Source organism: Tachypleus tridentatus, chromosome 11, assembly GCF_004210375.1.
Source record: "Tachypleus tridentatus isolate NWPU-2018 chromosome 11, ASM421037v1, whole genome shotgun sequence".
NCBI lineage: Eukaryota > Metazoa > Arthropoda > Merostomata > Xiphosura > Limulidae > Tachypleus > Tachypleus tridentatus.
Window position 1 is genome coordinate 84,440,160 of NC_134835.1, and position 144,179 is coordinate 84,584,338.

The 144,179-nt window shown below is 33.2% G+C and overlaps 2 protein-coding genes and 1 long non-coding RNA gene across 8 annotated transcripts; 2 read left to right on the forward strand and 1 right to left on the reverse strand.

Moving 5' to 3' along the window:
* The first annotated feature begins 27,633 nt into the window (after positions 1-27,633).
* Positions 27,634-97,313, forward strand: LOC143232647 (LHFPL tetraspan subfamily member 2 protein-like). 5 transcript variants are annotated; one of them, XM_076468304.1, is made up of 6 exons: positions 27,634-28,056; positions 79,286-79,449; positions 83,988-84,273; positions 88,490-88,741; positions 92,435-92,548; positions 93,156-97,313. In XM_076468304.1, the coding sequence occupies exons 3-6, from the start codon at positions 84,090-84,092 to the stop codon at positions 93,296-93,298; spliced, it is 693 nt and encodes a 230-aa protein (XP_076324419.1). In that variant the 5' UTR covers positions 27,634-28,056; positions 79,286-79,449; positions 83,988-84,089; the 3' UTR covers positions 93,299-97,313. The 5 variants fall into 5 exon arrangements, with proteins under 5 accessions (XP_076324419.1, XP_076324422.1, XP_076324420.1 ...); XM_076468307.1 differs by having other exon boundaries at positions 84,157-84,273; XM_076468305.1 differs by lacking the exon at positions 79,286-79,449 and having other exon boundaries at positions 93,156-93,250; positions 94,750-97,313.
* A 21,516-nt stretch (positions 97,314-118,829) lies between these two features.
* LOC143232649 (uncharacterized) lies at positions 118,830-122,023 on the reverse strand. The gene is made up of 2 exons (XR_013017648.1): positions 121,879-122,023; positions 118,830-120,639 (listed from the first exon to the last, which is right to left on the reverse strand). It is a non-coding gene; the product is annotated as an uncharacterized LOC143232649 (long non-coding RNA).
* A 4,151-nt stretch (positions 122,024-126,174) lies between these two features.
* On the forward strand, positions 126,175-139,701 carry LOC143232650 (UPAR/Ly6 domain-containing protein qvr-like). Of its 2 annotated transcripts, XM_076468308.1 has the most exons (4): positions 126,715-126,893; positions 128,873-128,920; positions 134,431-134,577; positions 136,710-139,701. In XM_076468308.1, exons 1-4 carry the CDS (start codon positions 126,770-126,772, stop codon positions 136,934-136,936), a joined length of 546 nt encoding a protein of 181 aa, XP_076324423.1. In that variant the 5' UTR covers positions 126,715-126,769; the 3' UTR covers positions 136,937-139,701. The 2 variants fall into 2 exon arrangements, with proteins under 2 accessions (XP_076324425.1, XP_076324423.1); XM_076468310.1 differs by lacking the exon at positions 134,431-134,577 and having other exon boundaries at positions 126,175-126,837; positions 136,710-136,848.
* Positions 139,702-144,179: the final 4,478 nt, after the last annotated feature.

Genomic DNA, 144,179 nt, shown 5'->3' on the forward strand with positions numbered 1-144,179 from the left:
ACCTAAAGAATACGTAACACACACACATACTAATACATATAATCATAAAATTTCAAACAAGTAATACATCAGTCAACCAACATTTATATTTACGTAGAAGTTTAATTTTATTGTTAAATGTTTAAATAAATTACATCTGATTGCAAATGTATCATAGAATAGTCAGTTTAAACAAACTAGCATCAGAAAACACGTTAGTATCTGAACAACGTTAACAAATGCTCCCTTCCCTAAATCTTTATAAATCGATTTATCTTCAGTTGTTTTATTCTCGACTGTACATGACGTATATGTTTCCTTACATTATTAACTAATTACATGATATTCTACCAACTATACTTACTTCAACTGAAAGATAATGAAACGTTATGACGAAAAGCACCAAAACTATCTGGGCCAAACAACGGTATTTACATATACATAGGATAAAATAACTATATTTCTAGAGCGTTACAAAGTTAACAGAATACAAAACTATGACTTGTGATTAGCTCAGTACACGACCAACCTGAAGAATGTCAATGTTGTCAATGGCACTGTCCAATGTTAACGTGATACCCTAAGTTAAAATATGTCATGAAATGGCATGAAAGTAGTTCATGGACAGTTTGATATGAATGTAACACTGCCTTCATATTGCTAATTATTCTCTTATAAAAGATAACGGTGATTCAGAAAACTGTGATCAATACAGATCTTTAGACATTAAACGAAGAAAGTGCAACTACTGTTACTGATTTTACTTTATCTTTAATTCATTAATACACAGGTAATACCATATACAGAAGTTACAAACAATGATTAATTGTAATTATTTTGTTAATTTATCGTAATTGCAATACATTATTGCAGAAATATAAAATAAAAATGAATACGTTGCACAATACACTTGTAATTTGCAGTTGATTTATATGGTTGTAAACTTTTTTCTCATTCTACTGTATAGTTTATCAATTTATGATTGTGAAATATTATTCCAAATTCTCTACAGTTTAACTAAGCTGTTCAGTTGCCGTTTGACATTTTTTTAGTTTCCATATAAACTTCTTTATAGTATTTATACTGAGTGTTACACATACACAACTGTTTATTTTAAGTTTAATACCAGGGTATTATTTAGTTTGATTTGTTTGAAATTTCGCGCAAAGCTACACGAGGGCTATCTGCGCTAGCCGTCCCTAATTTAGCAGTGTAAGACTAGAGGGAAGGCAGCTAGTCATCACCATCCACCGCCAACTCTTGGGCTACTCTTTACCAACGAATAGTTGGATTGACCGTCACATTATAACGTTCTCACAGATGAAAGGGCGAATATGTTTGGTGTGATGGAAACTCGAACCAGCGACTCTCAGAGTCGAGTGTCTTAACCACCTGGCCATGCCGGGCCTTATTATTTAGTTCATATTAAGTGAGCATTAAAGTAAGTTATTTTTAAAAGCGATAGTTATGGCGAGTTTGCTTATGTAACTCTATAGAAATAATTTGTTCTGAACTGACTTCATGTCACTCGAACTTTATCAGTTGTTTTAGTTGCTTTGAGTGAGTATTGTTACATCATAACGTCTTGTGGCTTGCAAAAAGTTCTAGGCCTCAGTTGGATAATATATATAAAAATATATTGGTCAACAAGTTAGTGCAAGTACGTTAGTGAAACTGAAAGGAAATGAGGATTAGATAGATATAGACTGGGTTATCTTGAGTTCAGTCATAAAGTGTATACAGTGGCGACATTTAAAGTATAGTAATCGCATATTTAATTGTAATAACAGGCAGAGCAAAATAATTCGTCTTTACAGTTATGTTCTAAAGTAGCTAAGTCAGCCTATGTGGACTTTTGAAGAAAAAGAGAATTATTTAAAACTTTAGATTCAACTATTTTAGTCGACTATGTAACGAATATTTGTATACCCGTTCGAACTGTTTTAATACATTATTTTAAAACTAGTGGATTATGTGTTTTTTGTTTATCACTGAAGTTTGTCACCAACAAGTCACATACACCTACTGTAAAGAATCCAGGCCATACACTTATAGAAATCTGACAGTGAGACTTCTTGCAGGTTATGCAATGGCTGTGGCTGTTTTATTGGTCTCTTTTTCTTCACCACATTAATTGCATACTTAGGATCATCACTGTCACACTGAAAGATGAATCTGTATCCAGCAAACTATATTTTTGGGGAATGATATGATGGATGAGAATATGTTTTTATCTGTCAGCAGTAATTCTATTAATTTTCATTATCAACAGTACTGCTTTAAGGCATCCCATTGAGAATTTTCATACCGCTCCTAATCAAGCACAATTTTCACTTCAGTTTTCATCGTGGAGTAGCCTTTACCAGCTGAAACACTGATTTCCAAACATTTAGCACGTAACATTTCTATCCTGGAAATAATAAGCACATTATCTACATTACCGTTGAAAATAATATGACTGTCTATACTATTATGGATATCATTCTTGTTTTCACTGTCTGATTAATTAAATAACATTAATCACAATGTATACTATCAACACATGACTGCATTCTATGGCAGTTCATTTTATACCCATTTTATTCACTATTTCCATAACAATGTTCAATACTGTATATTGAAGGAATGATTGATGCTTATGTGTTCTATTTTTATAAAAAGTATAAAGTTTTAAGAAATGTTTGAGGAGGTACATTTCTGTCTGTTTATTCATAAACTCCATGTATTTTATTTTCCTGTTTTTCAGCCGATAATGTGAAAACTTAATATATTCTGATTTCAATTTCCAACTGCTTGCATAATGTATCTATGCAAAAGAAATTAAGAAACCCGATAAAGTAATACCTATTTACAGTCGTGATTCATAAACAATGCTTTATTTCTGTGGTAATATGTTTTGCACAAATTGTGGAAGCAGTCCTTACTTACAGATCTTCTGGTATAACATCAGTGAAATTAATTACAAACATATGTCAAACCAACAAGGATATGCATACTTGCTGTCACTTCTGCTCTAGCACATAATTTCAAACATGACAACATGATGTTATGTCATACCGTCTGCTTGTGTTATTGATATTTAGGTTCGATAAACCAGTAAAACTATAGATAGCCTGAAGATATATATATCCCATTTCTCTTTCTACAGAGAGTACATTCGTGTGAACGAAATTCGGAAGTTACACGATAAAATATGGATTTCGATTCCCCGCGGTGGACAGAGCAGATAGCCTGATGTGGTTTTGCTATAAGAAAAAACACAAACGCCAGTCATATTATAACTTTAGTAATTGAGAGAAAATTTTAATGTAAAACTACTATCAGCTATTGAAAAAAAGATATATCTGTGAAATTATATTTACATACTAATTACACCAATTAAAGCAATTAGGAATTTTATATTTCCTGCTAGAATATAAAGATAATTGTTACTTATGGAATGTTATAAGTCAAAATCACATGTAGTTTAATGTGTGTATACACTAAAACATGTCAGGAAAGTCACCTGAACACGATAGGGTTTTAGAAGTAAGTTTATATAGTCACTGAACTCAAATATGGCATCGAATTTTGTGTTCCTCCCACTCTTCTGAATTTTGACGGTACTATGTTTGAAACTATTCATAACCCTAGTCACAAGGCAGCTGTACTAAAAGAGGTCCACATAGTCAAGCATCAAAGATAGTTCTATTTTAAGATAGTCTCCCCCCCCTTCTACACACACTTTGGGGTAGATGCAGAAGTAATTGGGAATAACTGAGAAATTTGATCGCTTTATTGGGGCTTCTTGGATCATAAAGGTGTTTTTGAGCTATACGTATGTATTTCAGGAACGTTTGTTCGGTGTGAAAATAGTTGCGTACAACTATTCTATGCATTGCATCGATTAACAGCGAGAGTGCCCAACTGATAAAACAATACATTCTAATCATTATAAGTAACATAATTTTAATATTATATGTGATTAGCTACTCTAATTATTAGTTATATATGTTCTAGTTCTGATCTATACGGGTAGCTTGCTTTGCTCAGAAATTAGTATTAGTTTCAAAATAATACTATAAGTAGCGGTTCGACATGGTCAGGTGGTTAAAGCACTCGATTCGAGAGTCGCGGGTTTGAATCCCTTCTAAAATCATTTAAGATTTTAAAGATAATATGTTCTACAAAATCATCATAAGTTATTCGACCGTGAGAAATTACAAATATAAATGGAGAGCCAAGGTGAAGTATTTTTAACAGGTAGATAGATATATTGATTTACTTTTCGTGATTCTTCCTTCGCTCCCTTTGATTGAGCGGAGTAAAATATCTACTGTTATCGAACATAATAACATATGTTTGAAACGTTTGGCTTCGTTCCAAAGACGTATATCGCCAAAGTACAATACTAATAGTAACAGACAGTTCTTAAAGTCAATACTTTGGTGAATAAGAAGAAAGTTAAAATCGTGCTGAGTGAACGTGTTAAGTCTCTTGTTCACGACAAACTGAAGGCAATTTTTCATAAACATTTATGATTTGTAATTCTTTTTTTTTGAAGATTTTCGTTTATAATAGATAAGAAAAAAACTATGAAGTATAACCAAAGCTTTTATCACAGTTTCTCATATACAAAAACTGCTTGGCTCACCAGCTGATTAAATATAAAAAACTATGTAAAATAAACCATAATAAAACTTTTCACGTTTTATTAATTATGGGAGTAGCATATTACTTTCACAAAACATGGCGCGGCATAGCCAGGTGGTTGAGGCACTCGACTTGTAACCGAGGGTCGCGAGTTCGAATCCCCTTCACACCAAACATGCTTACCCTTTCAGCAGTGGAGGCGTTATATAGTGACGGTCACTAACACTATTCGTTGGTAAAAGAGTAGCCCAAGAGTTGGCGGTGGGTGGTAATAACTAGCTGCCTTCCTTCTAGTCTTACACTGCAAAATTAGGGACGGATAGCCCTCGTATGGCCTTGCGAGAAGTTAAAACGAAAATTTTTTAAAATAAACAAACAAACCACAAGCAACAGACCTCACTTATAAAAAGATAGTATTATGACATAATTATTGGTAAAAATAAGGTAAACTTTATTTATTTTCAGTATAACATCGATTTCTAATACATAATGTGAATGACAAGCAACTGCAGTTTACAAGAATTCCGATCTCTGTAAGATCAGTATTTATATTTAATAGCTCTCAGTTAATACTATAATAATATAGTTTACCTTGTGTATAATATTAAAATATGTTGTCTTCATTGTATCCATTTAACCTCTATTATGAATAAGTATGGGTGAATTGTACCATAACACTTCCTTGAAATGTTTTTTTAATAATTCTATTAAAAGGTTCAGAGGGTTTTAATATCTGTTAAGCTCTCATTTTTTACTGTTATCACTCAGTGGTGATAAAATATGACAAAAATCAATTATTAAAATTAGTAGGTTCTAGAATTAATTCTTTTAAAAGTCAATCAATCAAATGTTTCTTTCTATATGGTTTATTTTGATTGTAATTCAAAATAATCCCAGTTATTTCAATACAATTGTACACGAAACATCAGTAGCCAGACGCGTTTGACAACCTTAACCATTCCATTAAAAACTATGTAATAATTAGTAAGCTTCTTTTAGAAAAAGTTTATAGAGTAAGTCTTTGAAAATTTTAATTGATAAGTGCATCGATTTGGTGGCTATTAGTATTTCTAGTAACTAAAGTAGAAACGTGAAGGTGATAGCAGTTCTGTTTACATAGATTGATACGTTAAATATTCTTAAAGTTTCAATGAGCGTAATTTAAGTTGTCATCATTTTACAGCCAGTTACGATACTTTAGTTGTTGTAAATCACAATAGTCGCAAAAATAATTAACCAAAGTAACTACAATATATAAAACAGACATATTATTCGCTGTCTAGTGAATTCGAGCCATTTAGACATTTAATTAAATACACTTTATTTCCTTAACTAGTAGTTAGCCGTTTTGGTATTATTTTGTTCTCTAGCTTACCTAATAACATATGCACCCGAGACAATGTATCACAGCTGACGTACAGAACTGACAGCTTTGACATTGGCAATTACTCATAGTCTGTTACAAAATTTTTATCTCCCTAATTACACAAAAATGAAACTAACAGGTTACGTATAATTAATTCAATTTTCATCATAGTTCCATTCCTTGATCAGCATAAATCACAGTATAAGAAACACTTCAAACTACCATTGTGTATTTGTTCTGACAGTTCTTACTTTACATAGAATTTCTGTTGATATCTTAGACAAGAGTGACTTTATTTTTATTCAGTAAAGGTTATCAAGTTTTAGCTCACCTGTCATACAGGTAGCACAGCTGTATGTCTGCACACTGCTAACGTTAGAAACCAGGTTTCGATACCAGTAGTGAGCAGAACACAGGTAGCCCATTGTGTAGCTATATGTTTAACTACATACATAGAAACAAACGATTTTGATGCGAGATCACACATATATAAACGACCAGCTAGACGGATTACCATACCATCATATAGTTTAGGTAACTGGATTTTTTCATAATTATTATGCCACATGTTCTGTTGGGCACTGCGTAATATATTAAGTATATATAACAGAAATGAGGAAAGAGAAAATTGGAAAAGTTTAGATGTTTAGAGAACTTTACCAGCAAAAGAAAATCACACGTGAACGATCCATAAGATAGGTAAAAAGCACAGCCGCTATTTTTAGTACCGATAATCCAAATAAAAAGTAAGAGGAAGAAACTCTTATGGAGAATATATTAAAATTAAAATACGTCTTCATGCAAAGGCACAAATCACAAAACTGTATTAGTACAAGAGTTTATACCATCTGAAATCCCTTAAAAGGCCCCGAGGTATTTTTTATATAATTTTTCTTACAAAAGCGTAAAGGCTTAGAAAGTCTTTCCTGTGATGATGATACTTCCAATATATATTTTCTACAACACTTTAACATTTCCTTTTAAACAAGAAATAACTGGTTTTAGATAATTTTATACTATTGTGCGCCACCTTAATTTAACCAAATTACATTAAAATTGTTCTATGTATAAGAATTTTAACCATTGAGGTTATTCCCACTACTGACTTCTTAACACTTTTTATTCCCTCTGTTATGTACGCTATGTTGTTATAAGCATGAAAAGTCTTCTTTAGGTATAGAAGAGAAAAATTGACACTTGCTATATATTAACACTACTGCTACGCACAGACGATTACCTCATGAATGTATTAAATCTATTTCATAATCCAAACAGTTTAACTTACAATCTTTAGAACAGTTCTCCGTTTACATCAATCGTTATATAGTTATTTCGTTGAAATTATTGTGACACTGATTTGACTTAGAAAGACTAACATAGGATAACTAACATTTTAAATTCTATAAAGCCTCTTTTCATATCAACATTAGACATTTAGCAGAACCTTTCAAGTTGTAAACAGAATAAGAAAATCAATGTATTTTCGGTCACGTGACACTGCTGGCGCCATTTATAGAAAGTTTTTTAAATAATCTATCTTGCAGCAATGAGAAATTGTACCATGTTTTAAGTACGTATTTTTCTCCACTCGTGAGCGGTTCAGCTGATAGATAGTGAGTTTCTATTATAAAGTTTGTTGTGGGCATTAATATGTTTTACTAAATCGAACTGTAAATTAAAAACGTCAGTTATCTAGCGTAGAGAAGAAATAAATCTATATTGTTCTATACAGTTCTATATAAGAAACGCATATTATTATCAGTTACTAATGTTTACTTTTTTATTCTTATTACAAATTTTTCCCAGTGTTGTCCCAGCAGTATACGTTGTTACTTAGATCTAAACATCAAACTACGGTTATCGAGTAAACATTCTTTTGTATACCTTGCAATCATGATTTTTATTTAAAATAACCTTATTCAGCTGTTTCTTACTAAGTACAGCAGAAGTTATTCTCTTCTGTGTTGTATAGAAATTGTTTGCGGTATGAAAACCATTAACAAAGACTCAGAAAAAAGATGTGGTCCTTATCTGGCTTCCCAGAATGGATGGCTTTACGACTTAACCAGTTGGATACGTAGCTGGAGTGAATAATGTGAATGTTATCAGAAGAAAACAAAGTGTTTTCATATATACTTTAAATCTTAGTATGGTTGAATAGTACACATAATGACAGAAAAACTTGAGACAGTCATACATATTTTTAAGATGCTTTAATTACTGAAAATTATATTTTAAACTTTATATCTTTGTCTTTGCCATCGTTATTACTGTGACATTTATTTATTATCAATAAGTAAGATATCATGGACACGTCAACATTTTCCAGGTATTTCATGACATTTTATAGGGATTTAAAACATTTGTGTATCAATGTTTCAGCTCTTACAAATTAAAAGCAGTAATATTACACAAATTATCAAAGAATTAATAAAAAACAACAACAACATTTTCGATTGATCAAGTTTGTTACCATGTTTTATAACTTGTTTATTTACACTAGCAGATCCATGTCAGGGGGAGGTATAATTTCCCTTTCGATGATCTACCAATTTTATATATAAAGTAAATTTTTTACATTGACTTGTGGAGGAAGAATCTGCCCTACCGCCCCTGCAGTGCGGTTTCCCTCTGGAAAAATATATTATGCGACTTATTTTTACTGTTTAGGTACACCTTAGTTCTATTCAATAAATGTTTCGTAACTTAGCTACTTTGATTATTGCACGCACTTAATAAATATTGTGTAACTTTATCAGAATACATTTGGTTAGAACTTATTATTTCGACAGTTTTTTAGCCTTCAACAAACGTCTTTTACTGACAATTTAGTATTTTATTTCAATCGTTTCATATTCAAAACTAACCCTTGATTATACAATGGTAAGTTCGAAGATTTGTAACACTAAAATTCGGGGTGTGATTGTTGTGATAGTGATTTCACTTAGAAAGACAAACATAGACTAATATTCTATAAAACATATCTTTCTCCCAACATCAAACATTTAGAAGAATTCTTCAAGTTGTAAATAAGCTCGAAAGCGCAAACTACATTTACAGTATTTAATAAATAGCTCCAGATAATTAAATACCTTTATAATATAATATAATTTTAATGATTTAAAAAATAAATAGAAAAAGTATAATATCTGCATTTAAATATTCTGTTTATAATCATTTATATAACCATGTAGTTTTTGATAGTTGGAACTAATTCGTTGCTGAAAAATATCCTCCTCAAAAAGATTTGATAAAGTAAATTAACATTTTGATATACAACACTATCATGCGAGACAACCCAACTTGTAAATTAATCACAGGCAATGCAAATAAATATTCACAATCTTATCCGACAAAGTTTTGACACTCTGACATTTATAAACTGTGGTAATAGAATCAGCGTTATCTTAACGCCAATCAGTATTTGAAATCTCGTTTCAAACATATAGAAAATTATTTCGTGAAACTGGCCATTAAGCTATTACCATCCAAACAAAATCATATATTATATATATATCGAAGTAATAATACATTTAATAATATTATGCAAACTAGTGTTGGAATCCGTGTTAAAATTTAGTTGCTTTCTGAAAAGTACGGTAACCCTGTTTTCTCATTTTTTATAGCATTTTCATCCTAATTTGAGGTAATGCGCTGTATGTTTGTTTTATATTTCTCACTATTTTTCTAAAGATAACCTTGTGTAGTCATGTGTGAAGTCTATTTCTAGCAACAACTCATTATTACTATTTTTAGTTTAACACGAGTGGAGCCTAGTTTTGTTTTACTAAGTTAGAGAGGAAACAATGATTTACTGGCCTATTCTTGTTTTTGTTCTAAATGTTCACGTTTGGCTCAACGAATGACCACAGTGTTGGCCAGAGTGCACTTTAGTACATTTTATTTTGCAATGATATAGACTCACTAAATAATACCTGAGAATGAAGTCATAATTTAAGCAGTTGTTGGAGGTATTTTTTTTCTGGGACAACGATACAAAAGATTTATACCTGATACTACAGCTTAATGGAAATAATCTCGTATATTTTCTAAAACTTAATCGCAGACAACAAAAGTAACATTTACTGATCTAATTTGTTTTCTGTCCTGTGGTTCAGCTTCTTAGAACTGGCATTCGTAAGGATTAGTCTTATTGGAATATCTGTTTTCCACTTAGAAAACCAAAATGTTTCAACTTACTACATATTTCTTATTTTCAAATACTTTCGTTTCTGTAAATTTTTTTGGTTGGAATATTTGGATTCTTGAGGGTTAAACAATCCGCATTTGCTCTGCACGTTGTATCATATATAAGATTTGGAAATAATCAGATAAAAATCAGGCCAAAGAAAATAAAACAGAGGTTAAGGCATGATCGGTCGATAACGATAATGTCACAAAACCCCTAACAAATGACACATCTTCAGGGTAACTGGGAACTATAAATTTACTGTCTTTTAATTTTGGTGTGGAGAGAAAGGGAAGTATCCCGAGAAAACCCACTTTCACAAGTCAGGCGCTTAATAAAATACTTGTGTAGTGTCCAACATGTATCTTGGAAGCAGTTCGAAAGAAATGGGCACTGAAAAAAAAAAGTAGAAAACGGATTATTTAGATCGAGACACCAGATAAACTGTGGTGGTTTAAGTTGTTTTCCATGAAGTTGACAAGTTTCTCGAGGACCACAAGATAAGATGTGAAAGCAACTTTGGCTTCTTTTGTGGCCTTATCCATAATGCCTAATAGAATGAGGTGTCTCCGGTGGTGTGTTGATCCATTTTTACATGAATTTTGTCATATCTTTTTCATTTTCGGTGTGTATTGATCTATCAGTCTAGATCAGTTTATAAATAACAGACATAAACTGGGTTTTTGCTACACTAAAAACGTTATTTAGAAGTTTCCAACTCTCTCTGTCCTGAAATCGTCGTCATGTGAATCACTAAGTACAGAAGGTACGGAAAAAAACGCTAAAATCATGTCCACTATTTAATAACATTTATTTTTTATATAAGACGTTTCACAAGGAATTGATAACATAAATGAGAATAGTACAGAAATGGAACTTCTATAATCAGAATATAATGGTGAATTACCTATTGTATTGTAAATTATGTTCTTTCTGCATAATGGCAGATATAAGTGGGGAAATGTTTGACAACGAATATGAAACCATCCGATTCATTTGACAAGCAAAACTTATGTTAATCTTCTTTTAAATTTGTTGTAACTTTACACTAACATTTCCTACATATTGGAGCTTGTATGTCATCACCGACGTAGTCCTTTTAATTAATGTTGAGTTTATATGTAGAAGGTGAACTTTAATATTTTTCTAGAGTAACTAACTATTCCTCGAAACGTAGTCACTACTATATTTATTTTTTCTGCCTATTTTTGTTTTATCTGACCATTTTGTATTTGAAAAGGTACTTGATAACTACTTCTTGATTGTCGACGAGTGAGGAAAATAATATTCAAATACAAGATCATGTGTGTAAATTTAGAACATCTAAAAAAAGACATTTCTGTATAGATTATTTATTTCATTATGAATTGGATGCTAACATTAGTACTGTCTGGTTTATTAAGAAGTTTCAAAAGTGTCTTTTGTCCATCACTAGAGTAATAGTTCGTAACATTTTCACTGTGTCCGTTAATTATTGAACCACATATCAATGTCCAATTGGGAACACGACATTGTATCAGCTAAACAGATGGCTAGTGTCACATTACCCAAACATTGCACTTACTAATCATGATCGCGCCCCTACATGAAATATTTACAAAAAAGTATTTTTACAAACATTTGCTAAACCCAAGCAAAAGTTACATTTAATTTTATATTACAAATTAAATTAGTGTAAGAAACGTAAAAATTGAAAGTCTTAATTTTGGATATGAAGAATTGTTGTGCAACACATAAAATATTCTAGCTTTTCTAAATAGTTAAATAATGTATAACAAGCAATTCTTCCACTTTTTCGGGATATGAGGTACTGAAATAAAAAGGTACACCTATAAAAGAGTGAACACCACCCTCTCGTCAGTTGTACAATTAGAATAGAATTATGAAATGCTAATTAGTAGTATATCTTAGAAATTATGTTCTACACAAATAAAGGTGATTGTAAATGTGTATTTGAATGGTTACTGTTTTCTAAATGAAGTTACCTTTATAATAACATTATTTTAATAAAAGTTATTTTGTTAATACATTATTATTATTGTTTTATTTTCACTTACTACTTGCATCACGTTCCATTTTATTTATAATTTCACACATTCGTGCATGTAGCAGGAATGTGAACTATTACTCGATCTAAATCTACATCCTTGAGAATATAAATTCTTACCTATATCTCTCAGAATGGCTGATATGGGTATTAACACTTTTATTAATAAGGAGAGAACAACGTTTTGATCTTCCTTGGTCATCCTCAGGTTAAAAAAAAAATTCTTATCTAGTCAACAATAACAAACGTGTTTGCTGGAATTACCCTCATAAAGAAAAAAAACAACACAATTCTAATGTGCGCGCGTTTAACTGTTATCCCAGAAATAGCTTTATGTATTAACAAGCTAAGGTACCTGTCCTTTTTCTGGTTTAAGATCTTTAAAAAATGTATGGGCGGATGCTGTGATAAATAATATAAAAAATCCAAACATTCACACAATTTATATATAACATACCATATTATTACTGTATTCATGATTATCTCCTAAAACGTGTTTATCAGTTTTAAGAACGCATTATGTAAGTCTTATGCTACTAAATTAGGAACGACTAGCACAGATAGCCCTCGAGTAGCTTTGTGCGAAATTCAAAAAACAAAAAAACAAACAAACAAACCTTTCCATGTCCTACCGTAGTGTTTCACGTAATTAATTTGTTGCCTAAGAAGTGTCTTATAGGATAAAGGTGACAGGTCAAAGTAAGAAGTGAGTATATCTTAAGAAATAGTTCTTTATATTAGAGTTGTGGTTGTATTATGAACTTCATCTGAGTTTATATACTATTGCTGTAGTGGTGACCGCTTATATTTTATTGCATTCTTTCATAGAGGACACTAGTGCATTGTATGATATATATACTTCATTCGATTGTCCTCATCCCCAACCCTCATTAACATGCACATGTGTATGTTGTGCTATAGAAAATTTAATACGTGAGTGTTTTCTTGTAACTAAGCCACATAGGGAAGTGGAAACCCTGGTTATAAATCTGAATACCACTGGGGGACAAAATTAAATAAAGTTTTTGTCGTTGCTGTAAGAACGTGTTGCTATCCACGGATGTAGTTAAAGTTAACTTACGTCAAAGATAATAAATGCTCAATAACATGGATGAAGGGGGCTCTTTGCGCTAGCCGTCCCTAATTTAGCAGTGTAAGACTAGAGGGAACGCAGCTAGTTACCACCACCCACCACCAACTCTTGGGCTACTCTTTACCAAAGAATAGTGTGATTGACCGTAACATTACAACGCCCCCACGGCTGAAAGAGCGAGCATGTTTTGTGTGACGGGGATTCAACCCGCGACCCTCGGATTACGAGTCGAGTGCCTTAACCATCTGGCCATGCCGTGCCTAGGGGTTGTGAATCCGTCATAAATATGACCCTTGTTCCAGACTATCATTTCACAAAGTTTGGTTGAGATTGATCCAACGATATAGAAGTATTTATATCATGGGACCAACATATTTTATTTTGTGCTTTATATATATATATATATATATATATAAAGACATTTAAATAATTAATATGTAGTAAAAATGAGACTATAGTAGCTTTGTTAAATTGATTAAATATTTTAGAATTTAAATTCAAAAATATAAAAGGATCGTAAGAATTATACTAATAAAATGTGTTTATACATTAATTAAACATTTTTTGTCATGGTTTTATCAATGTCTTCTTTTGTGTTCTAACCGAAGGCTGATAAGTGGGTCCCCTCCTGGGACAGCGGTAAGTCTTCGGATTTACAACGTTAAAATCAACGTTTCGATTCCCCTCGGTGGACACAGCAGATAGTCCGATGTGGCTTTGCTATAAGAAAAACAAACACACACTGATAAACGGAAGTCGTATTTATTGAAACTAAACTAAACCTATGAAATAAATATAAAAGAAAAATAATTTTAAATTATCTCTATTAAATTATGCCAAAACTTTATAAAACGAAAAACAACTTTATATGAAAAAAGTATATATGTTATGAATACCGGTTTTGATGTATTTAAAATTATAATTATTAAATCCAAAGAATTTATTATACAGCTTCCATCGAAAGGCCAATAAATTCTTACTTTATCATAAAATGCTATATGATGATTGCACGTTATTTAACTATATAAGGATTTCACTATTTCAAATATTTTTCTTCGTTTCTAAGAGTCGTCACAGTAGTTACGAATCTATGATTAAATTAAAAATATATATATCAAATAAGAGAAATATCTACATGCAAGGTTATAAAATATACCATATGTATACTTGCAGTTATTAAAACTTTATTAATTCTTATAGTAAATGAATTGCAGACGCAGCATTTTTATAGTATATTATATAGGTTGAGTACGTTACATTGAAGCGATTTTGGAACCCCATCACGTTTTTTTCTAGTCTTTGTCGTCACGTCCAGTCATATTCAATCTACGACCATGCATCTTAATAATAACCTTGCAGTGCAGATTCTATAGCAAAAGGCTTCATCGTAAGACTTTCATGTTAAAATAATACTTCCTCTTGGAGTTTTTCCGTAAGCCATCTTGTGGATGAGGGCGATGGTCTCTCAACACTGTTTATAATAATTCAACTGTACAAAAATCCGTAGGTTTGCGTCTGGTAAGTTTTGCCATTTCTGAGAACTTATAAGAAAAAGTATAGAAGAATGTATAACAGCATGTTAACCACACTGCCAACGATTCCTTTCGCCCAACACTGAGGCTCATCACACTGGTTGGGATGCGACAGTTACTGTGATGGTTGAAAAACTATTTATATTATGAAATTGCTCGAACAGCTACAATTATAGAGTGGATTAAATTAACTAGATTAAGTTGGTGAAGCCTAATTTTTATCAATGTTTTATGAGTCATTTACAAAACAGAATTAGGGCAAGGGAGGCCGGGATCATTATAACTTCAGCAGGTTATTACAACTGTTGTAATTCCCTCTAAGTGTACTCAGGAGAGCTCTGCTTCTTGACGGTTGACGTGCGTTCTTGCGCGCACCTTTACGTTCTCTTTGTGAAGAAGCAGATAACAAGTGGTGTTTCCTTCATTTATTCAAAATATAAGAAAAACATTTTTTTACCATGTAAGTAAAGTTGACACTTGATATTAAAGTTCCCTTGTTGGGTTGTAAATAGGCCTTATGTATCATATTTATTTGATATATTAACGTATAGTACGTTTTAAAATCACTGTTAAAATACTTGTTTCCAATTATACAAGTACATGAGCAGAATTGTTCATGTGTGGTTTTATGAAGTAACGTGTAAACAACATCGGTTGGAGTTGGGAAGTTAAAACAGTGGCTGGATTTTGGTCAGTCCATCATGAAATAGAGAAGCATAAAACTCTAAGTCATTAGAAAACCATTGAAAAGATCACCTACCGTTCTTGTTTATCTGCTATGGCTCTTATGGAAACCTCTGAATTATGACGTATTATAAACTTAATTACGAAAACCAAGTGAAAAGCCATAAAGAAACTACTGTTAAAAAGTAGTTTTGGAGAAAATATACATCGAAGATAGACTTTAATACACAGTAAGAAGGACCAGGAAGTGAAAGAAATAACGAATATAATGTTATCGTCAATCCCACTATTCATGGGTAAAAGAGTAGCCCAAGAGATGGCGGTGGGTGATGATGACTAGCTGGCTTCCCTCTAATCTTACACTGATAAATTAGAGTCGGTTAGCATAGATAACCCTCGCGTAGCTTTCCGCGAAAATGAAAAAAACAAATGAACCAACAGTATACGCTCATCTGACACAATTTTCAACAACAACAACAAAAGCCCTTGTGATGACAAGTTGTTCAAAACAACTGTTATCAGTGTTTATAAACAATGGTAGTTAAAAAGGAATGCGATTTAACTAACAAATTCTTTAAAGGTTTGCCCGGCATTGGCAGGTGGGTTAAGGCGTTCGACTTGTAATTTGAGGATCGAGGGTTAGAATCCCGGTCGCACCAAACGTGCTCGTCTTTTCAGCCGTGGGTGCGTTATAAAGTTGCGGTCAATCAAACTATTCGTTGGTAAAATATTAGCCCAAGAGTTGGCGGTGGGTGGTGATGACTAGCTGCCTCCTCTCTAGTCTTACACTGCTAAATTAGCAACGGTTAGCGCAAAGAGCCCTTGTGTAGCTTTGCGCGAAATTCAAAACAAACCAAACTAATACACTAACATAAGTAGCTTATTAATCAGTGCTATGTCTCTCGTATCCCAGCCGGCATGAAGAGTTCTGGATTGGTCGACAGGCCACGTCAGCAATGGATATAGTATATTTTATGTGGTTAACATATTATTGCACACTCTTCTTTACATTCACTCAGCATTTCTTATTAAAAATATGTTTTGTTACTGGCACACCACACCCCTCGTTGGTTCAGCGGTAAGTTTAAGAGCTTATAACGCTAGAATGCAGGGTTCGATTCTTCAAAGCGGACACCACACATATATATATCCCAATGCAAAGTTTTGCGATTGAAACAAGAAAACATTAGTGGCATTTGAATTCAGGTTTATCTTGAATATGATGGGTTGCAATAGCAGAAAGTAGTTTTGAGGAAGTGAAAATACACCCCGTTTAAAAATAAATGAACGAAAAAAAGTCTTCGAAATAAAAGTTTTTACGCATTACATTTTTCCAGCAGAAATTAGTTATAGTAATTACAAGCCATGTGAATAGTATCTCAGTAACACAGCAGAAAGTCTGAAAACATATGCTAAAAATCGAGTTTCGAAACTCTTGGAGAACACACCACACACAACCCGTTGTATAGTTTTGCGCTGAACAACAAACGAGACCCATATGAATAATTGAGCACGAGTTTGTCAGAGTAATTATAATAGTGTATTTAAATGATTATTTTTCTGCTTTTGAGGGCTAAGTAATTATTGCTGAAGAAAGTGTTTCTATCTATTCTCATATCACTTGCACAGCAATGGTTCAAGTAATATATTTATGAAATAAAATGCGGGAAGGTGACAATTTAAAAAAAACAACAACCATTAAGCCGTTGGAGTTAAATCATCTTAAAAACTTTGTTTTATATGCTGGTTCCTTGGTGGCGACGTTTCAGAACAAATGTTTATATTTAAGCCTGTCGGTTAGAGGTATTGTATGGAAGATAGTCTAAAGGTAGCCAATACACAAGGACAGAATGTATAAGCACAATATTCAAACAATATGGTAGTGTTTGTTTGTTTTTTTAATTTTCGCGCAAAGATACTCAAGGGCTATCTGCGCTAGCCGTCTCTAATTTAAAGTGTAAGACTAGAGGGAAGGCAGCTAGTCATCACCACCCACCGCCAACTCTTAAGCTACTCTTTTACCAACAAATACTGGGATTAACCGTCACATTATAATGCCCCCACGGTTGAAAGGGCGAGCATATTTGGTGCGACGGGGATTCAAACCCGCGACCCTCATATTACGAGTCGAACGCCTTAACCCACCTGGCCATGCCGGGCCTATATGGTAGTGACAGTATAAAAAATCTCTAACGAGCCATGATCAGTGTTAAGCAAAAAATAAAGATAAAAGATTAAATATGTAATAAAAACAGGTTTAATATGTTGAATGTTTTGTTTGAAGTTAATCACAAAACTACACAATAGCCTATCTATGCTTTGCTCACTAGAGTATCGAAACCTGGTTTCTAGCATTCTAAGTCCGCAGACCTGCCGCTGTACCTCTGAGGAGCATTAATACGTTGAAAGTAAACAATAATTAATGTTATTTTAAAAAGAGGCAAACCGTTTATTAATACCAAAAGAACTTATGCAACCTAATTTGAAAATTATTTCTGTTTCGATTATGATTCATTAATTGGTACTGGAGAAGGCATGTCATAGGATAAGTGCTTTAAGGTGCTTAATGGAACAATCAGCTTTGTTAAAGTATCAAGCTACAGGCTTACCTTGATCTTTAATAGAAATGTTAGGTTAGTGTTCCTGTGTGTTTTCAGCCAGAACACGGGGTTTTGACTCTTATGTATGTTTGTGACTTTCTAAAGCTTCACCAGATATTTTCCTTTCATCAGCTTTACCACTTAAACTTATCCGATGAAAGAGGTTCATCTTAACTGTAAAACTGTTCGCATCGGTTGCGCTTACATTATAATAAAATAATGAAAGGACTGTTTTCCAAACGCACATCATAAGTTTTGAAATTTATAATGAAAAACATTTTATATTATCCTAAGAGAGCTATGATAATGTTTATCATAATATGAGTTATTGAATATGTGTGTTTTCTTATAAGAAATTCACATTGGGTTATCTGCTGTGTCCAATCAGGGGAATCGTGCCCTGGTTCTAGCGTTGTAAATCCGAAGACTTACCACTGTATCAGCCAGGGGGAGCAACTTATCATTATGCTTATCCGAATAGAATTATCATGGTTGAAAATATAAACAGGAGGAAGGACAGTGTTTCTGTTCGTTTGTTGTTAAGCACACAGCTGCACACAATCAGTTATCTGTAGCGCACCCTAATCTCTATATTGCAGAGATCAAGCCCTAATTTTCAGCGCTATAAGCTCTCAAACTTACCGCTGAAACAGATAGATATTCAGTTTGTTATATGTAGTTTATTCATCCATGAAACAGACTCATTAATATAACTAACGTGCGTTATTCTCAAGGAAACTCATCTCTCTTTTGTCGTGTCTTGCCTAAAGTGTGTTTCCTGGTGTTTTTGTACGTAGCTGTAATCATATTTCCGGGTCAAATGCAGTTTCGTTCTTCAGTCTTGAAATTGACAAGTCAAATATCCTGTTAGTTAAAAAAAAAAGTATAATTTAGCCAATGTACTCCACTACTTTGAAGATTGTGTAAACTTACCAACATAAAAAGGTTTCCTGTATCTTATGACTTTTTTGTTGTTAAGGGCATAGCTACACAATGAGTTCTCTGTGCTCCGCCCACCACGTGTTTCAAAACTTAATCTTTAGCACTACAAATTCTTAGATTTACCACTGAGTCATTCATGAGAGAGGCTATTTTATTACTATAAATCAGTGTTTTGGTAAAGTTAAAAGGTAATTTTTAGAAATAAATTATGTAGATTTCGGTAACAATTACACAGGGTTTACAAAAAATAATACAACGTTAAAATTATTACACAATAAATAATTATAAGAAACAGGGACTTGCCCTGAAAAAGAGTACATACGTTTCGGTATCCTATGGCACTATCATAAGTCATCAAAACATATGGAGGACCTTTTATTTGTAAAGAGGTGTTTTACACAAGTATCGTTTTAACTCATTTAACATAGAACCACTACTATTTCATTAAAGGGGAAAAAAGGTCGCCTGGAGAGGTTACCAGCTTTAATCCCTCACACCATTTTACAGTAGTACGTTGGCTGTCAGTCAGTTAGTAGACATTAAAATGACGTCACATAAGAGACGCGTAACGTTGCAGTGTGTACTGTCGTAACGTTAGTAAGACGTGCGCATGTCATGCATCCTGAGAGAAAAATAAGCTATCACATAGCATGCCATATGAACTACAAAAACACGAAATCAAAATATTCGTTACTATTAATTTTAGTTTTATTTACTCTTTCACAGAACGCTTTGGAGACCCTGCGCAAGAACATTTTATACTCTTGTATTATACTTATAATTAGCAAAAAGGAAGAAAAATAAAGAGAGAGAAATTGCTGTAAGATTTTTGTCATCATCGTCTTCATTATTGACCATTAAAACAGAGTGGCATATAAGAGTTCCGGAATCTGGTTCTTGTTCGTTGAACTAAATGAACCACTGGGAGTGTTGCAACAGAATTGCAGCAATCTAATATTCTTCTTATTAATTCATATTAATTCTACAAATAAGTGACGTGAGTGAAGAAAACCATGGCGTAGCGTAATGCATTCGAATGAAACTAGAAGTTCATTGTAATTATGACAATTAACATTATCAAACTACGCTTATGAAATACAAATAGTAGGCTTACCACATGCTATCAAAAATAAAAACTAAAACGTAAATTCCTAACCTAGGCAAATTATAAGTTACAATTTATTATGTAAAAGAGCAAATAATTACTTAAATCACACAGTTTCTAAAGCATTAAAAGGACAACATCAGCTGAAAACTACATTTTGAAAACTTTATCATTACCAAGTTGTTATTATTTCGATATACGCACTAATCATCAAAATAGCTTCCAACAGAGAACGGTTTGTACTGTGGTTGAAAGCTCTTAAGACTTATTATTATTATTGAAATTTGTTTAGATCAAATTTAATGAATGGATTTCATTTTACACCCAGTCTAGATTACGCAACCCATAGATATACATTCTGAAGACAAAGCAAAACCTTTTTTGACTGTTACAAATGATTTTCAACGAAACTTAACGAAGCAAGGCCTAACACTAAAATAAAATCTAGAATTCCTATTCATATTAGTGAATATAAGAATTAACTCAAATTTTAAATGTAAATTCACCTAATCAGATAAATTGCTTGTAAAGTAAGATTTTATTTTATATACTGATCACTGGCATACATAAAGCATGATTAACGTATAAAAATACAGGTAATGGATGTGCTGTTTTAAACTGTTTTTTTCTAAATTCTAGGCTGTAAACTCCATCATTCATCTAGTTTCTTGCGAAGTCAAACTAAAGAGCGTGTAAAAAATGGCTTAAAGTTTATCATTTAGTTAAAGTGTTAAATTATTAATTACAACTTTCTCGCAGCATTTGTAGAACTAGTTTTTCTTTCTAAAAGTGTGGAATGAGAAAAATAAAGCTCATGGAACGAGTGTTTTACTCCTTAAAAACGTGATATGAGAGAATGAACGCAGGAAATAGAGAAACACTTCCAGAAATTAAAAACTTTTATAAGACGTTTTTGATTTTGAGAAAAGTTTCGATGTTGTTCAACAGTCGATGGAACAACTTTTTTCCAAGTATATTTCCATATACACTTAAATTATTGTGTTTATGCGCTTACATACTATCAACATGTAATTTAACCAAAAAGGACTAGATTAAGAATGTGGTGTTTAAAAATGTACTAGATTTAATCTAAAGTCTTATGACAATATATTTGTAATAATTCTTTATCGGCTTGTAAAAGGCGTACACACCATAACATAAATTAACCTTAAACCATTATAGCGAATTGTGGATTTACATTTTAACGCCCCCTAGTGGCACAACGGTATGCCTCCGGATTTGCATCGCTAAAAAACGGGTTTCGAGACCCGTGGTTGGCAGAGCACAGATTGCCCATTGTGTAGTTTTGTGCTTTATTCCAAGCAAACAAACAAACAAACCTTTTTAACATAAATGTAACTCAATACGTGACAGTGCTTGTAGAGAAGGTATTGTTATAATACTTATTCAGGTTGCTCTAAAAATAGCAGTATTTGTATAAAGAGTACATTATTAAAAGGTGTAATTATAAAGGTAATTTTTATACATATTTATGTATGTATAATGCATAGTAATATGTTAGTGAAAATAAATACATTTTAATGAAGTTAAATAGTAAAATAGGTAAAATCACAAGCAAGGACTGCGTTAAAAGCAGCAAATCCAAACTTCGGACTAATTATATTAGTTTGTTATAATTAAAAAAAAATCAAAACAAAAACAAATTAAACAAAAAAACACTACATAAACTGAAAAGATTCCAGAGTACAACCTCCAATGTGAGATTATAAAATGTTCCCTAAGTTTTGGAAGTAAATAAGCATGGGGATGCACTATCTATCAGTCTTAACCTCCATTCGCCATTCTCACATAAGAAGTAAGGAAGAGCAATAATATAGAATTAGGAATATAGATTAGGAGAATGAGATGTGGATGATCTAGCCCACAACGTCCTACATCTATATCACTCTTCACTGCCTGCAGATAGTTGTTGGAAGGTGACTGCTCTCTCAAGTAAAGAAAAAAAAATAACTGAAAAAAAAAAAAAAAGGATTTGGTTGGTTGGTTGATTTAGTGTTTTATGGCACAAAGCAGCTAGGCTATCTGTGCCAAAATAAAAAGGAAATAAGGTATTACCATTTGGCGGTAAGTAAGATGAAAACGTACCTCTTTTTGTTGACAATCCAGCCCCCAACATGGTAGGAAGTCACCAACTGGATGGAACGCTTTATACTGGTATAGTTAGTTTACCGTGTTGTCAGGACAGTTAAAATAGGTTAAGATAAAGTATCATATTCAAGAAATATAATTCATTGCGTTCCAAAATATGTTACAAACAGATTTTTTAAAACTAGGTGAAAATTTGTAACTGTACGACAGAAAGTACATAATGTGTTAATAATACAAGATTCGAGAAACATATGACGACAAAAAATCTTATAGTATGATGTACAATCGACATAGTTGTAACAAATAGAATATTATCCATTTAAGTTACTCGTTGATATGAAGAGGGCCAGATTAAGGGTGGGGCTGGTGGAGCTACAGGTCCAGGCTTACCACACTCAAGAGAAAAAAATAATTACCCTGCATCCTACATCAATAGTGGGTTTTAGCGTTTGAAAAACAACAAAAAAAAAACCCAGAAAATACACGTGGCCCTAGCCATTTGTGATAGGCACACATTTAGTACAGAAATAACGTTACTGAAACACGTACACGATTTTAGGTGTTCTCTTAAACAGAGCACGGCAAGGCACTCGTCTCGTAATCCGACGATCAATGGTTCGAATCACCGTCACACCAAATACACTCGTCCTTTTAGCCATGGGGATATTATAATTTGACGGTCACTCACACTATTCGTTGGTAAAAGAGCCTAAGAGTTGGCGGTGGATGATGATAACTACCTGCCTTCCTTCTAGTCTTACACTACTAAATTAGGTACGGCTAGCGCAGACAGTCCTCGTGTAGCTTTGCGCGAAATTCAAAACAAACAAATAAATCTTAAATAGAATAACATTGAACGACTAGAACTACACGTGACATGAAAATGACAAAATTTGTCTAGCAGGAGTAAATGTTTTCTTATAGCAAAGCTACACAGGGATGGCTGTCTGCTGTGTCGACTGGGGGAAATATACATCTAGTATAAATAAAATATGGTATATGTAAACAAACTCTTTTCATTCAAAAATATTTATTTATTTTTTAAACTTGTATGCACTTTGTGTATGTGTAGTTTGCACATGACAAATCTAATCAAAAACGCTTTACGTGTGAAACAAGCACAGTACAACAAAAACAAAGATTCAGCGTGTGACTTAGCGGAATGAAATTAAAATTAACGACCAAACTGATAGCTACACTTATGGCACTGATAAAATTTTTACAATAAACATTGAGCCATTATTTAGCCAGGTCGCAATTTTTGTTCAATTTGGGGCACGATAATGGTGAAATAAAATACTCGGTGTAACCAACTAATGAGTGAATATTGGCCGTAAAATTATTGTAAATATTATAAGTGTAGCTAACAATTTGACCGCCAATTTGGATTTCATTTCTTTAAGTCACACATTCAGTGCTTTTTTGACTGTACCTCTTTTTCCCACCTATTGTGTTCTTTTTATTTGATATCCTGACAATTACTCAATACACACCAACAAACCATAGCAAGTAAGAAAATGACATTCGACAGTAACTAACATTAGCTTTAGCATCGCAACCCTGTTATTCAGAACAGACCCAACCAGATTATTGAAAACATACGTGGTAGTTTTTCTCTCTAAAGCACCTATTTATAGCATAGTAATGCTACGGAAACTAGATTAACAGTTTCTTGTCATCACCTGCATGCGCTTGGTAGAGCCTTTTGAAACACCATTTTTTACACTCATTGCTTAAACTAATATCACGTGATGCTAAACGCTATTTAAATAGGGTAATTCATAAGGTTTAGCTAATTTGTGCTTAAAAATTGACAATGAGTAATAACCGCTCACCCATTACTTGGCCTAACCAATATTTATGTATCTGCACGTCCTTCCACCATGCAGTTTTGTTGTTTTATGCACGTCCTTCCACCTTATAGTTTTGTTGCACGTCCTTCCACCTTATAGTTTTGTTGTTTTAAATCAGCCGTCTTTAATCCGAATGAAAAAAATCTAAAAACTGTTCACTTTTACCCTTGGATAAAACTGCAGTAAAAACTATAAGTCAGTAAACCTTATGACATTTTGCGTATACGTACGCATTTTTTTATTTTCTTTATAAATGAATGTTATTTTTTTGTTGAATAATTTTGCACATGTGGCTTGTATTTAGACCACATCTGATGCCTAATATAAGTTATGAATATCTATAGTGAACAAATATTTAAAAAATCCATAAAAGTTAAGTGTGTTTTTCTATTATATAAAGTTTCGGTGCAAAGAGAAAAACCTCAATCCATAAGTGGACATTTTATTTCTTGTGTATTTCTTAATGGATTGTCTTGTAATTTGGTATGTGAAGTAGGGGTCCAGCTAAGCACATTCATTGAAATTATGTAATAGTTGAGATTACCAAACTCTAAGCTATAGAAAGTTAAAAATTGCTAAACTATCTCTTCAGTTAATAACGTTAACACGTGCATCCAGTAGGTTGTTTTGGTTGCAAGACACATTATCGTGTGTCTTGATTTTAAAATACCTATGAACATTGTTTTGAAATATATATTTTAGAGTTACAAATACATTATTGTTCTTATAATATGTACACTTTCTGGAGGCTGAACCCCGTCCGTCAAATATTTTTATTTTCGCGCCTGACTGGAAACATTTGCATTTACCAGGCTAATTGTCATTAATACCTATCTTCATTTTCTGACATAATATTAGCGTAACGGTAGTTTGGTAGGTCTAAAGCTTGAATGGTCACTTTATTTTCTTGTATTATGAACTGGTATGATGAGTAGGTTCACTGGAAATCTTCATTTCGAGGTCTTGTAGACTTTGAATCCAGCTCTGGATATGAAAAAAAAAAAAAATTCGAACATGATTTTGAACGGAAGCCTATATTTGTTTTCCATGAACTCTGCGGTGATCTTGTCTAAATATAAAAAAGTCTCAAGCTGCGCATTCTTAAGTTTACCGATATATGAATGATTGTTTGTTGTTTTGGAATTTCGCACAAAGCTACTCGAGGGCTATCTGTGCTAGCCGTCCCTAATTTAGCAGTGTAAGACTAGAGGGAAGGCAGCTAGTCATCACCACCCACCGCCAACTCTTGGGTTATTCTTTTACCAACGAATAGTGGGATTGACCGTCACATTATAGCGCCCCCACGGCTAGGAGGGCGAGCATGTTTGGCGCGACGCGGGCGCGAACCCGCGATCCTCGGATTACGAGTTGCACGCCTTACGCGCTTGGCAATGCCAGGCCCCAATCTATATGAATGATAAGACACAAAGCTTCTCACATCCTCTCTATATACATAAAAAAAAGTGTAAGGCTACGACTTATTACGTTTACCTCTATATGGATAATAAAGAATGAAGCTTGTCACATCCTGTATTTCACGCAAGAAACGCATTGCAGTTTGGTCTTGTAACTAAATTTGATAAAAATATGAAACAGATCAATAATATTTTATTAATTTAATAAAAAGAAAGATTTTAAGCAGGCCAATTGATGATATTCTAAGAATTGAGATTACTCAATTCGAGTAATTGAGCTGACCAAATTTTTATTTGATTGTAGTTTCCAAAGAGTTAGTATTCGTTTTGATTAGATACAAAACAAACCGTATCGGCATTTTAAGCTACATAAAAGAGTTGTTTGTTTGTGTTTTAATTTCGCGCAAAGCTACACAAGAGCTATCTGCGTTAGCCGTCCCTAATTTAACAGTGTAAGGCTAGAGAGAAGGCAGCCAGCCATCACCACCCACCGCCAACTCTTGGGTTACTCTTTTACCAACGAATTGACCGTAACATTATAACAACCTCACGGCTGAAAGAGCGATCATTTTTGGTGTGACGGGGATTCGAACCCGTGACCCTCGGATTACGAGTCAAATGTCTTTTAAAGGGTTGAAAAGTGGGTGTATCCGTATCCCTGAGAGTTACAATGAGCTGAATACCGATCCCGAAGTTAGAGGTGGAAGAAATAACCACAGGGAAATAATTTTCGTATAACTAGTAATATAAAAGATCGTTCATTTGAGATAACACTGTTGTTGATAATTCATTTTTAATTTGATGTGGCATCTGACATAACAACTACAAAGTATGAAAGGCTGAACTTACTTTGGTATGAAACTCGTTTAGTGCCTACTTATTGATTTACATTTTGCGAAATATTTTGCGGTGTGATTTTTGTAAAAAAAATGAAGTTATTTTACGTGCCGACATTCTTGGCATCAACTAAAAATCGTGTCATTTATTTTAAGAACACACAATCCTGTACGTGTGTGTATTTAAATCTAGACTCTGCATGCGGAATAATATAGCAGTCGGTAATGTTGTAGGGCCAACTTCAGTATAATGGATCTTTGATGATTTTTTGTAGATCCCTTATTTATTCTGTTATTTGAGACATATATAGAAACAAATTTAAATGTTGCTGCTGTAACGAATACGATACATTGGATGATATATAATCTTTTTACTAATTTTTTTTCCCAACGAATGAGTGAATGGTTCGGTTGTTTTTTTCTGAATTTCGCGCAAAGCTACTCGAGGGCTATCTGCGCTAGCCGTCCCTAATTTAACAGTGTAAGACTAGAGGGAAGGCAGCTAGTCATCACCACACACCGCCAACTCTTGGGTTACTCTTTTACCAACGAATAGTGAGATTGACCGTCAAATTATAACGCCTTCACGGCTAAAATGGCGAGCGTATTTGGTGTGACGGGGATTCGAATCCACAATCCTTGGATACGAGTCGAGTGCCTTAACCATCTGGCCATGTCGAGCCCTTAAACGGTTGAAAAGGGGGTGTATTCCTGAGAGTTACAATAAGCTGTGTGTGTGTGTTTTCTTACAGCAAAGCCACATCAGGCTGTCTGCTGAGCCCACCGAGTGAATGGTGGTTACACCCCTTATTCTTGGAAGTGTAAGGTTATTGAAACGGAATAGCGTTTACAAGAATCTAATTAAACGAAACAAAAGTGAAGTAATATTAGTTAGATCTCTAAGGTTACTGAAGATATTAACTTTGGAAATCTTCGCCTGTAAATACAATTGTTTTATAAAAACTGCAATGGTATGTATATTGTACAAAAACAAATGAACTAATTTATTATCCCTCAATATTACCTTATTTTTACATGCCTAATTCCATAATTTTATTGAAAATTTTCGTGATAATTCGTTATAATATCCTTAACTCTATGAAATTTAATACATGTTAGGTGGTCATTCACACAAATCCTGTGTATTTTTCTTAGCACATTTAAAACAAAACACAACTTGTTCTCGCTGGACGATCTCCCCTCATCAGTAATGGATCGGCCTTATGTTGGCTCCACAGCTACGGAGTTTTAGAGCGCGTGGTATGGACTGACAGTTTCTTTAAGTCGTGTGAGAACACTGTTATAAGATTTTTCGAGGAGTTGTACTGGTTTAAGACGGGAGATTTTGTTATTGAGTGTTAAGTAACGTGCAGATTTTCACTTTTTTTCGTAACAAAGAAAAGTGAAAAATGATATGTTATAATATAGTTTAGATTAATATTTTAATTCTGAGTTTGGTGTGAAGAGAAAACGGGGTCCAGTTTTGACTGTTTGGTAAAGATTTTTGAACACAGCGCTTGTCTCTGTCACTTTAATAGAAAGAACAGTATCTGGTTGAGCTGGCTGTTAAGAACAGTATCTGGTTGAGCTGTTACGTTGCTCTTTCTTTACACCCAACGATGCTGTAAGTAAAATGGAATTCGAAGATGTGAGAGATGATGAACCGCGATCTGGGTGTGTTTCTTTTCAGTTTATATATTTTTTTTATTCTAAGCGTTTGTATACAGTAGAAAATGTTTTAACTATATTAATTAGACTAGGAAATTCAGTAGTTGTGATTATTTCTAATGGCCAAAAATATGATGTATTATTAATACTAGCTAATAAGGCATAAGTTTAATTTGATCGATTATGAATGTAGTGAATGTTAAACAGTTCATACATAACGTTGTCGTTACTATATTTAGGTTTGAATTAAATTATATTGATCAATTAATTTACAATTATAACGAGTTATAATTTTGTATATTGTTTGGCTGGCGCTATACATAAGTGAATCGTGTACGCAACTTTCAAATATTGCACGCACGGTAGTGATATTTATATATTTGTTATTATGTTTAACATTTACCCATTTATAGGCGTGTAAGATAGGAGCTTATTTTATGCCATGGTTGGTGCAAATTTATTTTATCCTGTTTGCTTTTTCTGTGTTAAGTTTTATGTTTTACTTGAAGTTCGGTTAAAAGTTTTGATAGCGTTATTTTGAATACAATTTTACTACAACTTATAAAGATAATCTATCACCCATATATGACTGGCTCGTAATTTTTGGTATGATAACTGGAAACATCCGGCAGTGTACATGGGCTAATTTCTTTTAAGATGATAAGAATACTCTGAAATAGGGCCCATTTTCAATTTTTCACTGACCTTTGGCTTTGAATTTAAAGACACAAATTAAGTGAATCTGTGATTAACTTCCACTCAGTAGTATGTGCAATTCTCATCTTATGAGGGCATTAGGGATTTAATAGTAAAAGAAAGAAGTTTGTTTATTTTTGAATTTCGCTCAAAGCTACACGAGGGCTATCTGCGCTAGCCGTCCCAAATTTAGCAGTGTAAGACTAGAGGTAAGGCAGCTAATCATCACCACCCACCGCCAACTCTTGAGTTACTCTTTTACCAACAAATAGTGGGATTGACCGTAACATTATAACGCTCCTACGGCTGAAAGGGCGAGCATGTTTGGTGCGACTGGGATTCGAACCCGCGACCCTCGGATTATGATTCAAACGCCTTAACACACCTGGCCATGAAAGAAGAAATAGAAGTATTGCTTTTTATAAACAGTTTTTGCTAACGTATCAAGTACCCACAGCTAGTTATAATAATGAATAAATAAACAGTAAATCGTCTTTGGGTTTGAGTTTTTAACCTTATTTTGGATTAAGTTCAAGATGTCGCCCTTACGTACGGACGCCATTTCCATGTTCCACATTTAAACGTTCAAGGACGTTTGCTGCATTCAATTAGTACACAACCAGCGTGAGTGTAAAATACATCAATTTTCAAATTGCTTTTTAAATTGCTTCTTCCACAAAATGTATAGTGTACGTACAATTTAAGTTGAAAAAATGCATGTTACCAATTATGTAATGATGTTAAGAAAACAAACACAACACAGAAACTCGTCTAATTAATTGTCTAACTATTATCTATAGATAAATCATGTTTATTTTTGTTAATATCCCCGACATTATTGTAACATACCAAACTTTATCTCTCGGGCATTTTTTTTTTTTAATTCGTGAGGCGGTGTTGTTTGTTGCAATTCATATAAATTCCAGCTGTGGGAGATCTCACTTCTATAGTAACTGCAGGTCGCGAGAAACAGAACAAGAACACACAACATCTGGTTCCACGCAGGTAAATAGTTTAGAAAAATAGACATTTAAAGGTGATTTTATGTGTATTTCGTCTGATATCAGTTGTAAGTTTTTAAAGCCTAAGTTGCTTGTTTTAAACCTCAAAACTAGCAATATAAACATAAGTTTTACTAAAGCGTATACGAAAAATTTTCTTTTTGAACTTAATTCAGTTTTGTTTAAAACTTAAATGGTAGATGTGTAGGCTAACGCAATATATATTTTTTACCTGTACAGTCATGTGAAAAAGTTAGGACACCCTATGAAAGCCTGTGTATTTGTGTAACATTTTTGGATATATAGATATTTAATCTCAATTTCAACAACACTGAGATATCATAGGAATATAACTAAACAATTAAAACTGAAGAAAAGATCCTCTGTAAATGTAATTCTACAAAAATGCATATTCTAACTGAGGAAAAAGTTACGACACCCTACCCCCTACTAGCTAGTGTCACCTTCTTTGGCTGAAATAACTGCAGTGAGACGTTTCTTGTAGCCATCTACCGGTCTCTGACATTGGTCCGAAGAAAGTTTGCCCCAGTCCTAAATGCAGAATTCTTTCAGCTGTGAGATGTTTGAGGGGTTTCTTGCATGTACAGCCCGTTTCAAGTCACCCCGCAGTCAAGTCACCTGGTGTCCATTTCTTAGTTTTCAGCCAGTCCTTAGTGGATTTACTGGTATGTTTTGGGTCATTGTCGTGTTGCAGGGTCCAGTTCCGCTTCAGCTTTAATTTTCTTACAGATGGACTCGCATGTTCCTCAAGCACCCTCTCATACACAGTAGAATGCATGGTGGATTCTGTTATTGTGAGCTGTCCAGGTCCTGCTGCAGCAAAGCAGCCCCAAACCATGACACTTCCACCTCCATGCTTCACAGTTGGTATGAGGTTCTTTTCCTGGAATGCTGCATTTGTTTTACGCCAAACATGTCCTCTGTTCTGGTGTCCAAATAATACAATACTTGACTCATCAGTCCAAAGAACAGTATTCCAGAAGTCCTGGTCTTTGTCTATATTCTCTCTGGCAAACTTCAGTCTGTCATTGATGTTTCTCTTAGAGAGCAAAGGTTTCCTCCTTGCACACCTCCCATGCAAGTTAAACTTGTGCAGTCTCTTTCTGATTGTAGAGGCATGCACTTTCACATCAACAGTAGCCATGTTAGGGTGTTTGGAGACCTCTTTTAGCATCTTGCGGTCTACTCTTGGGGTGAACTTGCTTGGACGACCAGACCTGAGCATGTTGGCAGTTGTTTTAAAAGCTCTCCACTTGTTGACTATTTTCCAGACAGTGGAATGGCTTATTTCAAATTTTTTGGGATCTTTTTAAATCCCTTAATAGACTCATAAGCTGCTACAATTTTCTTTCTGAAGGCCTCACAGTTCTTTTGCTCTCACTATGGTGCTCACTCTCACTTCAACAGTCAGGAACACACCAAACTAAATGTTTGAGGTTTAAATAGGGCAAGCCTTATTCAAAATGCTGAGTAACGATCTTCTAATCATATGCACCTGGTGTGATACACCTGTGTGTGAGTTGAGCCATTTTAAGTGGGAATAAATGTGGGGTGTCCTAACTTTTTCCTCAGTTAGAATATGCATTTTTGTAGAATTACATTTACAGAAGATTTTGAAAAGTATTTTCTTCAGTTTTAATTGTTTAGTTATATTCCTATAATCTCATAGTATTGTTGAAATTGAGATTAAATATCTATATATCCAAAAATGTTACAAAAATACACAGGTGTCCTAACTTTTTCATATGACTGTATTTGAAAGTGAATTATAAATCTATAATGGAAACCTTACTACTATAATTCTTTCATTCTAGAAATACTGGGATTAGATATTTTCCAACACATCCGAAATTCCTTGAGTCTGGTAAAGACTTGTCTTTTCAAGGATGCGTGTATTGTGTAAATTTGTTTAAAACGCTTAGCCATTGGAGTTTAGACTCGTATTTTATACTGTATGGATAATGATTTCACCATCGGCTCGAGGTGCAATATTGAGGCATTAGAACCTGAAAGTTTTTAGGAAACTGGAAAACAGTATGTTGCTTCATGTATAAATGTTATTTATATTGAAATGATTAATTACCACATTGCTTTAACTGAATTTTGAATTTTGTCGACCTATTTAAATAATAAGTAGGAAAGTGAGTTAAGACTTAATTCACGTTATTAAATATGTTTGTAAATTTTAAAGTAACGACCTCACATGCAACTTGTATACGTTGTTTTTCCAATTATATTATCATTAATTCAAGTAAAAATAGATTAAAAGAAGTTTTTATTTTTCTGGTTTTTTTCTTCCTTGCTGATACTTTACCATTTTTGTTTAATTTTTTCTGGTTGTAAAGTGAACTGGCAAATAATATTAAATGGCTAGTGTGAAAAGTATATTTTCACCTAGAAATCTGTATTTGGAAATAAATCAACTTAAGTTTTCTTATATAGAGCTACAAATGTTTTGTTCTTGAAAAATCACTGTTACACGTAGTCTTACATGCATGCGTTTTTCCGGATTTATCTCTTAGAAGCAATAATGTGGAGATTGAAAGTTGCATTTTTTTTTTTTTTTTTACGTTGACATAGTAAATTGGAGAACTTGTCTGGTGAGATAGATGTGGTTTCAAATACCGTTCGATGTCTCTCTCTCTCTCTCTAAGAAAAGTTTAGTTCCAAAAGGTACAAAGGATGTGTTATTTGTCAACATTTTTTTAGGTTTTAACTTTTCTGTTTAGATCTCGTTGGCCGTGGTGTTCAAATCACGGCCGGTTATTTGTTTTGAGTCTGTAAAATAAATGTGAACAAGTATGACACTACAGACCAAGTTTCAAAATTCTTGATATTTTTAAACTGACAAATACAGGTAAGTACTGATTTCAGTGACATAGTGTCTGAGAAAACCGAAAAAAAAGACTTTAAAGTTATTTTTCGTACTTCCGGTCTTCAAGTTAAATAGCCAGTTCTTGTTTTGTTGGATCATTTTTAGTAAAATTTTCCTCTATCAGAAAGATAAACTATATTTTGATTTCTCATTAGGATCTGTTTATCTAACTTATGATCTAGTTTTTGAAGGAATTGATGCCGCTGCAAATCAGTTTATACATTGGTTTGTGAACTAAAGTATTTATCTGATTTAAGTAACCTCAAAGACAACGAAATGGTACAAATAATTTCTATACAATCCAATGAAGTATTCCGTTATGTTGGAAAATTGTTGATTTCATCAGGAGATTAAAATGAAATCTGTTAACATGAAAAGATCGAAAGTATTTATGTAATGGCATTAACAGAATGAAGACAAAAAGGGATAGAAATTTTATTTACAACAAGATATTACATCGTTTTATTGAAAGGTAATGGTTTCTTTTAGCTGATATTGATATTGTAGGGGGAGCGTGAATGATATTTTTCTTTTCACGCAGTACGTTGAAAATAATGAACTTTCTTAGGCTAGACAAATGTGATCGTTGACGCGTAGCCATAAACGTTACTCATTTACGTTGCTTTTTTCGTTTTCTTATTTATATTCTAGCGGATCGACGCATAAACCCTAGTTTGAAATAGGCAACTTGGGAGTAATCTCACTGATGCACTCTTTTCCTTACTGCTTGGAGAACCATCTTACTGCTAGTGATCATAAGTTTGATATTAACACAGAGCTAGATGTAAAACTTTAAAACAAAAAACTGGAGCAGGTATTACTGTATGATTACTATTGATGAAGTATTGCTATATCTTTGGTTATTCTTGATGATGAACTGTATTCTTCCTAAAATAATTCGTTCACGTCAAGAACGAATGAAATGCTTGTAATGAATAAAAAAACAATAACTCTTTTCTTTCAATAAAGTAGAATGTGTTTGCGTGAGAAAATAGTGTAGCCATGAAAAACCTATTTTAAAACACTTAATATGTAAAGTGTTTTGTTCCTGAATGGACTTTGCGAATGATAGCTGGTGCTGAATAATTTTTCTGGAAGAGATGTCTGTAAAGACGATGTGATACCTCACACGTATTTTGTTTCGCTAATTTCCGTCATGGTTAGACTAGATTAGGAGTACTTTTAATGGATCCATATATAAAAATAATGTTGAAGATGTTTTACTGTACATATAATACTTTATAACCTTAATTTTGTGCATAAACTACTACACTTTACATATGTAACGTTATAACTATGATAAAGCGTGTGTGTTTGTGTGTGTTTTCTTATAGCAAAGCCACATTGGGCTATTTGCTGAGCCCACCGAGGGGAATCGAACCCCTGATTTTAGCGTTGTAAATTCGTAGACATACCGCTGTACTAGCGGGGGGCAATGATAAAGCATCAACCCTATCTGGACAGTTGGTGCAATGAACCAGCCCATGTTTCTATGAAGCTGAACGTATACCATAATTACTAATTTACTAGAATGTACCTTCACGAAACTTTATGGGTTTAAAGTGAACAGTATAAGTATTCTGTACATAAAAATAATAATATTTAATCAAAGTATTTATGTTAAGGATTTTATGAATCTACTGAATCGGCCTGACTCACTCTGACTGATCTGAATACAATATGATTTTCATTGCTAAACTGTAAGTTAAAAAAATTATGAAATAAAAGGGACTTTTTCTTATGTCAATAATAATAATAATGCTTTCGGAATAGGATTTTACGTTATTTAATAATAACGTTTGTTTACTTTGTTCACGTACAATTTATTTTTAGTCTTGTAGTTTTATGTGCCTTACTTGTAAGACGTCGAGTTTTTCTTACATTTGACAAGCAACACCTAACACATTGAGCACATTACGTAAGCTTGCATGCTTCTTTGGTCGCGTGCACTCGTAGCTATCTAAGACGAAAGCTTTTTTGTCGTTTTTTCCCTCAAAACCTTTATCAACAGAACAATTAATTTAACATTCAAATATACACTTTTTAAAACATGAATAATACATAAATCACTATAACATAATGATTTAAAACAACAATAATTAATTTTTATAACCAAAATATAATTACACTATACAATTTTGTTGAAGGTTATGAGTGACAACTTCAAATATAAAGACGTCAAGGTGGGCCTACCATGGACGTGTTGTTAGGGCTCTTCGGGGTGCGGGTTCGAATCCCCATCATCGAACATATTAGTAGATGTTATAATGTGATAGCCAATCCTACTATTTGATAGTAAGAAAAGCGACTCAAGAATTGGCGGTAGGTGATGTTGAGAAGCTGCTTTTTCTCTACTCTATCACTGCTAAATTGGTGAGTATCAGCGCAGATATCCCTTAAGCAGTTTTGTACGTAGTTCAAACAAAATCAAAACTTGTTAACGTACGTTTTCCGCTGATTTAATGTAAGGACCATTGAAAGCTTATAATATAGTTCTCTGAGACAGGGTTAAGTTTACGGCCTTCTAACACCAAAACCATGGATCGATTTCCACGATTGACGTGGCTTTGCTTTAAAAAAGAGACGAAGGAACTTATAATTTAAAATAAACTCTTATTATTAGTTGTTTTGAAAGAAGCCTTGAAATTTAAGGGCAGGGCTTCTGTCGTGAGTTGAGAAAACAAGTTATTTATATCTCGATAAATAGAAGTGTTAGCAAGTTCAGTATGGAGTTGTATTTTCGAATTGTCTATAATTTTATTTAAATTTGCTACAGACATATATATATATTAGAGAGAGAGAGAGAGAGATTTGGGGGTATACGAAGAGAATTGTTTTAATATTTTCTTTTACAACTGAAAAAATTAAACTTGGATGAAAATTTGAGTCATCAACTACTAAACGTGACGCTAAATATGCTGACATAGATTAAAAATAGTTTTTATTAAGTTTCGAAAGTGTCTGTTGGTTTATTTTTTAAATTCTGCGCAAAGCTACACAAAGGCTATCTAATCTAGCCGTCACTAATTTAGCAGTGTAAGACCGCACAACTCTTGTGCTACTATATTATGAACAAATAGTAGGATTGAACAGCACGTTATAGCGTTCTAAGGCTGAAAGGGCAAGCATATTTGGTTGATGGGGATTCGAACTCACGATCCTCAGATTGGGAGTCGAGCGCCCTAACCACCTGGCCCCTTTTGAAAGTGACTTTTAAAATAAGAAGTGTTAACATGCAAAGAATACCCGATCCGTCTTCAAATTGTATAGCAGGCAACTAGTTTTATGTGTATTTTTAAACAAGGCAAATTAGATTAAAGTTAGTGTTAATTAACAACGTTTGTTAAGTTGCATAATATATTTACTTTTATTATTTTTAACTGCTATTCCGTATTTTCACTGATTCCAGCGGTCTGAACGGTTATAAAACCTAGGCTTCGATACCCGTGATGGTCGCAACACAGATTGTCCATTGTGCTGTTTTATGTTTGATAACAAATAAATGACCGAGAAGGTATTTATTTTTAATTGCGAAAACTGTTTTGTACAATTATCTAATGTAACTTTGAAAATCAATTTAGGACCTATATGTCCTTAACTGGCTTAACCCTGAAATGTTATTAGAATGTCGGCTGAAAATGCAGCTAACAGTTTGAAGTACCTAATAACCAATCAATGCATCCTAACCATTATGAATAAGAAGGAAATTATTAACTTAGCTATTTTGATTAGTAGGTGAAATTTATTTTTGATCTACTTAATCAGAAGTTAGTGAAAATATAACACGTTTCGATATTCTGAACTCTAACTATTGTAAGGAATAAAAATAGTTTATTAGATTTGCTGTAATAGATGTTTAGATTTAGAAATAGTGTTAGAGGAGATGGTGAGGACTGTGGATTGCTATTGGTACATACAAGGTAAAAATCCATAAGAAGCAGATAGATCTTCGTGGTCCTATTCAGTTGCTCTTATAAATATATTTATACTCTAAAATTAAAGAGTGAATTAATCAGAGGCAAACATTTGAGGACGAACGCTACCCATCTCCGCCAAACAATCCCAACATGATCAGTCTTGATACCAGGAAAATGTTAAACACAAAGTCGAAAAATGTCTGCAAGAAGGTATTTTTGTATCATCTTTCACGTAAGCTAGTTGACATACACTTGAATAATTCACGATATCCCTTAAATTGCACTTTCCTTGCTGAAAAATTGAACAAAAGACGAACATTTCCGAAGTTGTCAACTCACTATTTTTGTAGAGTCCAAAAAATTTTTTGTATCAAATCCCATGTGAACTTGCCAAAATACGGTTACGTAATTATCTAAAAAAATTACTAAAATGATTACTAAAATGAGCAAGTATACTATTCTTGTTTGTCAATGTTTGGGACCTGTATAAAAGTATTTTTCTACCAAATTTCATATAAATTGGTTAAAATACAGCCGAGTAAATTGGCCCCAAATCCTGAGATTCTTCTGTGAACTCTGACTAATCTTAAAAAGAATCAAAACTGGCAAATCCAAATTTTTTGTATATTAATGTGTTGGGTGCAGAAAAATTAGATTTATGCCGATTTTCATCTTGATTGCCGTAAGTATGACAGCACAGGAGCCACAAAAATACCATTTTGAGTTTTTAATTTTGACTCCATAAAACCGTTTAAAAAAAGACCAAATCAAAAGTAGGCGAAATATGTCTGGATTAGATCAATGTTTGAACCTATCAAGTTTCAAGTCAATCCGCTGAGAAATGAAAGGATTACGGAAGATAGACATGTGTTTGGAACAAGAACAATAAAAACTGTTTTTCTGCTGAGACATAATTGTTTTGTACTAACACTCGGTAGTCTGTCATAATCAGTGATGTCGAGAAAACCCACTTGTAGAGAAAAATATATATGCAAAAACGGCTCGTTTGGGTTGAGAAAATTTTTTTTACGTAGAGGAGCGAACAACGTTTCGAACTTCTTGGGTCATCGTGAAGCTCGCAAAGAAAGAAAGAGGTAACTGACCGGAAGCTGACCACATGTTTGAAACGGGTTGTGTACTGAGTGTCGGAATGTAGAGGGCGTGCTTAGATGTTTGAATATATAATTTTATATTATTTATTTTATTATTATTATTTATTATATTATTTAATATAGGTATAAAGGTGTTCTTTTGTATTGGCTTATTTTGGGTTTAAGTTGTTGTATAAGTAAGGCTTCTTTAATTTTGCGTTTGTTTATGTTTGTTTCTTTATTTAGTGTTTGAGTGTTTTCTATGGTTATGTTGTGTTTATTAGACTTGCAGTGTTCGAAAACGTGTGAAGGTGACTTTTTATGTTCTTTGAATCTGGTTTCCATTTTTCTACTTGTTTCTCCAATATAGAAGTCGTGGCAGTTATCACATTGTATTTTATAAATAATGTTGATGTGGTGTTTGTCAGTGTAGTTTTTACACAGTATAAACCTCAGTTTTGTGCCTGGTTATTGAATAAATTTGGTATTAACTGGAATATCATATTTTGTTGCTAGTTTTTGCCAAATGTTGGTTATTTTTCTGCTGATGTCGGGATTATATGATATGCAGCAGTATATGGTTTCGTGATTTTTTTATTCGTGAGATATATTTACTTTTGTTGGTTGATTTTGCTTTCTGTCTAGGTGTGTGCGTATAATATTTTCTACGGTTTGTGGAGGAAACTTTTTTGATGTTGAAGTATTGTTTTATTTTGTCTAATTCATCGTTAATTTTATCTGGTGAGCATAGTTTTATGGCTGTGTTTATTTGGTTTCTTAGTATGTTGAGTTTTTGTTTTGTTTCATGTGCTGAGTCCCAAGGAATGTATGGTCCAGTATGGATGATATGAATTTTCGGTGGATTTCTGTTTTAAATTGTGTGTCGGTTCTTGTAATTTTGAGCTTGAGAAATGATATTTCATTGCTTTCTTCCTGTTCACATGTGAAGTTAATGTTGGGATGTATAGAGTTAATGTGATTGAAAAAATTAAATGTGTTCTGTAGATGTGAATCCCGCAACCGTGTCATCTACATATCTGTACCAGTATAGTGGTGGATGTAATGCTGTGTTAATTGCTTGTGTTTCAACTTGTCATAAAAATATTGGCTAGAACTGGTGATACTGGGTTGCCCATGCTTAGGCCATTTGTTTGTATATAGTTTTGGTTGTTGAACATGAAGTTTGTCTTTATCTTGATAAATTCTATGAGGGTTGCTAATTGGTTGCTGGGAATGTCTATAGATGGGTTAGGGTCTCGGATATAGAATTCCTCTATGTAAAAAATTTTCTCAACCCAAACGAGCCGTGTTTTACATATATAGTCTGTCATAACGACTTTTTAAGTGTAAAGATGTACGAGTTCCTGTGTGTCCTTCATGTTAACTGTGAAATATATATGTGTGTGTGTGTGTGTGTGTGTGTATGTATGTATGTATATTTCCCTTTATAACTCACTGCCAGCAAAGTATGGGATAAGGCATATCTTTTCTTACCTGGTGACAGTTTTTATGATATAGAAAAAAGGGCAGTTTGGGGAATATTGGCAGGAAGACAGGGGTTTGAGACCACCCAGTCATTCTATCCCCTCCTGTGCTCGTTACTGTGGTACATGATGTCATGCTGTGCTAATTATTCATGGTAAAATATTCAAAACCCTAATATACCATTAGAAATACCTGAAGAAGTGTCGAAACATACATTTGTAACTACGTAAGTGTTTTTGTTATTTTTTTTACAAAAATACTTTCTATATTACTGATAGCAAAGTATTTTCACACATTTTAAATTTTTTAGTTTTAATGTACCTGAGAATATATGTCGGTAAATGAGATATGGAACTAATGCATTAATTTTCACGTGATTTTTCTCATCATTTCTGCTAATTTATAAATAAGGGATATATTTATGATCATGTCAAAATTAAAATTTTGTTTACGTGTGTAATTAATTATAAAGCTTAACAGACATAATAAAATGGTCGCACTTGTAGCATCTTTTTTCAAAATGTACAAATTATAAGATTTTAAATTATCAATTAGATATTTGTTGATGTTAAAACTATCGTACTGATTTTAAATTATTTCGTTTGAAATAATAAATTAGGCCTCTAGTTCATTTTTTTTGTAAGGCATCAAGCTGAAACTTTTGTTTATGATCATGATACCCGATGAATATCTTGTATTTTATCTTTTATTGGCTGTGGTTTCACTAGATAGGGATAGTGAGAATATCATTAATCCATTCATACACGTCACTAATTAGATGACAAGGATTTTGAAATAGTCATATTCTGAAAAAAAATGTAAATATAAAAATATACAGCCTGCCTTATGCTTAAGAGTTTGTTAGAAATATGATTTTGCTTCAAGTTATTGTTGTTAACTATGTTTTTAATTTTCAAGTTTTGACATTTGTGCAGTGTTTGGTATTGTAAACTTTGGCATAAAATAGAAATGGATGTATGACGCCAAGAAACTTCCTTAGTGTGTATAGTTGGTGTTATCTCTCGGATATTCTTGAAACTTGAACTTGGGGTAAACAGGTATTGCAATGTAATACACTAGTTAATGAGTTTGCCAGCTGAAATTGTTATTCAGATAGTTACAGTATTATCTATCATTTACTAAGTTATTCAGTCTGTTAATCAACCAGGTTTGATCAACGCCATAAATTTTGTTTCAACGAAATATTGATGTTGTAGAGATACATAACTAAGGGCTTTTAGTTATATTTGTGAATTAAACTTATCGTTTTGTTATCGTGAAACCGTGTATGTTGTAAAACTTTCCAATCAGGAAGTAAAACACTTTACATTTTCTAAAGTGTATTGAATTTTAAACCAGGCCTGGTAATAACCGAGTAGTTATGGAAGTCGACTCCTACCTACTCTGAGAGGTATGGGCTCGAATCACCGTCACTTGCATAATATCTTTTTGCGTGAAAGCATCACATAAAGTGGAGTGTCTTAACAACTAGAGTACTATAATTTTAAGAACTATATCTGTGGTTCTAAATTTTTAATCACGATTACCAGGAAAACAGTATCTCAAGAAAAAACTTAAATTGATCTAAGTTGTCTATTTCTGTATCTTGTTAATGGTTCTGTTTAGTATTAACGACTTTCAAGAAAAAAGTTTTTTTGTTTAGAAAAATGATTTCAAAGAAGTAATGAAAGTTACGACTCTGGTACTTCATAGTACCACAACATTGTGCATGTTTACGAAACAAAATTCTCATAGTTATTCAACTCTCCATTACAGCATGCCATATTGTTATTTGGATGAACAATGGATATTTTTATTATTGTTCAAGACACTGTTTGATAATGTGAAATATAATCATTCATCATATTTTTGACAATTTGTGGCGGACATTTGGAAATGTTTTTTAATGAACGAACAGCTATTTTAGAATATTTTTGAAAATCCATGTACACGCAGGCACACGATATATATATATATATGTGTGTGTGTGTGTGCGCGAGAGAGAGAGAGAGTGCTTAATAAAATCAAACAATAGATGTGATAGCTTTGACTAGAATATACTGAGATTCAAACATTTTATTAAAATAAATTATTCTTTGCAACCTTAATCTTTAAGATTGTTGTAAATACCAATGTAACAGCTATGTTTCATGCGAAAATTATTTATACTCGTGAAATGTTACTGAAATTGTAGGATATAAATATGTGCTATTTAAAATATATTGTATAATACAATATTTCTTTTTGTAGTGACAATTTTCTCACCCTTCATGAAAAAGCATGAAGTAAGCGCACTTTTATTCCAGTGAAGTTGAATGATATACTTTCGTTTGTGTTCTATTATTCTGATTTTTTTGTAATTGTATGTATATTTTCTGGACACTGATTCGTACTTATTACGGTTTAAGACTGCAACATACTTTGGAAATGTCTTTCTAAGGGAGCTAAAGAAGTACTTACTACGTACACGTCGCTCCACACGTGTGACAAACAAATAGTGAATTGTGTGAATACATAAAATGCAACGAATATGCAAGAGATGTAAATGTTTTCCAGTGGGTAATTTTAAAGGGAATTAATATTGAGAACAAGTTTTTCGACTCGATTACAAACTGTTTGAATTCACCGTTTGCGTAACAATTAGAAAAATATTTTTCAAAAAGAAATTTGATTTTGCTTATTATTATTTAATTTAATTTATGCTATAAAGCTAGAATATGAAGTCAAATTGAGCTAGAAATGTTGAGAAATATTTAGTGTAGAACCTACAATTTGTTGTTCTGAAATAAACAAACAGTTTGATGTCACAATTTCCATATTTCAAGTTCTCACATCATTAAATATTCTCGAAGTCAATTTTACTTGGAAGGCCCGGCATGGTCAGGTTGTTCGAATCCCCGTCACACCAAATATACTCGCCATGGGGGCGTTATTATGTGACGGTCAATCCCACTATCCGTTGGTAAAAGAGTAGCCCCAGAGTTGTTGTTGGGTGGTGATGACTAGCCGCCTTCCCTCTTGTCTTATACTGCTAAATCAGGGAACTGCTAGCGCAGATAGCCCTCGTGTTGATTTGCGCGAAATTCAAAACAAACAAACAAACAAACTTTGAATCACTTTTACCGAATAATCTAAAATAATCCTCCCAACGATATAAACCGTAACTACAATATTAACATAATAGATTAATAAAAATGACATAACATATATTCAAGTTCACACTTGAAACAAAATACTATCAACAATGTTTAATCTTCTACACTTATATGTATTCTAAGTGATTAAGTTTGGTGAAAAATAATTAAAACAAAGTAACAGAAATGGAGGTCATTTACTTCACGCGGCGGCCAGAAGAGTTTCACCAAATGGTAATTTGTGACGCCAGTAGTGAAATTGAAAGCCATGAAACCTCGATCTGGAGCCTGTTACGAAATCTATATATAAGTACTGGTTTTACAAGAAAAGAGATGAATATTTTATATTTGTTGGTATCCTAATTATTGAGTAGTAGTGCTTCATTTTTCTTCGACAAATAAGTTTGATGTTTTGTTGAGTATGCTTAATTAAGTGTCATTGGAAGTTTCGATGATTTTCATTTTTGCACTTCTCAGTTCAAATGGTATAACCTAACATTGGGCTTAATAACATTAGGTTGGGCATTTGATTGGCTCGTGTAGGGTCTAAATTTTCTAAATGTATGTTAACAATTCGGTATATTAACGAGAACTTGATATACTCTGTGTAATTTGTAGGACCTCAGTTTGGTCCCGACGAGGTCAGACCAGTCTTGAACGTTAGCAAGATATAGCATCGTAACCTGAAGTTAACAAAGGCAAAGCATAACAATAAGCTAAGTGAATTTTGTCAGCTTCAGATTCATGTTCTGTGATAATGAAACGTCCCCGCCTGGGTTTTTTCGCGATACGGATACGTTTTATCCCACATTTCAAAGATATTTTATAAAAAGTTATCTAAAACAAAAGAAATTTATCTCCCTTCTCTGTTACTCGATCTACGTTACCTCAGATAGTTTTGTTCTGTTTGCCTTTAATCTCCAACCTCCTCTTATAACTTTCGCTCCACAAATTTTTCTTTCAAGTTCCATCGGAAAGCCAAACAGCCGAACACCATTTTATGTTCGATTGCTACAATTCCATGCTGCACAGTAAGGCATTTTAAAATAATTTTCCGACAAATTCCACTATTTTCTGTGAATTGGATTTTAAGTGTCTTTATGGAAAGTGCTGTGTTTACATACCGTGTCGTCTGCTGTCGAGAAAGCTTATTCATTCGAAATGGTCCTAAAATGGCAGTGCATATATATATGTGTGTGTGTGTGTGTGAGTGTGTGTGTGAGGGAGATGGTGGTGTCAGCTCTGGACCAATCCAAAACAGTTACCCAGTTGCGCAAGCTCTTTCTATATATATATATATATATATATATATATGACTTTGGAGGAGATATACTAAAAATCATGTTATTTCCCAAGCGTTTGAATAGTGTGTGTGTATGTGTGTATACTCGATAAGAAAAAAATAAAAATTTTGCTTTCATATTAATATTTAATATTGCTTTAAGTCAGGAATTTTCAAACTGTGGTACGTAGAGCTAATGTCGGTGGTACACGGTATAATTAACATAAAAGTAACATAATTTGTAATAAGCCCTATCTGAGCTTTCCACGTGTACATGCATACTGCTCTTCTCACTTGTATAAATTTGCCCTCAACTTTCATGGACTCGCTAGTATTTTCTTCTCTTGCAACTGACAAAAATGGTACTTCATATTCTTTGATAGTGCCAGAAAAAAATAATTTCATCCTTCGCATTAATGGGCAAGTTTTAAAATATAATTGTTGTTACAAGGTTTTTCTACATATTTTTTTAATTGGGCCTAAGTTTGTAATTTTACAAAAGTTAAAAAAAGTGATGTAATATGTCAGCCTAAAACGTTCGAAAACATCTGCTTTAAGTCATCTTCTAGGTGTCTAATTTACGTTTTTTTACAGGATATTAAATTTTCGTACAGTCAAAGGACTGAATTGTTGGACTGCAGCAAATTTTAATTTGAAATTGAAAGTTAGTGGTTGTACTTGGTAAGATCCATCTGTGTATGCGTTTAATTTCTTCCTCTTTGTTTCCCGCCATACAAAAATATTGTTTTAAGGTGATCAGTTAAGTTTCTCTGAAGTTTAACAACATTGCCTCAGGAATTTCAAGAATAAGTTTAGTACTTAGCTTATGATTACGGTGGAACTAGTTCGACTATTTATTAGCCTAACTTACAACTCGCAAATTATTAAAGTAATATGTGTGTTTAAAAATTAAAATAAATTTATTCACTATCGATCATATGGCAGATTGTGAGAAACTTGTGTATATATGTGTATCAATTTTTGAGGCTTCTATTATATGGCATACAGTTGTTTCTAAGATTAAGAAAATAGATCAATGTGTACAAAATGTTACTTAATGGTTCCACAGTTATCTAAATTTTGGAACATACAAGCTGAAATACTTGTCAAATGACGGGGGAATATTGAAGCTTAATTTTTTTTAAAAACAATGCAAGTTTAACAGTAATCATATATTTCAAGGTAATGACTTGAACATAAACGTTATCTCAAAATTCCTTCATAAACATTTGCAGTTTGCTTTTCGTATACTAACAAATAAAGATTTTGAGGTAATCCCACCATTGAAATTCCACGTCTGATTGACCAAGAGAAACAATCCAGCAATTTGCACACTTCGAATCCCTTTAGAATATTCAACACTGTCAAATCGTCAACCTGCCAAGATTGTTTGAGACTGATTCAGTAGGTTGAAAGCAATTAACTAACAAATTTTACAAAACGGAAATAGAGTTGAGTTCAATTTTGAACCTCTTAGAACATTAGGATATTCCCCGTTGTTCTTAGAGCTTGGTTGAGATTGGCCCAATAACAGGCGGGGACGGATTTAAGTCTAAATGCCTAATTATGAAAAAAAGTTTTATATAGGGCGGCGAGTGGGAGTGTAAACACACATTTCGTCTTTTATAAGATTAAACAAAATAACTAACTCTAGATCTATATATATATATATATATATATATATATCACAGGCTGGCACACACACACACACACACACTGTTGTCATTAACACGTCGACAGTATAGCTCTTTCATTCGTATAAAGTAATATTTGAGAATAAAGTATTCGGTTTGTAAAATATATTACACCCAATAACGTGAATAAAGTTTAATGGCTGCTCGTATCTGGAAAGCTCCGCAATCAACGATATTTCATGTTTTCAAATGGTTCTCAACTCTATAGAATGACGTATTCAGCCTTTCCTGATATTTCTCTTCAGCAAAAGTTCTCTTTATGCAATGCAATGATTTTATGCCTTGTAAAAATTTGACGAATTCATTTATCACTAGGAGTCTTACTGAAAACTTATAGAAAAAGAAAAGCCCAAACTAATGAAACGCAAAGCACCCAACTATGAATATAATGGAGTTTAAAATTTTCTGTTAGTCACAAAATTGACTCTTATCAAGTCGTAATCTACTTCGAAACTCAAAAGTTTAAACATTTAATTATTAAAGAAACCAAGCTGCTTTGTTGATTAGCGTGCCTTGGCTGTAAACCTAAAAATTTGGATTTTAGTGTTTCTACGAGGACATTAAATATATTCATCGGTAAGAAGTTAACTTGTAAACGGTGTGAGGCCAAATCAAGCCTAGCTAGCTTAAGCAAGGTGTGAAAATATCAATTCAGAATTAATTTGCTCGTTGTAGACCTGGATAAAATATTCAGTTCTAGACCGGATATAAAACTTATGACTGTAAATAAACCATCATTTGTAATAAGCGTTATTATGAATTGTATTGTTTTTATGTCTGTATATTTAAAATATATTTGTGATGAAAAAATAATTGTGTATCAGTCTTATTGGTAAATAACATAGATTTAGTACATATTAATATTTATATGTAACGTATGTAACATAATAAATCGGAGATCTGTCCGGAATACCGGTAATTTACAATACGTAACACAGTGAAGGCACACCATTCTGTCGGATAAAAGTAGCCCAAGAATTGATGGTGTGTGTTAATATATAGCTGTCTTCCCATTAGTGTATAAGCTTAAAAGTATGGTCTGTTTGTTATGCGCGGTGTTGTTCTAAAATTATTTTGAATTGTTTAATAGACCATTGATCTACTAACAGTTGCTGTAGTTTCTCTTTGACAGAGTTTTAAAGGGAACGATTTTTTAACACAAATATATGAACTCAAATAAGAAGCTGATGTAAGCAATCAAACGACTATATTCATTACTCTTGTGTTTAATGTATTAATGCTGTGTGATTATTGTAAACCGTAGCGGTGTGTTTGATTAGAATATATACTTAACTAGTATAAAAGGCGAGGTTACTGTTCTGAGTCTAGAGTACTTTCACGTGAAACGTGAAGCATGTGATATAATAATATTCATGTTTACGATATACACATTACGAATGGCTAATGACCTCACTGCTGGTGTCTGAACGGAGTTGTAAGTATTCATTTGAATTTAGCATAAAGCGTTTTTCTACAATCTTCTCATTTGTAAGTAAGTCAAAGCTGTGTTATTTACATCGGGTACTGTTATAGAATTCATATGATAAATTTGTTATATTTCGATTTGTGGGGTCTGTGTACTGCTCCATTCGGAACTATACAGATAGACTATACGTAGACGCGGCCATGAAGGATCAATATACTTGCACTTTACTTTTCTTGTCGAAGTAAAGGAGAAATCTAAGTTACACAGGACTTTATTACACAGTATTTCACTTTCGTATACAGTATACTATGCTGTCAATAGAATATAACAAATAATAATTTTTAATAGTGAAATATGTAATAATGTAAAAACTAAAAATGCCTATCACGCTGTAATGATACCTTGTAGCGTCTGTAATAGTTTAAAATGTGTCAAACAAGATGTCATGTGAGATAAAGATCCTCACGAAAGTGAGATAATTCAGTTAAGCCTGAGAGTCCAATCGTGATGAAATTGGTAATTCTGTAAGCTTTCTTATTTTAATCACAAGAAAGATCATATTTTTATATTATGACACGGGAAATGTCGGATTTTAGAATAATAGATTTCCATATTAACGGATCGACACCGTCAGGAATACTATATATAAAGATACTGAAAAGAAACTGAAAGAAGTGATAACTCGGTGTATTAGAAATTATTAATAAGAAATTCTGAATGGAAATTGATTGAACAAATGTCAACCATACTATATCTGGTAATATCATGGCACTTCAGGCTGGTTGGGATACGACTGTCAAAGTTGTGGTTGATAGACTATTTATATTATCAAATTACCTGACATCAGCTGTTACGGTGTGAACTGAAGTAATATGGTGTAAATTGTATCAAACGTACTTGTAGCACAACATTTCAGAATCAGGGTAAAGGTCTTTATGGCGCTATATTAATTTTAACACTCGGTACCATTACTTATTTTCGTGTATTAATTCGCTCATTTATTAAGAAGAATTGGCAAACTAGCAAGCTAGATTTCTTAATTATTGTCCTTTCAAAATTAAATAAAAATATTGAAACGTTTTTATTGTTCAGTAACCATTTTTGTTTTGTTTTACTTTTATAACAATATAAGTTACTTTAATATTAAGAACTGTGTGAATTATTTTTAAGAGTTCATACCTATTACCCATTCTTTTGCATATTAAATATACTTCAGACAAGACAAGAGAAATGGTGTCCTTACATAAGTAATTTCAAACGTTATCTAACTACTACATACACAGTACTGACAGAGAAAAAGACAAAACTAATTTGTAATAAGAAAATTTTAGGTTCAGAAGAAACTAGTATGGGTCATGGAGTGATGCTTCTGTCTCATTACTTAGCGAACAGATAAAATGTGTCCTTGTGAGAGAAAGTCGGCTTACGATTAAAGGGAGATATAGTGTATTGTTTAGAAGTCTTAATTCTATCATAAACAACGACGACAGTTTTCTTCTGTCTTGACATTGTTGGAACTCTGGAAGAAATTAACCCTATTCCAATAAAACAAAAACTGTGACTGCTGAAATAACCGTACTATAATTTGAACTTTTATTTATAAAAAAAAAGAAAAAAAAAGTTTCGCTTCATTCAGTTCTCGTACGATAGTTTATGTAGTCCGGTTTTTGCATTTAAGAATTTTTTGACTCTGTGATAATGGCCCCCTAATGGATCAGTGGCATACTTACTAATTTACAACGCCAAAATTCGTGGTTCGAATTCCTATAGAGGTTAGAGCACATGTAGCCCAGAGTAAACTTTTTCGGTAGACCAAACAAACTGCAGTGATTACTGTACGGTATCGTCAGCATCGTGGCATACTGTCTTTATCCCTTAATTCTAGAGGCCTGAGAGCGTAGTTGTTTTGTTTTGTTTTAGCTTCTTATCCGTACAGATATCTATAGTAATTTTGAAATTGAGCCATATGTTATAGCTGTTACTCGTGTAAATCATGAAACAAATAGGAAGCTTTATGTATTTCATTATTTTAAAGCAAGATCTTTTTCTTCAAAAGTTACTACTCTTTTGCGTATAACTTGATAGAACTTCTTCTCTTCGACGTATAGATGCTTCAGGCGTCGCAACCAAGGATTTCTTTTATAATCTTGTGTCTTAAAAACTTCTATCTCCACTATACTTCATTCATAAGTTCTCGTTTGAAAAATTGCCTTGGAGCATTTTCATTGTAAAATAAAGTTTATAACCATGATCAGTGTGAGTTACTGATCTTTAACAGTTACATTAAAAAAAATCGCAATTTACTTGACTATGAGAGAAACTCAGGATGTTCATATTTTATTCTGCAATTTCAAAGCTCGATACATTTCTGAAAAAGTTAGCTTCTATTATATATATTTACACAAGATAGCCTCTGACCCAGAGCATGCATAATGACAGTAATATACTTAGAATTTATAAAAGTACGCAACCAGTAAGTTTATTGAGATGCCACTATAGAATAACGACAAAAGACGTATGAATTAAGTATACTCGTGCCGTATTATTTGTTGTTTGCAATATTTGTTTTGTTTTATGTATATATGTTACTTAGATTGAAAACATATTTTATAGTAGTCCACCGCCAGAGGGCAGAGAGGCATCCATAAATGCAATGGCTCGTAACTTATTATAAGTTTTATATTTCCTATACTGAAGTAACATTTAAATGAAATGTGTTCCTTTCTTCTAGCATTTCGTTAGCTAGGGTACGAAAACAACTTTGAATAAATTGAGTAACATGTAATCTATATTATCACTGTTGACCTCAACTTTTGAAACTGAAATTGATAGTGTATTTACATCGGCTTGATTATTCAAGGTCGATAACACCAAGAAATCTGTTTTCTCTTCACTAGTTCACATTAAATAACACTTACCATGCAGATGTTTTATAAACAACATACCAAATAAGCTAAAGTTCTTTACATTGTAACTAGGTAGCGTTACTTGCAAATTACCTAATTAGTGTGAATCACGCATTACAAAAGTTAAGAGCCTTTTAATTAATTTTATTTGTTTGTTTTTTTTAGTTAAGCATTTCAAATGTTTATCCACAGCATTTGATACGTGGTAACAGGTATGTTACATTAATTGTTAAGAAAGTTTTAATGAATTTTATTTGTTTCTTTTTAAGGTTGAGTATTTCAAATGTTTATCATAGCATTTGAGGTATGTTACATTAATTAAGAATGCATTATCGTTAATTGATTTGAAGAACGTGGTTATTTGTATAAATTCGAATAGAGTAATTTAGAAAAAAATCAAATTAATTAATTATATTTTTCTTAGAGTTAAAAGTATTTATTGTATTTACCTGTTTGTGAGAGCACAACGTTTGTGCTGTTAGAGATGTAAAATAGGCGTGTGTCAACTCGTCGTTAACTTCGGGTGTTAAAAAGAAGGAAATGTAACTCTGTCACCTGATTGTTTTAGGTTCATTTGTTCATGCACATGAAATCATGAAGTCCAGCAACGAGGATACAGACAATAGGAAAGTCTGTCTGAAAATGAGATCTGAAGGACGGTGCGGCATGGGCAGGTGGTTAGGGCGATTGACTCGTAATCTGAGGGTCGCGGGTTAGAATCCCCATCACACCAAACATGTTTTCCCTTTCAGCTGTGGGCGCGTTATATTGTGACGGTAATTTCCACTGTTCGTTGGTAAAAGAGTAGCCCAAGAGTTGGCGGTGGATGGTAATGACTAGTGCCTTCCCTCTAGTCTTACATTGCTCAGTTAGGGACGGTAGCGCAGATAACGCTCGTGTAGCTTTGCGCGAAATTCAAAAGGAACAGACATCTGAAGTATGAAAATACAGCGAGAGGCATTTGTTTCTCCTGCAATGTTAAACTATTAAATGATCTAACACATTTGTTCATTTATCTATAACAATACTGGTTAAAAAAATTGCAAGACCTAGAGAAACATTATTAGGTGTCTTTCAAAACAAAATTATAAAACTGTTACGAAAACCATGAACCATATTCTAGACAACAATTACCAGTAACAAAACGCAAAACTGAGTTACTTAAGAAAAAATTGGTGGAAGTAAGCCTCAAAACACTTGGTTTTCAAGAGAATGTTCGAAGAAATGCAATGATAATAATAAAACTATGGTAATAAATCGTTATTTAATCGTCAACTAATTAATCTGCTTTTAACTATAATTTATCGCACGGGAACAAGACAAGGAAGTCAACTAGGAAGTACTTGTTTTTCTTTAAAAATATGAGGTGAAAAGCACTTAAGGTGTTTTTCTTTGGCTAGTTACTGTTGATTTCTGTGCGAAGTTTCTGTCCTATGTGAATAAAGGCATATTTAAATTTCTAGTAAACAAAGTTAGACTTAAGTTTCCTTATCAATTTATTATATACTGCACTGATCTTTTCATGTTTCCAAAACGGTACAGAATTTTGTTTCCATTGTAAGTAATTTTTCGTGTAATATATTTTAGAGAGATACCACCTTTACTTAAATTCCTGTATTCTACGAGCGTGCTTGTGGGCTACAGTGCTAGTTACTGATAGACTGTATTCAAATTTTAGATTGACAAAATGTCACTAAAAATAAGCGCAACGCGGTTTGATCAGAACATCCGTAAAACCTTTAAAATAAACATGAAATTAAAAGGAAGTGTATGACGTAATAAGTAATTTAAAGTACCGTCGCTGCAGAATTTCGAAAATTAATATCACTTGCTGTTCTAATCTAGTCCAGTCCAGGTTACCTGTTTAAGTAAAGCAGTTGTACCAAAAACAAGGTACAGGCCGTCATTTCGAACCTTGCAAAAATTTTCTTTTTTAAATGTTGATTACGTTCTTAATTTAGTTAAGTCTTGACAGTGGTAGTTTTCTCAGAAATATCTAAGTTAGGAAGTAAAAACCTATAAAAATCGTTAATGGTGATGACCGTATCAGAGTTGAAAAAAAAAATTCTTAAGATAATCGGATATTTTATGGGGTGGGTAGAATGCAGCAACTATGTAGTTATGCACTATAACTTACTTTTGCACAAAAAGTAAATTTTCAGAGAATAACTTGTACCTGTACTATTAGCATGTGTTCTCTTTATGAGGTTAAGTGTGAGTTGGAAATATTCTGCTAATTTATGTTTATTCCAGACCTGTTTTATTGTCATCGGAAATAACTATGTGAAACAAAACATGTTTTATGGCAGATCGTTTCTTGAGAAAACACAACAGGAACCTTCCACCAAAGTACTTGACAAATCTAATTCCTCTTTCTGTATTTAAGAAATAAATAAAAGTACATAAATAAGTTATGGGGCTGAGGATAGCTTGGGGGTTAGCTTATTGGATTCTTAGTCTATTTGTGTCCCGTGGCAGAAAATAAATTTTCCACACTCCGTGGACGTAAGTGCGTTATAAAAGGAACAAATAAGTCTCAATATTCGAATACAGTAATTCAAAGGTCGATTATGGATGTTGCTATCTATCATGTCTATTAATTCAGAATTAGAGACAGTTAGTGTAGACAGGCATTTTGTAACTTTGCACGTAAAACAAAGGCAGGTTATAGAAAGGTAATAATAACATTGCAAAAAAAAAAGAATATCATATAGTAATATATCTAAATGTCAGCCATAGTTTATTTTACTTTATACAAACTCATATTAAAAAGACTGAAGTTTATATTTAATCACTTACAATTTGAACATATCTCAAAATTTTAACATGCAGTGAAAATAAAAGTAAACACTAAAAACATTATTATTTTTATACACAAACTGGTAACTGCGAATCTCCTGGGGAAATAAAATATATTTTCATTCTAGATGTCCGGCCTAAAACCCACTACAATTCAAACGAAATTCTGGAGTTATTTGGTTCCTTTACAAAATTGAACAGTTCAATGATGAAGTTACGAATGGTCTTGTATAATGTGGTTCTAAGAAGAATATAACTTCTGAAAAATGTTAACTTTATTAAACTGTTGTTCAAGCTTTTATTAACAGAAAAGGTATTTGTGCTTCAGAAGCAAATAGATTGTAGATGCTGTCGCGATTGTTACACAGACAACAATTTATACATCCTTTACGTGTTTTCTTTGAACACTAAAATAGACTCGCCACGTCCTGTCAACATGCAACGTCATACATGTGTCAGCAGAACGGCTGAGTCGTGAGCAGATGTCAAAGGCGATCTTAACGGATATTCAATATTTCTCAGTACCAAGAACACGTATTTGTAACAGTTGTTGCAGTATTAGTAGAACTGTCTGTTTTATCGAAACATTGACCCAAAAGTTCTCGGATTGCTCAAGATACTATTCGCATATTGAGTTACAAATGTAAAATTGCTTAGCGATTGCTGCTGTTGTAAATTCACTTTCATAGTAAAAATGGTTTGGTTTGAATACACAGGTAATACTGTATATAGGAGTTACAAACAATGATTAATTGCAATTATTTTGTTAATTTATCGAAACTGCAATACATTATTACACAAATATAAAATAATGAATACGTTGTACTGTACAATACACTTGTATTTTGTAGTTGAATTATAGAAATGTAAACTTTTTTCTCATTCTACTGTACAGTTTATCAATTTGTGATTGTGAAATATTATTCCAAATTCTCTAAGCTGCTCAGTTGCCGTTTGACATTTTTTTAGTTTCCATATAAATTTCTTAATAGTATTCATACTGAGTGTTGTATGTACGCAATTGATTATTTTAAGTTTTATACCAGAGTATTATTTAGTTTGATTTGTTTGGAATTTCGCGCAAAGCTACACGAGGGCTATCTGCGCTAGCTGTCCCTAATTTAGCAGTGTAAGACTAGAGGGAAGGCAGCTAGTAATCACCATCCACTCCCAACCCTTGTGCTACTTTTTTACCAACGAATAGTGGGATTTACCGTCACATTATAACGTCCCCATGACTGAAAGGGCGAGCATATTTGGTGCGACGGGGATTCGAACCCGCGTCCCTCCGATTACGAGTCGAGTGCCTTGACCACCTTTGCCATGCTGAACCTTCCGAGTATAAATGACTTAGAGCATATTTAGTGATGTGTGAACTTGAAATAAGAAAAGTGTAACAATAAACTATTTGTTTGTTTCATAACAACAAATTGTAGGTTCTATACTAAATATTTGTTATCATTTCTAGCTGTAATAGGTGTCTCTCAATTTGACTTCAAATTCCAGTCTTAAACCGTAATAAGTACGAATCAGTGTCCAGAAAATATACACACAATTACAAAAAAAAATCAGAATAATAGAACATAAACGAAAGTATATAATTCAACTTCACTGGAATGGAAAAGCGTTTACTTCATGTTTAATTACAATATATTTTAAATAACACATTTATATCCTACAATTTCAGTAACATTTCATGAGTATAAATACACACACACACACACACACACACACACACCGTGTGCGTGCGTGTACATGGGTTTTCAAAAAAATTCTAAAATAGTTCGTTCATTAAAGAATTTTTCCAAATGTCCACCACATATTGTCAAATATATGATGAATGATTATATTTTACATTATCAAGCAGTGTCTTGAACAATAACAAAATATCCATTGTTCTTTCAAATAACAAGATGGAATGCTGTAATGGAGAGTTGAATAACTATGAGGATTCTGACGATTGGTTCATGGGAAACATAGAACATATTCTCGTTTCGTAAACATGCATTCATTACTTCTTTGAAATCATTTTTTTTAAAAAAAATTCTCTTGGAAGCCGTTAATACTAATTAGAACCATCAATAAGATATAGAAATAGACAACTTAGATTACTTTAAGTTTTCTTCTTGAGAGACTGTTTTCCTGGTAATCGTGCTTAAAAATATAGAACCACAGATATAATTCTTAAAATTATCGTAATCTAGTTGTTAAAATACTCCACTTTATGTGATGCTTTCTCGCAAAAAGATGTTATTGCTGCGATGGGAAAGCGTTCTCACAGCAATGGTGATAGTTGAACTGGGTTAACCACCATATGCAAAATATTCTTGCCATGTGGGAGCTTTTCCAAGAATAAACCGAACAGTTTATTAAGAGTACCTGTAGTGGGAGTGTGCTTCAACTTGTATATATTTAGGTGATATAATTGTGTTGCTAAATTATCTAGAGAAAATCTCTATCTGATGGTTGATAGTTTAATTACTTCCATGCTTAAGTAATAATTATTTGTATTTTTCGTCTACCTACCAGACATTTCTTATTCATTTTTTATTTTAAATCAAAATCAGCAACTCTAAAGAAGATCACCGATTAACCTTTTTTTTTTTTACCTGTCGTGTACGATGACGATTCCTCTTTGTATAATCTCGTTGTTACCCTTCTCGAGTTGCAAATGTTTTTATGTATGTTGGAAATATATCCACTTGTAATTCAGATAGGGCTCTGATTCGTGACTTGGTGGTTAGGGCGCTTGACTCTCAATCAGCTGTTCGCGCCATCGAAACTCATCATTGAACATGATTGTCCTTTCAGCTGGGGAGAGGGGGTGTAATGTTATGGTCAATTCAAGTGAGTGGGTGATGACAAGCTGGGGAGAGGGGGTGTAATGTTATGGTCAATTCAAGTGAGTGGGTGATGACAAGCTGGGGAGAGGGGGTGTAATGTTATGGTCAATTCAAGTGAGTGGGTGATGACAAGCTGGGGAGAGGGGGTGTAATGTTATGGTCAATTCAAAGTGGGTGATGACAAGTGGGGAGAGGGGGTGATGACAAGCTGGGGGACAAGCTGGGGAGAGGGGGTGTAATGTTATGGTCAATTCAAGTGAGTGGGTGATGACAAGCTGGGGAGAGGGGGTGTAATGTTATGGTCAATTCAAGTGAGTGGGTGATGACAAGCTGGGGAGAGGGGGTGTAATGTTATGGTCAATTCAAGTGAGTGGGTGATGACAAGCTACCCTAGTTTATTCCTTATTCAAGGACAGCTAGTTCTAGAGTTGCCTTGAACAAAATTAATTAAACAAATTCTTCAAACAGCCCCAGCAACATTAACGCCTCTATAAAAACATCCTACCATTCACTGCTGCGCTCTTATTTTATATCTCCGAACAAATAAAACAAACATTAACGCTTATCTAATGAGTATTACAAAATAAATTTTCCAGATTAATACATCTGTCGGTAACAGTAACGGCCATCTTAACCTAATCACTGACTGTTAAGACTATTCCAAGCAATTCCAAAAATTATCAGTCCTATAAGTAAACTACTACCTGGTACAAAGAAGTATCTTAACATTTATCTCATCAATCATATCGTTTACAAAAAGCTGTCGTTTCAGACCTTCATGAATCAGGTTTTTTGAAAACCTTTTATACTATAATTGATGCATTTCGCCAGAAGATCTGGCACATTCAAATAAATGTGTTCGTGTTTGTCAAAGAGAGAAGTACGTTTAATTTTCCATTACAGCCATGATTTGACTATTTAGGTGATTTCAATGGTTAAATCATGGCTGTAATGGAAAATGAAGAAACAGGGTATTTGTTTAGGAAATTTTACAAGGTAACCATTTTGTTCAAGGGGTCAACATTGTTATATGTACAGGAAAAGTAGTAAAGCTTCTAATGCAATAAATATAAATATCTTCATTGTTTATGTAGGGTGGAAACCTGTAAGTTAATGCTTCTTAGTATTCGACGACAATTCTTGAGAAACAAATCGGAAAATGTGCTGTTGTCGATAAAAATGTTTTCCTGCAGAGCAGTTAGGTCTGCTAACGTTCAGAAAATACTGGACTACAGGGCGTTATGATTCCCTTAATCTACAACCAGGATCATTTAGACTCTAGAGGATAGACGATAAAGATACGAAATTTAGCATTACTGGAATAAAATAAACTGTAGTTATGTTGCAAATTTTAAATATAAACAGGATACATTCAATTTCAACTTTGTGTATTTTTAAACAGAGAAGTAACAAACAATCGTTATGAAAAATACATTGTACAAACGCTTTCTTATCCACTGGTAATATTTTGGATTTAGAAGAACATTTAAAGCAGATAAGTGAAAATTATAAAGAAAAGGATTGTTTGTTTGTTTTGGGAATTTCGCACAAAGCTACTCGAGGGTTATCTGTGCTAGCCGTCCCTAATTTAGCAGTGTAAGACTAGAAGGCAGCTAGTCATCACCACCCACCGCCAACTCTTGGGCCACTCTTTTACCAACGAATAGTGGGATTGACCGTCACATTATACGCCCCCACGGCTGGGAGGGCGAGCATGTTTAGCGCGACGCGGGCGCGAACCCGCGACCCTCGGATTACGAGTCGCACGCCTTACGCGTTAGGCCATGCCGGGCCAAAGAAAAGGATAGAAGGAAAAAAAAGGATAGAAGGAAAAACATCAATAGCGGTGTGTTACGTAAATTTATTTCGGACGAGTCTCCGACTTATTAGGTTACGCATTACATTTTGAAATAGCTGGAAATTTGAATTTAAATTTCGAAGTTAATTAAATATATTGTTATGTATTAACTTTGTAATATTTGCCAACAAGACTGCACACAAATTTCTTTCTTAACGCAAATATATTCGAATATTAAAAACTGTTATAATTACTATTACAAACAATTATTTATATACAAAAAATTTTACAAAGTCACAAACAATATTCAGTCTTCTATCATGTGTGGATCTGAATATTTTATTGACGGTCCAGATCCACGACAAGCGAATTAATTTTATGTTGATTCACTTCACTTTGTGGGAATCCTAGCTAGCTCTATTCTTGTTTAGCCTAACGCGATTTACAAGCTTATTTCTCACAAAGGAAGATAGATATCTAATGTCCTCGTAGAAATACTAATGTCCGAAGTTAATTCTCTGAAATTGAACGGTTCATAATGTTTGATCTCTATAAACGTTTCTGGTCCAGTATCTGAAGTCTTCCTATTAATAAGCGTTTATTGCAATTGCAACTTACGAGGCTTATTGCATACGAATTGTAGCAGGCCAACATTATTCTAAACCTGTCTCTCGGCGTCTCACGACGGGCAGCTTTTATGCTTATTAGAAGAGATTCTTAAATTGAACAATATTCGAAGATACGCTAGTGCTTTTGTAAAACATATATTATTGATTCTTACACTCGAAAATATTCTACAAATTTAATGAACAGGCGAGACTTGCACAGTACCCTTAACAATATACGTTACGTACATTAAACTGAAGTAAACATAGATGTTAAAATAAATGTATAACGGTAAATCCGTTACAAGCGAAAAGGGGGCGAATGTACTCGATCCCTCTGACTCAAAAGTCCCACCGATGCCAGCTCCTGGAATAACAACAAAACGGGATTGTACGCGAATCCAGAGATTTGTTGCTGAGGAGCTGTGGACAAGTCTTCTAATGGGTGTACTTGTAGTTGGCAGGAGTCTAAACATATTGTTGGGTGCATGGGCCTAAGAAGCTACTCAAATGGGTCTGAGTTCCCAGTTATTATGTAAAGAAAAAAATGCATTGTCGTACATCTTATAAAAGGTTCATAATAAAACCAGTGGACGAGGCTGGCGCTACAGTTATTTTTAGCTTATGGTCAAGCAGCACAATTGTCTACATAAATATGAAAACAAAGACTGTCTAGCTCAGTTTACTTATGCCATCAGTGACAAACTAAAACGTTCTCACAAAATAACCAAGTTGGCAGAAACACGATTTATTACCTGCTATCTAAACAGGTATGCTCAGGAAGATTTTATCTCTTACTCAGAATACGCAATCTCGATAATACACGCCTTCCTGTCATTTCTTATATAAGCATAATAGACCCGGCATGGCTAGGTGTGTTAAGGCGTTCGACTCATAATCTGAGGGTCGCTGGTTTGAATCCCCATCGCACCAAACATGCTCGCCCTTTCAGCTGTGCGGGCGTTATAATGTGACAGTCAATCCCATTTCGTTGCTAAAAGAGTAGCCCAAGAGTTGGCGGTGGATGATGATGACTAGCTGCCTTCCCTCTAGTCTTTCACTGCTAAGTTAGGGATGGCTAACGCAGATAACCCTCGTGTAGCCTTGTGCGAAATTCAAAAACAAAAAACAAACAAGCATAGTAATCGAAGAATTATACTTCAATATCAAACATCAAATGAATCTTATAATTATTATACTTACTTCTTACATTAAACACACAAAACAGTTCATCGTTCTCAATGAAATTCGTGTGAAACGATTATCTTTGTCTTCTAATATACAAGGTGGATATGGTATATTAAAATAATACTGGAGACTGAACGTATGTCACATTGTATGTCGTCGCGCCCAGTTAGGCTCTATCCGCCGAGTGTGAATCTTGAACAGTTCTGCAGCGTAGTTCCATTGTGACACTGTTGTTAGGATGTCATGTCCGGAATGCTTCACTGATAATATTTGAGTAAGCTTTTGATCGTGTGTCTAATGTGCAAGGAAGACTGTTCCCTGGCACGCGAATCAACAGTCTGTCGGTGAATACTTGTTTCATTCTTCAACCACTCGAGCTGTGTCATGGAAACCGTTTATGTATACTTGACTTTTCCTGTGCACTATTTCATTTGACACATGGACAGATTTGCCAATGACGTTTGTGCTCGTGGATTTTGATCTGTTACAAGACGCTCCTTTGCTTACCTCATATGATTTACGACTTGTTGTGGACCTTGTGCCCCAAATTGAGCCACATTTCTTTGTAACGTGACGGTTAATTTCGCTGTTCATTATTTAGGAGTAGGCCAAGAGTTGGGAGTGAGTTGTTGACCAACTGTTTGTTTGTTTGTTTTTGAATTTCGCGCAAAGCTACTCGAGGGCTATGTGCGCTAGCCGTCCCTAATTTAGTGGTATGAGACTATAGGGAAGGCAGTGATAACACCACCTACCGCCAACTCTTGGGCTACTCTTACCAACGAATAGTGGGATTAACCGTCACATTATAACGCCTCCACGGCTGAAAAGGCGAGCATGTTTGGTGTGACGGAGATTCGAACCCGCGAACCTTGGATTACGAGTCGCACATCTTAACCCACTTGGCCAGGCCGGGCCTTGATCAACTGTCTTTTGTAACTTAAATTATTGACAGATATCTCGGAGAGACTTTCAGTAGCTTTACATTCGCTCCTCTTATAAAATAACGTTTCTTAAAATACTGATTATGGCATGCGATGGGCTCTTATAATTGAAACTTTGGATAAAAATGTCTTATTTTATAGAAAATTTCTATATGTTTGTGTGTACGTATATCTATATAAACTGTAAATCAAGGTGATTTCAGATCAACAAAACTCGAAATCATTTTTTCATCAGAAGGAAACTGGACTTTTTTTTTATACTAATTATAACCGTAACCGAAGTAACTGTTTTTCGTTAATCAGGAAAGTAGTATTGGAGCTCATTTATAATTTCATGGGAAATCCTGTCATACCTCTTGTGATTAATGAGAGCATTTTCAGAATAAAGGAAGTGCATTATTTTTCTCATTCAACCATCATTTTATCCATTGAAATAATTGATAGGCTCTCTCTTATGAGCAATTTCTGTTCATTAATTGCGTCAGGGAGGATTTTAAATAGTCCTTTATCCATATCACGTGACATATGGTAGAATCAAATTTCTTGTTCTATAACTCGTATACATTATATTCCGAAAGGTTCCTAATTGCTATGTGATGTTCTAGTATCTTGTTACCAATGGGATTACAGCTGCGTGTTAGTTGAGCGTACTCCAGTATGGAGCATTTAATATGGAAATAGGGTTAATAAGGTACGTTAGACCAATGTTTTTCAATCCATGGCTGACAACCCAAAAGTCTCGTTAGAACGTGTGAAAAGGTTGCGAACATTCTTTGAAAATAAGTTTATTTGTCTGGTAAGCCAGTGTTTTTTATCTTGCTTTTTTTCATTAACTCTACTTACTGGTTCGTCACTGACTACCAATGCTTACAAATGATCCTCATCTAAACAGATAGTTGATAATTACTGGAGTAGACGACATGTTAACAGTATATTTGTAGTTTTCAAACATATGATCTTAAAACTCTCAACACTGCTTTAAAAACATATTTGTCTCTGAAGGAATATAGATAACTACCAGTGACCTCTTGTATTTTTGTGGCGAGAACTCAAAACCATTTCTCTAAGGATATCTTAATGATGTAGATTTGGAACGTCAGTATCACAATTTCCATGTAAGTTTTTAATAATATAAATGTGCATAATATTACAACAATATAATGAAATAAACAGTTTCATGGTTCTTAATTCAACATATAAACCAGTATGTAATTATGTTAAAACAAATGTAATACTGTTCCACGTTGGTAACTTCCTACAGAATTATGGCTTTTCTTATATTTACTTACAATGTTTCTTTTCGTAAGTGTAGTTTGACTTTTTTAAGTTGAGAAGTTGATGTGTATTTGTTCTCAAACGTTTCAGCTTTACATGATTTACTCGTTCATAATTCATTCCTTTTAATGATTTTTCTATCCGCACACTATAAGTATCTTTTTTCATTACTATAAGACCCAGCATAGTCACAGAAAAAATGCTCGCCCTTTCAGCCGTGGGGACGTTATAATGTTACGTTCAATCCCTCTATTAGTTGGTAAAAGAGTAGCCCAAGAGTTATGACTAGCTGCCTTCCCTCTAGTCTTACACTGCTAAATTAGTGACGGCTAGCGCAGTTAGCCCTCGTTTAGCTTTGTTCAAAAACAAATAATTACTATAAACTGAAAGTTAGCATCAAATGGTCAAAACTTTCTTAAAAATAGGGACAGGTTTGACTAACAGCAATTTTTATAGTTATTTCTTTAGTTATTCCGTTCTATATGTGTTTGCATGAAAAATAACATAGCTAAAGTTATAATAGTGAACCGAAGCCTTTTAATGATTATTTACCGTAATTTTTGGTTTTCATGTGAAGGTGTTCAATGCTTGAAAGTGTAATTTTGTTTCTTTTAGCGGTAATTTGATAAAAAGGAATGTTAAAGTCTAAATGTAAAAGAACAACAAAATCAGTACACAAATGTAATTATATAACATGTGGTATGTAAAGCTTCAATCATAAACAATAATCTATTAGTTCGACATTAACATTTTACTCACGTTTGAAAATCCACACATTACCTTCAGAAAGTATAAAAGCAAATAGTTACGGATCAACCACAAATTAAAAAATTAGGTCCGCTAACCATTAGGTGGATATCGAATCTCGAGCTTTAAGGCTTATTTCATTTTCTATTGAATTTATCGAGGAAGTAAAGAGACAAGGTTCAGTGGTCCAAACAGAGAGCGATATAACAGTTCATAATACACTAACAATACTTCACTTTTAACGTGGAGCAAATGGCACACTAATGGTACTTCACTCCTAATGTGGAACAAATAACCTACTAAGAATACTTCATTCTTAACATGTAGCAAGCGGCACTCCACAAGTACTTCATTCTTAACGCGAAGCGAACTAGAAACTGTCTGTTTATAGTTGGTGAACTTAACCAAGCCTTCAGTGATGTCGAGAAAACCCACTTGTAGAGAAAAATATATATGTAAAAACGGCTCGTTTGGGTTGAGAATTTTTTTTTTTTTTTTACGTAGAGGAGCAAAGAACGTCGAAACGTTGTTTGCTCCTCTACGTAAAAAAATTTCCCAACCCAAACGAGCCGGTTTTACATATATATGTAACCAAACCTTAGTATACACTCTAGAACTTTAAGGATAGTTTTGCAAATGAAAGTTATAGTAAACCGCAATACTTGACGAGAGCTTTGGTTCAGTTAAAGAAAAGAAAATATACAGACGTGTTGCACATATACCTAATATGATAGCTTTAATACTCCCACAGCATTGACAGTTGAAACGAAAACTCGGTAGAAATACACTAGCCCTTACTGAATAAGTTAAAAGAACACCAAAAAAAAATACAGTTAGGTAAGATATACATCATTCTGTGATATCTAACTCATACATGAGGCCCGGCATGGCCAAGTAGTTAGAGCGCTCGTCTTACAATCTGAAAGTCGTGGGTTCGAATTCCCGTCCCACTAAAAATACTCGCCCTTTCAGCCGTGGGGGCGTTATAACGTGACAGTCAATCACACTATTCATTGGTAAAAGAATAGCTCAAGAACTGGGGTGGGTGGTGATGACTAGCCGTCTTCCCTCTAGTCTCTCACTGCTAAATTAGGGACAGCTAGCGCAGATAGCCCTCGTGTAGCTTTGCGCGAAATTCAAAACAAACAAACAAACTTTGAATCACTTTTACCGAATAATCTAAAATAACCCTCCCAACGATATAAACCGCAACTACAATATTAACATAATAGATTAATAAAAATGAAATAACATATATTCAAGTTCACACTTGAAACAAAATACTATCAACAATGTTTAATCTTCTACACTTATATGTATTCTACATGATTAAATTTGGTGAAAAAATAATTAAAACAAAGTAACAGAAATGGAGGTCATTTACTTCACGCGGCGGCCAGAAGAGTTTCACGAAATGGTAATTTGTGACGCCAGTAGTGAAGTTAAAAGCCATGAAACCTCGATCTGGAGCCTGTTACGAAATCTATATATAAGTACTGGTTTTACAAGAAAAGAGATGAATATTTTATATTTGTTGGTATCCTAATTATTGAGTAGTAGTGCTTCATTTTTCTTCGACAAATAAGTTTGATATTTTGTTGAGTATGCTTAATTAAGTGTCATTGGAAGTTTCGATGATTTTCATTTTTGCACTTCTCAGTTCAAATGGTATAACGTAACATTAGGCTTAATAACATTAGATTGGGCATTTGATTGGCTCGTGTATTCCTCGGTGTGGATCCCTGTACGTGGTGAGGGGATCTCCCAGGGAAGGTTCTGTTTTGTCTGGTTACCTTCTCTGGGATCTAAACATCCACCCACGTGTTTGCCGTGCGTGGCGACCCGTGAAGGGGAGGAGAGGATCCTGGTGGTTGAGGGGTCCAACCCTAACACACCACTTTGGCCTTGAATTCCTGAAGACGGGCGGCCTTTGGGTGGCCCCCCTTGGGTCAACCAAGTACCAGTGTTGGAAGTTCTCAACGGGTGTTGTGGACATTGTGCCTGATGCTGGTGTTTGGGTATAGTGCTCACGAAACCTTGGCGTTGCTGCATTGTCCTTGCATGACATTGTAGTGCGTCCCCTCATAGGGCTCCATGGTGGGTGGGGTCAGTGGGAACCGAAATTTTTCTTTTTTCCTATGGATCCTCCTTCAAAAAATTTTAAATAAAATAGTGAAAAAACAGTCAATAGGTAAGCGACCACGTCTTGAAGACTCTGGGCAGCAATCTTCAACATCTGTAACACACGTACCTCATTTTCTTATATTACATTCTCTTTCAGAAAAACCTTTAGGGCAGTTGTCCCCCTTTTTTATTCAGAAGGGACTAGAGGGTCTTGCTGGCTCTCCAAAGTCAGTAAAGAAGTTTCGATCTGGAGATATATTAGTTGAAACATCCACAACCCACCACCGTGAACTCCTCTTGAATTCAATGACAATTGGGGATATACCTATTGAGGTTATCCCTCATGCTACCTTGAATTCATCACGAGGAGTCATTGTTTAGAGGGATTTGAAGAATGTCCCCGAGTCAGAGATTCTCGCTGGTCTCTCCACTCAAGGAGTTTCTGCAGTGAGGCGCATTTCCACTCGCAAAGATGGAGTTACACTGTTGACAAATATCCTTGTTTTGACATTTACCTCATCACATGCACCTGCCACCATCAAGGCAGGTTATCTTAATTGCAGGGTACGGCCATACATTCCAAACCCTCTCCGATGTTTCCAATGTCAGAGGTTTGGCCACTCAAAGACATCATGTCGTGGTTCCCTGACATGTGCTCGTTGCGGTGGCAAGGACCACGATGCCTATGAATGTGATATGAATCCACATTGCTTCAACTGCAATGGTTTTACTCTTCCTACTTTTGTTCTTGCCCAAAATGGTTGGAGGAAAAAGGGGTGCAGCGTTGGAAAACGACTCATAACCTTAGTTATCCTGAGGCTCGGAAATTGCTGCCCGCCACTACATCTCGGACATATGCTGCTGCACTTCGTTCCACAACTACAGTGGGAGTGCAGACAGATCTCTCTGTGCCTCTAAGAAAATCGTTTTCAAAACAAATGAAAATCCTTTTGACCTCCATGGTTAAAAAGGTTGAATCGACTTTTGCACCCATCTCTGTTCCTCCCATAGATTCCAACAAACCTCAAGATCCACATCCTTTGGTTTCAAATACAGGCATTTCTTCTGATACATCTTTTTCTCCCACCCCAAGTGGCAAAACAATCATTCGTTCGCGTCCTCAGTCACTGGAATCCTCTTCCAATAACAGACCTGCCCAATCAACCCAGGGCAGGATCCATGGAGGTTGATAGACTTCCTCCGACTAAGGACAGTGAGGAAAAAAGACGTGGTCGTAAACAGAAGAGTTCTAGAGCCACTTCGTCTACCCATCATTAAAAATGGCCACCTTGATACAATGGAACTGTCGAGGTTTACGTTCTAATCTGGATGATATCAAAACACTGATTGCTTCCTACCATCCTGTATGTCTTTCCTTACAAGAAACGTTTCTAAAACCTGCTGATACAGTCACCATTCGGCAGTTTTCTCTGTACAGAAATGACAGGCTGTGTGATGGACGAGTTCGTGGAGGGGTGGCACTATTGGTTGATCAGCATGTGCCCACCCTGTCTTTGTCACTCAACACACCCTTGGAAGCCGTAGCCATCCGTGTTTTCTTGGGTCATACCATCACTGTTTGTTCTCTCTACCTGTCCCCTGTAGAGACATATGATCAATCAGACCTTGATGCTCTCGTTGAACAGTTGCCGTCTCCCTTTCTTCTCCTGGGGGACTTTAATGGACATCACCCCTCTGGGGAAGTGCTGTTATTGATGGGAGGGGTCGCTCTGTAGAGAGTATGCTCTCTGATCACAACATTTCTCTTTTCAATACTGGTTCTTCCACTTATTTTCATGCACATAGTCAGTCCTTTACCGCTATTGATCTCTCCGTTTGCTCCCCTTCATTATTCTCCAATCTTTCATGGAGGGTTGACAATTATCCACTAGGCAGTGATCATTTTCCTATACTTTTGAGAGAGATTGGCCGTGGTCGATGCCACCCTACCCGCGTGCCCCGGTGGAAGCTGGAACAGGCAGACTGGTCCACTTTCACTGTTCTCGCAGAACTTGATCCTGCCGTCGTGAATCAGCCATCAACAGACGACTGTGTGACAGCGGTAACTGGCTGTATTATACAAGCAGCTGCTCAGTGTATTCGTGAAACCTCGACACGTTTTCCACGATATCCTCGTCCGTGGTGGAATCCTGCTTGCCACTTAGCAGGGAAGGCTCAAAAAAACTGGCCAGGGATAATTTTCGTAGATATCTCACACTTTCGAACTGCGTTGCTTTCCAACGGGCCCGTGCGCATGCTAGGTGGGTAAGACGTCAAAGCCAGAAGGAATCTTGGATTAAGTTCACAACTAGCATATCTTTTTACCACCAGTTTCAAGGTCATATGGGACAGGATTCGAAAGGTCAGTGGGCACTACCATTTTGTCCCCCTCTCGATCTTGCTCTCTGATGGTCAGGAGGTGGCTAATGTCCGGAGCATCTCTGATACTCTAGGTGAAAGCTTTTGCCGGGTATCTAGCACTTCTGCTTGTTTCTCCACCTTCTTGACCATCAAGACTCGGGCAGAGCGTTCACCTCTTTCCTTTCCAACTGACTATCTCTTTAACTATAATTGTCCCTTTACACTGGTGGAACTGAAAATGGCCCTTCATCGGTCTGGCAGTACATCTGTTGGACCTGATGATGTACACTATGACATGCTGCACCATCTATCTCCTGCTTCTCTTGATGTCCTTCTACTTGTCTTTAACCGGTTCTGGCAGGAGAATGTTTTTCCTGATGCCTGGCGCCAGGCTATTATTTTACCTTTTTTCGTAGCCAGGGAAAGATCCCAAGATTCCTTCAAACTACCGTCCAATTGCTTTGACGAGCTGTCTCTGTAAGACCTTAGAAAGGATGGTTAATGCTCGTCTTGTTTGGTTCCTCGAATCACACAACCTCCTCTCGCCCACTCAGTGTGGGTTCCGACGACAGCACTCCACCAAAGACCACCTAATTTGACTTGAAACATCAATCAGAGAAGCCTATCTCAAACGCCAACATCTTGTATCAATATTCTTTGACATTGAGAAGGCTTGTGACACAACATGGAGGTATGGCGTTTTGCGAGACCTCCATACATATGCGTTACGTGGCCATTTACCCATGTTTATTGAGAAAATTTTAATGGACAGGAGATTCCAAGTTCATGTGGGTTCGACACTTTCCCGTTCTTATGTACAGGAACTTGGAGTCCCTCATGCCTGTGTTTTGAGTGTCACATTTTTCAGTATAAAGATAAATGCCATCACTGAACAATTCCCTCTCACTATTGCGAATGGGCTGTATGTCGACTACTTTCACATCTCATGTCAGTCGTCGAACATGAGATATATTGAGCGGCAACTACAAACTACAAACTTTAATTTCTCTCTCTCTAAAACCGTTTGCATGCACTTTTGCCGCCAACGGGGTATTCACCCTGATCCTGAACTTCATATCGGTGAAGTTTCGCTGCCAGTGGTCCCTGAGACCAAGTTCTTGGGGCTTATCTTTGACCGTAAGTTGACCTTTATACCACACTTAAAGCAGCCACGGGTCAAATGCACAAGAGCACTGAACATCCTCCGTGTCCTCTCTACTACCAGTTGGGGAGCAGATCGATGTTCTATGTTAAAGGTATATCGTGCTCTTATTCGATCAAAACTCGACTATGGATCAATGGTCTATGGCTCTGCCAGATCCTCGGCCTCAAAGATGCTAGACCCCATCCATCACCAAGGACTTCGACTCTGCACTGGGGCTTTCCGCATCTTTCCAGTTCAAAGCTTATACGTTGAATCTCACGAACCTTCTCTGCACCTTCCAAATCAGGTAATTTAGTGGGCTCTGCTATGGTTTGCTGCGGTTAGGTGGTTGCGCGCAGAATCCACTCTACAGCTTCCGTGTTCACTGCTGAACTGTATGCCATATATCTTGCCCTGGATCATATATATATCTTGCCTATTCCGTACATGGACTATGGTCTTATATTCGAGGCTCGGCTCCGTGCCAGCTGGCAATCCACTTGGAGTGAGCAACGCGACAACAAGCTTTTTCAAATAAAACCTTATACTGGACTTTGGCCATCTAGCTTCCATAAGGTTCGGAAGGAGGAAGTTGTTCTAACTAGATTACGCATTGGTCACAGTTTTTTAACTCATCGTTTTCTTTTATCTGGAACTGATGCACCAGTGTGTAGTTTGTGTAACACTCAAATCACTATCAGCCACATTTTACTTTCTTGCCATCGTTACGATTCTCAACGACGGCAATATTTTAAACATTTTTTTCCCAGGGTTTATCTGTAACATTAGACAGTGTTATTGGTGATGGTGATACTGTCCACCTTGATAAAATTTTTAGTATTTTAATGGCCATTAATCTTTTTAATCTCATTTAAGTGTTGGATATTTATTCATTACACCTTTTAAATTGTGGTTCCCTTTTCAGTTTCATTCTCTCTAGTTCAATTTGACATTGAAAAATGGCCAGAACATTAAATAACTCGACATCAGGACTGGAAAGGCAAACTTCAGGTGACTAACGCTGCTGTTTGAACTATCTGTTTGAACTACCCGTTAGTCGTCCTGGCGAGTTGTTATTCCAATTTTGCTGCATGTCTTTTAAACTTTTGGTACTGGTCATAATGACACACAACCCGGAACCAGGACTGGAAAGACCAACTTCAGGTGGTTCTGGTACTTGCCTGTTAGTCTTCCTGGCGGGTTATGATCATTACCATTCTGCTACAGAAGTTCTTTACAACTTTATAGATTGGATGTCAACATCGGTTTTATGCAATGTTTTGTTTTTAATTGCTGTTTTGTTTTTACCTTCGTTTACTTTTACAAATTTTACTCCATTTATTTGACTTTTATTTTTTTACTGGACATTTGGCTACTCATTATTACGATTTTGCTATGTGTCTTTTAAAACTTCTATTATTTTACATTTTGATAATTGCTGCTATGACACATAACCCAGAACCAGGACTGGAAAGGCCAACTTCAGGTGACTGACGGTGGTTCTTGAACTTACCTGTTAGTCTTCCTGGCGGGTTATGATCATTACCATTTTGTTAGAGTAAGTACTTTACAACTTCTTTTACTCTGCTTTCTCTCTTACCATTGTAAACTAGGTGTCAACATTGGTTTTATGCTTTTTCTGGTTTTCAATGATGTTTTACCTTCATTTTTTTTGTGTATTTTACTGCATTTAATTTATTTTTACCTTTTTACTGGACGTTTGGGGCAGATAGCCTAGCTGCTTTGTGCAATAAAACACTAAATCAATCAATCACTGTCTCGTGTAGGGTCTAAATTTTCTAAATATGTTAATAATTCGGTATATTAACGAGAACTTGATATACTCTGTGTAATTTGTAGGACCTCAATTTGGTCCCGACGAGGTCAGACCAGTCTTGAACGTTAACAAGATATAGCATCGTAACCTGAAGTTAACAAAGGCAAAGCATAACAATAAGCTAAGTGAATTTTGTCAGCTTCAGATTCATGTTCTGTGATAATGAAACGCCCCCGCGTGGGTTTTTTCGCTATACGGATACGTTTTATCCCACATTTCAAAGATATTTTATAAAAAGTTATCTAAAACAAAAGAAATTTATCTCCCTTCTCTGTTACTCGATCTACGTTACCTCAGATAGTTTTGTTCTGTTTGCCTTTAATCTCCAACCTCCTCTTATAACTTTCGCTCCACAAATTTTTCTCCTTTCAAGTTCCGTCGGAAAGCCAAACAGGCGAACACCATTTTTAGGGAAGCTATGAAAAACTACATAATTTAAATATTTTACTTTTTTTAAATTAGTATGTACGGCATAAATGCCTAGAAGTGATATGTATGTAAAATGTGTGTACGTGTATTTTATAGCAAAGCTACAACTGATTATCTGCTGTGTGGAGATCAAAATCATTACTATTCTCATCATACTAGCAAACCTTTATGAATTAATTTCGGTAATACGTGATCTTCTAGTGTTTTGCTTATTTTACATTATTTCTGTTGGAGCCATTTAAATTTTTTCTGCGCTACTTATCAAATGCAGTTATTGCTTATTCGTTACGGAATGCTAATCAAGTTACTTGTAACTTTGACTTCTGTATTATGCAACAACTTTGCTTCGGAACTATACATCCTGTGACTTTTTTCAGTTTCTACAAAATGCTTATTATTATTTCTTGGTATTTTAATTACTGAATTCCTTTGTTAGTTTCCAGAACTTTTCAAGGAATCTGATTTAAAGGAGTAAATCACCAGACCAACGATTAATCACATTACGATAACCTCTTCTCTGGAATATCATTTGGAATAACCATTCTTGTGCTTGAAGCTTGTTAAAATGTTCTCAACCATAAAATCAGATTTTTCCTGCTTGTTACACCTCTTATTCCGAAATTCAGCCCTTAGGGTTTTTTTGTTGTATAGAGTTCCTATAAGGGGCGTGAAACTCGTTCGTTATAAGCGTGAAGCGCATCAAGGTATATTCCATTCAGGAGTTAATGATTGGTAATATATATAATATGCGTTTGTGTGTGTCTGTATACATAAAACTATAATAATTGTAACAGAACTCTCGTGTGTTTTCTCTCTCATGCACCACAATACTATATTACTGCAATTGCAAGTACCATTTATTCGTCGTTTACGAAGAAAGTTCTACTATTAGTTCTGTAAAGTTATAAAGCTGATGTGATATTGATTACAACAATCCTTTTTAAGAGTTTTTTGTATAACCTAATACAAAAAATAAATTTGAACAGAAATTAATGGTGGTTATATTTGTAGTTATTTTGCTTGTTTTGTTAAGCACAAAGTTACGCAAAAGGCTATCTGTACTCAGCCCGCCACGGGTATCGAAACACGATTTCAAGCAGTACGAGTCCGCAGATATACCACTGTACCATTGTGGGGCCATGTGTAGTCGAAACTTAATTGAGGAAAGTTTGTTCGTGCAAGGTGTTCAATGACAACTCTTCACAAACAGTTTGAGAGAACAAGATACATATTTATAAAGTCAAGTATACGAAGTGTCTTCTTATTTTATGAGTTGATCCCTAGGTTGTTGGAAGAAAAGATATGCAGTTGTGAAAATCTGTAACATAGCCGTTACAAAAGAATATTTGCCTGTTGTCTTTTTTTTTTTTGTCGCGGGTTTGCATCCCCGTTGCGCCAAACATGCTCGCCCTTTCAGCCGTGAGGGCGTTATAATGTGACGGTCAATTCCACTATTTGTTGGTAAAGAGTAGCCCAAGAGTTGGCGGTGGGTGGTGATGACTAGCTGCCTTCCCTCTAGTCTTACACTGCTAAATTAGGGACGGCTAGCACAAATAGTCCTCGAGTAGCTTTGTGCGAAATTCAAAAATAAACAAAATTTTTTTATGCACCACAATATTGTATTATTGCAATATTAACGTCAAATAGAATCTTCGTCAAGGTATTGTTTCTTCCCTGTGGAAATTGGAGAAAATATAGTACACAGATTATCCTGTTTTGGCTCGCACACGTGTGTGTGAATATATATGAATATTTACACGCAGGGAATTCCTTTCCTAATCTCGCTTCGACCCTCCACGACTTATTCTAATGCTTGCCATAACAACTCCACCTTGTGGCACTCCACTATACAAGTATTTTGGAGTTCTTTTACTGATATTGTTGCCTGGCAACGAGAAATGTTCTTCCTCATTTCTACTTTGCAGCATGTTTCTCGATGTATTTGATGAAGTGGCTTGGTTGAATCATTGCGTGTGCATTTGTGTATGCCTGTTGAATGAGCTTATTATGAGTGAGCAAGAGAGGAACGCTAAACAAATTTCATATTAATATTATGTTAGAGACCGCGACCTCGTCGTTCACTAGTTTCGCTAGATCTTCTCAAAATTATTATTATTGGAATGTAGTTGTGAGAGTACTTTAATCTTGTGTTGAATAGAATATTACACCATATATGTAATGTGTGTGTGTGTCAGTCATATCATTCTTACTTTGGTAGTTTGATTACGAAAGTTTTAACATGTATAAAAAAAATGTTGGAACATATTATCTCTTTTCCTACTGGGTAGTTATTTACCAATCAACATGTTTTGTATTTTACTCGACTTTATTACATTAACTTTGCGACGTCGAGCTGCAACTGATGTTGTGTCCGTTTTAAAATGGAGACAGTTTTTGCTTAATCAGTATAGCTAAAATTATAACGGATTTACTCTTATACATTTAAGTTAATATTTGCATTGATTTCAGTTTGATGCATTTGACGTTTATTATTGGATGTGTATTGCGCAAGCCCCGCCTGTTCTTGAGAGAAAGAATCAACAATATATGATTTGCGAAAACCCTATCGTGTCAACGAATATTGTTGAAAGTTCGAGAATCTCGCCTTGTTTGTATAAAAGCTAGTCGAGAGATAGTGATAGAATATACTGTTGGTCAGTTACAGTAAGTATACTATAAGCCTGGGCAACTGTAATTGTAGTTAACGCCTGTTAATCGGAAAATTGCAGAATTTAACTAAGAATGTTTATAGATTTCAAACATTGCAAACTGTCCAAGTTCAGTGAATTAACTTCGGACGTTAGTATTTCTATGAGGACGTTAAATATCTTCGTTGATAAAAAGTCAGCTTGTAAGCGATGTGAGAATAGCCAAGAAAAAACAGCATAAACTTAAACGAGGTGTAACATTATCAACTCAGAATTAATACACTTGTCGTGGACCTGAATCGTCGACAAAATATTCAGTTCTAGACCAGATAGGAGACTTGATATAGTTTAAATTTGTAAAACCCTTGCATATAAACCATTATTTCTAATAACCGTTATTATAAATTGTATTGTTGTATTATATTAAAATATTTCTGTTAAGAAACAAAATTCAGTGTATCAATCTTATTAGCAAATATAATAAATGTAATACGTATTGACATTTATTTAACTTCTAAATTCAAATTTCCGTTCATATGAAATCGTAATATGTAATATACGTAACATAATAAGTCGGAGACTTATCCGAGATAAATTATAATTCGTAACAAAATAAAACATCAGTTAAGTACCCAGCACTTGGAAAACATTGACTTTTTCACTAATTACAGTCATTAATAAGAAATTCTGAGTAAAAGTAAGGGAAAATGGTAACAATTATAATACGTCATTTCAATATTCAATGCCGACGAAGCATCTCGTCCAATACCAAGACTCCACAGGCCGACTGGGATACAACAAATATAGTAGTGGTTAAGACGGTACTGATATTACTAAGCTAATATGTTATATCTGTTACGGTATCAACTAGACTTTACGTTGGTAAGTGATGATTTTTCATCAGCCTTGTATATGTGGCAAGACATCAAAATTATGGCAAGGATGTTTAGGACTTTTATTTGTTTGTTGTGGCACCACACATTTTACTGGCGAATTGGTTTGTACTATGTTAAATGCGAATTGGTTTGTACTATGTTAAATGCGAATTTGGGTCAGCAAAGTCGCCATGCATTTAATATTTTGTTGTGTATAATATTAGTCTAGAACATCTAACAAATAAGATACGCTGAAAAAATGCAATAGAAATAACAGCATACATTCGTGTATCATTGTATACACTCATCTCGAAGCTATTAGCTGATATATTGTAACATTTTGTCTGTTTTCATATGCATTTATTATCTCATAAGATTAGCTAGGAAGCAGTTGCATATAAACTAGTTTAAAATTTCTTTTTTTCTCTCTAGAATGTGCATAATGGGAAGGAGCAAACTGCATTAAACTTGACATTTGAGAAAATTGTTCACTCGGCGTGAAATTACTGAGAGATCCCTAATCTGGGGTTTAAGTTGCTCGTGTCATATAGCAAAAAACAAAACAAAAAAACACGCCATTCAATATATGTGGCATTAATGTCTGCATGGCACTGGGTGACATTTTAAACTATTATGTCACTTGACCTGTCTCAAACACAGACATTCTTAGTAAGCAGTGCACGCAGTGACTCATCTGGTGGGAATTAAGTTTAGTAGGAGGTGTTGACACACCGACCAGACTCGTCGACTGGAGTACGTTTGGTCAGTGTTGACAGAGTCTTCGCTGAAACGTCCATGAAAGAGGTTAATCAAGTTAATTTACAAGTGAGTGGGTGGAGTAAAGTTGCGTTTAAATGATGAAATAATTAGTTTCGACGTTACGATTATACTTGCTTAATATTCAGTTAAACACTTGAATATCTATTTACAGAGAGAAAAGTGTTATATTATAATAGACGAAAAACTGAGAATGTCTTCTTCAAATGAGAAAAATAAATTATAGGAATTTCATGTTATAACTGGAACGATAATACAAAGCTTAGAAGAACATGTTCTACGTGTAGACTGTGTGTCTACAGAGTTGTTTAAAAGTTACCCAAGTGGACGTAATAATTGTATACCTACTTTAATTAATCACGTTTGTGTAAATAAAATATTTGATTCTAAGAATGAATACGTTTTTTCGTGTAACATGCTTTTATTTAGAAATTCTAAGCAATATAAGAATTATGTTTTTCTCATTGTAACTACAAAGCTCCTTCACACTAAAAGTATGTTTGATACTTTTCACTATGATAAAGGTCCAGTTTATCTCTCTTTGGTTAACTTGTATTCAGGGTTACTAACGAGGAGTTGAATTCTCCAAAACTAGTACAACCCAATAACACATGTTCATCAAAGTGTAGATTGAACTGGACCTTCCTTAAACTTCGACTTTGAAATCAAACAGTTTTTGAAATACTAAGTTTATTTATTATACCAGCTATTGTGCGACTGTATATTGTGAAGAACTGAATAGTGACCAATGACGCTTTTCTCCACTTTACTTATCCAGTATATAGGTTTTGCTCATAGTGACTACACATAGTGTTTGATAACATAGAGAGTGAAAGCACAATTATATACAAACATTTATTTTATTTTATTTTTTAAGAAAAATACTCTTCAATGTGTGGAGATTGTCATTTTATTAACGTTTAATTAGCAGATGTGTGTGTGTATGTTTACTCATAGCAAATTCACATCGGACTACTTACTGAGTCCATCAAGGGAAGTCGAACCCCTGATTTTAGCGTTGTAAGTCCTAAGAATAGTCCAGCATGGCCAGGTGGTTAAGGCACTCAACTCGTAATCTGAGGGTTGCGGTTTCGAATCCCTGTCACACCAAACATGCTCGCCTTTTCAGCCGTGGTGGCGTTATAAAGTTACGGTCAATCCCACTATTCGTTGGTAAGAGTATCCCAAGAGTTGGTGGTGGCTGGTGATGACTAGCTGCCTTCCCTCTAGTCTTACACTGCAAAATTAGGAACGGCTAGCGCAGATAGAACTTGTAGCTTTGCGCGAAATTTAAACAAACAAATAAATTAGTCAAATACAAAACATAACTGGAACTCGAGTGCCCGTTTCCGTTTTTCTTTGTGTTGTGGTAACGAGTATCATTTACGAATTATAGGATGTTTGGTAAATTAACTTTTGCGTGTTTGTCGATTTTGGGTGTTAAAGTGAAAGGGGTATTAGTGAGGTATGCACAATAATTACATGATCACTAACAAATTTATTACTTCCGTTTGTATTTAGAAAGTACATACATATTGTGTGATTGTGCCTTTATTTATAATAGGAATCTTAATCCTTGATATTATATAAGATGAAATGTTTGAGGATAGTGACAAGTTAGCGTAAAAATAATTAAAACGCTTATCATTATTATTTAAGTAACTGTGCAATCAGATGGGAGAACAATTGATTTCATATCTGAATATTTATCCGATATTTTGAAAATTTTGTATTAGAACAAATTAATTCATTTTTAGGCATACTTTTATTTTAGCACACTTTAATTATTTTAGCGGCCCACAAAATGTATTAATGAAACCTGAAGGACTTATAAGCTGTTTTCAATAATTTCTGATCACAAGTAAGCTAATTTTATAGGTGTGAATAAAAAAATTAACCTTATATTAATAAAACTAATTCTACTTAACACGTTAAAAATCCATGAGTGAAATTATAGGAGAATGTGTTATAACATTTTAATCATGCCACATCTGTTAAATCCAGGACCGACGACACCTTTATACCAATATCAAGTCTCATTAGTACAGCTGAAATAAGGCAGACAAAGTAAAAGTATAAGCTCTATATATCCGATTTTCATGAATACTGACTTTTATGGTGTGAACCAGCTGTCAAAGAGATAAGGAAAATATAACTTGTAAAAAAAAATTAAAGTGAGTGAATTTAACACTCGCTATTTTACCAACTGATAATTTTATTGGTAGATTTAGTGACAGCTTGAGAGACTGGGTTAGTCTTAAATATAAATATTAAGCTAATAACACAAAACGATCTTCATCGTTAGGGCCTGGCATAGCCAAGCGTGTTAAGGCGTGCGACTCATAATCTGAGGGTCGCGGGTTCGCATCCCAGTCGCGCCAAACATGCTCGCCCTTTCAGACGTGGGGGCGTTATAATGTTACGGTCAATCCCACTATTCGTTGGTAAAAGAGTAGCCCAAGAGTTGGCGGTGGGTGGTGATGACTAGCTGCCTTCCCTCTAGTCGTACACTGCTAAATTAGGGACGGCTAGCACAGATAGCCCTCGAGTAGCTTTGTGCGAAATTCAAAAATAAACACCTTCATCATTAAAAAAAATTAAATTAGTAATAATCAGTATAATTAGTTTTTGAATTATACAACCAAATAACATGACTTAGAAACTTGCTTTAGAACGAAGTATAGCTCTTAAGGTATTTTGATAGTTTTTGAAAATTCAAACATCTTTACGTTGAAATGTAACTACAAATGGTGGTCAGGTTAAGAACACATTTGTGCTGCACGACATTTTTTTTCAATAGTTATGAAATAAAAACAGACGAAAGTTTTTATTTTTTTAAAGTGGAGCAACACTCCTTTTCTTAGCTGTATGAATAAGACTTGTAATGGCACAACCTAAAGTATACTATTATATGTTATCAAGGAAGTTTAAACATTAACATGTATCGAATTATCAATTTATATTTATATGAACCTATTGATATGCTAAATAAATGTGAAACGTTTGGTTTACTCTAGGTCTTCATGAATTTGTGAAATTTGATATATTCTGAGCTTGAATTCTAGGAGAGTTTACGAACCTTCATTGTCAATGAATGCATCTCTCCATTGAGCTAGAAATGCTATTAGAATAACCAAGCCTTTAAACTGTTGTTCATTATGGTTATTTTAATAGGATGTTTAAATCCTCGCAAGGTTTTAAAAGTATCCCTTTAGCTTTCAAATGATTTCTAATAAAACAGTTTTAATTCTCGCACATTTATAAGTTTTAAAATAATAGTTGACTACAAATAAGTATCTCGTAACGCCAAGGCTTGTTATTCAACAAGGAACGAATAATCTTCTGTGAGATTCTAACCTAAATGAATCGTACAGTACTTGGCACGAGTTATCTGAGAACAAGAATAAATAATAATTAACGATGTAGTTCCAGAAGCTTTATGTAAACAACCTTTTAATATAGAGTGCGCAACAGCAAAGCCCTGTTCACGATATACGAGAACGGCATCTAGAAAATTCTCATATTTATACTATCGCTGGATCTTGTTGATATCTTACTTGTGGTATCATCTGTCTCTAACAACGCACAGGTGATAAGTAATGTGTATATATAATACATATTATTCGTGTGAATTTTATACATTAAATCGAGTCTGTCGGCGCGTGATGTTAAATATAATAGTAATAATTACTTTCAACCTAAGAAATAAAAGGTGTTAAATCATACCTTTTGGAGTGTTAAGTGTTGAAACAGGAACTATACCTAACTATACATTTCTTGCAGATGTTTTATTCACTCACATAAATAATTAATTTATATCAAGTAGTTAAACGTGTAATTATATAATTTTAAACGTTTGCTGAGACACTAGGTAAAAAAGTTAAAACTGTTCAAATTCTAAAGCAATAGCTTAAACTTGCCATAAGTGTTCCTGAGAAAAACTGATGTCGGTTTGTTTCTTTTTATGCACAAAGCTACACAAAGGGCTATCTGTGCTTTGCTTACCACGAGTACCGAAACTCGGTTTCTAACAGTATATGTCCGCAGACATACCGTTGTGCCCCTTGGGGGCAGCTGATGTCTGAACGTACAGCTCCTGGAGAAAAAAAAACAAAACTGGTGTCGAAACATGTAGCTCTTTGGGGGAAAAAATTAGTTAAATATGTCGAAACGTATGGCACATGTTAATTACTGATATTTACTTTAAGAGTTTTATTGTTATTTTTGTCTGATTTATTGTTGTGGGGCATTAGAGTTAACATTCAAACCATAATCGTACCTTTCATTCAAGGTATAGTTATTTATATATCAATGATGTCAGAAAAACACGTAGGTTGAAGAAGTCTTAATATAAAACGATAAAAACCTTATAGCCGGAAAGCGTTCGAAAAGTAGACCTAAAGTAGGAAAGTCTACCTTCCGAAAACTATCAGGTTTTTATCATTATCTATATATAAAATATTTCCTTATTATTTCTATAGCATTTCAAAACACAAGACCCTTTTTGATAAAGCTTAAGCCTTGTATTAAAATTAATAGTTTGTATGTAATGTATTAAGAAAAGACTGTCCAACATGTTTAGGTTGTCCTCACGAAACAACTGATTCACCACAAAGGAGCTGCTCGTTTTGTTGCTCGTTACCGAATGCGTCGGTGACAGGTGTTTTCCTTTGTATACCAAAAGAGGTTGTTTAAAAGGCTTCGTAAAACACGATCATTACAAAATTTTTGACTTGTTAACGTAAAAAATGTATACGGAATCGTATTACCAATATTTCGTAATATATTGCACAAAAACAAAAAGAACAAAAACTGACGCATGTTCGGGTGCCAATTTCCATGTTTGTATATAAAGATTTATAAGTACACAAGAGGGATACCTGCTAATTAGGGACAACCAGGTGAGAGCTCACTATTGTAGGTATGAAGATAAAACCGTTGAGAGTGGAAAAATAAATGAATTTTGATCGATATGATACTGAACAACAAATGAAAAAGAGAAAAGAAATACTGAGAAGATAAATTATGAGATGTGAATATGCGCCATATTTCAAAATATCAAACAAAAACGTGCCACTAGTTTATAAGCAGTTTGCAAGCTGTTGGCTGCTTTACCCCTACACCGTGCCTGAGTCAGTCAGTGTGGTCTATCTCTTACGTCCCAGGTGTCAGGACTACTGTTACTCGCTGCTAGCGAGGTTAATACTATAGTGCGTGTAAAAGTCTGCTTGGACAAGACCGGTTCTGTGAAAGAGCCGACGTTCACGCACAGACCTTTATCGTGTAATATATTTCTCTCTTGTTTTTCTGTGTTAGAGTTGTGCAATGTGTGCAAACAGAGGTAGCTAGGATCTGGTGTAGGACGCAGTTGCTTTGCGTGTAGACCGTTTAACGTTGTGCCTTTCAGTCATCGTACGAAGTTCTATTAAAATTGTACTCGTCGAAAGCTTTTGATAACGGAAATAAATACGATCTTTGGGGTGAGTATCGCATTTTATTCAGAAATTCGTAGATTAGTAACCAAGGTTTTAGTAAGTTCAAACTATAACCAACAGTCTAGCATAAAGACTTCGTACTACACGTATTTACTTTATGTTGTTATTTAGACAAGCTCAAAGCCCTTTTCTTGTTATACACATTTTTGGAATGTCCAGCTGAGACAAAACGTTGTTCTACATTTAGTTTTCAGCTTGTATTTTAGGTAGCGCAACTATTGTATTCACTATTGTTCGATAAAGCATGGGATTAAGAACAACATTAACAGTTTAAGTATCATGTTGAAGTTATGGCGATTGGACATCAGCTGTCGCCATGATTAGTGGCCCATATAATTGCCTTAGTTTAATCATTAATTATTATTTTACTTTCAAACTAATTACTAATTATTATTATTATTTTTTAAATTACTATTATTTTAAATAATAGTTACTAATTGATGGGTGTTTATATTTCATCACAGTGGTCGATACGATACTTAAGATACAGAAGTTTGTTACACAGTTTGACAGTCTTGTCTATAATTTATTATCTATATTACTAACATTGTCTTATTTAAGTACTTCACAGTTTACAGTGTTTTTTTAAGGTCTTGAGTTCAATCAACTAAATGAGGAGATTGTATCGTATCGGACAATATCAAGACTTCACATGACAATACTCATACCATATCGCCACACCTTTATTAATTACTAGTTGGTACGTTTCGACAGGTGTGCTATTTACTCGTAGTTGTTCTCGCTCAATCGGTAATTAACTCTATGGAATAGTTTTAGGAGGAGTATCCTGATTTTACCTATCTATTTGTTAGGTTAATTTTGTTATCAGTAAGGTGGATGTAGGTGGCTTTTCAATATTTTAATAGTTTCCCCTTTTAATCTTCTCTGACATAATAAATTATCGCTGAAATATCCGTATTTCATGGACTCGTACGTTAATTTATTATTGAAGTATAATTTTGTTGTTTTTTTGTGTTGGATTCCACATTCGCAAGGAATTTTGTACAGATATTCGTATAGACTACTAATAATAACTATAATAGTATACTTATTTGGGGCAATTTTTAATAGGAAGCAAAATCAACGTTAGCATGTAAAAAAAAAAAAATGTTGAGATTTATGTTTGAGAATGATTTTTTTCCCCATTAAAACATACTTTATTATGAAATAGTTCAAGAGCGGAAATTATCTAATTGTCGAATGTTTCAATTCTGCCTACAGTTATAGCCTCGACAAAATTATATTTTACAAAGACATCTTAGAAATATATAAATTTGTATAAATGTAGATACATGAGAATAGACTGATTGATGAATGGGATAGTTAGCTATTTATAAAAACTGACTGAATTAATTTCATTGTTTCAATCAAACAAACTGTAGATAACAACGCACTTATTCATATTATCTATAGATAAGTACAAACCAATGTGTCTTTATAGTTTAATTTTGAGATTACTATCTCATGTTATATGGTGAAACAGTAGTATTGTTTGTTGTTAGTGCAAAACTACACAGTGAACTGTCTGCGCTCTGTTCATCGCAGGGAATCGAACATCGGAATTTAATGTTGCAAGTTAGTAAACTAACTTTGGGCAAAATTTTCACTGCTCTAAGATCTGTCTTTAAGCATAAATCTACACAATGGGCTATAATTGTTGTTCCTACTGCGAGTATTGAAACCTGATTTTTAACAATATAATCCATAGACTTAATGCTAAGTCACGGGGGGGTTGAAGCAATATAATTTTGTTATGTAAATCTGATTTTAAAATTTTCTCATCTTATTTGAAGAGTACGTATTCGTCTGGTGTCTATAGCAGAAAATGAGATAAAGAAACAGTTTAACAACGATTACTTCCACTCGACGTAAGGAACGTCGTACAAAGTTAAACCACACACCTTTATAAGGTGTTCTATCGTTCAAGACAACACGTGTAATAAAAGAAGTAGGAAAACAGTGTTATACAAACCATATACGAAAAACATAACAACGAAGCAACATATCGTTGCAACCAGCACAATTACTGGAGAAAGAAACGTAAAGAAAAAAAAAAACATATTCTTCCTGACGTTTCGGAGAAGGGGCCTGTCTATTTATTTCAGATTTCTTATATTTGTTCTATCGCTCAAGAAAACATATGTCACTGTTTCTTTTCATCTTGTAAGTACAATGCTTTGTTCTATCAAGGACAGAAAGAAGAAAGATACAGAAAGGAAGTGTATAAATATATTACAAACGCATAAGACAAAACCATAAAGCATTCAACCAGAAGAAATTAGCAAGGAAATCCACACGTCATGTTGGAAATATATAACAAGTTTACATAAAAAGATAGCATATCTTTGGAAGGTTATTTTATATTTTCAAGAGAAATTCACTGATAGCCCTTTGTTACAGGTGTTGAGATATCTTACAATTTTAGTGTGGGGAAAAATCGTTTACTTATTTTAACGTCATTCATTGTATCTGTATGGTTAATGGCACAAGCGATTTGTGGAGGTGGAAATTCCTTTATACTAGTGTCTCGTGATTTGTCTTAACATTTAATTAAAGCAAATGTCTAATTTTATAATATCTGGTAATGTTATTCCTAATGATTGTGTCTTAGCGTAGGTCTAAACATTTTATATCATTTTATGTAAATTCACTGTTAAAAGTTCTTGGTTTTTATTATTATTATTGTGAAAGTACCATGAAATCTTGATAAAATTATACACTATACCTGAAAGGTGAACAGAATTAGTTGCAAGTGGACAAAGACATGTTAAACTTGTTGGTATAATATATATGCTAATTGCATATTGTAAATCAGTTTGGTTTTAGTAAGAGAAACTTTTTCGTCTAAATCTATAAATATAACCGTTCATAAAAATGCAGAGACACCTTGTATCAATATTGAAAGCGTTGATTAACATAAAGTACATGAACAGTTTTTCGATCTTCTTTCATCTTCAGGTTAACAAGAGTGTGAAGGAGTTGTAGTAGTTGTATGTTAGGTAATATTGATATAAAGGTGTTCCTTTGTATTGGTTCAATTTTGGTTTTAGTTCTTGTATAAGTAGTGCTTCTTTGATTTTGCAGTTCTTTGTTTCTCTATTCAATGTGTTGGGGTGTTTTACGGTTGTCTTTGGTTTATTTGATTTGCAATATTCAAAAACGTGAGAAAGTGTTTGTTTCTTTGTATGTTTAATGAATCTGGCTTCCATTTTCCGTTCCATTTTTTCCCCCAATATAGAAGTCGTGGTAGTTGTAGCATTATATTTCACAAATACTGTTGTTGTTATGTTTGTGAGTATGGATTTTATTTTTGATTCAGGCTTTTGAGAGATTTTGGAGTTTACTGATACGTTATCTTTTGTTTTATCGCTAATTTCGGAATTATATGGTATACAACTGTGAAAGGTTTTATAGTTGTTTCTTTGAATTTATTATTGTTTGTTTGCTGTTTACTGCGTTCTTGGCCTAGGTATACGTGTATAACACTATGTAACAAAATTTTTACTTTTTCTTATTCCTGGGCAGAAAGTGTTATTTCCCAATTCTTATGCCTTAAGTAAATAGAAAAGACCTATTTTCTTCAAATTTGTGACCTGGGAGTGTACAACAAAAACATGATGGAAGACTATATTTGGGGGCTGATACGTGAAAGTGATTAATATTACAGTCGCAAATCTCCAAATATTACTCACTTCTAAACATTTTTGTTCATTTTTGTATAACTTTAGTATAAATACATGTAAATCTTGATTCATATTCAGACCTTATGTAAATGAAAATGTGCAAGTTTGCCCATTTTTACACAGAAAATAGGTTAATTTCTCAATATCGTTATCCAGGTCACAAAAGTAAAGTTTTTGAAGGCCAATCCTCACAAATCTAACATAAACACATGAAAACCAACTACACAAAATACTACTCCTGCACATTACAACTATACGGCACCTCCCAAACCTCACAAACCCGATTGTCTACTATGATCCATAGTTTCGACCTATGAATCATTTAAGTACCACTTTGGTCTCCTTTAAAAACAAAAACTCTTAACTTTAAATTTATTCTAGATTTTGTGTTTTACTTTAATTAAAGTTTTTAATTCCCAAATCAACCCATTTCTGCAACACGTTTTTATTTCAAGAGGATTTATCGTCATCAAGAACCGTTTCATAATTAGTATTACAGTAGTCTGTACAAAATATACAAACAAGAACCGTTTCATAATTAGTATTACAGTAGTCTGTACAAAATATACAAACAAGAACCGTTTCATAATTAGTATTACAGTAGTCTGTACAAAATATACAAACAAGAACCGTTTCATAATTAGTATTACAGTAGTCTGTACAAAATATACAAACAAGAACCGTTTCATAATTAGTATTACAGTAGTCTGTACAAAATATACAAACAAGAACAGTTTCATAATTAGTATTACAGTAGTCTGTACAAAATATACAAACAGAAAATGTAGTAATTTTAAAGCTTCTTCATATAATATTTTTTCTGTTTTCTTTGTTGTTTAGATTTTGAAGGTTTGTAGTTTTCAGCAACGTTTAGTGTTTTTGGTCTGATCTTCTGTGGGACATATTTTCGGCTCCTTTCCGTAAAGATTAAAAATCTCCAACATGTGTTATGTCATTGTGACTTCACGAACTTTATTATGGACGTTACTAACAATAGCAACATCTTTAGCCATGGTAGCGGCAGTAATCACACCCAGTTGGTTAATTGGATCACCCAGAAAGCCAGGTTTAAGATCAAGGTTATCTACTCCAGGGAACAATGAAGAGAAGTATTCTCCGACGTTAGGTAAGTTTAACAAAGCCTCACCGAAACGTTTTTTTGATATAAACAAAGAGAGTGTTACGCATTATACTGTATTTCCGATGAGTCTCCGATTTATTGTGTTACGTATGTTAACGTATTACTATTTCAAATAACCGACAATTTGCATTTAGAAGTAAATAAAATGTTAATAAGAACATTCTATAAATTTCGAAAACAGGCGGGACTAGCGCAATACACAGTCAAGAATATACATCACAAGCAAAAAAAAACAACTATAAACTAACAAGCGTAGACGCTAAAGTAAATGTATAGTAGTAAATATATTACACAGATGAATCTATACAGTCATGTGAAAGAGTTAGGACACCTTATGAAGTCCTGTGTATATTTGTAACATTTTTGGATATATAGATATTTAATCTCAATTTCAACAATACTGAGAGATTATAGGAATATAACTAAACAATTAAAACTGAAGAAAATACTTTCAAAATCTTCTGCAAATGTAATTCTACAAAAATGCATATTCTAACCGAGGAAAAAGGACACCCCCACATTTATTTCCACTTAAAATAGCTCAACTCGCACACAGGTGTATCACACCAGGTGCATATGATTAGAAGATCGTTACTCAGCATTTTGAATGAGGCTTGCCCTATTTAAACCTCAAACATTTAGTTTGGTGTGCTCCTGACTGTTGAAGTGAGAGTGAGCACCATGGTGAGAGCAAAAGAACTGTCTGAGGCCTTCAGAAAGAAAATTGTAGCAGCTTATGAGTCTATTAAGGGATTTAAAAGATCCAAAATTTTTTAAATCAGCCATTCGACTGTCCGGAAAATAGTCAACAAGTGGAGGGCTTTCAAAACAACTGCCAACATGCCCAGATGCGGTCGTCCAAGCAAGTTCACACCGAGAGCAAACCCCAAGATGCTGAAAGAGGTCTCCAAACAGCCTAACATGTCATCACGGGACCTACAGCAGGCTCTGGCTACTGTTGATGTGAAAGTGCATGCCTCTACAATCAGAAAGAGACTGCACAAGTTTAACTTGCATAGGAGGTGTGCAAGGAGGAAACCTTTGCTCTCTAAGAGAAACATCAAGGACAGACAGAAGTTTGCTATAGAGAATGTAGACAAAGACCAGGGCTTCTGGAATAATGTTCTTTGGACAGATGAGTCAAAAAATTGAATTATTTGGACACCAGAACAGAGGACATGTTTGGCGTAAACCAAATACAGCATTCCAGGAAAAGAACCTCATACCAACTGTGAGGCATGGAGGTGGAAGTGTCATGGTTTGGGGCTGCTTTGCTGCAGCAGGACCTGGACAGCTCACAATAATAGAATCCACCATGAATTCTACTGTGTATCAGAGGGTGCTTGAGGAACATGCGAGTCCATCTGTAAAAAAATTAAAGCTAAAGCGGAACTGGACCCTGCAACACGACAATGATCCAAAACATACCAGTAAATCCACCAACGACTGGCTGAAAACTAAGAAATGGAGAGTTCTGGAATGGCCGAGTCAAAGCCCAGATCTTAATCCCATTGAGATGTTGTGGGGTGACTTGAAACGAGCTGTACATGCAAGAACCTGCTCAAACATCTTGCAGCTGACAAAATTTTGCATTGAGGAGTGGGGCAAACGTTCTTCAGACCCATGTCAGAGACTAGTAGATGGCTACAAGAAGCGCCTCCCTGCAGTTATTTTAGCCAAAGGGGGTAACACCAGCTGTTAGGGGGTAGTGTGTCGTAACTTTTTCTTCAGTTATAATATGCACTTGTGTAGACATTTACAGAATATCTTTTCTTCAATTTTAATTGTTTAGTTATATTCCTGTAATCTCTCATTATTGTTGTTAAAATTGAGATTAAATATCTATATATCTAAACATTTTACAAAAATACATAGGCTTTTATAGGTGTCCTAAATTTTTCACATGACTGTATATATTAAAATGACTATACATTAATTTATGTCGAACTGAAAATGATTCGAGTTTCAAAGTACTTGGAGGAACAGTCTGCTTAGGACCTATATCAATGTGCAAATTCATCACATATTGTATACTTTTAATAAGTTTAAGTGAAGTATAAATTACGTAATGCGTAGTTTATAAATGGGGATGTCTCTTTTGCTGATTAAAAAAATATCCTATAAATCTAGTGTAGTTGGCTAAGAGGAACATATTTGGCCAAAACGATTAAAACAATTAATTTCAGTATTAGTTTATTATGTCTTCTCTTTGTTGTGAATATATTTAACATTTAATGGCATAGTTTCTTTACAGAATAATTCCACAAGTTAGCAGACAGTTTTCCAATACTAATGTTCCGTTTTCTTTTTATGTTTTCAGAATTAAAGCGGTAGTGGTAGTGCACTCATCATCTGATTAAAAGCTGGTTGTATCAGCTTACTGGTCATAGATTACAGATTTTTAAAACTTGCTTTACGCACAACGTAACATTCGTTTGTACAGCGGCGAGTAACACTAGTAGTGGTGTAGGTTTTAGTGTCAGTCTTATTTTATTCAACTGCAGAAGGTTTTTTGGGTTGAACCAATGTATTCCTGCTTGCTCCTCGGACACCTCAACTTGAATGCCGCTATGGAAATATTCAATAAATGCTGTTTTATTTTAAATTGAAGAGCCTTTTTAACTTAGACCAGGGATTCGCAAAATTGTGTTACGTGTACCACTGGTAGTGGTATATTGAACTAATTTCGATGATAACGTATGTACATACTAGTCTCTTCACTAATAGACTCAACTGCATAGACTTGCCAATATCCTTCGCATTAATTAGTAAATGTTAAAAATATGAATTTTTGTTACTGGGTTTTATATCTTTGTTTGAAAAAATAGGCCTAGGTTTGTAATTTAAAAAACAAACAACTGAAATTTGGTACGCGAGTTTGAAACGTTTAGAACCACTGACGTAGATCATTATTTCATAGGAAGCTATTGTGGAGTGGTCCGACCACTGCTATATTGTCATTTTTTAAAGGTTCCAGAGGCACCCCTTTCTATAAAATGTTTGAAATTTTAATGCTATGAGTTTGAATCTTTAAATGTTTCAACTACATATACTTCATACACGTAGTTATATATACCATGGAAAATGGGTTAGGCCTTAGCCTTACTGCTTCTTACAGCCGTATAGACTGTTTTAAAGACATCTTAACTAATCTTGTGGATAGAGTTGTTTCAATAATTTTATTTTAAATCATATGTTAAATAGTGCCTAAACAGTGTGACTAAATTATCGGTTTTCTTCGGAACATGGAACAGATAGTATGTCAAGTTTTTTGGTATTAATATTTATACTTTTGTCAAGGAATGAAAACCGCAAACAACCTTTTAGCATTTGTTTTATGATCTCAAATTCTAATTTTAAAAACGTTGTGATATCCTGATATGTTAAAGACTGTACAGCAGGGTTTTTCCTTTTTTGTTTTTCGTCTATTGGCCATTCCCAGGGAGAAATCCATTCTGTGATGCATAAATCTCTTATTAAACTAAAAAAAAACAAAACAGTTTGTAACCAAAAGCTGAACGCGATACCAGTACATCTTCAATTGTGAAAATGTAAAGAAAAGAACGGAACACGGATTTTGAATACCTCGTAAAAGCAATTTATTTTATGTTAAGCCTTCACATGCCATAAATCTACGATCCGTGTTTGGTTGTCTAAGAAAATGAAATTCTCAAAGAAAGCATAAAAGTGTTAAATATGTTACGTATCTATAAATGGGAAAGTTACGAGCCAAGATATTAATAGTATTTTACTTTGTTTTCTATAACACTATACGTTTATTGTTGAAAATAAAATGCGCTATTCATAAATATTATACGATAATTAGAAGTTGGTAGAATTAGTTGCTAAGCAAACACTTAAAAATCGAGTGTGCTTGAATAAAAATGTAAAGCATCTTCAGTAGCATCAGTTTAACTGCATGCATTCAAACAGTCAGTATAACGTAAAGTTTCTATGTGACCATTGATGAATGGGGAAAAAGGTACGGCAGGATGAACATAATAAATTTGATTTTGTTAATTAAATTCAAATGTGCTCTAAACAAATTAAACTATAAAAAGGAAGCATGATAAATGCATTGGATATATGATTATGTTGGTTAAAAATATATTTTAAAAACTCGTTTTAAACGTTTGTAAAAATAGTTTATGTCGTATGATTTTGCCTTAAATTCCTCTAAGTTCAGCAAATTTAATTCCAGGTATGTATAACCGGTGTACAAAGATTCATCAAGTAGACCAGCTATTCACAGATAGTTGCGCACCTTTTGTAACTAGCTTTGGAATGCCTTCTGAAGAGTTTCCTAACTTTTGGAAGGCGTCTTTGGTGTTTTTCGCTTTTGGAATAGCTCTGATGGTGTTTACTGTGTTTACGTCAGTACTAGGATGCTGCGTACGTAGTATTATCAAGAAGAGTATTTTCACCATATCGGGAACAATACAGGCTATTGCAGGTACTGTGTGTTGTTATTCTCAAGCTTCGATGTAACTATTTCAGAATTGAAGTACATAGCACTTTAAGCTCATTAACTTCAAACCAGAAGTTAATATTTAACTATAAGAGCACTGTTTGATATTGATTATACAAGTGAGAACGATTTTGAAATATGTGAAGTCTTTTGAACCAGCGTAAAACAACCACGCTCCAGTGGGGTTCAAAGACCCCTTTATGGTTCACAGAGACCCCCAGTATATCGATCAAGCTCTTTTATTATATCCAGTTACTTTTGTTATTCTAAATGGGGTTTGTAACCCGTTAGGACACCCGTTCTTGGTAACTGAGCATGTGTATCATGTTCAGTCAAGCTAGCTATATAGTGGTGGAAGGGGACATGAGCACAGTTTTAAACATTGCAGACTCAGGACCCCATCTTGTCTGGCACAGATAGCCTTGTAGCTTTGTGCCAATAAACATTGAATACCTACCTACCTCAGGATCCCGAGGAGGGCTATAAACATGAAATCCCTGGCAGATTCGGGTTTAGTGAGCTTAGACTTACTTGTAGATCTACTCCTGGTACTCTTGGTGGAGACTATATCTCTGGAGGTTTTGCGCGCGCACACACACACACACACACACACACACACACACACACACACACACACACACACACACACACAAAAATACCTTCGTCGAACCAACACGAATACGTTTGTCATGTTCGATTTCGCAGTGCAAGGCTACACGATCAGCTATGTATATTATATCTACCGAAATGATTCGAACCCCAGACATAGTAAGTTCCTTAAAGCACCGCTGGTCCACAGTGGACCACATACAAAAAGAAACTAAATGGAATTAATATAAGATGATTAGTTAGTAGATTCGTTAGGCAAAAAATCGAATTTGATTAGCAAAAGGATAATTTTATTTTTACGATAAATACTATGCTTATTGGCCAGGCATGGCCAGGTGGATCAAGGCATTCGACTCGTAATCTGAGGGTCGCGGGTTCGAATCCCCGTCGCACCAAACATGCTCGCTCTTTCAGCCGTGGGTGCGTTAAAATGTGACGGTCAATTCCACTATTCGTTGGTAAAAGAGTAGCTCAAGAGTTGGCGGTGGGTGGTAATGACTAGCTGCCTTCCCTCTAGTCTTACACTGCTAAATTAGGGACGACTAGCGCAAATAGCTCTCGTATAGCTTTGCGCGAAATTCAAAAATAAACAAACTATGCTTTAAAACCCAAAAATAATCACAAAACAATATATTGAAATGTATGTAAAAATTTAGTTAATGGAATTACAGTTACACTAAATTGAATTACTTATTTACAAAGTAGATAACCCTAGAATTGTTCTATTTATTTCTCTCTCTCTCTCTCTCTCTTTATTCAAAGGTTTTCTTTAATGTTCTTTGTTGGAATAAGTAATAAGGATAAAACTGTGTTTGAGAAAATAGTGATTTGTTTCTGTATAATGTAAACATACGTCTAAGATGAAAGGATTAAACAATATTTTTATCTTTGCTGTAATTGAAATGTCTGTGTTTGAGACTTTTTTCATTCGAATGACTAATATCCAAAAACTACGAAACGTCTCTAATAGTAGCAATAATATTAATCCCAATTTTTCAAACGCAGAATGAAATTTTATCATGGATTTTCTCATATTTAACTACATTAAAACTTTCACTAATTATCATAATGTTTTCTGTTGTTTTTTTTTACCTTCTAAGATTGTAAGTTAACTTGACAAGAAGTTCGATAGGTGTTACATTTCAACCCAACCATAGCGATGGATTAAAACCTTTGTTTATCACTTTCGTTATATCCTTCCATTACTTCTGGTAGAACCATTCATCACCATTGGTATCCATTCTCAGATGTAAAAGAAATCAGCTTGGTTGTCAGATGTTTTTGGCATTATCTGGAATTTATATGGGTACAAATGTAGTTTTGAATGATGAATAGGAACCATCATACTCGTTTCTCTTCAAAAGCGAAATACTAATACAGTCTGGATGTCTGTGATTTATCGCAGTACGCGTGACTATGACATACGATGATTTATTTAGCAAAAATACATTGGGCCAAGAAAACTTCGCCTTAACGGAGGGCTTATTCTAACGACGTACACATTAGTTTTAAGCTTTTTTTTACGAACCTCATGCATTTTATAGTTTGATTTTTTTTTTTTCATATCAAGACGTTGTGTGATTCACTGTTTCTTTATGTTGGCGTTATTCATTCAATGCAGCTCGGCCATCTTGTGTTGTGTTAGCGAGAACGTATACGAGCATGTACAACAAACCCATTACATCTATTATGTTTGAAAGTCTACTAAAAGTATATACAGTGGATAATTGGATAAAAATTCGAGGTACATTATAGCAGTTAGAGTGAGAATAAACGTAAAGTATTCGCCATGGCAAAATAAGTTTTGTGGAATAAATACTCTATATTTAGTCTATTTTTCTGTTTATTTCACATGGTACTGCTCAAGGTAAGGTGGATGGAGTGGATACTTGACTGGCTGTTTTTATGTAATTTTTTTTGTACATCAAAAATATACTCAATATTATTTTGAAAGTTTTATTTGCGTTTTATGCTGATGGAAATTTATTTGTTGAAAAATGTGTTTTGCCGTTGGCCTTGGGAGCACATTTATGTTTTTTTCCTGCGATCGAAAGTGAAAACAAGAACGGTGTTTAATGATATAACAAAGCATTATTTCGTAGAAGTTTTTAAATTTTCTTAAGAAACAAATTAAAATATTTCATGTTCTCTATCTACAATAGTTGTACTGGAATCCTGCATTCAGGGTACTCATTCTGCGTTACATTATCAAGTGTGAAATATTGATTTATAAAGTGTACTCTGACTTTTTTGTATGAATTAACGATGAAAGGTTTTGTTTTTCTTTCTTTCTTTTAGAATATAATATCATTTTTAATATACTTTCAATTTTGCCTTGAAAATGCTGCAATGTTTTTTAACCCTTTCTAACACTAAGAGTATTAAAATCACTTTTAATGTTCTATTCACTTTTCATGATTTAAGAACTAAACTTTTCAGTGTATTTAGTATAAAAGATATTGTTTTACGTTAGTAATTGTTTATTAAAGTTTCTGTGTCAGTCTTATAACTTTTAACTATTCAGGTTAAATCAAATGCTAAGTATAATTGAATGTGACAGTGAAAAATTGAGTAATTATTGGTATATTTTCAAAGAAGATAGAAATAACCATGTATGCGTTATATAAAATATAATAACTACTATATATTGGTGCATGTGGTGTGTTATACGAGGGACAGTCAGTTTTCTTGGCGTGATGGTTGTTTGTAGAATGTTCGTGACTGACTGTATTCCCCTTTGGGCAGCAATAGTCTGCAGCCTTAGTGGCTTTTCAGTAAATACGAATAAAGTATATTTGCTTTCTCAGATTGAGAATAACTACACGTTCGGAAAAAATCTATATTTTTATGCATAACAATTCCTATTTAGTTCATTAACATTTGTTCTTTTCATTAATTCAAAGCTTTTGGACATGTACTATAATCATATTGTTTGACTTAGAAATGATTTGAAGAAATATGCTTTCATAAATAATGGAATGTATGGTATAATTTGATATAATATATAATGCCCTTTACCATGGTAAATTACACGTTGTTTTAGTTCTCTTTGAAATTGTGCTATCACAGGTTTGTTGTTCATCTTGGGATTAGTTCTTTATCCAGCCGGTTGGGGAAGTACACGAGTGCAGCTTGTTTGTGGTGAAAGTGCACAACCATTTCTGTTGGGAGACTGCAGGTTGGGTAAGTCTCATATAACATTACTGAGGAAGAAATGTAATGATCCGCTCAACGTCAGTTTTAATCTTATTTGACCAGAAATAGCACGGAACTATAGCAATCTTTCTTTCGTTTTTACATAGTAGTTACAATAGATATTTAAAGTAAAAAACTTTGAACTACTAACAAAATTATCTGGCGAAAGATAATTTCTGATTTAATTTTATCTTCCATTTATTCTTCAAACGTGAGTGTGTGTGTGTGTGTGTGTATGTATGTATGCGTAAACATGTAAATATTTTGCTTTATTGGGTTATGAAGTTTTGTAGTAAACACATAGAAATAAGCACCCAAAATGCTTTAAATTTTTCTTCGATTCAAACTACTAATACTATTAATATTAGATGTGGAAAAGATAGTTTTGAAAAGAAAAGGCTATTTTATGTTGGGTTAGACATAAATATGAGAAAGCATTGACCATATTCCATCATTACTGAATTTATTACTCTTTTTTTTTGGGGGGGGATAGGAGTTCTTTTGTATTTCAGGTGAGTTGTAATTCAAAGAAAGGTGTTTTAAAATTAAGACGTGCTATATTTTATAATATATATATTTTTTCTTTATACTGTAGGATGGACTTTTTATTTGGCCATTGGAAGTACAGTCGTGACATTCATATGTTCAGTGTTGTCAGTCCAAGCAGAGATCTCCACCTCTTCAGATAAAGTACAAGACGAAATTCTTGAAGGGAAAAACTTGATTTGTTTGTTATAATTTTATTGTTGGGAACGTTTGAGAAAATAATTAGTAACAGTTCATCAGATGCTGTGTCTAGATTTAAAAAATCTCACTGCAAAAAATAGGTGGCAACACATTTTTTCTAATGCCAACTATTTTGTATAAATTTACATTAAATCGACAGAATTTCAAGTAGTTTGTTATACCAACTTATTTTAAATAAGAGTTGTAAAGTTTTCAAATTTCGTTACTGTATTGAATTTTATAAAAGCATTCTTATCAGTACAGACATTTTATTCGAGTAAGAGCTATCATTATTAATCATGTTAACAAACGTTGATACCAGTATTTTAAACATTAACTCTTACTTGTTTGTGATATTTGTATGAATAAACTTCCAAATAAGTCATTAAAATGATGACTTTAGGTATTTTTCAAAGATTGTCACGCATTTCCTTCGTTGACTTACCATTATCTTGCGCAAGGGTGAAATTCTCTTAAAAAAAAAAAAAAGTATATGTGCTGAGATGTGTGAAGCGGACTTGTTGTTGAAAAGAAAAACCTACGTGTAAACACAAAAAAATGACAGAGCAAAAATAAGTCCCGGTACTCAGTACTGACTAGTATCGGCAGAATTTCACCCCGATCTTGCGTCCTTTCTTTAAAGTCTACTTAAATAATATCTGAATATCATTTGCCTTTCTTTTTGCATCTTTGGATGTTGATATGACAATTGTAGTCACTATTTTCTCATTTCAAGAGTATCTTATACATTTGGTGAGTAAACAGCTCTTATCTCCAGTAAAATCGATTAATATTTTATTTTCCTGGAGATAAGAAACATAGTTATAAATGACGAGCTGAATTCTATTGCTCGAGTATGTATATAATATGTATTTACATAGGCCGAATTTGGAAAACTTTATTTTCATTTGTTTTACAAGTCACATCTTCATTTCTTTACATACAAACTGATAAACATGTATACTTATTCTATTCTCACATGAAGAATAACAAATGTAATATTTGCGAGAATGTCAAACAGGAAAGTAATAGGTGGCTACAACTTTGAAGAAATGCCCAAACAGAAACAAAAACAGTAGTGGTGATGTAATACGTCATAAAATACAATGTGGTTTTGTAGTCTTAAAAAAAATTCCGGAAGCTAATCAAAATGAGTTATTTTCTAGTTATAGTTATATATCAATGTATACCTTGTTGTATAAGATAATTGGCAATTTAGAAAGTTATTGAAATCTATAATTGATTTTTTTTTTTTTACATTTCATCTAAAAAGAATTACTTTGTGCATAAAGTAGTATTAAACTAAACTCAACTTTTAAATATTTTGAGATGCACAAATGTCGGAATAAGTATGTAAAATAATTAAGCTAAGATTAAAAAAGAAATGTAAGATGACCCACTTAGATATTCTAAAAAAACAACTGTGTATCTATATATAATTATTATCCATTTCTCTGTTTCAGCACAAAACTACCTAGTGGGCTATCTGCACTGTGCCCACCGCATATAACATGTTCAGCATTATGCAGTAGAAGAAAAATGTTAAAGCTATCTCTTGATTAAAATCCAAAGATCGTAATTTTACTTTGACTGGTATGGTATTGGCTGAGAGTTGTAATATTTCCTTACCAATCAATGTATGTGTGGTACATATTATATAGGACATTTTTAAAAATGCAGAAATGTTAATGTATTTCTCCCATTTCTTTTTTGCATGTTAAAAATTTTGGAATTTTTATCACCAGCTTCTGAGAATAATTTAAGAATTCTTGTCACTTTTCGTTTTAAGTCTTTTACAGCTACCATTAATGTGTATTATAATTAATTACTTTAATGATCTTTATAAAATATTAAGCTGTTCAATTATGTACATATAAAATATGTAGCTGAATAGTGCTTGGTATGATTTGTACACAAGTGGTTAGTATGTTTGAACTGTACATCCGAAGGTTCACGATTTGCGCCATTTTTTCGAAAGAAAATGCATTCTGTTTTGCCATGCTATGGATGCCTTTAGAGTGACGGCCAGTCCCACTGTTTGGTAAGATAATAGTCGACGGTAGATACTGATAAGTAACTGCCCATCATTTCAACATTTTGTTCAAACCTTTGTGTGGTTTTAAGCGAAAAGTTTGAATGAAATGAATTTCGATAAATTTACGATTATTTTATAAAAAAGAAAGATATTATTTTTGTGATGTCTTTAGCAGAAAAGCAAGAAATATTTTTGAAAAACTTATTGTTTTTATAGAAAACACCCTATTCACTGATAGTAATATTAATCAGTTTACTTATCAGTTTCGTACAGCGTTCAAAAATTACGAAGAGATACCTAATAACGTGTTTTTATTATTACAAACGGTTAGAGTAACAATCAAATTAAAATATTTAATCTCCCAAACAATGAAAGCCAAAAACAACCCATCTGAGTGTAACTTTCTTATTCGCATTTCAGTTTAACAGTTCATCAGCAAAGACCAAATCCTCAAACTATTTCTCGAATGTTTTATTGTTGGATCGTTGTTAGAGCACTCGATCAGCAATATTGGGGTCGAAAGATAGAATCTCGTCACCGAACATGTAAACTCCTTCAGCCTTTAACGCGTTTTAATATGAGGTCAATCCTGTAATTAGTTGGTAAAGAATAGCCCAAGAGAAGGCAGTGAGAAGTTTTGACTACCTTTCTGCCTTTATTTGCTATACCACTTAAATAATAAGAACGCTTAGCTTAGATAGCTCTTGAGTAGCTTTGAAAACTTGCATACACAGTCTTTCTAAAAATGTCTGGCCTTGGAAATTAAGACTTGTATTATAGTTCATAGGCTAACATGATAAGGCATTATTATAACCATTATGCTTATAAAATCAGCTTAAGCGAATTACGATTTCAAAATAAATGTTAACAGTGTTATGTGAATTTTTTCTCTTGTGCTATTGGACAAAACAAAGGTTGTCAGTATAGTATCCAAGATTAACTATATTCGCAGGTCTGATTTAATATTCCTGCTGAGAAAAAAGTTAAATCTCGTTAATTAAATCACTTCTTTCTTTTTGATATTTATATATTAAAGTAAATAATAATTATTATTAAGTATACGGCAAAATGTACATGTTGCAACATTTCTTACGAGTAATATAAAAATAAATAGAATTCGATCTTTGTAATATAGGTTTAAAGTTATATATAACATTTCCTTATCATTTAAAGATAACATCAGAATTTGGAAAATGAGATTGTTTGTTTTTAACGTGTAGCTAGTACGAAACTTTTATTTTTCTTTTAGTGTTTCAAAGTATAAAATATCAGGATTATATTTTGCTTGAGACATTTAGAACTCTTATTAATTTACTTGGTTTGTTGGAATTAGTTGTCTTTACGCAAAGTTTTTTGAACTTGTGTTCCATCACTTACGTATTGTAAAACGAAAACAAATCCTATTGTTTATTAAAAAAAAACACGAAACTTGTAGCATAATTCCTGTTGCTAATAGATAATATTGTCTTTCAATTAATTAGGGTTTATACTGAGGTTATTACGACCTTTTCTGGCTAGATGCTTTAAGATATTCATATTTTGTATCGTTCAAAGTAGTTCGAATTATTGTGTTCATAATTTATGGTTTTTCTTACGTAGTTAAGTCTGAGTAATATGCGGAATTAATAACTGATTTGGAAAACGTTGTTGTCAATCAAATATGTATAAGAGTGGGGTAAATCTGTTTCTTTCATGTATAAAGTTTTTTTCCCCGATTGCCATATGAGAAGTCCATTTACAAATTTGTCGTCGAGTGAACAGTGTTATTTGTGTGGTTATAGTGTTTCATTAGGTTATTGTACTTAACGTAGCTGATGATTCCAGATTAACCTGATGAAACGCTGTAACTGCACAGGTAATAGTGTTTTTAGTTATAATGAGAGAGTGTTTCTTTAATTATTTATAAATTTCATCGAGTGTGCAGACATGTTTTTTTTTACATAATTTGTGTGACATCATTTTACAAATAAACTATTTACCAGTGTAAAAAAACTTATTTCTTTCACAAACATAATCACTGATAACTATAACTCATATATTTTACAATAAAATCCCTTGCCACTTATAAATTTAAGCTACTTGGGAATCACTGAGACGTTCCGACAGTTTTATACAAGAGCCATTTAAAACAAAATTGTTAGTCACACCTTCCTACTGTAATGGACATGCATATCTATGTATTTAACCGAAATAATAAATGCAATATGGCGCCATCTATAGCATGGAAATGCCAACACAAATCTATAAAGAATGTCGCACTTTTGGGCATTTAAGGTTCAGATAATTATCTAAATAACTACGGCATGTGCAACAACAATTTCTTTATCAGACAACACAATTTTGAATAAAGTCACTTTACTCACAACAAAAGGACGGTTTTCACCAAAACTGTATGTGTTGGTTTTATTATTCTTATTTATTCATAAATTTTGTAAATAATTCTTTTTTAAAAATGTTAAGAGTATCCCTTTTAATATACGAAACCATCACAGTTTATGCCAACCCAACCTAATGACTTTTCTTATGTAGTACTTCCCAGTATAATCTTTTTAAAGAAACGTTTAAGTTTTTTGAAATTTGTGTCAATGAAGTATAAACGCTACGATTTGTAATTACTAGAACAAGAATGCGGCCACTAGGTGGCGTATTTTGTAGTTAATATAATATTCCTAAGCTCTTCTTATAACTGTTACTTAATTTGAATTCAGTCTTGACACCACCCCTACACAAAAAAAAATAAAGGGGGGGAGGGCTAGGACTGGTTCAATAGTCAAATCACCGTACACTTCCCCGTTCGTCCCTACTTGTATTTTACAGATTAAAAGTACAACCTCCTTGCGAAAAATTTATAAGCACATATTGCTATAGAACAACGAGTATACGATACTTGTATTTTACAAACAAGTATAATCAACTTGTGAATATTTCCCAAAAAATAGTTTGCTAACGATGGGTATAACATATTTTATATTTTTAAATAAATTTTATTCTTACTGAAACGTAGACCACTTGCGAATATTTAACAACGCAATTTTTTTTCTGCCAAGGACAACCATAAATACTTGTATTTTTCTTATAAAAAATCTTTGCCAAACATAACGTTTACCCAACGATGCTTATTTTACAGGTAGATCTTTTGTCAATAAGTAACCTTGATAATTTATAAATAAAATTAATTAACAGTGACTAGTGTAACAAATAGTTTAGAATCTAGTTGAAAATAATTTCTCGTATTGAACTTACCCTGTCTTCTGCTGTGTAATATCAAGAGATCTAATTAAACCGATACAGAGGTTTAACATAATAATTGTTGTTAAGCAGTTTACCAGTACTAGTGTCTAAATCGCCACGATGTCTGTCATATGTCGGCCGTCCTGAAAAAAAATTGGTATTAGATGAAAGGCCTCGTCTGTGTTGGATATAGAAATTATAGTACGGTTAACATATCAGACACGCTCATTTATTTTCACTCGCAAGTCCTTAACAGTAAATTTAATTTAGATGTGTGGATTTTTAATTAATAGACCTCATGATAAAACAATCAACTGTTTGACTAACTAAGTTTTAAAATAATGTTTCTATTTAATATTTACATCTCACAGCCAGCTTTCTCTTCGACCATCGTTCTGGAAAACATTTTAATTTTTCTTTATTTTTTTTCAGTCAGTTATTTACAAATCAATATAGGTATATTTTCGTATTCCATATTCTCGCGTGTGCGTTTTTTTTTTTTACTTCAAATCTTGACTTACTACATAACTAAGAATTGCTACAAGACAATTTTATATACGGTTTGTTTTGGAATTTTGTGTAAACCTACACGAGAGCTATCTGCATTAGCCGTCCCTAATGATCACATCCCGAAAAACCCCAGGTCCAAGGACGTATCAAAATCGTACGTAAAGTTACCTTATTTCACACGTGTTTTAACGAAAGGAATAAAACAAATGTAGGATATAGTTTGAAATTTAGTAAGGATGACTCACTGTTCGGAAAAGGCACTATGGCTTTCAATCCAGTTGCTTAGCGTACTTCAATAGTTATTTCATTATATAACTGGCTATGCTCTCATTCTAATTTTTCCTTTGGTTACTGTTATTTCTATCAAAATATAACAAGGAATTGTTGTCTTTGACCATTAGTTATCTTACGCCTTTCCAAATAAATGTTCGTTTTGATGACTTGAACTTTTAGGAAACAGTTATGCTACGAATTAATGGTTGTCTAATATTTTAGGCTCGAATACCACGTTTTGCTTAAACGTTTTAAAGTACAAACTTAAGACAAGTTATATATATAAATGAAAAACCTGATAGCAAAAATAAATGTTTTACGTTATCCATCTCTTAAAAATATTATCTATTTGTTTTACTTTAAAACAAGGACACACTCAGACATGTGTTGTATCCACCGCGGAGAACCAAACCCAAAATTTTAACACCAGAAGATCGATGGAAAATATCGTTTTATTCTGACACAATTTAAAAATATGCGGTGCAAGGTTTGTGAGTTTAAAAGGACGAAAATACTTAAGAGCCAACGCAAAAAGGTGAGTCCAGGAGTAAGTACTGTGTATTCATTCGTGCGAAGCTCAAATTGGACTTATTACATATTTTATATTTTTTATATATATTATACATTAGTTCCATGTAACACAAGTTACCCCTATTGTCATGCTAAAATTTTCGAATAGTTACATACCATAGTGTTTGTTGGTTATAATGCATAGTCTCTGAATGCCAGTCACGAAGACTTGTGGCTAAATATCAACGAAGGTAATTTAGAATGCATTCCCTAAGATATAAGGCCAGTGATTTCCTAAGATATTCTGTAGTTCTAACAGCTATAAATTATTTATGTATTAAACGAATTAAACGCGAAACTTCATCATGTGTAACCTCCAGATTCATTCTCTTCACGACTACGAACTATCTGACGATATGCTTCTGGAATTAGCTTATAAGTGTTTAGAATAGGAAATTAAAGTGATTTATAGCCATCTGACTCCTCCTCATGTATTTAGAACCTGAGCTACGATGATCCCAGCACCATTCTATCCCTCGTTTCTCTCAAATGCACTAAAAAAAAAAAAAAACGTTCGCATGAAAGAAAGTAGAATATTATGTTTATCGGAGTTTATGAATAGCGCTACCTATACTCATGTCTATAAGTCGTTTTTTTAATCTTATTATTTTGAGTTAATATATTCTCTAAGACTACTTTTTATAAATTAAACAGGCCTGCGATGGTTTTACCATCTTCAAAGTATTACATGTTTTTCGGTAATTCCTGTAGACTGAATCTAAAAATGACACTTATTTTGCTTTCTTATGTTCAAACATTTTCACAATACCTCATATGTACTTTTAAATAAGTAAATTATTTTCATTAAAAACTGATCACATTTTGTTATGCTTAAAATGTTGACAACCACTGGCTATAGATTTCTCTAGATCAATAGCGACGTGAAAGTCTTATCGATCATTCTAGAACCCAAACATATTTATAAGACATGCGACTCGTAATCTGAGGGTCGCGGGTTCGCATCTCCGTCGCGCTAAACATGCTCGCCTTTTCAGCCGTGGGGGCGTTATAATGTGACGGTCAATCGTTGGTTAAAGAGTAGCCCAAGAGTTGGCGGTGGGTGGTAATGACTTTCCCTCTTGTCTTACACTGCTAAATTAGGGACGGCTAGCACAGATAACCCTCGAGTAGCTTTGTGCGAAATTCAAAAACAAACAAACAAACATAATTATAATAAAATGTTCGTTACGGAAAACAAATTAATAATTTGATCAAAGTGACAATTTTTTCTTTTTCCCCATTTTGTAACAAATCCTTATGTGATAAAAAAAATGAATATTTTCGAAATCTGTGTAGCTAAATTATGGCAAATCCATTATTAAAATCTAAACAACTTTTATGGAGTTTAAATTCACACGCCTATATCATTTACTAAACATAAGAGCTGCCACCCTACAAATTAAACGTACTAATTAGTACAACAGTTACATAAATACAGGTAAAAAGTGGGGGTGCAGAGTAATGATTGATATCTATCTTGACATACACAAGAAAAAACGTAATTAAAGCAACGATCTTTTATACAATTGTGAAAGGAAGAGCGAATTTTTTTTATCAATTGAAAACCCACAGATCAGCTGTTAAATGTCACAAATAAATTATTTACTTTTGTTTCAGTTACTTACATTTAAACTTACCTTGATAAATATATTTTCCACCAGTACTTCGGAAATCTCAAACTGAAAAGCTTATTTGTTTAATAAATTACTTTAAACTATACTTATGTTGTTACCAGGTAATACACAATTTTTTGTACATAAAATGGGTGAATTGTGAAAATAAAAATTATAAAGTGGTTTAAAAATGAAGCAAGTCAGATGATTAAAAGAAATCTATCCAGTAGCAACAGAACAGGAAATTCAATGTTTCACTATAAATTCTACAAGTTTTACTGTGGTAAAACCTACCAGTTTTAGACGATTCATAACCCGTAAGGGACTAGGTAAAAAGATCTATCTTTGGATAAACATCAGAGCTGAGATAATTCGTTTGTCATCACTTTGAAAATAGTGCATCTACCAGTTTAGGAGTTATGTGATTCCCAAACACCCACAGAGATACTAAATCTTATGTTATATGCATAGATATATTACGTCATCCTTTAAGTAATGTCCGATTTTAGGTTCAGAAAAAGAGAAAGGATTTGAAACGTTTTTCATATTATTTAATCAATAATGTATATTCCATTATTATTAATTACTTCCTGCCAACGATTCACAAGCTTCTGAATGCCACTTCTATAAAATTCTTGGGGTTTTGAGGAAAAGAAGGTAGAGAGGGTAGTTTTGACATCTTCATGTGTTCAAAGCTCTTTTCCATCAAGATAGTTCTGCAAACTTCGGAATAGATGATAATCAGATGGAACAAGGTCTGGAGAATAAGAAAGACGTGAAAGTTTTCCCCAGTCTAGCTCTTCAATTTTTGCAGATGTGTTTCTTGTTATATGGGGTTGTGCATTATTCTGATGTAACACAACACCTTTACGACTGATTAAAAGCAGGCCTCTTTTCTTTCAGTGCAATATTCAAGCGCTCTAACTATTGAAAATAGAAGTTTGATGTTATCGTTACATTGGGTGGCAAAAACTCAAAGTGAGGAGAAGTGCAAATGTTCACCCTTGCTCTAAGGTTGCTTCTGTCAAATCATGAGGGACCCATTTTCCAAGTTTTGACGTCTTCCCAATATGTTGCAGATGACGGTGAACTGTTGAATGAGTTGAATTACGCTCCTGTGCTAGTTCTTCAACTGTTACAGCACAATCTACATCAAATGCAGTCAGCAGCAAGTCATCATTATACTCAACAGGACGACCTAAACGTGACGCATCACTTAAGCTGTAGTCACCTGATCTAAACTTCTGAAACCACCTTCGACATTTTATTTTATTGAGAGACTCTGTACCATAAACACCTTGAATGTTTCGTGTAGTTTCTGATGCACTATTGCCTCTTTTAAACTCATAAAGCATTATATGCCTTATGTGCTTCTCAGACACATCCATCTTCATAAGGGTTTATTTGATTAATGATTTGAAAAAGTGGAGTTGGGTTAGTTTCTTTGTCTGAATATTTTTATACAAGTCCTACCATATATTTTAGTCATTAAAGCTTTCTACAAAGACAGAAATGATGATGCATTTTCTGTATTAAATTTTCGAACAATACTTATGGGATGACTGATATATATATATATATATATACTTATGTTTAAATGACCTGTATACTAAAAAACGACTATTTCATATGGTAATAACAAATACATACAAAATATTTCAGAAAGTCCAATAACCTAATGGTAAAAAAAAAATCTCTACAAGAAAGAGCTTCCAAGAATATTCTGACGTTATTTTAGTGTGAAAATTAATTTGGTATAAGCATTTTGCTTACCTTTTCTAATAGTAGTGTATTTGCTACATGTAAATTTCAGGTGACTGCCTGGAACAATTCTATACTGAATACAAATCACGACACTAATAACCTTTGGTTCTTCACACAAAAATGTTATATGAGGGATGATTGGTATGAACTTTTAAAATCTGAAATAATAATATATAACTGATCCAATTGAGTTTAAAGGGAGCATTTGTAATACTGGCAAATGCTGGCTTGATAGTTACATTCCATATGTACATTTACAATGATTATTGTGTACAAGATTAATGCAAGACATTTTTCCTGATAACACAAAACTTGCTCTTTACTAAACAGTTTGTTGCATATGATGAACCATAAAAGCTGCCATAGAAAAGTACTATATACACAGTTATAAAAATTAGAATATTGTAAAAAAACGTTGTTGCAGTTACCATTCATTTGGTTACAAGACTAGAAATATTAACCATGCTAATGAAATGGTAAGTAAAATGAAGCAAAAAATTGGAAAGCTTCAAATAGTCCTTTCAATAAAAAAAATTCATTACACTACATATACACCTCACTATACCACTATAAGTCAAAATAGGAAGTTCACTGATACCTTCAAGATAATATTCTATACAACTGAATAATACATTACAATGATGATAATTTAGATAACCAGACAGAACTTTGTGGTTTGTGCTAGCCAACTATTACTACAAATGAAACAAAAAAAATTGTGTTATGAATATAGTGTTTGTTTATGAATGTGTGTGTGTATATATATTTTGTGCTAATATATTTTCAAACAGTGACTTTAATATTTGACCTCCTAACCCTAAAACCAACAGAATAATCTCCATACCAAAGGGATGTGAAGTTATATTAACATATACCACTTCGGTATATAAATAGTATGCTTCCAATCCTTAAGTGAAGTGATATGTGAAGTTTGATTACAATCTTCTGTTTGGAATTCTAGTTATGAATGGAAGGAATCTTATAATTATCAGCCACAAAACGTTTGGTGTCACATCAAACAGACACTAGAACTAATTCATTGGCACTCAATATATTTCCTTTCTTCTAATTTCAATAAAGCAAGAGAATAAAATGTTTTATATACCTCACAGTAAAACACACTCAAGAACAAGAAAAATATTCAAGTGAAACAAATATCAGTTATTAAGAAACAAATCATTACAAACAATAGCAGTGGTTCATAGCAGGGATCACCTATTTCTTCTTCTTCATTAATATTTAATATTACTCTGCTAGCCTACATAAAAAATGGCTGTGAATATTGTATTAAAACCTCAGCAATATTACTTAATACATCATTGTGCATTGTGTAGGGTAGTTTTAAGTTTATTTTACTACATTGCAAGTAACAACAGTCACATAACTTTTCACACCCAATCATTTTAATGTAGCCTGTGGTTTACATGAAATCACATAATCTACTATATGCATACTTATATAGCAGTATGCAGGCCACGGATGCAATTTAATGTTGACATGGAAGGCATGAATCATATACCATATTTATTATTAACTTATTGTTGCAACTGTATTGACATTGCATATCATTTGTTTATGTATAGGGTTTCTGCCCTTTAGGACTAGACCATGCTGATAGGGCCACAGTTTTTTATCACTACATGATTGATTTCACCCATGTTACACAAATGTCTAGGTTGTCTCCTACAAAAGAAATCTTTAAGAAGAGGATTAAAAAATGCACCAAGCTAGCTCAGTCTTGAGCACTGGATGAATGACTGATAGTAAGTGTCAAATTACAGCCTACACCATGTGTTTATAAATTTTATAGATAATGCAGACAAAATAGTCGCCATTGAACATGACTATAAAAAGTAGCAAGAATCATTCAAGCAGAAGATGTTGAACTTTATGGTAATTCTGGGTGAGAGTGAGGCAAAAATTTTGTAATTATATATTTTACTTAGAAAGTATTTAGTTTCAAATAATGTGTGCAGCAGTAACAGCCTACCAGACTTTAGGGTCATCATGGCAAAAGAGGGTTGTAGAAGTGTCAAGAGCAAAATTTAATCAGAAATGGTGGTGGGAAAGATATTAATATAATCATTTCATAATTGTTAATTAACATGTCTTGATCCTGTAGAGAATGCAGAATCCCAGCAAACACAGTACATATTTACTAGTGTTTGGTTTGGTTTGAATGTTGTGCAAAGAAACACAAGAACTATCTTAGCTAGCCATCCCTAATTTAGCAATGTAAGAGCAGAGGGAAGGCAGCTAGTCATCACCACCCACTGCCAACTCTTGGGCCATTCTTTTACCAACAAATAGTGGGATTGACCATCACTTTATAATGCCCCAAGAGTTGAAAGGGCGAGCATGTTTGGTGTGACGAGGATTTGAATCTGCAATGTTCAGATTACAAGTTGAGTGCCTTAACAACCTGACTATGCTGGGCCTTATTTACTATATAGTAACTATGTAATAACATTACATTTATATATATATATGTAGTCAGGACATACCTTTACAACATACAGCTAGTACTGTTAAATAGCAATAACATGAGAATACCACACTGCATACAAAAAGTAAAATACATTACATGGCAGTGTAAGTCATAGATTGCTACATATTACACATGTAGTACTTAGTTTTGGTGTTTAAATTTTAGTTTCATATATTTAATGTCACATTCAAATAAAAATACAGTAAACTGAGTAAGATATTATTTTTTATTTCAAAATATCAAACAAAAACTAATTTCAATTTATTTGGCTATATTTGATGTAATCTGATGTATTTGTTATAATCTAGATAAGTGCAAAACTTCAGAAATGACGTGTGTCTCTTAATTAAACCAAATCTGAATAAGAACTGAACTATCCAGCATTCATGAATCAGTAACTTTAAACCTTCAAAATACTTCATAATCCAAAGGTAAATAATAAAAAGATATGCTAATATCCACTCAAAGTTTGCAGAAAGTTTAAAATCACTAACAACAAAAAGGAGGATGAAAGTGTTCTCAACAACGTCATAGGGGAAACTTAATTATCAATTAGCATTTTTTAGTTAGTGATGTTTATGTTGAATGGTCAATTTTCATGTTGATTCATTACAGAAATTTGTTTTTCATCCTTTATTTTTTGATAATTTCATTGATAAAACAGCAAAATAGTTTAATTCAGAAGTTTTGGTAAAAACTGAACTGTAGTCAACAGCAAAATAAAATTTATAAAGTAGTTTCAGCTAAGCCTTACGCTATATTTATCTATTAGGCCTAATACTTAGACTATAAGCTGACCTACTATTACTTCAGTAACTGGATTTATACAATAGTCTAGTTTTCACAATAAATAATATTTACATACATTTCTATCAGTACTAACCAAATAGTATTGATCTATCATATGACTGTTTTTTTGGTTTTTTTTTTAAATACTTCAAAGGTAGAATCTGTAACACAACTAGTAGCCATACCAATGGAGGATAATAAAGGAAGAAAGAGCAGCTTCTCTGACTGTGAGTAAAATACTAAAGTTAACATAAAAAGAGCTTTTAACCAACCAAAACGTTTATTGAACCAATTAAGAAAAAATTCTCAAAGCTTTGCAGAAATAAATCAGTACACATCAATATAAAATTATTATTACTTTACACTAGTATTTTTAAGATCTCAACATTTTTATATAGTCACCAACATTTATAATGTCATGTTGAATAAAATAAGCTTTGATGTAATGTAATTAAAATCTGTTGTATCAAGTTGTCAGATTTTGTAGCCCAGCTCAAATATATTGGTGGCCTGGGGTGACTAGATCACGAGACAAAGGTTCTATGGTTCCTTGTTCTGCAATCTTCCATTAGATTACCAGTGTCAAGTCCTATTGAGGCTTGAAGAAATTACTGCCAATCAAACAAAGCACATAGAACTTCCATGATAATTTGCTAGTAAAGGTAGGGTGGTTTAACAAGCCCATGCACAAGAGGAAGAAGTAGTGAAGAACATCATAGAGGAACCAAATCTGTACCAAACTATCAGGACACCCAGGCTAAAGAAAAAAACTGGTAAGTTCTATAATAAATAGCTATTTCTTTTCCATATTAGATATACCAAAGGTATGCCAATTTGAAGATGTAATCAAGCATCCATCTGATCAAATGATGCAACATAATTTTTCAAGTTTCTGTCCTGACGTCCTTGAGAGGAAATATTGTTAGCGATCCTGAAAGAAGAATGTTAAGGTTTGAGACATACTGTTGACATTACTTTTTCAAGTTACAAAACCTATTTTGATATCATGTCTAAAAGCTGTAATATTTAGCAGGGTCAGAACAGGAATTTGTAACTTGAGGAAATAATGTCACTACTATGTTTCCAACCTTATACTTATTTTACCTTTTTTTGCAATTGCATTTTTGCTTTAAGTTGTTTTTCTTGTTTCTGTATTTTTTGATTACCCCTATTCTCCCTTTTTAATTTAACAATTTTTAATAAATTTGATTCTTTATGTTTGTTATATCCACCATGGACCATCCACCATCTGTATAATAGCATTTGTTATTTGTTATTCATTTCAGAAAATGCTTGCTGCTAGTTAGTACAATTTTGTTATCTGGAAACTACAATTCAGTTTGCACAGAAAATTCTAATACAGTGATTCCTATATCAGTAAAGTTCAACTAACAACAGAAAGAAGGGGAAAAATTTAAAGATCCATTCAAGTATATTAATATTAGAAGTTAACACATTAAGATACAGTATAGGTTAACTTTATGTTGCACAGTGGGTCAGGATGTTGGTCTGATGTTGGCCCAAACTTAGAAATCATGTTTAAGTGGAAGAAAAATCAGTGTCATGACAAATGAGAAGGTTCAAGGAAGTCACATACAAGTTCCATAAGAAGATTGGAGCATGGATAAAAGTAGAGCCCAAGTCCTCACATAAGAGGAACAATGCAGATCCTATGACAGAGGTTGAACATAGGAAAGGGAACAAAGAAGTTAGGATAACATAAGGTAGATATTCGAAAACTAATGTTGGGAAAATGTTGCTAAAGTAGAAGGATCAAAACCTCATAGAGGAAGAAGAGAATCCAAATACTAGGAGGCCAGAAAAGAAACTTCAATCCTATGGTAAGCCATAGCATGGTCTTCTATATGACATGGAGGTCAAGGCATACTGACTCCAGAACTTAAATCCAGTGAGGTGGGGGATAAAAAGATATTATTCTGAATATTTCATACTTAAAAGGAAAATAGGAGATAAAGACAAATTTTAACACCTCTGGTTTATCAATTCCAGGGAAGGAGAAGGAGGCCTGGGTACTCATTAGAGATAAATGAGACCATATGCCACAGAAAGGTGGAAGAAACAGGCTGTTGAAACTGACATCCTTGTGTTCAGTTGGCCTTGGACAAGGCATGAGAAGATAATCCACTGGTGAATCAAAACCACACATAAAAATATCCAACTCATGGGAAACCAGGGCCTTAATATCTCCCAGAGACAACTTCAGATACAAAGCCACTGCAGTAAATTTATATTTTGATAGAAACAGTAGTGGAAGCAGGTGTAACATGAAACACAGTATCCATTTCAACAGAGAGTGGAAGTGTAGAACGTCTGAACAGGGAACTACAAGGAATCACATATTATAATAAAGGGTACATAATACTAATGTGTATGAAATAAAATTTCAGAATTCAAGTGTAGCAAATACAAAAAAAAACTAAGTTGTACACTTGAAAAAACAAGGAGCTGATTAAAATTTTTGTAAGGTAAAGCACAAGCAAAACAAACATGTCTTAACATCATGAAAGCCAATCACAATCAAGAAGTAAAGGTGGGTTTAGCAGCATAGAGGAAATCAACTGGAGGGTTATAGCATGTTCATTTATATGCTGTTACACAGTTGCTTTGCATAAAAATACATGAGGGTAGGCAGGAGTATCAAAATTAGTGTAAATTAGAGTAGCTAAAATTTGCGCATATAGAGGGCAATACATGTCAGGAAAAACTATTCTGTGAAAGAGGGTAAGATATTATATTGGAATATACAATTCTAACTTCTATTGTTAAATGTATATTAGAATTATATTTTATTTAGGAAAAAAATTAGAAGTTCAATTTAAAAAAATAATTTTTTGACAGAACTATTGTTTTGCTCAATCAAACCAACCTAGTAGATGCTGCATATCTTAACTTTAGAGGGCCTTTGTTAAGATGGCACATAAATGATCAGTCAATACGTTTCTTATTGAATTAGTGGGAAAGTTAAAAGTGTTTTAAAAGTTAGTATCAGAAAACAAAGTAGAAGTCTGTTTTAGGGACCTTTGTTATTCAATATTTATGCCAAAAATCAGGTCTGTCAGATAATGGACAAAGAAAAGGAGGAATTATTGATGAATGAATGATGACTTTGACTGAATGAGAAGTTCTAGTAAAAAGGAGTTAACAAGAATTCTGGTTTTCATTTAGAGAAGTTCTGTACCCTTATGCAAGACTTTGGTGAATACACTGGATAGTTTTGGTTTCCCTTTATTATTGGAAGGATATGAACATGGTAGGAAGAGTGTAGAAGTGGACTATTAGAATTAAAACTAGTTTTAAAGTATTAAATTACAGAGAGAAACTGAATGTTACAACAGCTTTTATCCTTCAGTGCTGCCCTCTATGTGCACAATTTCCACTTGCCACTAGACTTTATACTTTCATCCATTCCTATGCATGTAACAGCCATTCACCAATAGGAGTGCAACAAGCCCTCCTGGTGTAGCAGATTCCCTCTATACTTTAGAGCCAAAAAAAAAATTGAAAGTGGAAAGAATGAGTAGAAAGTGTAAGTGGATGTAAGTGTAATTATAAATTCTGATACAATATCTTAAATCTTCACAAATAATTGCTAGAATTCTACTCTAAACTGGCAGTGATGTAAGTGAAAAATTGATCAAGATGAACACTCTTTGGAAAGCGTCTGAAAAGAGCTCATGGAGTATGAAACCTCAATATAGAGGGGCAACACACCAATGAGAGACCACACTACATATGCACCATGTATTCTCTTTGCCCATTGTGAAGATATATGCTGTTTGTTGGTTTTATGATTAGTAATTTCTACTAACACAGAAATTGGGGAAACATGTGGAATTTGAAATTAATATGATTAATCATTGTTCATTGATAAATTGTAAATTAAAGTGAACTGGGTTTTGAATTTAGGTTTTTAAGTAAAACCAGCAAGCAGTCAATACAGTAGTTGAAGTAGATAAAGTTTTAGAAAACCCTACCTTGTAGGAGTTTGACAATTTAAGTAAACCTGACTTAATGTTAAGTAGGATAGAACCATGAAACAGATTTTCCAATCATAGGATCAAATCTGTATTCAAACCAAAGCCAGATTTGGAAAATGTCAATAAGTCTTCTAGATCTGATTCTTCTGAGTTGACCAAACTGGCTTCAACAAGAAACATACTTGTCTGTACTTTTTGTAAAAAAACAAAAAAGGGGCACATTATATCTGAATGTTGGGTTCTTCAAAGAAATAAAGGAAAGAAAGTGGTCCTTACCTTGATGAAAGGCTCTCTTAAGCTGTTAAATATTAAAAGTCTGGATAAAGCGAGAAAATTAGATCCTGAATTTATGAATGTATATAAGCCCTTTATCTCACAATGATGCCAACTTATAACCCATTAACATTTTTAGAGGTTCTGAAGCTTCTCAGTCTTTGTTATTGCTAGAGCCAGTGTGCTTATTCAGGGTGTAGAGTTAGACTTTGTGAATGCTCTCTTCCATGTTGTGCATTTGAAGTCAGGCATTGTTTTCAGACATGTAACAGTGGGTGTCTGATCTACTCTTCCAGTAGAAGGCATCTCATTAATGCTAGGCAATGACCTTGCTGGTGACAATGCTATCACAAATCCAATTGTGTCCTTGAAGTCCTGCAAAGAGGATTATTGTGAGGACGAGAAACTTCAAGACATTTATACAAAGTGTGCAGGTACCAGGGCTATGAGCAAAGAGATCTCAACTGAAGTGACACTTTATGATGTTGAACAGAGAGTTAACTTAAATGAAGATCTAGAAGATACCTTCTTCAGTAAGCTCAATGAAGATTAGTTCTGTTCTCCTCTGCCTAACAATAAGGATATTTTAAATGAGACAAAGGAGTCTTTGTCTACACCTTAAATGGATTTCAAAGAGAAACCATTCAGCCAGACTAAGCTTATTGCTGAGCAGTAAAAGGATCCCGAAGAAGGTAAAGTATGTCAGAGGTTACTGTCATTTGAAGAAACAGAAAAAGCTATTGTATGTTATTACCTTAATAATGTTGTGTTAATGTGAAAATGAAAACCACTTGATGTACTAAGTGGGGAATGAATGGAAGATTATACATTGGATAATTATTCCAAAGCTGTATCAGAAAGAAATTATGAGCTTAGCACACCTGGAAGTATGGAAAACCCATGACAGAATTTTGAATCATTTCTACTGGCCACTTATCCAGAAGGATGTGGCAAAATATTACAGGCCAATTAGCAGGCAAACCAAATTAGAAAGTACCCGAATCCCTGCTTCAGCCCATACCAGCATTTGATGAACTATTCAGCAAGATTATTGTGGACTGTACAGGGCCACTTCCAAAACCAAGTTAGGGAATCAGTACCTACTAGCAATAACACGTGCATTTAGTTGATTTCCTGAAGCAATATCCTTTAGGAATATTAAAGCTACTACTATTATCAAGGGTCAAATTTCATGTCAAGATTATTTCAGCAGGTTGTTCATCAGTTAGTGATTAAGCAATACAAATCTAGTGCTAATCATCCAGAATCCTAAGGGACTCAGGGATTCTGAAACACTTCCACTTCCACTGAAAAATATGGTTAAGATAAATTGTTTAGAATTTCAGGAAGACTGGGTGAAGGATCCATTTATTTTTTATTGCTGCCCAAGAAGCTGTTCAGGAGTTGCTTGATTTTAGCTCTTTTCAACTTGTATTTGGTTATTCACTACAGGGGCCACTGAAACTGCTCAAAGAGAACTGACTTTGTGAAGATACCGACATGAACCTGTTTGAATATGTCATGTTAGGCATGACTTACAAGAGCAGTTGAGATTGCGTATGAAAATCTCAAGAAAAGCCACAACAGAATGAAGCATGTGCATGATAAGCATGCAATGAAAAGGGTCTTTAAGTCAGATGATAAGGTTCTTGCCTTGTTGCCTATTCCAGGTCATGCCTTATTAGCTTGGTACTCTTGCCCTTGGGAAACTGAGTCAAAGGTCAGTGACTTAAGATTATATTGTCAAAACTAAAAGGTAGCAGAAACAAAAAAAAACTATGTTATACAAACATGTTGAAAGAATACATTAAAAGATGACTCACTAGCTGTCAAACCACTTGCATTCTTAGTCACTACACAAAAAAAATGACCAGATTCAATAAGTTGACAGTAATGAAAATGACAAGTCTTGAAGGAATCAGAATACACAATAAGATGTTAAACGGAAATTTCAGACGTACCTTAAAATTGTGTCAATAGAGTAGCACTCAACAAGAAGAATTGAAGTATTTAATCTAGAAGTTTGTAAATGTGTTTTCTTATATTCTAAAGAGAACTGACCTTGATGTAGATGTTGGTGAGGCCAATTCTATTAAACAACATCTTTACTGCACTAGTTCTTTAAAACTGGAACACATAAGAAGTGAAGTCACATACATATTGGAGAATAACATATTGAGCTAAGGAATAGTGAATGGAGATCACTATGTGTCTTATTACCCAAGCCACACAAGTCTTACAGGTTTTGTATGAATTTCAGAAAGAGTAATGCTGCAACTAAGGGTAATTCTTGCCCAATTCCTAGAATTGATAACTGTATTGACAGGATAGGTCATGGTAAGTATGACTTACTGAAAGTATAGTTGCAAGTCTCACTCGCAGACAGAGCTAAAAAATATATCGGCTTTTGTAACCCACATGTAGGATTTTTCAGTACAAAATGATGCATTAGTATGAAAAAATGCACCAGCAACATTCCAACATTTGATCAACAATGTAACTGCTAGACTAGAAAGATACTAAACTTACATTTATGATGTCATTATATCATGTGATGAGTTGGAAAAGCATCTAAGACAACTCATGCAGCTTTTGATAGGTTGTGAAAAGCTAAGTTGTAAATTTTGTTATGCCACTGTAGAGTATCTAGAACATGTGGCAGGTCAAGGGCAGATAAAACCTTTAATGATTAAGGTGGAAGCTACTGTAAACTTTCCACTAGAAAGAAAGAAAAGAGAACTGATGAAGTATGTTGGAATGGCTGGGTATTACAGAAAATTCTGTCCAAAATTTTCTGTTACAAGAGGATGATGATCATGTTGACTATCTGATTTACTACTTTTCAAAGATATTTGACTGAAGAGTGAGCATATGAGCATGTTTCAAGGGGCTGAGGGCTTCCATGGAAGTTCGAGCTCTCAAAAGAGATAGAACCTGTATTGAAAGGAGGATACAACAAAGCTTTGAGAACCAATAGATCCATTAGTTTCAACCAGAAAGGAGAAGGCTGAACTAAATGAGAGAGGAATTAAAGAATACTTCCAAATAGATGAGGTACTGGGTTCAGATGAGAAAGTATTTCTTCAATTTGATTTGCCAAACCACATGAGCAACCTCTTGTATAAGTGTGTGCACATAAAGTTTGTTGATATGCAGCTAAAAGCAGTCATCCATCCCTACAATTGTGAAACTGCAGACTATGAGAATGAAGAAGACAGACAGAGACCCTGATCACCTTTAACAGAAGTTAGACCAAACAGAAGAGTACAGACTTGATACATTCAACCTTTGTAGACAAAATAAAGATAAAACCTGGATATCAGAGCAATATGAGGATGAAAGTAAGCATATAAGAATATAAGATGTCTACCTTTGTCATCCAAAGACCCAGAATAAATGCTCATTGAAGTGTGAGGAAATACTCAATGGTGAAACAAGGAAGGATTATAAAATGGTTTGGACTATAGAAATCTATGATAGGACAACAGCTCCCTATATTGTTGTGAACTATGAACAACAGGGAATAGAATTCTGGTGAAGGTTGACTATTGGGTTTGATGGTATCCTTGTGAAGAAAACCTCGAGTGGCTTTTGATAGATGTTGGCAGGAAACAGGATTCTAAGAAGGAGGATATGGGAGTAATGGAGGTGGGGTTACAAAACAAAGGTAGAATCTGAGAGATAATACTGGAAGCACCCAAAGATCTGTGATCAAAGAATTTCACAGGTGAAAAAAAAAACCTGGTCAAGTGCCAATTGTGCCAGAACAGATGGTATAATCACCAGTAATGTTGGTGTCAGGAGCTTTCTGATGGCTAGCTTCTGAGACCCAGGATAGAGAGCCAAAGGAAAAGAAGGAGGAGAGCAGGATATAGTAATGTGTGCAGGAAAAGGCTGTCAAACACAAAAAAACAAGAATGAAAGGGGGAGTGATGATGAGCAGCATCCACCCTGGACTCCAATGAGTCAGGAAGATTTCAAAAGTCTAGCTGGCATAAAAATGTAGTCATATGAAGGTCACACAAATAAGAAGTGAGCATATATATTGGAGCTAAAAGCATGATCCCAACAATAGAGGAGTTAAGTTCACAGGGAAAGGGCAAATGAAGACCAACATAGAAAATATGAGGAAGGAGGTAACTTCTGAAAAAAAACCTCAAGGAATAATGCTAGTCTCAAATAGGGGATGAATAGAGATGTAATGTAGGAGGGTGGTGAGGGTAAAATGGAAATGGGAAAATTAAACAGTATTATCATAGTCAGATCATCACATCTGAACCAAAGACTCTAAGTTCTGCAAGTCTAAAAAAAACAAAAAAAGGAAATTCCAATGATGTTATGCTAATGCATATGAATCAGAGGCATGAGGTCTGCTTATTTCAGAATTAAATTGTGCTATAAACTGATCAACATGGAGCTTGATGGATGGAAAAATAATGTAATCCATGAGGGAAAGATAGGAATTGTAAGAAACAGGGGATACAGACAAAAGGTAACATACCTGGAACACCATATGAAGTAGGGGTGAAAAAAGTCTGGAAACATCCACAGACATGATTCAGGATTGCACAAATAAGGAAGGTGGTGAGGAACAGGCTATCCAAATCCTTATCATCCTGATCAGGTTCCCCAGAAAATGGTATGTCTGTTCTTGGGTCAGGAGACACAGCACACTACATAATGAACTCCAACTCACTGTGAACTAAGACTGAAACTTTGTCAGAAGAAAGAGTGAAACTACAGGATGAGGTTCAGTGGCAGTAGTGGGAATTTTCAGATCAACTTACAGTATCAAGTTATTGTAGAGAAGAAAAATATAATAAGGTGGATACAATGCAGATACTTGTTCCACAAAAGCCTTAAAAAAAATTGAAACAAATTCAAGTGAAAATTAGGTACATCTGCACTCTACTACACCAAGCTGAGAAGTGAAGATTGGGTTATACAGTATAGAAGGAGTCAGCTGTTCCAAGAGAGTGTGGGACAGTCCTATTGGTTGGGGACTTATTTGCTTATTTGCAACCATGTGTAAGTATGTGGAGGTAAGTGGTAGTATCAAGGTTAATATATACAAAATACATATAACCTAAAGTTTTGAACACTAAATCTTTTCTCAGATAAAACTAGAAAGTTTTACACAATATATCTATTGTATCTTTTTCCCATCATAGATAAAACTAAACACTAGAATAAACTACATATTTTTACTGTTAGCTATTTTGTTGACTAAAAGAAACATAAATATGATTTGCAAAATAATTTTCTTATAATTATATGTAGAGGCAAAAACAAATTTTAAAACCAAATATTAAAAATAGTCTTAAGAACATATGCACAAATGACAATTTAGCCAATGAAGATTACTTATACAATTCAATAAGAAACACCTAATATAATAGCCACTGTGTATATGTAATATGCTAAGGATTTGAGTTCTGGTAGTTCAATTCATGGAGCATCAGATTTAGAGCAGAGGGTCTTGGATTCAAGACCATGTCATGAGCAATTTCTCAAACTCTTGATAAAACAAACACTATTTAATCATACAACCCATTCCTTATGTTCGTAAATATAAGAAGTTATTACTTTTACCTAGAGAGGGAAAGATATGGATTTATAAGCTTATTTATGACACTAACAATTTTAGACATGAATCAAGTGGTTTCTAACTTTTCCACATTTGTACTCTAAACAAAGGGTTTACCAGATTCTTGTATGACGAGACAATTTCCATACATAGGTATACAAAATGTGTATAAAAGACCAACTATTTTTCAAAAGGATAATTTACTTCAACACTGAGAGGCATTAAGCTTATTTCTAACAAATAAATGTTTTAAATTTTTTACCATCATAGTACGTACCAAAATCTTCAGAAAATGTACAGATTAATCTGATTGTTTTTTTACTGTTAAAGTATCTGTAACCTATGAAAATTTGTACTGTTAACAATAAAAGCCAATCTACAGCTACAACCCCTAACACAGGTCAGATACATAAATAAATAAAAATATTGTTTTAACAAGACAAGAGAGCTATAAACTTAGCAGAAATATCATGTTGCATCCTGTTATTCATAAAACAAATAACTTATCATTAACTCCCATATTATTAGCAAAATGATCTGCTATTACCTTGGTCTTTTCTTATAAAATGAGTTAAAATGAAAATAAACACAAAATAAATACTAATTGGTTACAAAACATTTAAAAACTAAGAATAGAATCAAAACTACTGAAAAATCAAGGGATTAAATACAATTTATAAACATATCCTGTGGCTTACTTTTTCTTTTAATGTTTAATGGGTTTAAACTAGATACTACCTTCTATGAATATATAAAACTACATTTACTACATTAGACAACAGTATCAAAAAGGCACATCATAAAAAGACTCATTAATTATTGTAAACCTTCTTTCAAAATTTAACACATGAACACCTAGATTGATTAATATTTTATGAAGTTTTATATCTATGACTCAAAGTATTAAAAATGTTGATGATCACACTTATTTATTCCAAACTAAGATAATACAAACCTGAATTTAGGTACAAATGAAATTTTGTGTCCAAATGCACACCCGTAGGGATTGTATCTTAAATAAGTATTTAGAAATTAGTTTATATAATTAATAAAATGGAAATGAAATTTAGTCTTTTAAATGTAAAATGTTATTACTCAAGATTAAAGATAAATGTTTTCCACCCCTAAAATTTAAGCGTTCACACTTAAGAGTTTGTGGTTTTTTCCTTTTTTCATTAAAAACATATTTTAAATACCTCATGATCTTGACCTAGATTACAAATCTAAGCATAGTTGCCAATTCACATGTAGCCAGAGCATCAAATTTTTGCAATATGTTTGAGCTTTTTATGTTATACTTTTTTGAAAGGTTTGACAAAATTTAGAAAAATATATGCATTTTCCCTGTAAATTCATTAAATATTAAAGGCATTAGCCCATCAAGGATGTCCCGTTCAGTTCCCAACTATAACCACACCATACTACTCATGTATTCATTCATCCAATATTTTCTTGAACTCAACTAAATTTTCCACTTCCACCCACCTTGAAGGCAGCTAATTCCAAAAGCCAACCAACTTGTGTGAAAAGTAATACTGTTTTAAGTGCACACACTTTAACTCCTATATGCAAATATTTGAATTTATGACTCCTTGTATTTATTTTCACTGCTAAACACAAAAAGTTTGATGGATCTATTATATCAATACCCTTAATAATCTTAAATACCTCAACCAAATTCCCTCTGACCTTTCACTTCTCCAAAGAAAACAAGTTTAGAGATTTTAGTCTGTCCTCATAGGACAATCTCACTATCCCAGGTGTCATCCTAGTGGCTCTTCCCTGAGCCTTCTTAAACAGTTGAATGTCCTTCTTGAGAAAGGAAACCCAAAACTGTACACAGTACTCTAAATGAGGCCCTACAAATGATCTATATGGTGAAACAATGATATCCCTTGTCTTGTATTCAATACTTCTATACATGTTACTCAAAACCCTATTAGCACTAAGCTAGCTACAATACACTGTTTACATGAGTTAAGTGATTCTTCAATCACAACACCAAGATTTGTTTCTTCAACCACAGTATTGAAAGTATTCCCATTTAAATCATAACAGTAACTGGAATTATGAAGACCAACGTGCGTCACCTTATATTTTGGATAGTTAAACATCATTTGCCATCTACTGGCCCAATGAATCAAATGATCTAAATCTCCCTATATGTCTGCAGCATCTTTGATATAGTTAATCACACCATAAATCTTAATGTCAAACAAACATGTGACTTTTTTTCAGACCTCATTATTCAAGGTGCTAACTGTACATGTAGAACCTTTCAGATCATCTATCCATTTTTTATTAAAATAAAGACTCTATTAGATACAATTTTTATAAATGTTTTAACACTTAGTTAACTAAAAGTTACAATACAAAATGAAAACTAGTCAATACACAAAGAGAATGAGCCTCTTTTAAGTGGAAATTCAACATGTTTTTTAAATTTAATCTCCAAGGTATAACATGGTACAATTTGACCCACCTAGATTATACTATCTTACACTAGCATCCTACTTTAAACTATAAACACAGATTCTAAAACAATAATTCAAATATAAATATTTGCAAGTTATACAACAATATTTATTTGAATACAACACAACATGAATTATTTTGCATAATGCCTAACTTAGAAGAAGCATGGAACTTTAATTTCTTTCTATAAATGTTTAGACAAATTGGTAATACAAAACTTTCATCAATGAAAATGTACCGTATAATGCTAGAAAAATAAATCAGAGTCTAGATACATGTTCAAAATTGTTTTTCACTTACCCAATTTAAACTGAAATATAAATCTATCATATTAGTTTAAGCAAATTGAGTCAATTGCTGTTGAAACTCTTTAGAGTTCACAAAATATATCATATATATATAAAGAAAGTGGTATGTATTATTGCATTACTTAATCATGACAGATAAGTTTTTGGTGGTAGAAGATTTTGTTGCTAAACAAATATATCTAAGATTACTGAAAACAATAATATTTCACTAGATTTAGTTTTACCACATTTAACTATGTTAACAGATTCACAATTATAAAACACATGTAAGTGGTAAGTAATAGTATAAATACTGGAATACACTTTCCATCCTTGAACTATACAACATTTATAAATGATGAATAAAAGCATTTCAATCAGAATGACAGATTCGACATTTTGACAGCCTGTGAATATAGTTAATAATGATTAAAAAAAACAAACCTTCTGTCAGGTTCAGATTGATTCTAAGAATATTAAACAAAAATCAGAGAGGTTGCATAGAAACACTGTAATTTTTATAATAGTTAAATTTATGAATAAATTAACTTAATAATAAAGCACACTATTTAAATTTTTAGGAGTTAATGATTGGTAGTGTTATAAATTAAAAGAACTTTTTACCAAATTACTTTACATAGTCTCATTAAGAAAATGATTGTTTTGTTTGAATATTTGAATTTCATGCAAAGTTACACAAGGGCTATCTGTTACTAATTTAGGAGTGTAAGACTAAAGGGAAGGCAGCTAGTCATCACCACCAACTGCCAACTCTTGGTCTACTCTTTTACCAATGAATAGTGAGATTGATTATCACATTAAAATGCCCCCACGACTGAAAAGCATGACAGGAATTCAAACCCACAACCCTCAGATTACAAGTTGAGTGCCTTAAACACTGAGCCATGCCAGACCCTTAAGAAAATACAGAAATAATACATACTGAAAGCAGATCCATTCTCATAACAAGAGTCAATATTCTATCAGGTTAAACTTGGGTTTCAAGCTAAGACTTAAAATTATATATAGATTGTTTTTTGTGAATGACTGAAGGAAGGAAAAAAAAAATGTGATGAATGTTTTAATGTTTTCTAGATACAAAAATGCAAGGCTGAATTTTGAGTTAAATTATGTATATAATTGAATATATATACAAATAAGTACAAATTATCATAATATTTTTAGAAAGGTATTTTAATTACAACTCAGAATGAATGAGCACTTCCACAACTTTAAAAAATAAATATGTAAATTTACATAATCTCAACTAGATATAATATTTAAGTCTTTTACATAACTAACTAGAGCTGTTAGATATTACATTTTGAATAAATTGGATAGAAGCTATTGGTAACACTATAACATACAAGAAATAAATATGAAATTTAATCTATTGTCAGATTCACTACTTGTCATTGAGTTACACCAGTTGCTGAGAATTTCATGATTCACCAGTAACCCTAGACAATGGAAAATCAAAAGAACAAGATTAGGTTTGGTGGGGTATATTTTTTGTATGGTGCTTTGTGGTGTTTTTTCTACCCACCACAGTGAACCCCTGTTCACTGTTATTGATGAGGAATGCAATTCCCCATAACAAATATAACACAGTGGAAAGTAATGAACTGAATGCTAGTTTAGGCTCCATACTTATATTTAGCATTTTAAACTGACTGACTGCTGGATATTTCACAAGAACAAGTTAGAAGCATCAATGCAACAGCAAAGGTAACTGACAAAATAATATATTCTAATCTTTAAAAAAAATATAAGAAAAACATACTTAATTAGCTTTACTTGTCTTTTCTTTGTTGTTAAGCACAAAGCTATACAAATGTGTTTTTCGTGGTTTGCCCAGCATATGTATCAAAATTTTTTTCTTTTAGTGGTGTAAGCTGGGTGGTATTAGCTATATCGATGGACAGGTTTATTTTTAGTTTAGCACTAAGTACATAAACAGCTCTGACTGAAGATGTTATTCTTGATATTCTATGTAAAATGTTGGTTTACTGTGGAGAGCTGAAGACATCCCAAAACAACATACCAAGAATGTATGCTTAATTATTAATTTTTTTGCAAACTTGCTTTGATAAGTATAACATTAAATGTTCATTTGTAGTTGAGAAATAATGAATAGTTGGAATAGCCAACATAACTCAATTCCAGAGTAAAAGTCTGACTGTATAATCACATCATAACCTATAAGCATGATCGCAATTCTAAGCTCTAACACAACTCTGTCAAATAGTCAATAAGCTCAGTACTAATACATATATATATCACTGCCAGGCTAGCAACAATATTGTAACAATTTAAAACATTTCAAATCCTAGTTTTACATGTTTTTAACCTTTAACTTTAAGCCTATATCAGAATATGACATTCTCTCAAACTATTAAATAAGACATCCAACATTTCGTCACAATTTACATAGCAATACTTGGTAAACGCTGAATTACTCTACATAGTAATTAGTATACTGAAACATTTAACAACTTGTGAAGTTTATAACGATAACAAATTTCGTATATATAGACAACGTGATTTTTGCAAGTCTTCCTTCCTCTTCGCAAAATTTGTTTTTAAATATAACTCTTAACGAGTAACATGCAGTGTTCACTATTTCTACGTGCCTCCCACCTCCTAGTCCCTAAAAAAAGAAAAAGAAAACATCCAAAAAGTGATATTTGGCAACGTACAGCCTTCTGCTCTTGATTATTGCGTGTTCAAATAAGAATCCAGTGTTGTAAATTTCTCCATTATTAATAACCGTACAGGCACGAAACAGCTCAATTATTTGAAAGTTGAGAGAATATGAAAATATCTTAAAGACCGGAATGACGTTATAAATCGAAATTTGGGGCTCTCGAATTTTTAATATACGCTTAACATGTCTGAAACAAAGTACTTAACATCTCAAACATTTAACAATCCAAGAATGTGAAATAAACTTTCAGAACAAAACTTTATTTTGAAGTAAAACGAAATTTAATTATACCATACGCTCCAGTGACTCAACAGTAAATAAGGGAGATTATAACCCTAAAATTCGGGTTTCAATACTTGCTGTGGGAAGAACAAAGGTAGCCCATCTTGTAGCTTTGTGATCAAATACAAATAAATTGAACGCAGATATCCCTTGTATAGCTTAGCGCGAAATTCAAAATCAAAAAAAATTCTGCCACGTTCAAACTCTGTCAACTTTTTAGCCTTTGCCATGTTTTTACCCAGTGTAACACAGAAGATGTCACTGGGAGATGTTGACGACGCTAATGCTTGAACACAAATGATTAAATTTCGTTACGTGTTTACCGATTAATGCTTCGTTTCAGTATGGTCTTAAACTTTTGACAGCTCGTATTTAAGCTAATTTCATAGTGTTCACATTTTCCCTATTAAGTGCTAAAAACGTTTTTGTTTTTATTTTCCCTTTTCTTATTTTCGTCTTTCGAAGCTCTACTCGAATAAATGGTTGAGTCTAACAATGCAAGATGAATATTTTTTCTCTATGCATTGGCCTTAAGATTTTGGCCAGCAATGTGTATAAAGATGAACAGCATGTACGTGACATTCAATAATAAAATGTCAAGAAAATCAAAAGCAGTGTGCACGTTTTAATTTTTTTTTTCAGTAAAACATAACGTGTATTCAGATTAAATGTCATTCAAAATGTTGAACCAGTAAACGACAATGACTAAGGGAAGATGCAAGGGTCCTGAGTGAGTTCTTTAAAAATGGATAAGTTGGAAATAAGAAGATGAAACACCAGTAATTCAAGTGTAAGTATTATTTTTCATAATAATACTAAAATGAAATATTGTTACGGGAAAAAACAAAGTTGATATGCTGTCTTTAAAATGGCTCGCCGATTTTCATAGAATTTAGGACAGTTTTTATTTTATCTGAAACAAAAATATTTGCAGTGTCGCTTTTCACACACATTCTATTTTGATCTTCTCTGTACGTGTTTATCCCTAAATTGTTTAAAATTGTTATCTCACCAAGAATAAAGTAATAAATCTTTTATCCAACAATTTATTATCCATTTATGTTAAATGGTTTTTCTCTGTATACTTTGCTGAATCACGTCACAGAAGAAGACTTGGAAGATTTGAACAATTATTATGGTATCCTAAGAGCGGAAACAAACTAACTTGTAATGACGAACAGGGCAGTAGTCTCGGTCAAAGTAGTGATATATTTATATATGATACAGAAAAACTTTACAGAGTCAGTTATTTCACAACATTTTCGTTTTTAATTAATCATATTAAACAGTTTGTAGATTTCATTAAAAAGGCAGATTTCTTTTGCCTAAAGATAAGTACTTCTGTCTTACATTAGTTTTAATTAGGACATATATAAGTAATATTTCAAATCCTGTGAAAATATAAAACACGATATAATCCCTCTCGCTCAGAGAAACATCACTGTTTTTTTTATAAATATAGAACTTTATCTCTGAATGGTCCAAAGGTCTTAAAGGGGAGAGGAGTTTGAGCAGTGAATCTAGTAGGAATAGTTTAGTTGTAGATAATAGGATAATACACAAGTGATTTAGCTGTAGATATTATTTTTCATAATAACTGTTAGAAAGAAAAATTTCTAGAGGAAAATATTGAGATGATAAAATCATTCATATCTATCAAAATTACTAATAACTAATTTATATTCCTAATTAATAAAAATATCAACTAATCATTGACTTAAATGTTTTTATTTATTAAAATATCTCCAATGAATAACAAGTACGGTTTTAAACACAATATGCTAATTTGAGACCACTGGAATTTTATCTCTATCTCTAAAAACAGTCTTCCACGAGATAGACGGTAAGTTTTTGAACTTCAAACTCTAAAATATAGATTTCGGTATGTTGTAGTGGACAGAGTGAGCTAAAATAAACAAACACTAAAAATAATGACAAGATTGATCAACTTGTTCTTTATGTATATAAGCTCATCATCCTAGATGATGTTCAAGTGGCTATTGGTTCTCGTCTAGTTATACTTCAAAAAATTGTACTGAAAATCGAAAACTATTTTTTTAAATTAGAAAAAATCAGATTTCTCAATAATTATCAATTAATTTACTTAATATTGTTTTAAAGTAATTCAATGCCTCCGTATGTCTGCTTTATTCCTTATATGATGTTCAAATATACAACTATTTTTGTGTCTCAAAATAGGATTCTGATTTTGGTAACAAATATGTTGCTGTATCATTATACTTTATTTGAAACTTTCGAAGAAAAACTCGCATGAAAATCTGGATACCCAAATAAGCAGTTATTATTATTACTCAAATTCTAACTCATATATAACTAAAATGTGAGTTATTTAAAGATATATGAAGTTATAGACATAGTGAAAATGGTAAAGAAAAAAAAAGAAGTTAAAAGAGCTGAAACACCAGCATTCCTTCTTTTCTCTTCTGGTGTTGCTTCTTTTTATGTCACAAAAATATCCCTGTACACCAACTGTTTTATGTTGATATAAAAATAATGTTCGTATTTTTCTTTTAATTATTTCAATAACAAGTATTCAGGAGCATCAACTGATTAATATGAACAGTTTTAGAATTAAAGTATTTCGCCTATTGGTACTTTTGAAGGTTTCTCTGTGTTTTTGTATTTATTGTAATAATCCTTAAAATTAAAAGTTCACTTTCAATTTTGTTTCTTCCTCTTAGCTTCTACCAGTGATACTTTAAAGCTATTAACAATTATGTAGTTAATTTTAAGTGTCTCATCCACTCCTCCAAGCACCAACCTGCTTTAGTAGATTGTCATATACTTGTTTCGTTTTTGAGTTTTACTACTTTACAGTTTTATGACATAAAAATTGTTAATTTTAGTTAAGCAAATCACTTTTTTTACATTACACCATCTTTTAATTTGCGAGTTTCGTAGTGTAAATCACAGATTACGAGGAATTTGTGGTTTTATGTTGTATTTTCTTGTGGCATCTTTACGCGTGTTTGTAAAATGTAAAACCTAAAAATCGTAATATATGTTCATATGTAACTATAAATCATATACAATACCCAGGGAAATTCCTGTCAACATTTTATCTTATATTCTTGCTTTTTTATATGAAGTTGTCTTTAAATTATATTTGTTCTTGAAATATTTCATCTACTGCGGTCAAATTATTGCTTGTTTTGAAGCGCAAAGCCATACAAGAGGCTATGTGCACTTATTAGCCTACCACAGGTATCAAAACCTAATGTTTATGCTTTATAAGCACTAAAATCTACCGCTTATACAGTTGGGGGGGGCCGTAACAGTAGGTACTGTATAATATTACTATTTTCTTAAGCTAACTTAGCGCAGAATTAATTTGAAATTTTCAGTTCAAGTATTTAGTTTTAAGCGCTTAATTTTGGACAATCAGTGAATAGATGAAATAAATTTCAAATATAGTTTATTTTATTTATGTAACTTGTATTGTTGTTTTGAATTAAGCACAAAGCTACTCAATAGGCTATCTGTGCTCTGCCCACCACGGGTATCGAAACCCGATTTTTAGCGTTGTAAGTCCGCAAACGTACCGCTGAGCCACTGGGGGGCAGTGTACAGTGTAACTTGTATAAATGGGATATTCGCAGCTGTATATCTGTATATTTTACCTAAGAACAATTACTCTAGTGACACAACGAGATGTCAGTGGACTTATACCGCTAGAAACTGGGTTTCGATAGCCCTATGTGTAGCTTTGTGCTTGATAACAAATGATAACAACAACCTCAGCACAATTACAAGAAAATGTTATTTCATATCTTATCAACTGCGTTTTTATAAAAAAATTTTGGAATACATTCCAGTGCCAATCATCAAGATCTAAGCCTCATATCCACCTTCTGAAACTTTACGTGGCTGTGAAACAAAATGTATTCGCCTGTATGCAGTCCACATACATACATTTTCTTTTATGAGACATACGTATTAGTCTTAAGTACCCCCTAATAAAGCATAATATCTATTCTGAAAAAAAGAGGACAAGTATTTGTTTTGTTTTAGCGCAAAACCACACTATAAGTAAGTCTGTAACGTTACTTTTGACACACCGGGAATGTGATATTTAAAAGAATTTGTTTGTTTGTTTTTGAATTTCGCATAAAGCTACTCGAGGGCTATCTGTGCTAGCTGTTCTTAATTTAGCAGTGTACGATTAGAGGGAAGGCAGTTAGTCATCACCACCCACTGCCAACTCTTGGGCTACTCTTTTACCAACGAATAATGTGATTGATGATCATATTATAACGCCCCCACGGCTGAAAAGGCGAGCATGTTTGGCGCGACGAGGATGCGAACCCGCGACCCTAAGATTATGAGTCGCACGCCTTAACATGCTTGGCCATGCCGAGCTTCATTTCAAACAAAATAATAATATTAGATAGTTCAGTTTTGTTCTTCCCCTCGGTGGATTCAACAGATAGCCCGAAAACACACTCATTACAGTTTATTTCTTTCACCAGTGATCGCCAGTTGTAATTCACAATAAGGAGCCTCAGCGTATGACGTAGTTTCTGGTCCAGGCAGAGTGCAGCGTTTTCCCCTTACTGTAATATGAAAGTCGTCTGCAAATAATGATGGATGTCTGTGCATTCACAACAACACGGCAGTGTATGAAGAGTTTTTTTCGTGTAGTGAGAAGGTATAGGTTATTACATTCATGTACCATAACTGATACGAAGTGGGTAGTATTTCTAAGTAAGTTTCTTGCTGGTTTTATAGAATTATTTACCAATTGGAAAGTAAGTTATTTCACAGTAGGCAGTTGTACAACTCAGTGTACGAATCATTATTTCGACCGGTGTTGTTTTTATTGGTTACTATGGGATTAATGATGCCAATATAATTTAAAGACAGATAATTGTAAATAATATATCTTGCAAAAGGTATGGGATTTGTAAGCATATTATTGTGTAGATGATCAAAAACGTATGATGTTTTTTATTTCAGTTCTTGTATGTAGATTTATTTTAATAGGTCGTTTTAATGACATAAACGATTAAAAATATCTTATTTCAGTACTTTAATTTGTATCAATTTCAGCTAGATTGCAAAATAATAAAAGTTGCAAAATAAACATGTAGATATCTTATAGTAATCTAAACAAAACATTATTGTGTAGTTGGAAAAGTTAGATAGCTATATGTTATTAAAATTATTTATTAACATCGACATATTTACACAAAAGACAGGAAAACTGCATAATTGATACCGAAAGAAAAATAGTTGACTTTGCCATTTTATTCAATACCCAAAACAAGATATGTTTATGTACATTTGCAATGTGTTAATAATAATATGTGCATAGATTTCCAGCGAGTTAAGATTATACAATAAAATTGCATAATGAAGCAATTATATATATAAAAAAGGGATACTTCTGTTTAGTTATCTTAAATATACATAAGAGTATTAAGTTTAAGAAAATGCAAAACTGCGGCAAGTGCTACCCTTGCCGCGCTGCTCCCATTATGAATATCGATACCCGATTGTTAACCTTATAATCCCTTAGACTTACCGCTGAGCAATCAGAGGGCAACGATAATTGGTTGGTATTTGTGATAAACCCAGAAATAAATTTAATTTTATACTTTTCTACAAAATAATTAGAACTTTAATAGAAATTTTAATAGATTGTCAAGTTTTTTATAGAATTAAAACCGTATTAACAAGGAAAAAAATATATACTTTGTGTGCCTCACTTCAAGTATAAACTACCGGTTTATGAATTGTTATTATATTTCATATTTTTGTGTCTTATAAGTTGCTTCTTTATTTCACTGTTGTTGTTAAGTACAAAGTTGTACAACATTTTGGGATTATAACCTTTCAGACTTACCACTTCACAACTGCGGAGGAGGCTTAATATAATACTATAGAAATAATTTATTTGAGAAAGGTATAAATACATAGAACGTTAAGCCCTTCGCTAGTACAGCAGTAAGTATACGGATTTACACCGCTAAACTCAGGGGTTCGAGTCCTCTTGGGGGGGGGCTCAAAAGATAGGCTGATGTGGCTTTGCTGTAAGAAACACATGGAACGTTAAAAGTTTGAAAGAGAAACTCGTGATCACTTAGTGTCTATGTGTCCCATAAGTAAAGTATACTATTTTCTTTATATACTTTTTCTTTCATTAACGGTTAGAATGTTTGATATGTATAATTTTGTCAATTTAAATTACTGTTATTATATGTACAATGTTTGATATGTATAATTTTGCCAATTTAAATTACTGTTATTATATGTATAATGTTTGATATGTATAATTTTGTCAATTTAAATTACTGTTATTATATGTATAATGTCTGATATGTATAATTTTGTCAATTTAAGTTACTGTTATTATATTCTTATTATCGAGATAGTTTTGTGTTTTAAGCTCTATATATGGATTTAGGACTAACTTAAATCTTCCAAATGAAGTATTGGGTTTACGATCGAAAATATAGTTAACAGCGAAATAATGTATTATAATCTTTATAAGTAAGAACGTAAAAAAAAAAAAAAATAATTAGGTATACTCACTGCTAGATCAGTTTTTAGTTTTGATGTAAATCATTACTTGGTGTGATTGGTAATTAATATTCCTTTATCGTGAAAATAATCATGATATATATGTATCTTTGGAACATAGTTTATCGTGAATGATCATTTTCTGTGCTTTTTTCTTGCAGTCATTCTGAAATTCATATGTGCCTCAAAAGCAGAAGAGGAATGTTTGTGTAAGTAAAATTTATGTACGTAACCATTTCAAGGAATTGGCTACACAAAAATGGCTTTGGATCCAGTGGTTTCAGAGAGAAAATGAAAAATCAAAAAGGAATGTATTATGCAATTATTAAAAGTTTCACTACAAGATTTAGAATTACTAAAATGATGTAATTAAACATAACCATCATATTAATTAACTGTATAATACTTGTGAGTAAATTAAGGAAGTGACAAAGCCGTTATATGACCACAAAATTATATCTGTCTGTCTATATATTTTACTAACCTGTAGCAAGACATGTCTTAAAAGTCAAACGAATAGGATATTATATAAGATTCAAACACTTGTTAGGTGATACACATGGATATTTGTTTTATATTTGAGTTTTTAGTTTTATTTACACATTGCAATTTTGGGAGAAATCAGATGATACCACGCTCTAGCGTAAGAATATGTGTTTAGTTTAAACTGTTAAAGCTTTCATTTAAAATATTCTCTAATGTCACAAATTATTCTTCCTTCATAACAAAATAACAGACACCTACCGTCCGATTATTACATTTTCCCCCTACAATAATCAAGAGGCATCACAAAATATTTTTTGTTAGATTTTCTACACAAAGAAAAAACAACAACCCTACCTTCTGATCAGTATATGCATTTATCCAGAAGAGTTAATAATGATTAACATTGAATGAAGTATTTCCAGTATATTATGGTTTTTGAGTTTTATTGAAGACCTATATGGCCAACATTTATTTTTCTTGAGAGAGTAGTTAATTCTCCACTGAATGACACATTTGATTACTCCACTAATTAGAAAGAATTACTTCCAGATTTTTTGTAGTTTTTTTCAGTAATAACAATGATGATAATAGAACTCTCCAGTTCAGCATGTATTTGACCAGACAGGAAAGTTAATTAACAACGAATGTGACATTTCACACGTCATTCGATTATACCATTTTAAATCTAAACTGATAAAAAAACTCCTAAATAATTTCTTTTTTTTCTATTATATCAACATCAAAGTTTATAGCTACAGCCTACAAATTTATCTACCTGAGCTTATTCTAGAAAAAGCTCTTTCGCTAAAAATAAAGCACAATATCTAGATTTAAATATCGACACTATTATTGAACATTTATGTATAAAGTCTAGAAAAAAACAGACACTTTCAACTCTGAAATTACACACTTTACATTTCCAACTAAAGATATTCCAAATAACGTTTACTACAACGTCTTTTACGCTCAGATTATTCGATACAGTAGAATTTGTTCATAATTAAAATACTTTGTGAATAAAACTTGTAAACTCACATTTGTTTTTTCGTAATATGAAGGTTTCAAAAACCCAACCATCTCATAATCATCAGATACTAGTCTTACTTTATCATCTTTTAAGGGTCCTACTCCATTATTGGTCTAGCATGGTCAGCTGGGTTAAGGCGTTCGACTCGTCATCTGAGGGTCGCGGGTTCGAATTCCCGTCAAACCAAACATGCTCACCCTTTCAGCCTTGGGGGCGTTATAATGTTACGATCAATCCCACTATTCGTTGGTAAAAGAGTAGCATAAGAGTTAGCAATGGGTGGTGATGACTAGTTGCCTTCTCTCTAGTCTTACACTGCTAAATTAGGGACGGCTAACGCAGATAGCCCTTGAATAGCTTTGCGCGAAATTCAAAACAAACAAACAAACAATATTTTGCTTACCCTTAATGTACATAAAGAAATTTTTACTATTAATTTTCACATTTTTACCCAAAGGTTTCTTATACATCCTTTTTGATGTTCTAAGTTTCTTAAATGTATGATGATTTTCTTTAATTTTATCTCATAAACTCTTTGTGAGCCAACCTGGTTTTATTTTACTTGCAGCTACCCTTTTCTCTCAATATTTACCTTGAATATTTAAAAAAAATTATTGTTAATTTTTTTCCACATCTAATCCCAAACCACTCAGTTGCCCAATTCACAACATATAATTCTTGTCATATCCCTTCAAAATTTACTTTGTTGAAATTTGTAACCAGAACATCATTATTCCTTACTTTCATATGCAGCAAAACATCAAACTCAATGGAGCAATGACCCGTTGTACTGAGATGTTCCTTAATTTCTACTCTCTAGATCATTTCTGTAATTGAAGTTAACAATAAATATAAAATATAATTGTTTCTAGTAGAAGTATTGACTACTTGGTGAAGATAGCCATCATAAACTGTTACCAAAATTTTCCGCCCTCATGAATTTACTCTAGTATTTCCTAATCAGCATGCATGAAATTATAACTTCATTAGTAGGTGAAATATTAATCTTATTGTAAAGTTCCTCACCAATTGCATCAGTATCATTTGATGGTCTGTAACAAATTATTATTAAAACATTTTCCCTTTATATTCACTAATTGTAACCCAAATGAGTTAAGTCTTCTTGCTATTATCTTTAATATCCTTAACTTCAAAAGGATGTAACTCACATTTTACATATAAAGCCACTCCTTCCGTCTTTAATACAATATTCTTATTAAATAGCCTGTAACCCTGAAGTTCCAAAAAACTTCTGTCATAAAAATCGTCTATGTTTAACCACGTTTTACTTATTCCCATTACATTAAAAGTCTTCGTTCGTACCATTTTAGTTCATATAATTCTAGTAACAATTCTAGTTATAAGTTTATCCTTATAACTACTTCCATACTCATTTCCTATGCTAAACATTTCTCTGCTTTTTATTATTTTTATATTTAGTTTTTCTTGGCCCTTAGCACTGTCTAGTCCTAGTTTGAAACTTCCCTTACAGCTAACTTAATAGTCTTAGCAAACAAGCCAGCTGTTACCCTATTTAAATGTAAACCATTTATTCTAAAAAGTTCTTTTCTCCACTGAACTGATCCCACAATTTCAACCAGTCTATTTGCTCATTTTTACATACTAATCTAAGCCTAGCATTTAGTTCTAGAGACCTATTTATAACTTCATCTCTGCAGTTAATTCTGGGTAGTATCCCTGACAAAATTAAGTTTGACCTATTTCTTTAAATGGCTTTATCAACCTTTGGCACTTATTAATTAGCTTCTCTGACCTACATGGTTAGCCCTTACATGCATCACAAAAACTAGATCTCTGCTAGACTCCTTTATTATATATTCTGCTTTGTCAGTTTTATCCTCTGTTTGTGCCCCTGAGTAGTGTAATGTGATTATTTTTCCCTGTTTGCCACACAGATTATTCTGTCCACATGCTTTGTGAAGGAATTACCTACAATCTCCTTATCATCCACATCCTTTTCTGACACTTTTATTTTCTTTACCTCTAATAGCTTCTCATCTGCATAAGCCAAGGGCTGAAATCTGTTGGTCAACAGAATAGTTTTGTTGTAACTAAATTCATTACTTTTTACTCTGATAGTGCTCTTTCTAATTTCCTGAAAATCATTTTTAGTAGGTGTATCCCCTTTCACGTAAAAGCTTAAGCTCCTCCTGAAATCCGGCTACCATTTTCTAAAGTCTAAGCTTCTCTTTATCTTTTCTCTCTACTTTGATTAGGATAGCTTCCAACTTCTCCTCCAGCCTACGATCTCTACACATTTTCATTACTAGCTGCCTTAAAAGTACATGCCAGTCCTAGTTTTCAAATGAAACCCACTCATTGCACCTATTAAACCTAATAAACTGTGAACGCTTACACTAGTTTTAACCACTGTATCTCTACTTATCGCTTGAAAAATAATACTTAAGGCTAAATACGAGTAGCCTGTTGTTAACAATGTTACTATTAAGCCTTATGTTTAAGAACCAACATATTTTTATCACTACTTTTTCTTCACACTTAAGTAAAAAGGTTTATCTTTATTCATATAGAGCTTAAAAATACGAGATTGTTCGAAAAATAATGGCGGATTTTAAATTTTAACTTTAATAAGAAATAAAAAAATATTCAAAGGAAACTTTAACAATAAAAATAGGAACATAGTGAATCTAGACACTTTTGCCAACGGAAAACAAGTTTATTTATGCCACGACGATAAAACTCTGAAGCCCTAAAACTCAAAAATTCTTTAGAGCCATTCTCTGCTGCTGCTCTGTTGTTGAATTTTTGTCTTGTTAAAAAGTTGTCCAAATGTTTGTAAAAGTCTGGGGAGTAAGGAGGATGAAGCAATGTCATTTGAGCAACGTGTGGCCGAGCATTATCATGAAGCAATATTGGTGCTCTTTGATTGACTAGTGCTGAAATTGTTCATGCAACTTTCTGTGTATTTTTTCCAATTCGTGACGGTAAACTTCCGCAGTGATATTCTGTCCCTGGTTGAGCAAGTTGTAATGGATAATACCGGCCACAGACCACCATACAGTGACCGTAATCTTCTATTGGTGCAACTTTGGCTTTGGGAAGCGTTTCTGAGATACTGCGCACTTCGATTTATTTTGTCGTAAAGGATCTACTTTTTGTTACAGGTGACAGTTCGATAAAGAAAGGGGTCATTTCTGTTGCACATAGCGGCGATTTTTCGAGCTTTTTTACTTTTCTAATTTGCTCGAGATGGTCCAAAATTGTGGAAATGCCAACACCCAATTTTTGTGTCATTTCTCGAACTGTTAGGCGCGGGTTTCTTTTCACTAATATTCGTAGTTGGTTGATTCCTACAGCAGAAGGACGTCCTCTGTCCTCCTTATCTTCAAGTTTAACATCTCTATTACGAAACTTTTGGAAGCAACGTTGTACTGTACGTTCGGAGGTGGTTCCTTCGCCCCATGCTCGATTGATATTGTGAGCTGTTTGTGATGCATTATGACCAAGTTTGAATTCGTGCAAGAAAATTATGCGCAATTTTTTCCAACATTAATTGTAAGGGTTTGAAATATTGGAAATAAAGTTTTAGTAAAGAATAAAAGAACTAATGAATAGAAGAAAGCTTTAGTTTTTCAATGGTATACATGAAGTCTTAAAATATACATATTTCTTATCCCTATAAATTGACTAAAATTTTGAATATTTTTCATTTTATTTTTTATTTGTTATTAAAGTTAAAATTTAAAATCCGCTATTATTTTTCAAACAACCTAATACAAAACAATCTCTGTCTCAAGGTCACTTAATCAAACAACACTCAATGAAACGATTTGAGTCACCTACGGGTTGGCGGAGCTAAACTGGTGGTCAAGCACCATGGGCGGTAGTTCTAACGCGTTCTTTAAGATATGGATCCTACCTAACATCTTGAGTATTATGTGGAGTACCTGAGAATAGTACAGGAGTTAGATTGATAAGTGGAAGCTTTTGCGAATCGTGGGAGAGGTTTAGAACACCACAGCGGAACATGGGTATTTGATGCTTGTTTATTAGAATGTAACGATACAGTAATATTGCATTGAATGCCAAGGTTAGATTTTAACATCGTCACTGGCCATTGACATTATTTAGCTTATTGTTAAATCTTTAGAACAAAGACATACTGAAAGAGCCAATAAGAATTTGACACTTTTGCAATGTGTAAAATATTTACTCTTGTTGTAGTTTCCAAGATTTCCTGTTACGAATGTGACTCAAGGATTGACTCACGTTGCAAAGATCCCTTCAATTTCACAGCTCATCAGAGAGACCTTCCTCCTCTCTACGATTGTGAAGGATGTTGTGTCAAGATAGTGACAGATAATAGAACTCGTACGAAATAATTTTATACTCATTTCGAACTGTCAGTTACAGTCTCGTGACATGACCTGCCATTCTACATGAAAGTAGCTCAAGAGTTATTTGATCTCCCTTTTGTAGATGAGAAAGAATCGGATCGATTTTTTCCCATTTCCTTTTTGAATGAATAATATAATTGGTTATGCATAGAAATTAAACATTATCTTTTCTAAATGTAACATTCTCTGCGTGTATGTTTATTATTTTGTCATTGAACGTACACTTTGATATTTTAACATTTAATACATAAAAAAACTCAATGATGGATCAGCATCAAGCTTCACGGATTGTAACATTAAAATTCAGTGGCCTCAGTGCAAATAGTCCATTATTTACCTTTGCGCTAATACGAACAGATAAGGGAGATAAAAAGTACTAAATCGATAAAGTAAATGGCCTAGTTATGTCACGACAAAGTATGTTAAGATTTTTCATTCAGATAAAAGTTCTGGATTGAACCGTTTCGAGAACCTGTCGAAGTAAAAATCAAAACCATTTCTGTAAGGTTAGATAACTTCCTTTTACCAGATGTTTCTTTAAACATTGTTTAATTTTAGAAACTGTTTTATTAATTACAATTATTAAAGTATTATTGTAACAGTAAATGGCATAAATTTATTAATTAAAACAAATTACTATTAATTACAATAATTAAGTATTAGATATTAAATTAAAATTAAAATATTAAATTAAAAATTAAATATTAAATACAATAATACTTTCACCAATTATTAAAGTATTATTGTAACAGTAAATGGCATAAATTTATTAATTAAAACGAATTACTATTAACATTATATGCTTGTTATTTTTTATTTGTTTGATTCATTCATTTTTCTATGCAAGAGGGATTTTTCGAAAATAAAAAGTGATTTTGCAGAAAATTTTAATTCTAGTTATATGTAGCGTTGTTTCCTTTATTAACGAAGAATGTTTTCTATATGCACTAATTCCGTAATAACTCCTTTAGAATACAATACACCATAGTGATTTATGTGATAGGACAAAATGCTCGGCACATTATGACGACCACGCGTATGATGTTTCAACACCTTAATGTACGTGCATGCTTAGTAATATATAATACTAATGAGATCTCCTTTATTATCGATATATACCTGATTCATTGAATAACTTACAAAAATATTCAATGCAATCTTATTCTTTATAACTTCAGAAGTCATAAAATGAGCAATTTATTTATACACTTAGGCTACAATACTGAACTAAACAACGCGTTATCACATACAAAGCATTTAAAGTATAATGCGGTTATCATATTTGTGAGAACTGACCCAAATGGAATATTACATCAGATGAACATTAGTATACATTTGTTTTAGCTTCTTGTAGCCTGTTATCCGATATCATTATATAATATAACACAAAGCTTAAATTAAAGGAGAGATTGCTTAAAATGTAGGCTTATCTGTTTTTGTAGTTTAGATAACTAAACAACATTTGTTTGATACCTTTAGTGATGCGTATGTTTTGTAGACAACATATCTCCACATGAATATCATAATATCTCTTCTGGTTTATAAATATTATATATGCTAAGTGTTAACCAATATGAAGCTATGATGCATCAAAATTTCAGGCCTTGTCAGCACCTGGCATGAGGAAATTAAAGGTAAACTGACCATTGGATTCCAAATATAAGTGACAAATTGTACCATTAATAGAGTACCTAGAACCATTAATACTGGCAGTATTGTGAATACATCGCTGGGATAAATATTTTACATTATTTTCACACTATGAAACTAACTATCCCATAAACGGTATATTTGACAGATTTATATTATCATAATTGTAGCCGGGTTTAGGATAACCATCATGGCAAATGTTTTACCTGTAATACGCAATTACACAGAATAACCTAGTCAGCGTCATAAACACTGTTGGTGTTTGGAACTCAGTCTTTAGATTATCTTGTTTTATATTCTTTCTCGCAAATTTTCAGCCAAGGAGTTTGCTGATGTTTAATTCTCGCACTTTTGTTTTATTTTGTGTGGTCACAAAATTTTGTAATGCTTTTATAACGTATGTTTATGTTTTTACTTGTGGTATATGTCGTTCAAAACGTTTAACAATTATTTCAGCCCACGAAGTTATCCAGAGAACATGTACAGCGAAGCTTCAGATCAACCTGTTCCTTGTGGACCACGTGTGTATGAGCGAATCAGACTACTCTGGATTTATGTGTTTCTGTGAAACTGACAATTGTAATTTAGCTCCACATCAAACTAGAATGAATAATTATCTACTTTTATGCATTCTTATTTTGTCTTTTTTACTACACTGTGCTGCGATAGACACTTTAGAATAGAGTTTCTTGTTGTCGTTCTCACTAAATATAACAAAAACCTTCCACGTAGGCGTTCAGAAACTAGACACATTCATCTGTGTGAACTTTCTTTTAGAAATTATGATAATAGCTCAAGATATACATTAGATGACTGCTGGAACAATCGATGATAACTATTGGAGCTCAGAGATAAGTAACTATTTACAGAACTTCAAAAATTAATTATGGAATTTGCTTGATAAATTTTTATCATTCCATAGCGTTAAAATTATAAGCACGTGTACATAGTTATTCATATTTTAAACTTTCTAGATTTCTAGATTTACAGTTGTTGCTGTATAGCGCGATGACTCCATTTAATGAAGGCAGACTTTACTGATGGAATGTAAACTTTGATAGGTTTGTTATAAAGGAAGATGTATATAGCCTACCATACTTTCTTCAGTACAAAATTATTAAGACTATGTTGTTTAGCTCTACTAAATCATCGATTTGAAAAATTATATATTCTGGTTTTATAGCAGTAGTTTTTTTTGAAAGTTTTACTGTTTCCGCTGTTCTTAGTAGGTTCTAAAATATTAATATACAAAATTAAAAACAGGTTTTTCATTACATTTTACAACTTACTCACACATGACACTTTCTAACTCTACTCTTAACCGTCATGTTTGAATAGTAAAGGAAGAAAGTAAACATAAAAAATGCTGATTAAAAATATGTAATTCAACATGTCTCTCAGCCGTTTTTCATTGAACATTCGTATTATATTTATGCACATTTATAAGTGAAGTTTTTTGCTATGTCCGAAACTGAAATGCAGTTGTACAGAGTTAGGGGAATGTTAGAAGAATTTCGTGATCAACTATAATTTTGCTTTTTTTCTACATAAGTAATTTCTGTCTTAATACTCATAATATAGCATGTTAACTAACTCATACATTAGGTTATGTTAATTTATTTTGCAGTTTTTAACCGTTTAAACTTAATCCCATATAGAAATGCGCTTCAAATAGATATAAATTGTTCATTGAAGGTCATGATGTAGGCATATCTATATATTTCGTTTGAAAGTTGATTGGTTAAGACATTTCTCTGTTTAAGCACTTCAATAAACTTGTTCATTTCATATTTATCAAAAATAATTTTTAAACTTAATTATGATATTTTACTTTATGATGAACAAAATTGTGACTTTTCCAAATTAACACAACTGTGCTGCTACCATTGTAACCGTATTCGCGGAATGATGTTCGAAAGTCTCCTACCTTCATGGTAAAACATCAATGTGAGTTTCGTACTAATTTAATAGACGCAGTATCGCGAGACAAGACCCGGATTTTGTTCCAAATATTAGTAAAGATTTGAACTTGTTTGCTGAAGGGCCTCAAAATACTTTACCCAGATGGTTTTAACATTTAAACCCTAAAATTTCAAGCACACCATTTTTTATATTATTTTTTAGAGTAAAAAACATAAAGTAAGTAAACTGGCAACAATTTTCATTCAACTTGATCATTTTGTGAGCTATTTTCCGAGTTGAGACAGCATTCATGCATTCTATTTGTTTAGATAAACTTATTGGCATTCGTTATCGGTGCTGATATTTTCTTATAAGCATTGGAAAATAGTTAGAAAATTTTATTGTATTATGTGCTTTAGCTTTTTTGTATCGTTAATAATGCATGTTTTACGTTTTGCTTAGCTGAAATGTAGGTAGCTTCGAGGCATAAATAGCTCATTAATAACAAAATACCACTGAACATAATTCATTATTTTATTATAAAAATATATTCCTTTAAAGCTAATTAATTACTTTAAATTACCTTTTCTGTATGAAAACAGATTTTCAAAAAGGTGCACATCAGCTAAAATCATAAATTGCATTTGACAGAGATATATAGGATATATATCTAGATCTTACTTAGGTCTCCTTTCGTTTTTTACCACTGACTTCAAGTTGTTAGTTTTGAGGATACAACAATACATTTAATTTGATATACCTTCTTTAATTAAGCATAATATAGATTATACGTAATCAGTTTGAATGCAGGTAGATTTTGTAGAATTATTACCGTAAAAAGTCAGAAAGTTAACCGTTATTAAAGTATTTGCAAGTCGTATTTTAATAGAATACTCGGTGTAAATCATGGAAACTGTTAATAGTAGTAATATATAATTTCTAAGCCTATATACACAGCGTTTATATAATTATCACGACTCTTTTTCACTTTTTTACTGTTAGTGACTTGAAAATAGCTATTGGATATTTCATAATCAGGTTAAACCTTTAAATCCAGTTCTGGGAATAATATTTCATAGCTACCTCTGATTGTTTGCAATTACGAATTCTGTTCTGATGTGTAACTCTGTTAAACATACAACACTTCAACTGATGAATGACAGTTCATTATTATTTAACATTTTTACTTTTGTGATGATTATTATCTCTATTTCGATCTCTAATTATTTGTATTTGTGAATATTTATGACTAGTAAGTAATACAAACGATAGGTGATTTGGTTGGGGTACGTTTAATGTATAAACATAACAAAAATTTACTCCAAGCCATCTTTTTACTACAAATCATAAAAAGCTCTGTTTGGTAATATTTCTTTTATCCCTAGTCAAGATAACTTTAAACCCAAGTTTTCAGCTAGTCATGAATACCTAACGTGAGCTTCACATTCTTCTTATTGCATCAGCAAATAAATCTTATATTTCCTTTTCCATGTATATCTTTGTTATTTATCTGTTATTTTTGACAAAAATAAATAAATTATAAAAATGTGTTTTTGTATTGTTAGAAATAATTAAATATTGTTATATAATAGGTTTCTAACTCTAAGAAATGCTTATGTTTTGTGATATATATTTTTAACTGAGTTTTATTAGAAGACTCTAAGACAAAATTATTTGTTGGATATCTTCATTACTTCGTCTACACAATACATTAACCAGATATAAATCTGATGGAACCAGTGTGTGAAGATGAGCATACACTACAAATGTAGATTGCATGCATTTCAGAGTATACGTGGAATGTAGAAACAGTTGTAATTAGTAAGAAATGATCTACATAACGCTCTCTTTACCATTAAATTCACAGCCTGATGATAAATCACTTGATCGTAATAGACATTGTTACAGTAATTTAATAATTTTCCTTTTTCTTTGCTGTGTACGTCCATAAACGAATAACTTCTAAATTAGTTGAATACAGAGTGTTTTTTGTAATGAGATATTATGTATATCAGAATTATTCCAGAATTGAACATCTTCCCAGTCATCCCAGTGGCCTTTAGAAATATGCATTAGTGAATTTTTTTATTTCATTTACAGGAAGTTGCAACTCACTATGTTTTAAACTCAACCTTTCAGAAAACAATCGATCTGTAACAGTACTAACTTTATGAATTTTGAAAGTGGCACGCATTTACCCTGGCGTATTGTAAGATGCGGTATTCAAATAGGTGTCATCAGAATAGGTTCGCACTACGATACTCCTGAAAAGTGGAGTGACGGTCAAATAAAAACTTCCTTAATCTAAAATCACGAAACTTATTCCTATTTATACTATGTATTTTGGCCATATAAAAAATGTATCAAACTCGTTTATCAAAAGATTTTCTTTTAAAAATAACTCGTTGTTGGATCATTTGTAAAATATACAGATACTAATTACTTCAACTTTCTTGGAATTTGTATTTTATTCTTAAAATACATAAAAATACGTAGCTCATTCAGCATCATATATACTTTTATGAAAGAAAAAGCTATTAAATCAGATACGATTTATTTTGTTGTAAGTTTACAGATAATTAAATTGTGGTGATTCTCACAGTTTTAGTGTACGTAAAATCAACTGGTATTTGAAATCATTGATTTATTTAGGTAATTATTAATGATGTTTATTGTACAAGATTTATTAATGTAGTATTAATAGACTTGAAATACTTATGGCCTCCATTTTCCTGGAGTAGCAACAAAAAAATACTAAATGCTATCCACTCCTTCCCTCAAGGATGTTTGCCCTACAAACTTATAACTAATAAAATTTACTTTGCCTAGACCTCTTTTTTTAAAAAAACATAGCATTTTGACCTTAAGTAAAAATGAATTACTACTTTGACTTAAACTAAATATATTTTTTCCAGTGGTACAGTGGAATGTCTGCGGACTCACATCGCTAAAAACCAGGTTTCGATACCCGTGGTAGGCAGAACACAAATATCCCATTGTGTAGCGTTGTGCTTAATTCTGAAGAAACAAACAAATTACCGTTACCCATCAGTGTTTCAATTTACGTTTTTCTCATAATATCTTACTGGATATTGTCTCAGTTATATTACGTTTTCTTGGTTGTAATGAAAATATTTTATGTCTGTATGGCTGTTATCTGTTAAGGTATACAGTTACACATACGGCAGCGAGATGTTTGTGCTTCAAAATTGGTATATACTTGAGTACCGCAACAAGTGTTATAAATTCAAAACATGAAAGTTTGAACTGTTTTGTAAATAAGTTTTTAAATTACATCAATGACATATATACCTGCTTGAAAATAAAATTATTATAATTTACTCTTCACTTTTATCAGGTAAATATACATAATTTAATTTCCAGTGATAAGGTTTACGTTTTTTCTGGGCTTAGAAAACTATGTGGAACTATTACAGATAACTCTACCTTATTAACAGAAAAATACCAGTCATAATGAATTAATAGAAAATTCAGAGGATACTTTCTGTAATACAAGATTTTTATAACCATTATAGGATACAAGTGACGAAATAATACCAAGAAGGTATTTCGATCATTATAAAGAAACAACTAGGCAGTGAATGGTTAATTAAAGAGCTTATACGACATAGTTCTCATAAAAAAAAACAATTAATTAATTTGTTTATGTTTTGGGTGTAAATTGGCTGTGATTTTTTTTTCAAAATTAAGAACCATATTTAAATATTTTAGTTAAAACATACCAACCGTTTATTATACTTTTGTTTAGATTTTTCGAATTGCAAAATGTAAAATCAGTAAATTAAAGTAGTCTGTGAACTGGTTCATACAGAATCTTTTGCTTTGTAAATGCATCATCTTAAAATAAAATACAAATGAACAATTAAGTATAAGATGTTGTGATCTTTCACGAAGTTATTAAGAATTCACACAAAATAACTTATCAAAACTATTTAGTAAGTGAGTTGAGCTAAATAGCACATTTTCATTTATCAATTATACTGTCGACTTTCTCTTTTCTTTGTTAATTGTCAGGTATATGCAGCAGAAAGCCACTATACTCTACGAAATAGAGGTACTATTCTTTACAACACAAAGCCACTAAACTATACAGAATAAAAATACTATATTTTACAGCACAAATGTATTATATAATATTCCACAATACTAGTGTGCTATACTTCAGTTAGAAACGTTACTGGATTCGTTACCTTTAATTTTGTTTAAATTTGTTGAATACACGGCCTTGTAAGTTTTTCTGGAGTGAAACAGAAGCCCACGAATTTTGAATAAATTGTTTATAAAACTTTAAACTGTCAAATATTATTTCAGTGGTAGTTTAGAGATACTGTTTTATTTATTTTACCTTTTGGGTTTCAAACGAGGCTTGTAACTTATGTTTAATAAATATATATTAGTTTGTCATAAGAGCTGAAATGTTGTACTTCATATCACACGACAGAAAATTTGAAAATACAGTATCGATTCTTTCATCCTTAATATTCGTCAGTCTATTGTATAATAATGTAAGGAACAGTTAAACTAAACTGTAATCTAAAATATTCATGCTGAACTTGAAATAATTTAATCGTTTTATATAAAAACGTTATATATTAGCTATGACACATTTTAAGCATTTTGCCAATTTTTTTCCTGTAAAAAAATACTGAAATGCTTATTAAGATATTCAAGTAAAGGGTAATTGTTCATCAGTGGAAAAAGGAAGAATTTAAAAGAATTAAAATTGAACAGTCATGACCGTCCCTTCTTGATCTAGAAACTAATCTGCAAATCATGAACAATCTAATACTCAATTGCAAATGGTTCAAGTACAGTGATTCATGATAACTTACGAGGGAAATTCTCCTTCAAATGTTTAAAACAAATTCGAAGTAGATATGAGATGTTAGTTTTTACCATAATATCCATGGTCCATTCAACAGTATAAATGATACTTAAAACAAGTTACATTAGAAAAAACTTGAAACTATTATTCAGATTAAACCAGAGTTATGTTATACGATAGAAAATAAAACTCAAAAACAATTGATTATTAGGGTTATTGCACTTTTGTATCAGATATGCTTTTTTTTACCTTTCTTATCAAGATACAGGGTAGAGTTTCATGCCGCCCAAACAACCTGCAGGATGCAATGTGTATTATAAACAACAATGACAGGATGTTTCACTACCTTTAGTTCGGACCATGATAATCCAAACTATCACATATTTTCCGTGCACGTGTTCTGCTGGACTCTTACTTCACATACAGAATTTCAAGACAATACGTTATGAAATGGACAAGATATAAAATCTACAATTTTTATTTAACTGTTTCCTGTTATTTTCTTTGCATTGAAAGTACGGAAACTTTATATTTTATATAAAAGCATACTTAACTATATGGATTTTTTATTTCAAATTTAGTACGCTGGTAGACTTTAACAACCTACAATTAGATGTAAAATTTGGGCTAAATATAAGTCAAATGTGCGAAGTTATTTGACAAAAACCACTCACTTTTGACCAGAATTTTGCTCACACCTACGCAAAAAATCACGTGAGTTATCGGTCTCAAACATTTACTACAGATTCACCAAAAAAGTGAAACTGAACCGTTTTTAGTTTTTGCCATTCGGATTAAAGACAGTTGGTTTAGAGTAGCAAAACTATATGGTGAAAGAATGTGTAGATACACAATTCCTGGATAGCTCAAGCAAAGTAGATTAGCGGTTTCTAGTTCAAGTTTTAAAAATAGTCATGCAAGTAAACGGTTTGTATTCATTATTCATTGCCAACTTTTAAGAACAAATTTTATGAAATTCTTCCAATTAAAGTGCGTTTAGTGTCATGTGATATTAGCTTAAGTAAGTAACGTAAATTATTATGCTTGATACGACCTTACAGATTGCGTGGGGGATTGATGATAAGAAATTGTTAACCTAGTTTTCATGGCGTTACTACGAAAAAGTAATTGAATTTGGTTCGTTTAGTAAAGTATAGGTGTTTTTATATAGACTTAAT

Excerpts from the sequence above, each read along its gene's own strand:
- LOC143232647 (XM_076468304.1), top strand. The coding sequence starts at position 84,090 with ATGTGTTATGTCATTGTGACTTCACGAACTTTATTATGGACGTTACTA. Across the intron at positions 84,274-88,489 it reads GAAGTATTCTCCGACGTTAG|GTATGTATAACCGGTGTACA; the intron begins GTAAGTTTAACA and ends ATTTAATTCCAG. Across the intron at positions 88,742-92,434 it reads AACAATACAGGCTATTGCAG|GTTTGTTGTTCATCTTGGGA; the intron begins GTACTGTGTGTT and ends GTGCTATCACAG.
- LOC143232650 (XM_076468308.1), top strand. The coding sequence starts at position 126,770 with ATGATGGATGTCTGTGCATTCACAACAACACGGCAGTGTATGAAGAGT. Across the intron at positions 126,894-128,872 it reads GAAGTGGGTAGTATTTCTAA|TCATTCTGAAATTCATATGT; the intron begins GTAAGTTTCTTG and ends TTTTTCTTGCAG. Across the intron at positions 128,921-134,430 it reads AGCAGAAGAGGAATGTTTGT|TTTCCAAGATTTCCTGTTAC; the intron begins GTAAGTAAAATT and ends CTCTTGTTGTAG.